The 144179-nt window shown below is 45.1% G+C and overlaps 1 protein-coding gene across 3 annotated transcripts; it reads right to left on the bottom strand.

Moving 5' to 3' along the window:
- Window positions 1–50471: 50471 nt before the first annotated feature.
- On the bottom strand, window positions 50472–134030 carry aifm4 (apoptosis inducing factor mitochondria associated 4). Of its 3 annotated transcripts, XM_085965054.1 has the most exons (20): window positions 133524–134021; window positions 129137–129281; window positions 126461–126570; window positions 125387–125496; window positions 123343–123387; window positions 123152–123233; window positions 122339–122451; window positions 103260–103346; window positions 95453–95544; window positions 92222–92352; window positions 86252–86425; window positions 80182–80295; window positions 79768–79841; window positions 79613–79676; window positions 79417–79493; window positions 68079–68196; window positions 66165–66263; window positions 57197–57272; window positions 56980–57084; window positions 50472–51941 (listed from the first exon to the last, which is right to left on the bottom strand). In XM_085965054.1, exons 1-20 carry the CDS (start codon window positions 133546–133548, stop codon window positions 51908–51910), a joined length of 1875 nt encoding a protein of 624 aa, XP_085821180.1. In that variant the 5' UTR covers window positions 133549–134021; the 3' UTR covers window positions 50472–51907. The 3 variants fall into 3 exon arrangements, with proteins under 3 accessions (XP_085821180.1, XP_085821181.1, XP_085821182.1); XM_085965055.1 differs by lacking the exon at window positions 86252–86425 and having other exon boundaries at window positions 133524–134015; XM_085965056.1 differs by lacking the exons at window positions 50472–51941; window positions 56980–57084; window positions 57197–57272; window positions 68079–68196 and having other exon boundaries at window positions 66166–66263; window positions 133524–134030.
- Between the last annotated feature and the right edge of the window lie 10149 nt (window positions 134031–144179).

Here is a 144179-nt window from a genome sequence, read left to right as displayed (position 1 = left end):
GCAGTGCAATTCCTCTAATGGTACATTCCTGATGCCAATCAGGCAATCTAGGTGAGAATAAAGGAGAGGTGAGGCCCTTTCCCTTTCAGGGAGGGTGATTTTAAGATTGGTTTTGGCAGATATCAGGAAGCTGATTAAGCTATAATGAACAGTACATGGCATTTGGGGAAAAGGGGAACATTTCTTAATACAAAACTTGAATAACTGTCTAGAACTTGCTGCCTAAATCCCCACACTTTATTCTGCAAGGCATAAATGATCTGACCAGCATAGAATAAATACAGTTAACAAACTCCAGATCATTTTACAACCACACCATTGAGGAAATTAAACTTGCTTTTTTCTTTTTCCTGGAAAAATGTGCATGTGAAATAAATGAATGCAATAATATAATGCTTTCACATTGGACAAACAATGATGGACTGTATTGTTTCTGAAGTAGAGCATTAGTATATTGCTATGTTTGTTCTTCATTCCCTCAGCTTCACTGAGCTGTGTGCATTCCCATTACATATTCAGCATAACAATCATCAATTCTGGACTAGTAATGCATGATCAGACAATGCAAATATCCTTTTTACTATTACCAGTTCACGTCCAATAATTAAACTGCATGCTAAACCAAATTCCACATCTGTAAGTATTACAGTGAAACATGTTTTTTCCGTGTGGGTGTTTCTTTTCATTTATTTTCTCCATTCTACACACACTGGCTTAAGTGGCTAGGTGACCTGCTCATGGGCTTCTTTCAGAACCAATCTTAACCAGCTGCTAGGAGATGCATTTGAGTTTTCCATCCCTCCCTAATGAGGAAGAATCTGACTTCCACAAATCACTTCACCACCAAAAAATTCTGAGCTTGGTGACTCAGCAAGTGAGGTTATGTGGCTATAAACTGACCTGAAATCATCCTGTGGAGCGCTGCATTGATGTATAAATGTGTCACCTAGCCCCAAGCTCCTATTAAGATGTGATTTTGTGATAAATTTATTCATGGCTATTCTTGAGAAATTTGTTGAGAATTCTGTTTAAGATTTGCAGTAGAAATTGCACTATTTAACCAAGATCTGCATTTCACCTGATGTATAACTAAGGACTGTTAATACGTGCTGTATGGTTTTTGTCATGATCATTTATTTGAGTTGTAGCTTTTTTTTTAAACTTTTGTTCAGATTAATAATCTGCTGTACACTCTGTTCTCATGACATCAGACGTCCTTGCATAGTTCCTGTAGTTTAAACAACTCCAATTCCAATAAACTGATAGCAATTTTGACAACTAAAGATTTTCAATGTCATCACATCCTGAAGAAACATTTTCTGTGCATTTGGGAGATTTTTAACCCTTTGGAGTTGATTTTTACTGAAGTTAATTTACTGGTCGCTTTTTGCAAATATCTCCCACGGTTCTGTGTATTCCCATAACTTAACCACCATCTCATGCAGATCATAACCTGTATAGAACTTTTGTGTGCTTCCAGCCTAAGGTAGCCCACAACCACAGAAGGCCAGGATAGCCTGTGGACCAGCCATGTTGAAGTAGCTGTCTCAATATAGGGAGATGGCTCTAAAGCTTTTTTGGTCATGAATCTGTGGAGGGTATTGTCAAGGATGGATTTAGAGCATGGTGCCACTAGCCCTCAAGTAATATCCATTTATTATTATCTTTCCTACACTGACACTTACATTCCTACACTGACACTTACATTCTCAACCGTGGATAACGAGGGAAATTAGGGACAGCATAAAATCAAAAAAAAGGGCATATCAACTGGCAATAAAAAGCACCAGACTGGAAGATTGGGGGCAGTACAGGATACAGCAAAAGAGGACAAAGGGATTAATCAGGAAGGGGAAAATAGAATACGAAAGTAAACTTGCAGCAAACATAAAGACAGACTGCAAAAGCTTTTATCGGTATATCAGGAGGAAAAGACTGGTAAAATCCCAAGTCGGTCCCTTGCAGTCCGATTCGGGAGAATATATAATGGAGAATAAGGAAATGGCAGACCAATTAAACTCATACTTTGGTTCTGTATTCACAAAGGAGGACACAAATAACCTCCCAGGAATATCGGCAAACATAGGGACTAATGAGAGGGAGGAGCTGACAGAAATTAGTATCTCTAGGGATATGGTGTTGGGTAAGTTGAGGGGACTGAAGGCCGACAAATCCCCGGGGCCTGATAAACTACATCCTAGGGTACTTAAGGAGGTGGCCCTGGAGATAGCAGATGCTCTAAGGATCATCTTCCGGAACTCCATTGACTCGGGAACAGTACCCGTGGATTGGCGGGTAGCTAATGTTACCCCAATATTTAAAAAGGGGGGTAGAGAGAAAGCAGGGAATTATAGACCAGTAAGCCTTACATCGGTTGTGGGCAAAATGCTAGAGTCCATTATTAAGGATAAAATAGCGGAGCACTTGACAAATGGGGAAAGGATCGGACAGAGTCAACATGGATTTACAAAGGGTAAATCGTGTTTGACTAATCTGCTGGAATTTTTTGAGGAAGTAACTGGTAAAATAGATGGGGGAGAGCCAGTGGATGTGGTGTACCTTGACTTCCAGAAAGCCTTCGATAAGGTTCCACACAAAAGATTATCATGCAAAATTAAGGCTCATGGGATTGGGGGCAAAGTATTAACGTGGATAGAGAACTGGCTGGCGGATAGAAAACAGAGAGTTGGAATAAACGGCTCGTTTTCGGAGTGGCAGGCAGTGACCAGCGGGGTGCCGCAAGGATCTGTCCTGGGACCCCAGCTGTTCACAATATATATAAATGATCTGGATCAGGGAATTGGATGCAATATTTCCAAATTTGCTGACGACACTAAACTAGGAGGAGGGGTGGGCTCTGATGAGGATGTCAGGAGGCTACAGTGCGATTTGGACAGGTTGGGGGAATGGGCAGATACGTGGCAGATGCACTATAATGTGGATAAATGCGAGGTTATCCACTTTGGGGGTAAAAACAGGAGGGTAGATTATTATCTAAATGGCAATAGATTGGGAGATGGGGAAGTGCAGAGGGACCTGGGTGTTCTTGTGCACCAGTCACTGAAGGAGAGCATGCAGGTGCAACAGGCGATCAAGAAGGCAAATGGTATGTTGGCCTTCATATCAAGGGGGTTCGAGTATAGGAATAGGGATACCTTACTACAGCTGTACAAGGTGCTGGTGAGACCGCATCTGGAGTATTGTGTACAGTTTTGGTCGCCCCATCTGCGGAAGGATGTTCTTGCCATGGAAAGAGTGCAACGGCGATTCACCAGGCTGATACCTGGAATGGCGGGAATGACCTACGAAGAGAGATTAAATAGTTTGGGCTTGTACTCACTGGAGTTTAGAAGATTGAGAGGGGATCTCATCGAAACATATAAAATTATGGCAGGCCTGGACAGGCTGAATTCAGAGAGAATGTTTCCAATGGCCGGGGAGCACAGAACCAGGGGCCACAGTCTAAAAATAGCGGGCAAATCATTTAAAACAGAGATGAGGAAGAATTTCTTCACTCAAAGAGTGGTGAGCCTGTGGAATTCCCTGCCACAGAGGGCTGTGAAGGCTAATTCAATAAATATTTTCAAGAGAGAATTGGATATATTTCTGAAGGCTAAGGGGATTAAGGGTTACGGAGAAAAGGCGGGGACGGGGTACTGAACTGGTAAGATCAGCTATGATCTCAGACGAAGATCAGCCATGATCTCATTGAATGGCGGAGCAGGCTCGAAGGGCCGAATGGCCTACTCCTGTTCCTATCTCTATAATGGCATGGGAAAACTTCCCACAGAATATCATTTTTGGCAGTTAACAAAACATGCAGGTTCCAATAGACATTCAGCACTCAAAAGGTTAATCTACGCCATTTCATTGCAGTGATGTGCTTGACACACAGAATTACTTATGTTCTTGCCTCTTTTGGAAGGCATTGCCTCAGGAGTGCATTGCAACTCTTCCTTTTCTCTTCCTATAGGTTTATTCCAAGATGAATAATTCTGTGCCATTTGCACCAAGGACCCAGTTACAACACAGCTATTTGCATCAAGCACTCCATCTGCCCCGAGCACCAGCACAGACCCTAACATGCCAGAGAATGCAGACAGTGCGTTAGACTAAGATTCACCTGGGTGATTCAAAACTCACAAGTGAGGAAGACTTAAGTGTAAACTGCAGGAGAGGAACAGTAAACAGCAGGCCAGGCTGAGAGCCTGAGAATCCTATAGCTGCTGTCTGGGCAAGGGTTTGGTATCATAGTGGGTCTGTCTTCAGGCTGGAGTTAATGCAGGAGCAGAGGGCCACTGATATCCATCGATGTTTTTGAAGACCGAGCCAAGCATCCTGTGGGTTTTGTTTAACTATATGTTTGATTGATGGCACGACTGAGATTTAAGCATGAATTCACACTGCAATGATGGCATTAGTGCAGCAAGGTTTTGCTTCACACAGGTGCTGCAGTCATAAGATTAAATGCAGCTTGAATCCGGAGTCAGGATCCAATCTGATGCCAAAGTGGAGTCAGATTCCCGCTCCACTTCACTTTTGGAGTAGTTTGAGCCTCGTACCCAATTTACACAAGTTTACTGTTGCATCAACACACAATTTTATGATGTCAATGCACTGTAGGAGATACGTATTTAAATCTCCTTTTTACCGATTCAATTTTGAAAAGTATAACTCAAACTGTCCTGTTCTAATTGGACAGTCTGTCTGAAGCCATCGGACAGTGAGCGATAGATAGACGGGTCAAAGACATTCTGGACAGACAGCAGTGAACTGCCACGTAAGGTTACTATTCAGGGACGTCCAAATGATTAATGAAAATGATGTTAAATGCTTACGGTAAAAAAAAAAAAAATTTTTTAAAAACCAGAAGTACAGTTTAGCACCAACTCAAACAACCACAACCCTGCTTTAATGGTTAAGCCAAAACAGCTCAGGCCCATTTAAGCTCTAGTATCCATTTTTATAGCAAAGTGTGCATTGCAGTGACACTTCGCCAAGAGTCATGACATTCAGCGTGGGACCTTGCTTTAATGATGATTCCATTTAATTTAAGGTTCCACATATGTCTAGTGATACCTTCTTCAGTCCACCAGTATCACACTATACAAAATCTGGCTTTGCCTCATAAAATTATGGCTCATATTTAATCTATATAATTAAAAGTCTGAAATGTAGCACATGTCCACAGGGTCACACCTCTGTAGGGCAAAAAAAATCATAACTGACGCAGATAACCGACGTTTTAGATGAACCATTCGGATGAGCTCAAATAGTTGATGAACTAAATGTGCCCCAGGATTATAATTGGAAATAACCCTTTTTCAAAGACCTTATTGCAGGATGTTCCCTCAGACAAATCTATGAACCAAACTGCATACAGTAACACTTGCTTGTGGTAGACAGCAAAGCCAGGAGTGTTTTAAAATGATGATTTATGTAAACGAGGCCACCCAGGAGAGCTGCCAAAAAGCCACATTTTCACAGTTTGCCTACATTGCTGCAATGACCTGTAAGTGCCAGTGATCTTGTGACCTTTTAATGGATACAAATCTTTCACCTGGCTGTTAGCTGAAAGGTCAGATTTTCATTAAATTTCTTCCAAAGACTTTTTTTTCTTTCTCTGAACTTTTCCAAAGATAATGGACCTTCTCCTGCACCCCCCTACCCCCACCCCATCAAGTTCTGGAAAGCAGTCTTTGTTTTATTTGCATCAAAAAATAATTGCCTTTTAAAGTTCCCGTTTTATACTTTAAGTATAAAATATCCTCCATGGTGCTATAAAATAATCTTGTCTTCTTAATCTCCATTTAAAGATCTGTATCTATTTCCATCATGATGTGTCTGAGTGATTTAGAGAGCTGGCAACAAAATTAAGTACTCAAAGGGTTAAGTGTTAATCTAGTGAGTAAGCAACTTCATATTGAAAAGAAAATGATCAATGTTTCTTTGGGCATGAAAACATTGCTTTCTTCTCCTCCTCTCCTGAAGGTTTTGACACTCTATTGGAGCACAGTTCCATGGGGTGAGTTGCTGTTAAGTACCTCACTCAAGTTTCCGTTATTCATGTGATCCATAACTGAGTGTTGGCAGGCTATTCAACTCTGGCGGCATCACACCTGAGCCAGATCCTGTCCTCATCTGATGTTCTCAAATACGGATGTTTATTAGGGAGTCACAGTAGAGTGATGAGGACCAGAAGCCCTAGTCCTAGCATTACTAAGGATAATTGTAGGATCCCTCTCGCCACCCTGACTGAGACCAGCTTATGCAGCAAACACTAATTGAACCTGGGACTTTCCTGATCTGTGTGGTTCAACTACTAACTAGATAGTTAGTAACTAACTGGATAACTTCAATAGTATCTTTCAAAGGGGAATTGGCTATATGCTTGAAAAGGAAACATTTGCAGGGCTATGAGGAAAGAGCGGGGAAGTGGAACTAATTGGGGAGCTCTTTCAAAGAGCCGACACTGACACGGTGGGCCGAATGGCCTCCTTCTGTACTGTATGATTCTATAAATTCAGGAACCTTGGTGTTGGTTGGCGGGGTGAGGAGGTAATGAAAAGTTATTCAAATAAAATATAAAGGGAAAAACCACAAATGCTGGAAATCTGAAACAAAAACATAAAATGCTGGCAATGCACAGCAGGTCAGTTAGCATTTCTAAAGGGAGGACAGGTTATGATGTGTAGCCTTGATAACTCTGTTGGGTGATTAGTTTTAGCCTGTTTTCCCTTATGGTTTTAAAGCTAGATTTATTGTCTAACTGTTTACCACATAAGCTATGCTGCTTTTTAGGCAACTGGAACATGTTGGGTTTTTCTTCGAAATGAGCAATTGTTTACAATGCTGAAGTGAAAATTGATAAGAGTCTTTGGTAGATGTTTGTTTGACAGTATCCTGAGCTTCATATTTTCCTGGAATAAAGACCAACAATGTAACCTATATATCCTTAAATGGGAACGTGTTACTCTTTCAGAGAGTTTTAGATGTAGGTTCACTTCCTGGAACAACCTCTTCCAAGAATTCATAATTCAGTCACCATAATGTCTGGCAAAGCTGCTTCTGCAGCAGACGTTGTGTCGGCTTCAGCACAACTGTTCTGATGTGGTTTTTGTGGAGCTATCTCGATGCTAATGAATTTTTTTTAAAACAACTGTTTTAGCATAGTTATGGTCAGTGAGACAAGTCTTTAGTTGAGTCATTGCACATTGACATACAAGCACCTGGTAAAACAAAGGTCAGTCATTTCATCAGGGTGATGAAATCGCAGATTATCAGCACTCCCATTTTAAAATCTGACAATTATGGAATGGCAATGTCACGGTGCATGGCCGGATAGGACTTTGCACCCACAGGAACCCATAAAGATTCCCATCGCCTCCACTGGAAGGGTCAGTCACCAAGGCTTTGCCTGCGCATCTCTAAGTAGGGGACAAACAAAGCACCATTGGCAGAGGCCTGGAAGAAGGACTACAGCCTGAGCTTTTGGCTGCAGAGTGAAGTGGGTCTAATGAAAGGAGTAACAAGAAAAGAAACGAATGTAAGATTCTGGTTTACGTTTCTGTTCTGCCCCTCTGCTGGATATTTTTGTTCATTATCTATCTCATTGGTTGGGGTGGGTTACTGAGACTTATAGTGTGAAAGAGCTGAATTAACATCTAGAAAATTAGTGATTAATCCAGGCAGCGTCAGCAAGTGCATCATTTTGTGCGCTCTAATTTCTCTGCCTCACACTGTCTGCGGCAGTAGTAACGCCTTCAACCCAGTTTTTTCTGAAACAAACAATATATTTAAATAAAATAAAGGTGGTGTCGGACATTCTTTTAAGACAATTGTGGTTTTGTGCAATTTCTGAAAGTTCTAAAATAATGGTAGCTAAACCAGAAGTGCCCCTACTGAGCTAAACTTTGTCTTGCACCAAAATGACCTGATGTGCAGTATTTTTTTTTTACTTTTTAGCCATGAAGAACAGAACAATTACAATTCACAGCAAGTGAAGAATGCCAGGCATTCTTCAGTGATTCTTTCCAGATTCCTTTAAGAGGAAGTTAATGTGGAAGGGCTAGACTTAGTATATCCAACCCGTCTCGATCTGCCTTTTTGCTTTTGAGTGAGTGTCGCTTCCAGTGTTCAAACTATTTCTGGAATACAAAGTAAAAGATAAAACAGAGACTTTGGAGAGAAATGTTTCCTAACTTTAAAATTCATCTCTTCCCAAGGAATATGCGGCTGGACACAAAACCACACCATAACAAGATGGCCGTCTTCATACAGCATGATCATCAGCAGGAATGTAGAGATCATTACAAATTTCCTTCCCACATGGCCCTAAATACTAATGTTGTCTCCCCCTCTCCACTACTACTAGTCACTATCTTGACTCTGCCTCTTGCCCTCAGCCCTGCCGTATGTTTCCCATCTTTATGTAGTGCTAGCCAACTGTATATAACTATTTTTAGATTCGTCTGTGTTTGTGAGTGCTGTATGATCTTGCATGTACCATGACTTATCATGATATTTAAAAATGATCTACAGACTTCTCATAAGACTACTGGGACAGTTATATAAATGATGTTTTGATGAAGGATTACTGAGCAATGTGATTTTTTGATTTTGAATTTCCTTCTTGAGGATCTTGCTGTCTCCCCCTCGGCATCACCATTGGGAATTATGGGATATTATTTTGCTCTGTTCCCTAATTTAAAAAGAAAGACTTGCATTTATATCATGCCTTTTGTGATCTCGGGGTGACCCAAAGCACTTAACAGCCAATGAAGAGCTTTTTGAAGTGTGGTCACGATTGTAATGTAGCAAAAACAAAGACCTAAATATAACGTGGCATTTTCTAGTTTATGTCCAAATCAAATTTTTTGGTAAAGTTAGCAAATAGAGGAATAGTATTGATGGTTTCAAGTGCGGAGCAGACGTTTTATTTTAATTGCTTCTGTACTTGAATTGCCACCAAGAGCATGCTGCATTGGAGTAATCAGTTTTTCACTGCCCTGTGTGGTATTCTAACTCCTTGCCAGAGATAATTGGGTGGTCCAATTTGGCTGACAAAATGTGAATATTGTCTATGATGATTTGTAATACTGGCTGGAAAATGTGTCAATGAAAGAGTTAATAGTGAAACCTCTAAGAAAATCCCCCTTTGATCCAGAGTATAACTTGTAAATGATTACCCACCTCTGAACGATAAATTAGACATCACACATTATTAAACAACCGACAGAGATTAATCCAAACCTGCAATTATTGGTTATTTTAGGGAGGGAGGAGGTCCATTCTGTCAAGTAAATTAAATCTTTACCAGAAGTTATCTTTTGACTCCTGAAAATGGCTTGAGAGTTGATTTGAAATTAAGATTCCAACTGTTAGATCCGTGTATCTTAATGTTGTGTCCTTCAATAATTAGACAAGAGACTGCAGGGAACGATCAACAGGTGTTTACTGAATGAGGGTTACTCTAGAACTAACTGTACACATCACTACTCAGGGTTTATATACAGGTGTGGTCACTGCCGGTACTACAGGATACAGAGCTGTAAAAAGTAGTTCTCCCCTTAATAAAGGTACATACATTACAATTCCTCCCCTTTTAGATTAACAGTACCATAACACTCTTAACAATTAAATATCAAACTAATTACAATTAACACTTTTAACATGCAACATTAACTGAAAATAGTCTATTTATAAATTCAGTCTTTGGGGAGGCTTCCTGATTCTTTCTGGATAACGCCTTTCCCGAGTGTCTCGCTCTTGGTGCGGAGGCGATTCTAACACCCTGTCGTCAGTTGATTAATCAGCTTCCAATGCTATTGTTTCTGAGGTAGATGCGACCTGTATGTCGGGCTTCTCACCAGGTACGTATGGCCGAGACATGGGGTTGACTCGTTCCTGTGACTCTAGGATCTGGTCAGCATGGCGTCTCACAATGTTCTCCCCAACATCCACTGTGTACATTAGTGGCCCCTGCCGTGTGCATATCGTTCCTGGTTGCCATTTCTCTGTTTGGTAGTCGCGGGCCAAGACTGGTTGCCTTACATTGAAGCTCCTTGTCGGCTTCTCATTGATGTGCTGGAATTGATAATTCTCAACATCTCTTCGTACATTTGGTCTGAGCAAATCCAGACGAGATCTCAACCTTCGGTTAAAGAACATCATGGCTGGGGCCTGGTTGGTGACTGCATGTGTCGCATTTCTGTAGGCTAACAGGAAATTGTCCACCTTCTGCTGCAGTGGAATGTCATCATTGCACATGGCCTTTACTGCTTTTTTAAAGGTTTGTACGAACCTCTCAGCCAATCCATTTGTGGCTGGATGATACAGGGCGGATGTGTAATACCTCACCCCATTCCTTTTCATATATCTTCGAAACTCTTCGGACACAAACTGTGGTCCGTTATCAGAGCAAATCTGCTCTGGCAAGCCGTTCCTGGCAAAAATGGTCCGTAGGACTGCAATAGTTTTCTCTGTGGTGGAGGACATTTTGATCACCTCAGGCCATTTCGAGTGCGCATCCACGGCTATTAAAAACATTGAGTCCATGAATGGACCAGCAAAATCAATATGCACCCATTGCCATGGAGATGAGGGCCACTCCCATGGGTGTAGAGGGGCATGTGGTGGTGCATTTTGGACCTTCTGGCATCCTGAGCAGCTCTTTGTCAGGTCCTCGATTTGCTGATCGATCCCCAGCCACCACACAAGCCCTAGCAAGGCTTTTCATTTTCACCCCTCCCAGATGACCTTCGTGAGCACTCTCTCCCTTAACTTGGGTGGAATTACCACTCGGGACCCACACATCAAGGTCCCCTGGCATACTGACAGCTGTTCTCTTCTGGATGAGAATGCTGGCAACAGTGAGTCGCCATGTGCTGGCCATCCCTTCACCGTCAAATCATATACCCGAGACAGTGTCGGGTCATTTTGGGTCACCTCTATACCAGCGTTAGTTACTGGCAAGCATTCAATTACAGTCGAATGAAATATTTCGACAGGATCCACTGCTGGTGCTTCCTCCGCAGTAGGCAGTGGCAGGCGTGATAGCCCATCAGCGTTTCCATGCTGTTTCGTGCCCTTATACTCGATTTCATATTGGTGCGCCCCTAGAAAAAGGGATCATCTTTGTAGCCGTTGTGCAGTCATCAGCGGAACGCCCTTCTTTGGATTAAAGATGGAGGCAAGTGGTCGGTGGTCAGTCAGCAAGGTGAACTTCTGCCCGAGCAGATAGTGATTGAACTTTTTCACTCCCCACACTAGGCTGAGGGCCTCCCTGTCAATCTGGGCGTAGTTACGCTCGGCTGAGGTTAGTGACCGAGACGCAAAGGCTACTGGCCTCTCCGAGCCGTCCGGGAATTTGTGCGACAGCACCGCTCCAATGCCATAGGGTGATGCATCACACGCCAACCAAATTGGTAGTGCTGGGTTGAAATGAGCCAACACCTCTCTTGATGTGATCAATGCTTTGCTCTTCTGGAAAGCTCGTTTACATTCGTCACTCCACTTCCATGGTACCCCTGTTTGCAGTAGGGTGTTCAGTGGGTGTAGTACGGTAGACAAATTCGGCAAGAACTTATGGTAGTAGTTCACCAGCCTGAGGAACAACCTCTGTTGTGACACATTTTCCGGTGCTGGAGCCTTGACTACTGCCTCAATCTTTTCAGGGGACTTATGTAACCCCTCTTCATCAATAACGTGGCCACGGAAAAACTCGCATTTGTGGCGATTAGCTCGGAGCCCATATTCCTTCAATCTAGTGAGCACCTGCTCCAGGTTGGTGAGGTGATCACTGTCATTTTCGCCCGTGACCAGGATGTCATCCAAATAACACTGGGTCCCTGGAATCCCTTGCAGGACTTGTTCCATTGCCCTTTGCCAAATAGCCGGAGCTGATGCTACCCCGAACACCAGCCGGTTGTATTGGTAGAGACCTTTATGAGTGTTGATCGTGAGGTACTGTTTCGAGGCTGCTTCTACCTCCATTTGCAGATACGCCTGGGCCAGATCAATCTTAGTGAAGCGTTTCCCTCCAGATTGCGAGGCAAAAATATCTTCAATCCGCGGAAGCAGATATTGTACAGTGTGAAGGATTGGGTTCACTGTCACCTTAAAGTCCCCACAGATGCGAACCACCTTTGGTTCCCCAGGCGTATTACTCAACGACCGCCTCATTACAGGAACGATGGGTGTAGCCCACTCGCTCCAGTCCACTTTGGACAGTACTCCTGAACGTTCCAAACCTTCCAGCTCTGCTTCGACGGTTGGGCGGATCGCATAAGGTACCGGTCTGGCCTTAAAAACTTTGGGCTTGCATTTTCCTCTATTTTGATCGTCGCTGTTATGCCTTTTAGTGTTCCGAGTCCCTGCTGGAACACTTCTTGTGCATCAGTTAGCATTTTTGACAGTCGTCCAGGTGTGACGTTGTCATCCTTTTTGGCATCTACAGTCAGTGCTTGTATGGAATGCCAATCTAGCTGTATCTTCCGGATCCATTCACGTCCTAGTAGTGGTGGTCCTCCATCTGGCAATACATATAGGTCCATTTTTGGTGTTTCCTTGCCGTTGTATATAACGTTCACCCTTATTTTTCCTTTGGGGTAGACTTTTTGCCCCGTGTACGTCTTGAAGACAATCTCTGTATCTCTCAAGGGTATATGTGAGAATAGCCGCTTGCAGTCGCTTCGGTTTATGACTGTTCGGGCTGATCCTGTGTCCAATTCCATTTTCACTTGGACTCCTGCTATCTTGAGCGTGACCCAGATAGTTTGATGATCCTCCGTTTTGATCACATTATGTAGTTTCAGACAACCCAGCTCCTTGCTTCTGGAGTCTGTATCACTCTTTTCATCTGAACTACTCTCCGTCACCTTATGTACCTTCTTGTACTTCTGTGGAGATTTCTTGCTGCTGGTTTTCTTTCCCGACCTGCAGACTCTTGCTATGTGTCCTACTTTTCCACACTGTCTGCACACTTTGTCCTTGAACCAGCAATCCTTATGGTCGTGTGTTGTTCTGCCGCAGCGATAGCACTTCACTGTTCCGTATGACATTTCATTTGTGCCATATTCTTGCGGTCTCCGTTGTATCTCTGCCGCGCCCCGTGCTGCTGCTTCATGTGATACTGCAGTGCTGAAAGCCTTGTCCAGCGTAAGATCCTTTTCTGATAGAAGCCGTTTCTGGGTTCCTTCACTTTGAAGCCCACACACAACTTGTCCCTTAAAGTATCTGCTAGTCCCGTTCCAAACTGGCAGTGTTTCGATAGCTTGCGCTGTTCCGTTAAATACTCAGCATTACTTTCATCTTTATGCTGGTTCCTTTTGTGAAACTTAAATCTTTCTGCTATCAGCAGCGGTGTGGGGTTTAAGTGGTCCTGTAGGATTGACACTGTTTTCAAAATCCTTTTCTACTGGCTTCTCTGGGGTTACTAGGTTGCATAGTAAGCCATATGTTTTTGCACCCATTGAATTCAACAATACCAGCGCTTTCTTGTCATCTGGCACTTCACCTTGCAGTATACATCTATGCGTTCGACATATGTCATCCAATCTTCGACTTCATTGTCGAACGCTGTGATACTGCCACTCTTCGGCATTTTTGAGTGTGGTTAGACTGGCTTAAAATGGCGTCTCCCGCACTTTCCTTTCTTCCCCGCTGCGGCTTAAAATGGCGTCTCCCGTGCTTCCCTTTCTTCCCCGCTGCGGCTTAAAATGGCATCTCCCGCGCTTTCCTTTCTTCCCCGTTGACGCTGCTTGGCCTTTGAACACCGGCTGTGCTCTGCTCTCTCTCGCCTCTCTCCCCCGTTGACGCCGCTCGGTCCTGAACACCGGCTGCGCCCTGTGCGCTCTACCCTCTTACTTTCCCCCCCCCCCCCCCCCCCCCCGGTCGACGCTGCTCGGCCTTTCTCTGTGCCTTCGGTCGGCTCTAGCTGCCGCTGTCTGGGAAGGGTCTGCGCAGTACCTGTTGCCAGCCCGTTTCGCTGGACCACCGCGACTGGAAAGCCAAGCCTGGCTCTCGACAGCCTCCCCTGCGATGCTCAAATCTCCGCTGGATGACTCGGGGGTTTCCTGTGGTCGACGCCCGTGCTTCTGGACTCGGCCTTCTTCCATTGTTCTCCAGGAGCGAATCCCTGGGAGGTGATGCAGAGTTGCAGGTAGGTTTGAATCTGCTCGTCGCCAATGTTAGATCCGTGTATCTTGATGTTGTGTCCTTCAATAATTAGACAAGAGACTGCAGGGAACGATCAACAGGTGTTTACTGAATGAGGGTTACTCTAGAGCTAACTCTACAGATCACTACTCAGGCTTTATATACAGGTGTGGTCACTGCCGGTACTACAGTATACAGGAGTTGTAAAAAGTAGTTCTCCCCTTAAAGGTACATACATTACACCAACTTTTACCAGATTCTGGTTCTTTTTATTAAAAAAAAAAAAAAAAATTCAACATCCACTGTTGCAAATCTGATAAATGATGTAAGTTTGCAAGCTGTGCTAGTCAGGGGGAAAATATGCATTTAGTGTAGAAAAGAGATCTGTTGGGTTAGCACTGCAGTAGTCTTACAAAAAATCCTGTATCTGTGAATTCTGTTGTCACTGAAGGTTTGTCACTAGTTCATGCAATATTTGTATCCATATGAGGCTGGTATATGTTCTTTGTACCTGTTACTAAATGAAGCTTATTGTAATCCATGTAAATAAAGGGCCAAATTCTGCTCTAGGCTAAGTTTAAGCTTTTCTGCCTAGCTGCTGACTCAAAGCTAGCCAGTGAACTGACTGCTCCCAATTTTCCATGGTCAGCTCATTGCCTGATTAATGGCGGATGCAGAGAATCTGGCCCAAACGTCACATTTACAGGGTGTGATGTACTTAAAGGTAAGTGGCTGCTTGTAGGAATAAATATTTTTACAGCTTTTATAAAGCTTCAGTATTAATTGTAAATACATGTCACCTGTCGCCAAAGCTGTCAGGGGAGGGTGCCAAACTAAAATGAGGTGAAAGGTGTTAGATCTGTGATTGAGAGTATGATGTTTTTCAATAACCACACTGAGGCTGTAACTTAACAATAAACAGGTATTTACTGGAGGAGGGTAGTCTCTAGACTGGGGGTACAGAGGCATGCGCAAAGCTTATATACAGGTGTGGGCACTGCCGGTACTACAGTATACAGGAGCTGTAAAAGTAGTTCTGTCTTAAAGGCACATACACTACAATTCCTCCCCTTTTTAGATTAGTAGTACCCCTAATATTCAAATAACAATTAACACTTTAACATGTACATTAAACAACAATAGTCCATTTATAGATTCAGTCTTTGGGGCGGCTTCCTGACCCTTTTGGGATAGCGCCTTTCCTGAGGTTCTTGTTCTTGGTGCAGAGGCGATTCTGACCCCTTTTCATTGGGTAGTTCATCGGGTTCCACTGCTACTGGTTCTGAGGTAGATGCTACCGGTATGTCGGGTTCATCCCCAGGTACTCGAGACATGGGGTTGACGCGTTCCTGTGACGCTAAGATCTGATCGACGTGGCGTCTCACAATGTTCTCCCCAACATCCACTGTGTACATTAATGGCCCCTGCCTTGTGCATATCGTTCCGGGTTGCCATTTCTCTGTTCGATAGTCACGGGCCAAGACTGGTTGTCCTACATTGAAGCTCCTTGTCGGCTTCTCATTGATGTGCTGGAATTGTTTGTCCTCAACATTTCTTCGCACATTTGGTCTGAGCAAGTCCAGACGAGATCTCAACCTTCGGTTAAAGAACATCATGGCTGGGGTCTGGTTGGTAACTGCATGTGTCGCGTTTCGGTAGGCTAATAAGAAATTGTCCATCTTATGCTGTAGCGGAATTTCATCGTCGCACATGGCCTTTATCACCGCCTTAAAGGTTTGTACGAACCTCTCTGCCAATCCATTTGTGGCTGGATGATACGGGGCAGATGTGTAATGCCTTACCCCATTCCTTCTCATAAATTTTTGAAACTCTTCGGACACAAACTGTGGTCCATTATCAGAACAAATCTGCTCTGGCAAACCGTTTCTGGCAAATATGGTCCGTAGGACTGCAATCGTTTTCTCTGTAGTGGTTGAAGACATTTTTATCACCTCAATAGTGAGCATCCACTGCTATTAAGAACATTGAGTCCATGAATGGACCAGCGAAATCAATATGCACCCGTTGCCATGGAGAGGAGGGCCACTCCCATGGGTGTAGAGGGGCATGTGGTGGTGCATTTTGGACCTTCTGGCATCCTAAGCAGCTCTTAGTTAGGTACTCAGCATTGCTTTCGTCTTTGTGTTGGTTCCTTTTATGGAACTTAAATCATTCTGCTATCAGCAGCGGTGTGGGGTTTAAGTGGTCCTGTAGGATTTCTACTATGCTTTCGAAATTCTTGTTCACTGGCTTCTCTGGGGTTATTAGATTTCGCAGTAACCCATAAGTTTTTGCACCCATGGAATTTAACAAAACCAGTGCTTTACTAGCATCTGGCACTTCATTCGCCCTGCAGTACACCTCAATACGTTCCACATATGTCGCCCAATCTTCGACTTCATTGTCGAACGTAGAGATACTGCCACTCTTTGGCATCCCTGGGTGTGATTTAACTGTCAAAAATGGCGTCTCCCGCGCTTCCCCTTCTCCGCTGACACAAAATGGCGTCTCCCGCGCTTTCCTTCCTTCCTTCCCGCGTTCGCCCTTCTTCGCCGCTGCGGCTTCTAAAAATGGCGTCTCCCGCGCTCCTCTTCTCTGCGGCTCAATGGCGTCTCCCGCGCTCTCCCTTCTTCTCCCCGCGGACCCTATTCAGCCCGTGAGCCCTGGCTGTGCTCTGCGCGTTCTTTTTATTTTTTTTTCGACGCCGCTCGGTCTTGAACCCGGCTGTTGCTTTACCCTCTCTCCGGTTTGTTTGTTTTTTTTCTCGACGCCGCTCGGTTTTCAACCCCCAGCTGTGCCCTGTGCGCTTCACCCTCTGTCTTGCCCCGTCGACGCTGCTCGGCTTTCTCTCCGCCGTCGGTCGGCTCCAGCCGCCGCTGCCCGGGAAGGGTCTGCGCTGGACTTGTCAGTCTCTTGCTGATCGTCGTGGCTGGGGAACCAAGCCCGGCTCTCCACAGCCTCCCCTGCGATGTTCACTCTCTGCCTGACGACTGGGCGGTTGCTCGTGGTCGACGCCCGTGTTCCTGGCCTCGACTTTTTTTAGTTGCAGGTAGATTCGAATCGCCACTCTTCGCCACTGTTAGATCCGTGATTCTGAGGGTATGCTGTTATTCAATAACCACATGGATGCTGTAACTTAATAAACAGGTATTTACTGGAGGAGGGTCGTCTCAAGACTGGGGGTACAGAGGCATGCGCAAAGCTTATATACAGGTGTGGTCACTGCCGGTACTACAGTATACAGGAGCTGTAAAAGTAGTTCTGTCTTAAAGTCACATACACTACAAAAGGAAATTCACAAAGCAGAGTCTGTGGGCAAGTTGCAGAATGGTACAGCATTTGACCCCAAGCTGTCAAAAATGGACATGTAGCTGTGTGAGGTGGGTTTGAGGGGAGTTGCACTGCTTTGTCTTCAGGGTATCCTCCCAGATGACAGCAGTGTACTATTAAACCACCTATCTATAACCTATTAAATGTTGACATGGCCTCTGCTTCAGTCACTAACTCCATTAGTGTATTCCACAGCCTCATGACTATCATCACACAACGTACAGAATAGAATTCCAGGTAGAGTGCTGGAGGAAAAAAACACCCTGGAATCAATAAAAGAAACAATGGGGGTAGTTTATGTTCTTTCTGAATGGATGAATTAAGATGAACAGAATGGCCTTCCTCATTTGTAATTACCTTGTCATCTTCCTTCAGTAGTATGAGAAACTTGGGATAATCACCTATTTTGCCACATCTGGATTGATGTTCTAAGCATCATCTAACTCTGTCATTGCTGCAACATCACTCCTGATATTAACTGGGTAGTGCCTAGGACATTAGACAGTGCTTAGGACATTAATCCAGATATGGAGAAATGGGTAACCATAGCAATACTTTCACCACTAACTACGCTCACCTTGTTTAGCTGACAGCTGGGGTAATGTTCTGAGGTGGGACTGCTGCTGTGCACTACTTGGAGCCACAGACACTTGCTGGATACTCAGTGGCGACCAATGATAGAATGTCATCCATGTAGTGAAAGATGCTGCCCCCTACACAAACTATTACTCCTGAGTGTCCCAGTTAATGGTTATTAAGCAATATTGACAGGGGCTGGAAGTACATCTTTAGTCTGTCCTCTCATAGAAAATAGGAGCAGGAGTAGGCCATTCGGCTCCTCGAGCCTGTTCTGCCATTTAATGAGATCATGGCTGATCATCCAAATTCAGTACCCTGTCCCTGCCTTCTCCCCATAGCCCTTGATCCCTTTAGCCTTAAGAAATATATCTAACTCCTTCTTGAATATATTTAATGAATTGGCCTCAACTGCCTTCTGTGGTAGAGAATTCCACAGGTTCACCACTCTCTGGGTGAAGAAATTCCTCCTCCTCTCTGTCCTAAATGGCTTACCCCTTATCCTTTTACTGTGACCCCTGGTTCTGGACTCCCCCGCCATCGGGAACATCCTTCCTGCATCTAGTCTGTCTAGTCCTGTTAAAATTTTATACGTTTCAATGAGATCCCCTCTCATTCTTCTAAACTCCAGCGAGTATAAGCCCAATCGACCCAATCTCTCCTCATACGTCATTCCTGCCATCCCAGGTATCAGTCTGGTGAATCTTTGCTGCACTCCCTCCATGGCAAGAACATCCTTCCTCAGATAAGGTGACAAAGACTGCACACAATATTCAAGGTGTGGTCTCGCCAAGGCCCTGTACAACTGCAGCAAGACATCCTTGTTCCTGTACTCGAATCCTCTCGCTATGAAGGCCAACATACCATTTGCCTTTTTAACCGCCTGCTGCACCTGCATGCGATTGGTGCACAAGGACACCCAGGTCTCATTGGCAATAGATTGGGAGAAGGGGAAGTGCATTCAGATAATCTGCCTTCCTGTTTTTGACACCAAAGTGGATAACCACGCATTTATCCACATTAGGCAGATGCATGGCAGATGCAGTATAATCACCCAACCTGTCCAAATCATACTGGAGTTTCTCTGCATCCTACTCGCAGCACACACATCCACCCAGCTTTGTGTCATCTGCAAACTTGGAGATATTACATCTAGTTCCCTCGTCTAGATCATTTCTATATATTGTGAATAGCTGGGGTCCTAGCACCGATCCCTGCATTACCCCACTAGTCACTGCCTGCCACTCGGAAAAAGACCCATTTATTCCAACTCTTTTCTTCCTGTCTGTCAACCAGTTCTCTATCCAAGACAGTACCTTACCCCCAATCCCGTGTGCTTTAACTTTGCACGCTAATCTCTTATGCGGGACCTTATCGAATGCCTTCTGAAAGTCCAAATACACCACATCCACTGGTTCTCCCTTATCTATTCTACCAGTTACGTCCTCAAAAAATTCCAGTAGCTTAGTCAAGCATGATTTACCTTTTGTAAATCCATGTTGACTTTGTCCGATCCTGTCACTGTCTTCCAAGTGCTCTGCTATTACATCTTTTATAATGGACTCTAGCATTTTCCCCACTACCGATGTCAGACTTACCGGTCTATAATTCCCCGTTATCTCTCTACCACCTTTTTTAAATAGTGGGGTTACATTGGCTATCCTCCAATCCATGGGAACTGTTAAGTCTGTGTGTTCTAGTTATTGTTAATAAGAATCACTGCACACAGACCACAAGAATAAATTCAACAGGTCTTTACTAGTCGAAGGTCAGGCTGAACTGCCCAATAAATCATTACACAGCACTTATATACCGGTGTGGTCACCACCGGTATTACAGTATACAGCAGCCAAGATAAAGTAGTGCATCTCTTAAAATAGTTCTCTTAAAGGTGGAACGGTTACATACACCACAGGAACTGTTCCAGAGTCTATAGAATTTTGGAAGATGACCAGCAATGCATCTACTATTTCTAGGGCCACTTCCTTAAGTACCCTAGGATGTAGATTATCAGGCCCTGGGGATTTATCGGCCTTCAATCCTGTCAATTTCCCTAACACCATTTTCCTACAAATACTGATTTCATTCAATTCCTTCCTTTCATTAGACCCTATGTTCCCCGACATCTTTGGGAGGTTATTTGTGTCCTCCTTTGTGAAAAGAGTATGTATTTAATTGGTCAGCCACCTCGAGAGAGGTGCAGATTGTATGGGAGAAAGAGTAACTATATTTGTGGGAGGGAAAGACAATTGAGAGGTTGACTGTTTCAATTTGTGTGTATCTGGAAAAAAAAGTTGTCAATTACTTATTTTTACCCAATTTGACAAACGTTTTCTGCCTTACTCTTTGCACTGAATTTCATAAACTGGGGTAAAGTATTTGAACTGGTTGTTTCATCTGCCTGTGTAATTATGTACTGATGAATAATCTCTCAACTCCTACTAGCTCATAGTAATACTGAAGAAAAATGGAATAATTTCAAAATCATGCTTCTGCAAATGGAAGCCACGTACATCCCTAGAATTAATAGAAGGGCAAATTGTATAACAAAACCAAATTTGTTAACTGGCCATGTCCAAAGACAAATTAGACTGAAGCAGAAGTATTTTTTACAAGGTTAAAGGAAATTAACTCTCAGGAGAACATACATGGGTATCAAACACCGCTGAAGATACAAAAACTCTGAAGCTGCTATCAGAGCAGCGAAAAGGACACTGAAGAGCAGGATTGTGGATAGATGAGGATGTTACTGGATTGCGAGAGTTGATGCTAGAATTGAATGTCAAATAGTCATGGGTAGAGTTAGTGATCTCAAAATGGATTGGGCTGCTGGTCCTGAGGGTGCTCAAAGAAATGGGGGTTGTGCTGTGCAGCCACTTGCTCACATATTTATCAGTTCATTCAAGTCTGGAATTGTTCCCATGGATTGGGGAGAGGCCCATGTGGTGCCTATGTTTAAAAAGAGCAATAAGTCAGAACTGGAAAATTATAGCCACATTAGTTTGACTTTGGATCTAGGCAAGTTGCTGGAAGGTGATCATTAGAGGTGCACTGTACAATCATCTTGACAGAGAAGGGAATATTAGGGAATCTCAAAAGCAAAATACTGCAGATACTGGAAATCTGAAATAAAAACAAAGTGCTAGTAATATTAAGCAGGTCAGGCAGCATCTATGGAGAGAGAGAAACAGTTAACGTTTCGGGTCGATGACTTAAGTATATCCAGCACTTGTTTTTATTCGGGAATCTCCACACTGCTTCTAGAGAAGGTGGTCCTGTCTCACCAACTTGGCTGAATTTTATGAGAAAGTTACTAAGTTGGTGGATGTTGGAAATCTATCAGCATCACATATCTTGATTATCAAAAAGCTTTGACAAGGTGCCGTATCAATGGTGCATTCCATACCATGAGAAATCTGGCGAGTAGCTTTAACTTGGACTTTTTAACCTAAAAAAAAATTGAACATGCCATGAAGTTTGATTAAAGCAAGCTTTCAATGAAGTATTCCTTTAAGGCCTGAAAGCATATGTACCTCATCAAAAACACATATACCTACCCTCAGTATTGGAGCATTGCCCTCTCTTGGAGCTACATTGCAATACACTAATGTTCTTAGCTCAGTTTTCTAAATTGACACAGTTCTAATTGTACCCACCGTGGGGATTATGTATTAAACACTGCTCCAAAATAAAGGTTGTGTTTAAACTAAAAAAATAACCTTCAGACTTTAATATCTAGTTTGATCTAATGGGCCTTCTTTCTTGCTCAGTGTCAGCTGTGACCTCAGTGGTTAGCACACTTGCCTCTGAGTCAGAAGGTTGTGGGTTCATAGTCCCACTCCAGGGACTTGAGCACATAAAGCTAGGCTGACACTCCAGTGCAGTGCTGTGGGAGGTGCTGTCTTTCAGATAAGACGTTAAACCGAGGCCCCGTCTGCTCTCACAGGTGGATGTAAAAGATCCCATGGCACTATTTCAAAGAAGATCAGGGGAGTTATCCCTGGTGTCCTGGCTAATATTTATCACTCAACCAACATAACAAAAACAGATTATCTGGTCATTATCACATTGCTGTTTGTGGGAGCTTGCTGTGCCCAAATTGGCTGCCACGTTTCCCACATTACAATAGTGACTACACTTCAAAAGTACTTCATTGGCTGTTTAAGACATCCAGTGATCATGAAAGGTGCTATATAAATGCAAGTCTTTCTTTCAAATAAATCATCAGCTATTTAAAAAAAAAATGATGCTGCTAGCCACAGTTCACTGAAGTTAAGGAATGTACTGTTGAGCTAACATTCATTTCTAAAATATCTAGTCTCAAGGCTGTGTGAAATCGCTTGACAACTCTGAAAGATTGCTCCTCTTTTATTTAGCAGAGTTATATATGAGCATATGGAAAAAAAATGGCTGCTCCATTGCGTCTGCCCTATACGGACATGGTGTCATTTCTGCACACTATCACCCCTATCCACCAACCATGCAATTCCTCTCCAACCCTTGAAGGTGATCAAACAAGTTCCAACAGACCACAGTGACTCTGATACATCCACCAGTGATGCAGAGTCTGAGGAAATTAGAAAATTCAAACCTTGAATTATTTCTCATTTGTATGTAAGTGCTATTGGAAGAGTTAAGGGTATTGTTTAAATATCTTTATCTTTAGATACCATGGCCCCAGAATGCCACAGTTGGGGGAGGGCAGAAGACTGCATTTACATCTGTCGGGGGAAGGAATTCTCTGGGTCTGTGCCCCAAAGGTTTTACATCAAGTTCCAGCAGGTTACAGAATGAGCTGAAGAAGCCCGTCCTCTGTGGCAGACATATGCAAATCATGAATTTAGAAAGAACGAGCTTGCATTTATATAGCACTTTTCAAGACTTCGGGATGTTTCAAAGAGCTTCACAGCCAAAAAAGAGCTTTTGAAGTGTAGTTACTATTGTAGTGTAAAGATATGTGGCAGTAAATTTGCACACAGGAAGGTCCCACCAATAGCAATAAGACAAGTAACCAGATAATCTGTTTTAATGAAATTGGTTGAGGGATAAATGTTGGCCTGGACATCAGGAGAACTTCCCTGCTCCTCAAATAATCCAAATAATGGATCTTTTACATCCACCTAAAATGCACAGGTGGGGGTCTGGGTTTAACGTCTCAGCTGAAAATCATCATCATCTTTGATAGCATAGCCCTCCCTCAGTAGTACACTGAAGTGTCAGCCTAGATTATGTGCTCATCTCTGGAGTGGAACTTCAACCCATGGCCTTCTAACCCCACGCTGAGAGTGCTACCGCTGAGAGTGCTACCACTGAGCCGAGGCTGACCCATTAGGATAAGATGATGTCATCCGTCCGACATTCCATGACTCCTGCTTTACCATGTATCCTTCTAATTATACATCACTATATTGCACTTGCAATTATTAGGACCTGCTAATCAAAGTGGAAATGGTTGGTTAAAGGGAAGCTGCTAAAGGTGAGATTGCTATTCTAGACTTTTGATCATTTCTTATGAGTGCAAGTATCTGCAAAATTCTCTCAAATTTATTCAGGAAGCTTTCATCTACATTCTCTATTACCCTTGGAGAGGCTTGAACTGACACTGCTTATAGGGCAAGGAACAAGTTGTTTGACACCCCAAATGTTATTGCTTGAAATATAGAGCATTTGCCTCTTCATTTCAGTAAGCTGTACTGCTAGGCAACTGACAACTCACTTACCTTTGCTGACCTTGTGATGTCATTGAACTGCTTCTGACATTGTAAGGGGTCCTTGGCGTTATGGAGGTTCCACTCATTGCCAGAGTCATGACTTGTGGTGTTGTATATGGTGGCTTCTTCCCAGCTATTACAATGATGGCATCCTACTTTTGTCTGAATTCTGACAGCAAACTTCAACCTAAGCCTCAGAAAAATGTAATACTTACCTTTTTAATGCTTCGCCAGCTGTTATTACGTGACCTGTTACAAGATCTTCCTCACCCCTTTGAATGGAATAAGCCATTTTAATCATGATGCTGTGCCTTTGCTCTGCTCCCTGTCTGAATTTCCCCACCCCTCCTGGGGTATCTTGGTCCATTGCTGGCAGTACTCAGGGTCTTGTCCCACCCAGCATTCTGCTCAAATGCTATAATTATGTAATGAAGCGCATAAACTGTCTAATCTTTTAATTAGCCAGTTCAGGTGATACAATTTTACTTGCATTACCTTGTTAATATCATGTTATTTAGTTGACACAATGGGTTGTGGAAAATGTTAACAAACACATAATTGGTGCATTTTGTTGTTGAGACATGTTTTGTTCACAGCACATGGTATACAAGTTTCTGTTTGAGTCATAACACGATGGTGTTTTTTTCCCATTGCTTCATTTGCTAACCAATCTAGTTTATGTACTTCAGAAAAGCTTTCCCTGCAGAACTATGGGTTTGTGCAATGGGATGGAGGAATAAGTGAAAACAGAGGTTGTTGGAGCATAAATACAGTCAAGACCCATTAGTGATGGGGTTCCGAAAGATTGAGGGGAGTAGCATTTCTCTTAAGTACGGACTTTTGCCAGTTTTTCCCTTAACAACTCATTAACAGAATTATTTCTTAAAAATCACGTTTCAAAGCCATGCGTTCCCATGATGCTGTGAGCAGCCATTAATGATGGTGAAAAACAAGGAGAGGAATTTCAAATTCCTAGGAGTCTGATCTTAAACCTCAACTGAGACAAGAATTACAACCAACTTCTGCTTACAGGCTACTCCTTTTAATTTAACATTGTTTTTGCATGAAAAATTGAATTTACCAGTAACTCAAATTTAACAACTTAATTAGAAAAACATTTACTTTTATTGTGCTTGAAAAAAATTAGAATGATCAGATAATTGAAATTAAGTGGCTTTGAATTAAGTGTAGACTATTATAAAAAGCATTTAGAAAGCTATGCTGACTGATATGGACTTGCACACTTGTTAATATTATTTATGCAGAAGTGAAGATGTAATTTGAGATGTAATGTTCACAGTGGTCATTTAATTTAACATCATTTTAGTGGTTCATTTAGAATAGCTCGATTGTCTAACACAGAATTGGAAAAAAAATATTGATTTAAGAGCAGACTATAGATACAGGTCTCTATGAAACTGATTATCTGATACCATTTTGTTCATAATTTTCTGTTTTCAACCAGTTTCCCACTGGAGTCTTCTCTAATTGTGTGTGGATGAATAGATTTTCCTGAATGTTGGTGCGGCTAACCCTGTTTAGACTGGTATCTATCTATCTATGAAGAGGAATTATCTCCTGTTTTGGGTCAGTCAGAGCAGAGCAGTGAGTGTTTGTGGACTTCACTTACTAGCAGTCAAACTTTCAGAATGAAAATGAACATGACATCTGGGTATAAATGGTCATCAAGATGTAAGTGATTTGAGTTCCAAGCAATAGCCATGGAATGGGTCTTTACTGGCACAATACTGTGCGGGCTGCTACTGCAGTGAGTTTTTGTTGTGTTGGCTACTGCAGAAGGAAAGTTTTGGCAGGTCAAGAGTTGGTTTTAACCTGCAGTTGATACCAAACTGGGGGGTTATCGCTAACACTGAGGAAGAATGCAACATAATACAAGACGACATTAGTAAATTTGCAGACTGGGCAGTTAAGTGTCAAATGAACTTTACTATAGATAAATTTGAGGTGATGCACTTTGGTAGGAAAAATAGAAACTTCACATTCAGTTTAGAAAATAAGAAACTGAATGGGGTAGAAGAGCAAAGGGATACATAGATACATAGAAGATAGGAGCAGGAGTAGGCCATTCGGCCCTTCGTGCCTGCTCCGCCATTTAATGAGATCATGGCTGATCCTTTAATTCAGTATCCCGTCCCCGCCTTCTCTCCGTAACCCTTAACCCCTTTTGCCCGTAGAAATATATCTAATTCCCTCTTAAATATATTTAATGAGCTGGCGTACACTGCCCTCTGTGGCAATGAGTTCCACAGGTTCACCACTCTCTGAGTGAAGAAATTCCCCCTCATCTCTGTCCTAAATGGTTTAGCCCTTATCCTTAAATTATGTCCTCTAGTTCTGTTTTCACCCGCCAAGGGAAACATTCCTTCTGCATCCAGTCTGTCTAGACCTGTCAGAATTTTATACACTTCTATGAGGTCCCCTCTCAATCTTCTAAACTCCAGTGTGTACATCCCTAAACTACATAGTCTCTCCTCATAGGTCATTCCCGCCATTCCTGGTATCAGCCTGGTGAATCGCCGCTGCACCCCCTCCATGGCAAGAACATCCTTCCTCAGATGAGGCGACCAAAACTGTACACAGTACTCGAGGTGTGGTCTCACCAGTGCCCTGTACAGCTGCAGCAAGGTATCCCTGTTCCTGTATTCTAACCCTTTTGCTATGAAGGCCAGCATACCGTTTGCCTTCTTGACCGCCTGTTGCACCTGCATGCTCGCCTTCAGTGACTGGTGTACAAGAACACCCAGGTCTCTCTGTACTTCCCCCTCTCCCAATCTATTACCATTTAAATAATAATTTGCCCTCCCGTTCCTGCACCCAAGGTGGATAACTTCGCACTTGTCCACATTATAGTGCATCTGCCATTTATCCGCCCAATCGCCCAGTCTGTCCAAATCGCTCTGGAGCTTCCTGGTCTCTTCCTCTGAGCCCACCCCACCTCCTAGTTTAGTGTCGTCTGCAAATTTGGAAATGCTGCATCCGACTCCCTGATCCAGGTCATTAATGTAAATTGTGAACAGCTGGGGGCCCAGGACAGATCCCTGTGGTACCCCACTTGTTACTGCCTGCCATTCAGAAAATGAGCCGTTTATTCCAACTCTCTGTTTTCTATCTGACAGCCAGTTCCCTATCCACGCCAAAACTTTCCCCTTTATCCCATGAGCCTCAATTTTCCATGCTAATCTTTTATGTGGGACCTTATCGAAGGCCTTTTGGAAGTCCAGGTACACCACATCTACTGGCTCTCCCCCATCTATTCTACCAGTTACTCCCTCAAAAAATTCCAATAGATTAGTCAAGCACGATTTACCCTTTGTAAATCCATGTTGACTCTGTCCTATCCTGTCCCCATTTGCTAAGTGCTCCGCTATTTCATCCTTAATGATGGACTCCAGCATTTTGCCCACAACTGATGTAAGGCTTACAGGTCTGTAATTACCTGCTTTTTCCCTACCCCCCTTTTTGAATAGTGGGGTAACGTTAGCTACCCTCCAATCCATCGGCACTGTTCCCGAGTCTAATGAATTCTGAAAAATCATCCTTAGTGCATCCGCTATCTCTAGGGCCACCTCCTTCAGTACCCTAGGATGCATGTTATCAGGCCCTGGGGATTTGTCCACCTTCAATCCCTTTAGCTTCCTTAACACCATATCCTTAGAGATATTGATTTGCGTCAGTTCCTCCTTTGCCAATGTCCCTATTTTTCCCGATATCCCAGGGAGGTTTTTTGTGTCTTCCTTCGTAAAGACTGACCCAAAGTATGCATTTAGTTGATCTGCCATTTCCTTATTTCCCATTATATATTCCCCCGTATCTGACTGCAATGGACCAACTTTGGTTTTCACCAGTCTTTTCCTTTTGATATATTTATAAAAGCTTTTGGAGTTAGTTTTTATATTTTCCACCAGCTTGTTTTCGTAAGCTATTTTGCCCCTCTTGATCATGCCCTTTGCCCTCCTTTGCTCTATCTTAAACTGTTCCCAATCTTCCGCTCTGGCGCTTTTTTTGGCTATTTTATACGCCCTATCTTTGGATTTTATGCTGTCTCTAATTTCCCCTGTTATCCACGGTTGAGTCACCTTTTTAGATTTCCTTTTATGCCAGATTGGTATAAACAATTTTTGCAATTTTGTCATTCTATCTTTAAATGTTTGCCATTGTTTATCTACCTCCAGTCCTCTCAGGAACGTTGTCCAATCAGACCTACTCAGTTCCCGTCTCATGGCATCATAATTCCCCTTGTTTAAATTCAGGACCTTAGTCTCTGAGTCAATTTCTTCGCTCTCCATTTCGAGTGAGAAATCGATCATGTTATGATCGCTCTGACCCAAGGGTCCCCGTACAACAAGATTACTGATTAGTCCCTTCTCATTGCACAGTACCCAGTCCAATATAGCCTGTTCCCGAGTTGGTTCCTCGACATATTGATCCAGATAACCATCCCTTAAACACTCAAGGAATTCCTCCTCCTCATTATTTTTACTGATTAGGCTAGTCCAATCTATATGTAAGTTAAAGTCACCTATGATGACAGCTGTGCTCTTATTGCACGCTTCTCTAATTTCCCTCGTGATGCCCTCCCTAACCTCTATTTTACTATTTGGAGGCCTATATACCACTCCTATTAATGTTTTTCGCCCCTCGCTATTTCTTAGCTCCACCCATATAGATTCTGTATTAACTGAGTTAATATCCTTCCTTTCAATTGCATTTATCCCCTCTTTTACTAGCAATGCTACCCCTCCTCCCTTTCTTTTTTGTCGATCCTTCCTAAATACTGAATACCCCTGTATGTTAAGCTCCCAGCCCTGCTCACCCTGCAACCATGTTTCCGTAATCCCAATTAGATCATAATTATTAACCTCTATTTCCACAGCTAATTCATCTACCTTCCTGATGCTTCTCGCATTAAGGTATAAAACCCTCAGGCTTTTTTTATGCTCACATTTTTTATGAATTAGTTTGGCCCTTTGTTTTTTGTTCCTCACCCTTTTACCATTTATTTCTGTCTGCCTTTCACTTTCCTCTATTTCACTACATAGGTTTCTAGCCCCCTGCCATACTAGTTTAAATGCTCCCGAACTGCTTTATCAAAAATTATCCCGAGAACATCAGTTCCATCTCTGCACAGGTGTAGACCGTCCCTTTTGTATAGGTCACACCTACCACAAAACTGGTTCCAATGCCTCAAAAATTTAAAACCCTCCCTCTTACACCACTGCTCAAGCCACGTATTTAGCCTAACTATCCTGTTCTCTGTACTCTTACTAGCACGTGGCACTGGTAGTAATCCAGAGATTACTACCTTCGAGGTCCTACTTTTTAGCTTGGCTCCTAACTCCCTAAATTCTACTTGTAGGACCTCTTCCCTTTTTTTAGCTACGTCGTTGGTACCAACATGTATCACGACAACTGGCTGTTCCCCCTCCCCCTCCAGAATGTTCTGCACCCGCGCCGAGACATCCTTGACCCTTGCACCAGGGAGGCAACATACCATCCTGGAGTCTCGGTCGCGACCACAGAAACCCCTATCTATTCCCCTTACAATCGAATCCCCTATTACTATAGCCCTGCCACTCTTTTTCCCTCCCTTCTTTGCAACAGAGCCAGTCATGGTGCCATGAGCCTGGCTGCTGGTGCCTTCCCCCGATGCGTCACCCCCCCGACAACAGTACCTAAGACGGTGAACCTGTTGCTAAGGGAGACAACCCCAGGGGATTTCTGCACTACCTTCCTGCCCTTGCTCTGCCTTTTGGTCACCCATGTACTGTCTACGCTGGCCTTAACCTGCGGTGTGACCAACTCACTAAATGTGCTATCCACACCCCTCTCAGAATCGTGGATGCTCCAAAGTGAGTCCATCTGCAGCTCAAGGGCCGTCATGCGGTCCCACATGAGCTGCAGCTGGACACACTTCCCGCACACATAGTCGTCAGGGACACAGGAAGCGTCCCTGATTTCCCACATGTTACAGGAGGAGCATGACACAGGTCCGAGCTCTACTGCCATGACTTAACCCTTATATTACTTTTTAATTTTCTAGTTTTAGTTTATTTATCGACTTTTGTTTTCCCGAAGCTTACTTAGACCAATGTATACTGTACTCCTCTTATTCCTTTTTAAACTAACCAAATCCCACTAGTTTTGGTTTTACTTTCTAGGAAGGTTTGAGGAAAGTACTTACCAGTTAGTCTTACCTCCCTGGTCTTTCGCTGACTTCCCGGTCTTGTGTCCCCTTGGTCCTACGCCGACTTCCCGCTCCTCCCGGTTCCTGCCCTGCTGAAAAGAAACTGAGACCAAAAAATTTGTGACCTCTGTTTTTAGACAGCTGCTAAAAGACTACTAGGGATCTAGGGATACAGGTGAACAAATCTTCAAAAGCAGCATCGCAGCTCAGCAAAGCAATTAAATATACTAACAAAGCACTGGGATTTATTTCTAGGGGTATAGAATTCAAAAGTAGTGAAGTTATGGTAAATTTGTATCTGACCCTGGTCCGGCCTCCCTTAGGGTACTGTGCACAGTTCTGGTCTCCATACTATAAAAAGGACATGGAAGCACTGTAGAAAGTAAGGATGGTACCAGAAAGAGATTACAGCAATCGGGAAAGATTGAACAGGTTGGGGCTTTTTTCTTTAGAAAAGAGAAGACTTAGATGTGTCCTGATGGAGTTCTTTAAAATGATGAATGGGTTGTACAGGGTAGATGTGGAGTGAATGGAGGGTGGATTTTAACCCCCCAAAAAAATCTTAAACCCAATCTAATGGAGGCGGAATGGGGAGTGGGTGCCCAATCCGCTCCCAGGAGCTGGGTTGTTCATTTAAATGAGGCTGTATGTGTTGAGTCTGTGCTTTCAAATGTAGTTATGCTGAATAACTGGACACAGACAACAGAATACTTAAACAGGTCTTTAGTAACTGAGGGTCAGGGCTGAACTGAAATACACTTTGCTCCACAGGGTTTATATACTGGTGTGGTCACCACCGGTACTACAATATACAGGAGCCATCAGAAAGTAGTCCATCACCTTAAGGTAGTCTCTTAAGGTGGTACAGGTTACATACACTACAATTCCTCCCCTTTTAGCTTAACAGTGTACACCCCAATTTAAACATAACATGGATAACATATATACAACTTTCATACAAAACTGTTCAAAGATTCAGTCTCTGAGGAGGCCTCCTGATCCGGGCTGGATAACGCCTTTCAGGGGTCTCTGGTTCTCGTTGCTGGGGTGACTCATCCATTTGATCTCTTATGGATTGAACATCATCATGTACGTTCGAGTCTGAGGTAGATGCTACAGGCTCAATAACTTCTTCAACTGGTGTCTCTGCCGTAGACATGGGGTCGACCCTTGTTCTCGATTCCACAAGTTGGTCAGCATGACGTCGTATTACGTTCTCACCAACGTCTACCGTGTACATCAAGGGTCCTTGTCGGGCACGAATTGTTCCGGATTGCCATTTATCATTCCTATAGTCCCTGGCCAACACTGGTTGTCCTATTTCAAAACTCCGAGTGGCCTTGTTATTTACGTGCTGGAATTGTTTGTTTTCGACTTCCCTACGCACATTGGGTTTTAACAAATCCAACCGGGACCGCAACCTCCTGTTATAGAACATTATGGCAGGGCTTTGGTTTGTCACTGCATGCGTGGTGTTTCGATATGCCATCAGGAAATTGTCCACCTTGTGTTGTAGCGGAATATGGTCTTCGCTCATGGCCTTTATCGCCTTTTTGAACGTTTGTACAAATCTCTCGGCCAACCCATTGGTAGCCGGATGATATGGAGCAGATGTATAGTGTTTCACCCCATTCTTTTTCATGAATTTCTGGAATTCTTCTGACACGAACTGTGGTCCGTTGTCTGAACATATTTGTTCCGGCAACCCATTCCTTGCAAATATGGTTCTTAGAACTGCGATCGTCTTTTCAGAGGTAGTGGTCGACATCTTAATCACTTCTGGCCATTTAGAATGTGCGTCTACCGCTATCGAAAACATGGAATCCATGAATGGACCTGCAAAGTCGATATGCACACGTTGCCATGGGGTTGAAGGCCATTCCCACGGATGCAGCGGTGCAATTGGAGGTGCGTTTTGAACTTTTTGGCACCCTGAGCAGCTTTTAGTCAGATCCTCTATTTGTTTGTCGATACCTGGCCACCACACATAAGCCCTAGCAAGGCCTTTCATCTTGACTCCCCCCAGATGACCTTCATGCAGTTCCTTCAGCACTCTCTCCCTTAATTTAGGAGGAATAATCACCCTTGTTCCACACATCAATGTTCCTTGACAGACGGACAGCTGTTCTCGCCTGGCTGAGAATGCAGGTAACAGTGGTTCGCCATGTGCTGGCCATCCCTTCACTGTCAAATCGTAGACCCGAGACAGTGTCGGGTCGTTTCGGGTCTCTCAATACTCGCATTGGTGACTGGTAAGCATTCGATGATGGTCGAGTGAAATATCTCGACAGGGTCAACTGCCGGTGCCTCTTCCGCTGTAGGTAGTGGCAGGCGCGACAGCCCATCAGCATTACCATGTTGCTTTGTACCTTTGAATTCGATATCGTATTGATGTGCCCCTAGGAAAAGGGACCATCTCTGAAGCCTCTGTGCCGTCATAACCGGAACACCCTTCTTAGGGTTAAAAATGGAAACCAACGGCTGGTGATCTGTCAGCAGCGTAAACTTTTGGCCTTGCAGGTAATGGTTAAATTTCTTAACTCCCCACACGAGGCTGAGAGCCTCCCTATCTATCTGAGCATAGTTGCGCTCTGCGGAGGTCAATGATCTGGATGCGAATGCGACTGGCCATTCATAGCCATTTGGCAACTTATGTGAGAGCACTGCTCCGATACCATATGGAGAAGCATCACAAGCTAAGCGAATAGGCAGCGTTGGGTTAAAGTGAGCCAACACTTCCTTAGAGGTGATCAGTGCCTTGCTTTTTTGAAAAGCCCGCTTACAGTCCTCGCTCCACTTCCATGGTATTCCCATTTGCAAAAGAGTGTTCAGCGGGTGTAACACCGTGGATAAATTTGGAAGAAACTTGTGGTAATAGTTAATCAACCCAAGGAACGACCTCAACTGGGATACATTTTCCGGAGCGGGAGCTTTCACAACAGCTTCAATCTTGTCAGGTGACTTATGAAGCCCCTCCTGGTCAATGACGTGACCGCAGTACGAGATTCGCTTCTGATAGAACTCTCAATTCTGGCGATTAACTCTGAGTCCATATTCTTTCAATCTGGTGAGCACCTGCTCCAAATTCGCGAGGTGTTCCTTATCATCATCTCCTGTAATCAGAATGTCATCCAGGTAACATTGTGTGCCTGGAATTCCCTGTAATACCTGCTCCATGGCCCTTTGCCAAATCGCTGGAGCCGATGCCACTCCAAAAACCAGTCTATTATACCGATATAAGCCCTTATGTGTGTTGATCGTGAGATACTGGCGTGACGCTTCATCAACTTCCATCTGTAGGTACGCCTGCGCCAGGTCTATCTTGAAGTGTTTCCCGCCAGACAGCGAAGCGAAGATATCCTCAATCCGCGGAAGCAGATATTGCACCGTGTGAAGAACCGGATTAACAGTGATCTTGAAATCGCCACAGATGCGAACCTTCCCAGGTTCCCCGGGCTTGTTGCTCAACGAACGCTTCATGACGGGAACAATGGGTGTGGGCCATTTGCTCCAGTCCACCTTTGACAGTACTCCTGAACGTTCTAGCCCTTCCAGCTCTGCTTCCACAGCAGGTCGTATCGCATAAGGTACCGGTCTGGCTTTGAAAAATTTTGGGTTTGCATGTTCTTCAACCTTGATGTTTGCCGTAATTCCTTTCAGTGTTCCCAGTTCCTGTTGGAACACCTCCTTAGCATCGTCCAATATTTTGGACAGTCGTTTAGGTTTGACGTCGTCCTCTTTACAGGAATCTACAGTTAGTGCTTGTAAGGAATGCCAGTCCACATTTATTCTCCGGATCCATTCCCGTCCCAGTAGTGGCGGACCTCCCTCAGGTAACACATACAAGTCCATTCCCTGACTTTCTTTACCATTGTAGACCACCTTTACCTTTATCTTTCCGATGGGGTATACTCTTTGCCCCGTGTATGTTTTCAATACAATCTCCGTATCCCTCAGGGAAATGTGAGAGAATAACCTTTTGTAATCTTGCTTATTCATGACCGTCAATGCCGATCCAGTGTCCAATTCCATCTTCACTTGGACTCCTGCTATCCGAAGCATAACCCAGATAGTTTGGTGGTCTGCTGTGTTACCCACATTATGTATTTTTAGACAACCCAGTTCCTTACTGCTGGAGTCTGAATCCATCTTCTGTTCATCCGAACTGTTCTCTGTCACCTTGTGTACTTTTTTGTACTTCTCCTGCGGCGACTTTTTGTTGCTGGTCTTCTTTCCTGACCGGCATACTCTCGCTATGTGACCAAGTTTGCCACATTGCCTGCATTCTTTATCTTTGAACCAGCACTGATTCTGGTCATGCGTTGTCTTTCCGCAACGATAGCACTTTACTGCGCCCAATGCCATTTCATTGGTGCTGAATTCCGATGGCCTTTGCTGCATTTCTGCAGTGCCTCGTGCGATGCTGCAATGCTGAAAGCTTTGTCCAGCGTAAGATCCTTTTCCTCTAGCAGTCGCTTCTGGGTTCCTTCCTTTAGTAGCGCCCACACAAACTTATCTCTCAGGGCGTCTGCTAGTCCTGTACCGAACTGACAGTACTTTGATAACTTGCGCAGTTCGATTAAGAATTCAGCGTTGCTTTCCTCTTTAAGCTGAATTCTTTTGTAAAATTTAAATCGTTCCGCTATCAGCAGCGGCGTGGGGTTTAAATGCTCTTGCAGGATAGTAACAATATCCGCGAAACTCTTTCCTACTGGTTTATCTGGTGTTACAAGGTGCCTTAACCCGTACGTCTTCGCACCCATCGAGTTTAATAGGGTTAGTGCTTTCTTATCCACCGGTACCTCATTCGCTGTACAGTAAACTTCAACGCGTTCCACATAAGTGGCCCAATCTTGTACATCGCTATCAAAAGCAGTGATGTTACCCGTTTTTGGCATCCTTGTTGAGTTTCCTTTTATTTTATTTTATTTTATTTTTCAAAATGGCGGCTTTTCCCGCGCTTGTCGTCTTCCCCCGCCGACTAAAATGGCGATTACCGCGCTGTTGCCGTTCTCGCCTCCCAGCGGTCCTTTATTTCCCCCGACGCTGCTGCTCTTGTTCCCCGCCGCTCCCGCGGTCCTTGTGGACATCAACGCTTTTCTGGCTGCTGCACGTCTCTGCCCTGATTGCAGTCCGGCCCCTGACACCGGTTGCGGTCGTGTTCTCCGCCCTTTTCTTCGTTTTCCCTCCCCTTTTCCCACTGACAACTCGGCCGACTTCCCCTCCGTGCCGCTCGATCAGGCTTACCCGCCGCTGTCGTAGAAGGGATGATCACTGCCTGTTGCTGATGGTGGACTTCGTGGCTCGCAAACCAACCCGGGTTCCCGATGGCCTCCCGTGCGATGCAGTGCTCAGCAGGATGTTGAGGGCGAATGCCCCTTTTCGACGCCCGTTCTGAGGACGAAGCTTCCTTGGATGCAAAACTGCCGCTAGGTACGATCAGACTCGTTGCCACTGTTGAGTCTGTGCTTTCAAATTTAGTTATGCTGAATAACTGGACACAGACAACAGAATACTTAAACAGGTCTTTAGTAACTGAGGGTCAGGGCTGAACTGAAATACACTTTGCTCCACAGGGTTTATATACCGGTGTGGTCACCACCGGTACTACAATATACAGGAGCCATCAGAAAGTAGTCCATCACCTTAAGGTAGTCTCTTACGGTGGTACAGGTTACATACACTACAGTATGCTTAAGATTTTCTGTGTTTTGGGCCTAACTCTGGCCAGCTGGGTTTCTCTCCCTCCGATCATGCCACCGCCCCCCCCCCCCATCTGTGCCCCCAATCTCTCCCCGCCACCCTGTGATCAACCCTCCAAACCACGCTGTACCCACCCTTTCCTTCCCGCGCCCCGCCCCTCCCGCCCATGATCTCTACACCGAGCACTACAAAAACTTACCTGCTCCTGTGCTGTGACCTCTGCTGCAGCGTTCCCCCCACGGCAGGGAGCCAAGCCTGTCGAGCAGTCTGACTTCCAGGCAGGGAATAGCAAAATACTGCAGATGCTGGAAATCCAAAATAACAGAAAATGCTGGAAAAACTCAACAGGCCAGGCAACATCCATGGAGAGAAATTAAAAGTCGATGTTTTGGGTTGAAACCCTTTTTCAAAACTGGAACGGAAATAAAATAGATCGAAGGCAGGGCTGCAATAGAACAACAGAGAAGTAAAGAGACATTAAGAGGTATTCAAAACCAGACGAGATGGTGATAGGACAGAGGAGACAAAGACAGCTCAGATTAGGTGTGAAGTGTACTGGCAGGATGAGAAACAGCTGCCATGTTGGAAAGAGAAAAAAAAGGAAAGGAGGGGGGGGGAAAAGGGAAGACCCAAAACCATAAGAAGTAGGAGCAGGAGTAGGCCATACGGCCCCTCGGGCCTGCCCCGCCATTCAATAGGATCATGGCTGATCTGAATCTAGACTCGCGTCCACTTCCCTGCCCTCTCCCCGTAACCCCTAATTCCCTTATCTGCTAGGAAAATGTCTATCTCCATTTTAAATTTATTTAATGTTGCAGCTTCCACAGCTCTCTGAGGTAGCAAATTCCATAGATTTACTACCCTCTGAGTGAAGAAGTTTCTCCTCATCTCAGTTTTGAAAGGGCAGCCCCTTATTCTAAGATTATGCCCCCTAGTTCTAGTCTCACTCATCAGTGGAAACATCCTCACCGCATCCACCCGATCAAACCCCCTCACAATCTTTTATGTTTCGATAAGATCGCCTCTCATTCTTCTGAACTCCAATGAGTAGAGTCCCAACCTACTCAACCTTTCCTCATACGTCAACCCCCTCATCTCTGGAATCAACCGAGTGAACCTTCTCTGAACCGCCTCGAGAGCAAGTATATCTTTTCTTAAATATGGAAACCAAAACTGCACGCAGTATTCCAGGTGTGGCCTCACCAATACCCTGTATAACTGCAGCAAGACTTCCCTGTTTTTATACTCCATCCCCCTTGCAATAAAAGCCAAGATTCCATTGGCCTTCCTGATCACCTGCATACTAACTTTGTGTTTCATGCACCAGGACCCCCAGATCCCTTTGTACTGTAGCACTTTGCAGTTTCTCTCCATTTAGATAATAACTTGCTCTTTGATTTTTTTTCTGCCAAAGTGCATAACCTCACACTTTCCAACATTATATTGCATCTGCCAAATCTCTACCCACTCACTTAGCCTGTCTATGTCCTTTTGCAGGTTTTTTATGTCCTCCTCACTCACTGCTTTCCCTCCCATCTTTGTATCGTCGGCAAACTTGGATATGTTGCACTCGGTCCCTTCCTCCAAATCGTTAATATAGATTGTAAAGAGTTGGGGTCCCAGCACTGACCCCTGCGGAACACCACTAGTTACTGATTGCCAGCCCGAGAACGAACCATTTATCCCAACTCTCTTTGTTTTCTGTTAGATAGCCAATCTTCCACCCAATCCTGTGATTTTTTTTATCTTGATCAGTAATCTTTTGTGTGGAACCTTGTCAAATGCCTTTTGGAAGTCCAAATACACTACATCCACTGGTTCCCCTTTATCCACCCTGTATGTTACATCCTCAAAGAATTCGAGCAAATTTGTCAAACATGACTTCCCCTTTGTAAAACCATGCTGACTCTGTCCTATTAAATTATGTTTATCCAAATGCTCTGTTACTGTTTCCTTAATAATGGACTCCAACATTTTTCCAACCACAGATGTTAGGCTAACTGGTCTATAGTTTCCAGCTTTTTGTCTACTTCCCTTCTTAAATAAGGGTGTTATATTAGCAGTTTTCCAATCTGCCGGGACCTTTCTTGAGTCCAGGGAGTTCTGGAAAATGATCACCAATGCATCCACAATCCCTACCGCCACTTCTCTCAAGACCCTAGGATGTAGGCCATCAGGTCCGGGGGATTTATCCGCCTTAAGTCCCATTTATTTTACTGAGTACCATCTCCTTAGTGATTTTAATTGTGTTTAGCTCCTTCCACCCCCCCCCCCCCCATTGCCCCCTGTTTGTCCAGTGTTGGGATATTTTTAGTGTCCTCTACTGTAAAGACTGATACAAAATATTTGTTCAGCGTCTTTGCCATCTCCATGTTCCCCACCACTAGTTTCCCGGTCCCATCCTCTAAGGGACCAACATTCACTTTAGCCACCCTTTTTTTCTTTTTATATAGCTGTAGAAACTCTTGCAATCTGTTTTTATATTTTTTGCTAGTTTACTTTCATAATCTATCCTCCCTTTCTTAATTAATCTTTTAGTTATTGTTTGCTGGCTTTTAAATGCTTCCTAATCTTCTATCCTCCCACTAGATTTGGTTATTTTATATGCCCTTGTTTTCAGTCGAATACTATCTTTTATTACTTTACTAAGCCACGGATGGCTGTCTTTTCTTTTACTCCCCTTTTTCCTCAGTGGAATATATTTATCTTGAAAGATGTGAAATATCTCCTTGAATGTAGACCACTGCTCTTGTACCGTCTTACACTTTAATCTGTTTTCCCAGTCCACTTTAGTCAATTCTACTCTCATACCTTCATAGTCTCCTTTATTTAAGCTTAGTACGCTGGTTTGAGATCCAACTCTCTCACCCTCAAACTGAATTTGGAATTCAACCATATTATGGTCACTCATTCCAAGGGGATCCTTTACCAGGACATTTTTTATTAATCCTGTCTCATTACACAGGACCAGATCTAAGATTGCCTGCCCCCTGGTTGGTTCAGTTACATACTGCTCAAGGAACCCATCCCTAATACACTCTATGAACTCTTCCTCAATGCTGCCCTGCCCAATTTGATTTGTCCAGTCAATATGAAAGTTAAAATCCCCCATGATTATAGCTGTTCCCTTATTACAAGCCCCAACTATTTCCTGATTTATACTCCGACCAACAGAGTTGCAACTGTTAGGCCTATAGACTACGCCCACTAGTGACTTTTTCCCCTTATTATTCCTTATCTCCACCCAAACTGTTTCACTATCCTGATCCTTTGACCCAATATCATTTCTGACTATTGCAATGATTCCATCCTTGATTAACATAGCAACCCCACCTCCCTTTCCTTCCTGTCTGTCCTTCCTAATTGTCAAATACCCTTGTATGTTTAGTTCCCAGTCATGATTTATCTTGAAGCCATGTTTCCATAATGGCCACCAGATCATACCCATGTGTAGTTATTTGCACTGTCAATTCGTCAATTTTGTTACAAATGCTGCATGCATTCAGATAAAGAACTTTCAAATATGTTTTCTGACAATTTATTCCTGCTTTTACCCCTTTTACTACTTCACCTTTATCATTATACATTCTGTCCCTTCCTGACATGCTCTGGTTTTTAATTCCCCCACTGCTACCTTGCTCTATTGCCTTCTCTGCTGTCATTTTTATTTTTCGCTCTCTTAAAATCTCCCCCCCACTAATTAGTTTAAAGCCCTCTCTACAGCCCTAGTTATTCGATTCACCAGGATTCTAGTCCCAGCACTGCCCAAGTGAAATCCGTCCCAACGGAACAGCTCCCTCCTGTCCCAGTCCTGATGTCAGTGTCCCAGGAAGCAAAACCCATTTCTCCCACACCAGTCTTTGAGCCACGCATTTAACTCTCTGATTTTATTAGATTTAAAACAAAGGGGTGGAAAAGAAATATATAAGTAAAAATGTAATAGGGGCCGAGGTTATGATCTGAAATTGTTGAACTCGATATTGAGTCCGGAAGGCTGTAAAGTGCCTAATCGGAAGATGAGGAGCTGTTCCTCGAGTTTACGTTGAGTTTCTATGGAACAATGCAACAGGCCAAGGACGCGGAGGTCGGAGTGGGAATGGAGCGGTGAATTAAAATGACAGGCGGCCTTACGGACTGAACGGAGGTGTTCTGCAAAATGGTCACCCAATCTGCGTTTGGTCTCCCCAATGTAGAGGAGACCGCATCGTGAGCAGCGAATACAGTATACTAGATTGCAAGAAGTACAAGTAACTCGCTGTTTCACCTGGAAGGGGTGTTTGGGGCCCTGGACAGTGGGAAGGGGGGAGGTATAGGGGCAGGTGTTACATCTCCTGCGCTTGCACGGGAAGGTGCCAGGCGAAGGGGAAGGGCTGTTGGGGGTGATAGAGGAGTAGACTAGGGTGTCTCGGAGGGAGCGGTCCCTACGGAATGCTGAAAGGGGAGGGGAAGATGCATTTGGTGGTGGGATCACTTTGGAGGTAGTGGAAATGGCGGAGGATGATCTGCTGAATGTGGAGGCTGGTGGGGTGAAAGGTGAGGACAAGGGGAACCCTATCGTTGTTCCGGGAGGGAGGGGCAGGGGAGAGGGCAGAAGTGCGAAAGATAGAACAGACACGGTCGAGGGCCGTGTCAACCACGGTAGAGGGGAATCCTCGGTTGTGGAAAAAGGAAGATATGTCAGAAGCATTGGTGTGGAAGGTGGCATCGTCGGAGCAGATACGGCGGAGACGGAGAAACTGGGAGAATGGAAATAGAGTCCTTACAGGAGGTGGGGTGGGAGGAAGTGTAGTCCAGGTAGCTGTGGGAGTCAGTGGGCTTGTAGTGAATATTGGTCGATAACCTATCCCCAGAGATGGAGACGGAGAAGTCGAGGAAGGGAAGGGAAGAGTCAGAGATGGACCATGTGAAGGTGAGGGAAGGGTGGAAATTAGAGGCAAAGTGAATGAAATTGTCTAGTTCGGCGCGAGAGCAGGAAACGGCACCGATACAGTCATCAATGTATCGGAAAAAGAGGTGAGGGAGGGGACCTGAGTAGGACTGGAACAAAGAGTGTTCCACATATCCCACGAAAAGGCAGGCATAGCTAGGACCCATGTGAGTACCCATAGCTACACCTTTGATTTGGAGGAAATGTGTGGAGTTAAAGGAGAAGTTGTTCAATGTGAGAACAAGTTCAGCCAGGCGGAGGAGGGTGGTGGTTGATGGGGACTGGTCGGGCCTCTGTTCAAGGAAGAAGCGGAGCGCCCTCAGGCCATCCGGGTGGGGGATGGAGGTGTCGAGGGATTGTACGTCCATGGTGAAAAGGAGGCGGTTGGGGCCAGGAAAGTGGAAACTGTTAAAGTGGCGGAGGGCGTCCGAAGAGTCGCGGATGTAGGTGGGAAGAGACTGGACATGGGGAGAAAAGAGTCGAGATAGGAAGAGATAAGTTCCGTGGGGCAAGAACAGGCTGAAACAATGGGTCTACCAGGGCAGTCCTGTTTGTGGATCTTGGGAAGGAGGTAGAAGCGGGCTGTGCGGGGTTGGGGAACTATGAGGTTGGTGGCCGCAGGGGGAAGATCTCCAGAGGAGATGAAGTCAGTGACAGTCTTGGAAACGGTGGTTTGATCAAATCAACCAAATCAACTTTTATTGTCATTGTTAGTGCACAAGTGCAGTACAACGAAATGTAGGCTTGCGGCTCCCGAGAGTGTACAATTTGGATTAGGACACTTAAACATTTCAACATACATTTGTACATATATATTAGCATAATATGACCATAATAAAGTGCATCGGCAGATGTGCAGGCTTTCGTGTTTATTTGTGGAGTTCAGTAGGATGACAGCCCTGGGAAAGAAGCTGTTCCTAAATCTGGTCGTACAGGTGCGAATGCATCTGTAGCGTCTTCCAGATGGTAGGAGGGCGAACAGACTGTGGCTGGGGTGGGTAGGGTCTTTGATGATGGACTGTGCCCTCCGTAGGCAGCGTTTCTGATATATATGTTCTATGGTCGGTAGCCGGGTGCCAGTAATGCGTTGGGCAGTTTTGACTACCCGCTGCAGGGCTTTCTGGTCATGGGAGCTACAGCTGCCGTACCATACCGTGATACAGTTTGTCAGGATGCTCTCTATAGTGCAGCGGTAGAAGTTAGAGAGGATCGGGGGTGACAGATTACATCCCTTCAGCCTCCTCAAGAAATATAGGCGCTGCTGGGCCTTCTTCATCAGAGAGGAGGTGTTGAGGGATCAGGAGAGGTCTTCCGTGATGTGGACTCCGAGGAACTTAAAGCTGGCCACCCTTTCCACCTCCGCCCCATTGATGTGGATGGGGGTGTGACTTCCGCCTTTGGACTTCCTGAAGTCCACGATTATTTCCTTTGTTTTCTTGGTGTTAAGGGCCAGGTTGTTGTCGGCGTACCACTTCACGAGATGCTGGACCTCCTCCCTGTAGGCTGACTCATCGTTGTTGGTGATCTGGCCTACTACCGTGGTGTCATCTGCAAACTTGATGATGGTGTTGGAACCATGAACAGCCACACAGTCGTGGGTGAAGAGGGAGTAGAGGAGGGGGCTCAGCACACATCCTTGTGGGGCCCCCGTGTTCAGGGTCGGTGGGGGGGGGGGGGGAGGTGTGGTTACCTAATTTGACAGACTGGGGTCTGTTTGTTAGGAAGTCCAGGGTCCAGTTGCAGAGGGAAGTGTTCAGGCCAAGAGTTTGGAGTTTGGTGGCCAGCTTGTTGGGGACGATAGTGTTGAATGCTGAGCTGTAGTCTATAAACAACATTCTGATGTAGGTCTCCTTACCATCTAGGCGATTCAGTGCCGAGTGTAGAGCAGTTGTGATTGCATCCTCCGTTGATCTGTTTGCCCGATAGGCAAACTGGTGTTGGTCAAGGGAGGCAGGAACACTGGCTTTGATGTGGGCTAAGACCAGTCTCTCTCAACACTTCATTATGATGGGTGTGAGTGCGACAGGTCGATAGTCGTTCAGACACATCACAGCCGCTTGTTTAGGCACAGGAATGATGGTGGCGGTCTTGAAGCATGTAGGGACTACTGCTTGGGCCAATGACAGGTTGAAGATGGCGGTGAAGACATCAGCCAGCTGATCAGCACATTCCTTGAGTACCCGTCCAGGGATGCTATCCGGTCCAGTAGCCTTTCGTGCGTTCACTCTGCGTAGAGCGCCCCTTACGTCGGAGGTCGACAGAGTGAGCACCTGGTCTTCCGGTGCGTTCGGGAGTGGGGTCATGGTCCAGGTGGAGGTAGGAGGAGGTGTCGGAGAGTTGGCATTCAGCTTCCGCTAGGTAGAGGTCAGTTCGCCTAACAACAACAACAGCACCACCCTTGTCAGGGATTTAATGACAATGTCAGGGTTGGATCTAAGGGAATGGAGTGCTGCACGTTCAGAGGGAGGTAGGTTGGAGTGAGTGAGGGGAGCAGAGAAATGGAGACGGCCGTTAGCGATGAAAAGATCTAGAGAGGGTAAGAGGCCAGGGGGAGGGGTCCAAGTAGAACGGGAATTCTGCAAGCGGGAGAAAGGGTCAGTTGTGCGGGGGGAAGACTCCTGGCCAAAGAAGTGGGCACGGAGACGAAGGCGGCGGAAAAAGAGCTCAACATCGTGCCGAGCTCGAAGTTCATTGAGGTGGGGGCGTAAGGGGATGAAGCTCAGGCCTTTGCTGAGGACTGATCGTTCGGGGTCAGAGAGTGGAAGGTCAGAGGGGATAGTGAAAACGCGGCAGGGGCTGTGGTTGGGAGAAGGGGGGTCAGAGGAAAGTGAAGGCGAAGGTGGTTGCGGAGGGGCGTTGGTGTCCAAGAGTTGATTGTAAAAACCCATTTGGTTCACTAATGTCCATAGGGAGGAAATCTGCCATCTATCTAGTTTGTCCTATGTGACTCCAGACCCACAATGTGGTTGACTCTTAACTGCCCTCTGAAATGGCCTAGCAAGCCACTCAATTGTAACAAACCGCTCCGAAACACAATACTATGAATGAAACCGGACGGACCACCCGGTATCAACCTCGGCACTGGCTACAGACAAGGCAACGGCACACCCAGCCCAGTCAACCCTGCAAAGTCCTCCTCACCAACATCTGGGGACTTGTGCCAACATTGGAGAACAGTCCCACAGACTAGTCAAGCAACAGCCTGACACAGTCACACTCACAGAATCATACCTTTCAGCCAATGTCCCAAACTCCTCCATCACCATCCCTGGGTATGTCCTGTCCCATCGGCAGGGCAGCCGCACCAAGGATGGTGGTACAGTCGGGAAGGAGTGTCTGTGGGAGTCCTCAACATGGACTCCGGACCCCATGGGCAAGGAAACCTCCTGCTGATTACCACCTACCGCCCTCCCTCAGCTGATGAATCAGTACTCCTCCATGTTGAACACCACTTGGAAGAAGCACTGAGAGTAGCAAGGGCACAGAATGTACTCTGGGTGGGGGACTTCAATGTCCATCACAAAGAGTGGCTCGGTAGCACCACTACTGACTGAGCTGGCCGAGTCCTGTAGGACATAGCTGCCAGTCTGGGCCTGCGACAGGTGGTGAGAGAACCAACACGAGGGAAAAACCCACTTGACCGTGTCCTCACCAATCTACCTGCCACAGATGCATCTGTCCATGACGGTATTGGTAGCAGTGCCCACCGCACAGTGATTGTGGAGATGAAGTCCCGTCTTCACACTGAGGACACCCTCCAGCGTGCTGTGTGGCACTACCACCGTGCTACATGGGATAGATTCAGAACAGATTTAGCAGCTCAAAACTGGGCATCCATGAGGCACTGTGGGCCATCAGCAGAATTGTATTCCACCATAATCTGTAACTTCATGACCCAGCATATCCCTCACTCTACCATTACCATCAAGCCAGGGGACCATCCCTGGTTCAATAAGGAGTGTAGAAGAGCATACCAGGAGCAGCACCAGGCATACCTAAAATGAGGTGCCAACCTGGGGAAGCTGCAACACAGGACTACATGCATGCTAAAAAGCAGAAGCAGCATGTTATAGACAGGGCTAAGTGATCCCACAATCAACGGATCAGATCAAAGCTCTGCAGTCCTGTCACATACAGTTGTGAATGGTGGAGGACCATTAAACAACTAACGGGAGGAGGAAGCTCCATGAATATCCCCATCCTCAAAGATGGTGGAGCCCAGCACGTGAGTGCAAAAGGCAAGGCCGAAGAGTTTGCAACCAACTTCAGCCAGAAGTGCCGAGTGCATGATCCATATCGGCCTGCTCCTGAGTTCCCCGCCATCACAGAATCTAGTCTTCAGCCAATGCAATTCACTCCACGTGATATCAAGAAACAGCTGAGCGCATTGGATACAGCAAAGGCTATGGGCCCTGACAACATCCCAGCTATCGTGCTGAAGACTTGAGCTCCAGCACTAGCCAACACTAACCAAGCTGTTGCAATACAGCTACAACACTGGCATCAATCCGACAATGTGGAAAACTGCCCTGGTATGTCCGGTCCACAAAAAGTAGGACAAATCCAATCCAGCCAATTACCGCCCCATCAACTCTCAGCTCCCCAATCAGCAGAAAGTGTTGCTATCAAGTGGCATTTACTCACCAATAGCCTACTCACTGATGCCCAGTTTGGGTTCCGCCATAACCACTCAACTCCCGACCTTATTACAGCCTTGGTCCAAACATGGACAAAGGAGCCAAATTCCAGAGGTGAGGTGAGAGTGACTGCCCTTGACATCAAGACAGCATTTGACCGAGTGTGGCATCAATGAGCCCTCGTAAAACTGAAGTCAATGGGAATTGGAGGGGAAACTCTCCACTGGCTGGAGTCATACCTAGCACAAAAGGAAGATGATTGTGGTGGTTGAAGGTCAATCATCACAGCCAAAGGACATTGCTGTAGGAGTTTCTCAGGACAGTGTCCTAGGCCCAACCATCTTCAGTTGCTTCAATAATGAACTTCCCTCCAACAAAAGGCCAGAAATGGGGATGTTCGCTGATGACTGCACAGTGTTCGGTGCCATTCACAACTCCTCAGATGATGAAGCAGCCCATGCCCGCCTGCAACAAGACCTGGACGACGTTCGGGCTTGGGCTGATAAGTGGCAGGTAACATTCGCGGCACACAAGTGCCTGGTAATGACTATCTGCAACAAGCGAGAGTCTAACCACCGCCCCTTGACATTCAATGGCATTACCATCGCCGAATCCCCCACTATCAACATCCTGGGGGTCACCATTGACCAGAAGCTTAACTGGACCAGCCACATAAATACTGTGGCAACAAGAGCAGGTCAGAGACGAGGTATTCTGCGGTATCTCACCTCCTGACTCCCCAAAGCCTTTCCACCATCTACAAGGCACAAGTAAGGAGTGTGGTGGAATACTCGCCACTTGCCTGGATGAGTGCAGCTCCAACAACACTTAAGAAGCTCGACACCATCCAAGACAAAGCAGCTCGCTTGATCGGCACCCCATCCACCACCTTAAACATTCACTCACTCCATCACCGGCGTACCGTGGCTGCAGTGAGTACCATCTACAAGATGCACTGCAGCAACTCGCCAAGGCTTCTCCGGCAGTACCTCCCAAACCAGAGACCTCTTCCACCTAGAAGGACAAGGGCAGCAGGCGCATGGGAACACCACCACCTCCAAGTTCCCCTCCAAGTCACACACCATCCTGACTTGGAAGTATATCGCCGTTCCTTCATCGTCACTGGGTCAAAATCCTGGCACTCTCCCCCTAACAGCACTGTGGGAGCATCTTCACCACACGGACTGCAGCGGTTCAAGGCGGCAGCTCACCACCACTTTCTCAAGGGCAACTAGGGATGGGCAATAAATGCTGGCCTTGCTAGCGACGCCCACATTCCATGAACGAATAAAATAAATCCTAACCACTCGCTGCATAAAAAAGATTTTCCTCATGTCGTCTTTGGTTCTTCTGCCAATCACCTTAAATCTGTCTCTTCTGGTTGTCAACCCTTCCGCCCATGGGAACAGTTTTGCTCTAATTTGTCTGGACCCCTCATGATTCTGAACACCTTGAAGTAGTTGAGGTAAATAGCCTAGATACTTTCAAAAGGAAACTAAACGAGTACAAGAGGGGAAAGGGAATAGATATTTATGCTGAAATGCTGAGATGAGGTAGATGGAATGGGAGGAGAGTGGCCTGAAGCATAAACACCAGCACAGATTAGTTGGGCTGAATGGCTTTTTTGTGTGCTGTATATTCGATGTTCAAATAAATAGCAACATATGAAGCTAGTCTTCCTCCTAAGTAATAGGTCTGTTCAAGGCCACTATCTGTGGAAACAAGAACAATTTAATACCAGAACAGTGAAAAGTTAAAATGAATGTTAATCACTGGTAAACAATAACTTCTCTCTCTCAGAGACTGTAGGCCTTAAAGTCCTGATACAAGTCTAGACAATGCCTTAGGTGTGTGTCATTTGCATCTAATCATTAATACTATGACTAGTAATGTCTCCTTTATAGTAATTGGAAAGGAATAGACTGGAATGTTTGAAATATACACAGCATAGGTAATACATATTTTTTTTAAATAGCTGTCACTCAGCCATTAAGTTTGAAAATCATTTCATATTGACAAAAAATTAATTAAAGCATGACATTTTTTTGAAAGGGCCCTTTAAACCTCAATAGAACCCCAAAACAAACAAGATGAGAATAAGGGTCTCAGTGAAAGGTAATCCAACTATGTACTATCAGAAAAGGATGTTGTGCACAGGCTCCATGGAGAATTTGTTAGTGTGCAAATGTTTTGTTTTCCCCGACAGTGTGAGTAGTTTTGTCATTGTTGATATTCAAAAGTCGAATGACCGCTTCAGCACAGTCAGCAGTTACTCCACTGATTAGTTACATTTGACACCATGATTGGACAGCACTTCAGGTATTGCGATACATCAGATGCCACTTGTAAATGGCAGTAAGCAATAACCTTGAATGGTTGAGTATCTGCACAACTTTCCAAATGAGCAAGTGATACTCCATTTTGATAATTTTGCCTTGTACGGTTTTATTACATACATTTTGCCTTTACCCCTTAATTTGACCATAAGCGGAGTAAAAGTAACTTATTTACCAAAGTAAAAGGATTAGCACATCTACCACACGTAATATACTTTCCCATGACTGCAGGTATGTAATAATTATACAGGCCCCACACAATTATTGTGTACATGGGAGAACGAGGAGGGAGATAAAATATGTGTGATAGCATCTTCTGATTATATCATGTCACATCTGAATACATCATCATTGGTTGAATAGACCAAGGATCAACGAATGTGTTTGAACTTCAGGATTGGGAAAACCAAGTCATCGGTTCTTTTGAGATGCTGCCAACCCACTTCTGCTCTACATGGGGCTTCTAAATTTATTCAGTTACCAACATGCAGCAGCTTGCCTTGTTCATTACTGCTCACCGCAGGGAATTTGACACCTTCCTGTTGTCACACCCAGTATGATTTCGCTTTGTCTTACTGTGGCCAGCACCCAAATCTGTGAGATGTCCATCTTTGTGCAGTTGCCTCTGGTTGCACCACTTGTTACGCTTACCTGATGTACAAAAAATATGCCTGCATTGGCAGCAAGATGGTTTTTAATCTTGAGAAATATATTTTCTTAGAAGTAAATAAATACAAAAAATAAAGATTTTCAGTCATACCAACAATTTCCTGTCCAGAGAAACCATACTGCGAGGGCAGGTGCCAATTTTTTTAAATCTCATTTTATATTTTGGTGTCTGGATGGACCTCTCGTGCGAACAGGTCCTTCCAGAATACTGACTTTAAAAGCATCCTAGGACAGTGATGGTGTCCACCCCAGCTGTCCATAGAATCTGTTCCTTTAGGATTTCAATCAATGGTACTAAGGGATGTTTTTGACACTTGTTTCATTTAGAATAAGTAAACATGTTATGGAAGTAACTTGAACAATCTACTTTTAAATTTGCATGTATTATATAGAAAATGAATTAAACTTGAAAAAGCAGTGAAACCTATTGAAGAATAAGGGAGTTATCTTACATTGGGCCATGACAGCTTCATAGTTCACAGCATCCCCTTGCCCTAAAACTGCTGCATTTTGGGTAGAATAGACCAAAAACTAGGTCACCAATATATCCAATCAGGAGTTCAGGAAAAACTTCTTTACACAGAGGGTGGTGAGAATGTGGAATTCGCTGCCACGTTGGAGTGGTTAAGGTGAATAGCATGGATGCATTTAAGGGGAAGCTAGATAAATAAATGAGGGAGAAAGGAATAGGGTATGCTGATGGCGAGATGAAGTAGGGTGGGAGGGGGCTCGTGTGGAGCATAAACACCGACACAGACACGTTGGGCTGAATGGCTGTAAATTCTATGGAAATGCAAATATTCAAATGAAGGCCTGCAAACCATCCTGATCACAAGCTAGACCAGACTAAGAAAGCCATTCATCACCCACCAGGAACATCCCATGGTCCTCCCATCACAGTATCAAACAGTTTCTTAAATCAGTTTTCGACATGCCATTTTCCTAAAGGTCCTGTACATCCACCATCGCTAATTTGGCTTGTTTTTCTCTAAATGACTTGGGTGGAAAAACATCCCACTGGGCTAAAAGCTTTACCAAGCAGGTTAGGTGCTGCCTCCTGGTGGCTACAAATATACTTGCCAAAGTAAAATGTTACTGGCAAAAATCCTCTTCGGTGAGTGGCAATGTTAAAATATGATTTACTTGGCAGCTATTGAATGACTTTTTAAAAACCTTCCTGTAACTAGATCATTTTTAGTCCTGACCCATTCAGGTTTTCTATTTTTAAATTGAGCCATATTTTCTTTCCCCTATGAAGGCTGTCCCAACCCTTCAGCTGTTACCAGTCCCTCCTGGCTGCCAGGAACCATCCAGCAACAACACTCTCGTTATTTTCCTTCCCCCCCACACCACCACCACGAGACACTGCAGCTTTCAAGTTTTGAGTAAACAGGTCCGTGTCCCATGTCACACTGACCCACCTAGAACTTGGACCAGGCCGAGTGCTCTCTTGGGGGGGGGTGGGGGGGGGAATGCCAGGGATCTCCTCATGTCTCTCACACTGGAGAATTAACAGTGTTTCCCCAGTTCTCAGATCTTGTTCATTTAGCAACTTACTTTGCCTGAACTTATCGATTTTGGGCAGGGATAACTAAATTAACATCCAATTTTATTTATTTTTTGCACCTGCAATGTACAAAGATACAGGTCAATATGACCAAATCTACAAGTCCACCCAGAAGTTCAAGTTTTGCTGCACTAGGAATCCAAACTACAGCCCAAGCACCCTTTCCAGCCATCAGGCCCTTGCAATCTGGCCCACAAAGACCAGGCAACTCAATTCCAATTCTGCTTATTTCTTTTCTTGGTTGTGCTGTTTGAATTTCATAGGCCTGGAGAGGGTTGGAAATATATGCACATTGTGAACATGGATTTAAAGTTCACACGTGGCCTTTAAGTCTCACATATGTGCATCTATGGAGGACCATGAAGACTAAAAGCTTGGATATTCTAGAGCTGCACTGTTTTGTTTGTTAATGTGTACATTATTTTTTTTTAAAACAGAATGGTAGTTCCAATCCTAATGGCAATGTGGAAACTTTGATCAGATTAGAATGTGAACAATGAAACACTACAAAATATACTCAACTTACTGCAGAAAAACATTGATTCAAAAAGGAGAAAAGATTGTCCCAATCAACTTAAATGACCAGAATAAATACAAAGTACTAACACCAGGGGGCACTAATTGTTTCAGAATGAGGTTGACAAAAAGAAGCATTTTGCATTTATGATCAGGTTTATTGAGGCACAGAAAGAGAAACAGAAAATGGTTTAATAGTGAACATGAAGATTGGATTTAAAAATTATAATCCAATCAGCAGAAGTTTACTTCTTTCACCTGAAGTTAAAAAAACCTCATTTCAATAAAAAGTAACATTTCCAGTGTGAGCTGTTTAGATGGACTAGAGCTGGAATGTTCCTGTAGCAGTAGGAGCAAGCCAGCCAAAAACAAACACCAGCATCACATAAGCAGTGTGACAATAGTGGAGAGAGAAGACAGAAAAGTTAACCCAAGAGGTCAATCACCTTTGCACACACATTTGGTCTGTTTTGGGGTTGATCCCCCATTTCCATTGAGTGTCCAAAGGACAGATGTTGTAGCAGGTGTGGCGAGCAGTCTCCAACCTCATGGGACTTGTATCGCGGCAGGAGGAATAAATACAGAATCAGGATTTAAATGCTACTGTTCAATAAATATATTCAAAAAGAGTTTTAGTTTTGAGGAAAAATAGAATTACTCCATCAAAATGCACTTAGAGTTCTGGCCTATTTATTGAAATTTGTACTTTCTTGGCACGAATAAGAATCCTTTCGGAGAGAGAATAAAAACAGAAAATGCAGAACCTTTGATGAGTACGAGCCCAAAGCACTCACCCATCTTTCTCTTGCAGCCATTGACAAAATGCATTTTCTGATTTCCAGCATTCAGATTTTTTTGTCACTTTTTGGAACAAAGAAAATGCCTGAAATTCCTCACCTTGATGGGATTTAAGAGATACGTCTACGTGACAAAAGTCGAATATAGGGGAAAATGTGCTCTTCCTCACTTGTAGGTTTGTGCTTAGTTTCGGAGGTAAATTTAAAAATGCTGAAAATGTGTGGTGAGAGAGAGGGAGCGACAGAGGAATCGATCAGTTTATGTTTCGACAAAGCACCCGCAAGAGTTGAGCACATCACTTTGCAACAGACATAACTGGCATGTTAAAGTGCATCTATTCCGACATCAAAACCGATCCACGCTTTCCCCACTCCATTCATTGGAATATCAGGTTATAATGTGCTCATCACCAGTCGTGTATGGTCAACCAGAGGATTAGTTGTGCATTCAAATTCCCACCAGCTAGTCTACAGCCAATTATAGAGATAACAGTAGAAATCAGCCGAACAAGAAGTTACCTTTGAAAATACTATTCATTGCATTTGTTATGGTAAGTCTATAATTTTCAGTTTATTCAGGATAAAAATTAAACTTTGAGCAATACTAGATTCATATCAGATCATAGAAATCATTTTTTGCATTCCCTAGATGAATATAAAAAGATGTTTCATAATAAAAGCTTAATGAAATATAACAGGAACATCAGTCATGTGTTGGGAGACTCCTTTAGGTCCTGGATTCTGAAGGAAGTTCACGTGAAGCATGGATAAGCATATCAGATCTTTTTTATCCATGGCATATCCTCAGCCCTGTCAAAAAGTAAGAGAAGCACTTCAGTCAAATACACCTTGCACTGCATTGCTATAAGACAACAAACAAGATTCAGGATGGCACAGCCTGTTGATGTCTTGCATACAGATTTGCACTTGCAAGTTAACACAAAGTGACTCGCCAATCTCAGTTGTAACACGGGGAAGATGGCAAATGGAAGTTCGCTGCTTTCACAAAGGGACAAAGAAGCCCCAGCAAGATCATCGCCCCAGGCCAGAGACAAGCATCTCCACAGCAGCTGGAGCAAGAGGGCAGAGTGGTAGCGAGGGAGCTTTACAAGTAGGGAGGGGAGATTTTCCTCTACTTGTGCTTAGACATCGGAGCTTGTAAGAATTCGCAATAATTTACAGTTCTGAAGATTAATTATTTTTGATTAAAGAATCCCTGGGCGATGTGCCTTTAAATTTCCAGGGATAAAAATGGCCGTCAGACCGCATGGCCGAAGACAAAAGGACTTGGAAGCAGCTTGTGTGTGTGTCTGTGAAAAAGGGGTGATCAAAGATGGCTGCCCGACCTCATGTCAGGACACAGACAATCGACATGAAAAAAAGGAGGATCAAAGATGGCTGACTAAACTGCCAATCAAAGGCAGTTCGGGGAGTTCCCCCCCTGCAGAGACAATCGATGTTTGTTTACAGACACTGCTACAAGAATGTTTGCACAAGGGATTAACCACTTGACTGCGGTTTAGCCTGACCACAGAACAATGGCCTTCTGTTTACACTCCTCCCAAGCTGTTTACATAGTAATACAGCTCCATTCAAAACCCATCAGGATGAATGGAAATGGTTCAATAGCCCATCACACACAATGAAGACACAACCAAACTGCAGCTTTACATTCAAAGCTCAGCACAGAAGAGACATTTGAACAAACAAAAGGAACAGTTTAAAATGAATGGGTTTGGATGAATCACCCATTACTGGACAATGGGGCAGTTGGATCCCTTTTGTTTTAGCCCAGAAACCTCCGGAGCTGGGCAGGCCCCAAATGGGGGTATAAAAGATAGCTTCCCAGAAGCTCTCTCTCTCTGGCCTTGCCTCCGTGTGCCTCTACAGCGTGGGAGTCTGCCTGTAGAAGTGAAACACCAGCAGTTTACTTTTAAAACACTGGGGTGTTTTTCACGTCAGGGCAGTGAAGATCTAAGTTTGCAGGGCACAGAGCTGGCATTGCAGTGGTGAGCATATATTTTTCTGGCCTTCCACAAGGCAACTTAGAATAGGCATAGGGGTGGGAGTAAAGTGGGAATTTCATTAGAATTGTGATTTTAGTCGATTTCCCCTCGTTGTGTCCATTTTTCCTCCCCTATTTAAGTAAGAGAGTGTTGTACCTAGCAGAGAAGTGCTATAGTGAACACTGGATTCGGTATTTAAACCTGTATTAAAAGGGGTGTTGCACCAAGCAAAGGAGTGCTGTGGTAAACGCAGTTAGCTGTTTTTTAAAGTAACTACATTAAAGTGCTGTGTTTTTAAGTAAAAGCCACTAAGCTAAGGTGCTGTAGTGAGTAAAGGGTATTTTAAGTAAAAGGTACTGGATTAAAAATAAAAGCAGTGTTGCACTGAGCAGGGAGCCCTCTAGTGGACAGAGTGTACTGCGTGTATTAATCAAAGGAGAGTTGCACTGAGTAGGGAGCCCTCTAGTGGACACTAAGTGTACTGCGTTTAAGCAAGTGTTGTATCAGGCATAAGAGCCATATCGATTTATTTTAAGTTGTTTGTTTCTTTTGTTTTCAATAAATACTGCTGTTTTGCACCCAAACCACAAGTCACGTTGTTTTCTGTCTACATCACCACCGAATAAGTCTGGCGGTCAGAACTCAGGAATAGGGGAGTGCTTCAAAACCACAAGGGGGTCCCTGGAGCAGCCCAGAGGCTTCTGACTGGCCAGAGACAAATAACCCCAACCCCGCTATTAATTCCTTACAAGCTTCACATGGGCAGAGTGAAGAAAGTTAAATTGAGCTGGGAGGCCTGCATGACTGTAATGAAGCACCACTGATTTTTCTGCCCGCTCGTTTAAACGAGCGGAGAATTGGGCAGGCTCTGCTATCAGAGTCCAATCCTCTGCCTGATGTTCCTCTCCTCTGTGCTTTGCCCAATCATCCCTCTATATCCAAGAGCAATGCTTGTCCCAGGGTGTCTGTTCAACCTAGCAGCCATCATAATGCACTAAACTGGGATTGGCTGCTTGGATGTTTTCTTAGAATTTGATATTTGATCAATGTTTTATGAAAATAAATTCACCAATCCCGTGGAGCGGTATTGACAGAAGCTCAGTCAATCAGTGCCACAGTGCAGTAGCCCAATGTCCGACTTATGCTTCCTTCAAGCACAGCTTAACTTAAGGCAGAATGTATAACAGAATGACAATAAATAGTTCATGTCACACAAGATGGGACTAGTTAACAAAATAAAATTAAATACACCAAAGTTGGGTTAACATTTATCAAAATAATGTTGCAATTGTCTATCCTTCAGATCAATTTTTTATTGATGCTTTTTGTGGTACAGCAAATAATCCTAAAATTGCACCAAGTAGATAAGGTGGTTAAGAAAGCATACGGAATCTTGTATTCTATGCCTCAGCTAATAAAAGGCAAGAGCAGGGCGGTTCTGCTTGAACTGTATAATACACTAGTTAGGCCACAGCTAGAGTACTGCGTACAGTTCTGGTCACCACATTACAGGAAAGATGTGATTGCACTAGAGAGGGTGCAGAGATTTTAAAATTCTGCTGTAAACAACCCTGGAATAATTTTCACCTCACCAAGCATCACCTTCTCAGCCAAAAAGTACAATCGCCGTTAAAAGTTGACTGGAAATCCTGAAATACAGCTAGTGTATGGTAGACAGTGTGGGAAGAAGTTGGAGTCGGGGAAGGGTTGGAGTTGACTGTACTGTCATGAGGAGATTTACAAGGATGTTGCCCAGCTGGAGAATTTTAGCTACAAGGAAAGATTGGATAGGCTGGGGTTGTTTTCTTTGGAACAGAGGAGGCTGAGGGGAGCCCTTAGAGGTATATAAAATTATGAGGGGCCTAGATAGAGTGGGCAGGAAGGATCTATTTCCCTTAGCAGAGGGGACAACAATCAGGGGGCATAGATTTAAAGTAATTGGTTGGAGGTTTAGAGGGGATTTGAGGGGCAATTTCTTCACCCAGAGGGTGGTGGGGGTCTGGAAATCACTGCCTGAAAGGGTGGTAGAGGCAGAAACCCTCACCATGTTTAAAAAGTGCTTGGATGTGTGCTTAAAGTGCCGTAACCTACAGGGCTACGGACCAAGAGCTGGAAAGTGGGATTAGGCTGGAGAGCTCTGTCGGCCAGCACGGACAAGATGGGCCGAAATGACCTCCTTCCGTGCTGTAAATTTCTATGATTTTATAGGCGGAACACCCCAATCCCGCACTGCCATGGGGAGCCGTGCTTGAAGGAAGCGTAACTTGGAAATAGTGCTACAACACTGTAGCACTGATTGCCTGAGCTCCCGGCGAGTGCCACCCCCTGCTGGGATTGGTGAATTTACTTTCATAAAACATCGATTGATCATCGATTGATCAAATGTCAAATTCTAAGAAAACATCCAAACCGTCAATCCCAGTTTAGTGCATTATCCCATTTTCCACAAACGTAGCATTCTGCTGCTAGTATAGAGAGTGAAATATTCTCATTTTTCAAAATCTTATCCAAAGCTTAGAGGTTAGAGGAACATTTTCAAAATATAGCTTTGAAGCCAAAAATTTAGATTTACTCTAATTTTGGTAGGTTATTGAAATCATACAACATGGAAGTCGCACAAAATTAAGCACTTTCGTGGATTAAATACAATGGGATGTAGATAGAAAGTGGTTTGAGATTTCCGACTTCCTTTCACATAAATACTGACTATTCACTGAGTGAACTACACTGGCTCGTGATACTAGTCAACTCCGTCCCTTCCCCCAACTCCAACTTCTTCCCACACTGTTTACCATACACTTTCTCAGAGCTGTATTTGAGGATTTCCAATCAACTTTTAACAGCAATTGTACATTGTGGCTGAGGTGGTGATGCTTGGTGAGGTGAAAATTATTCCAGGGTTGTTTACAGCAGAATTTAAAAGCACAATGTGGGTGGGGGATGGGCGATAGTGGAGGTGAGAGACAGAGTTAAAAAAAAAAAATTTTTAAACACATTTTAAACATGGAACAAAAACCGTGCAAGTGTCTTTCTTTGTGTATCAGTTTTTAGTGTGAAGTTCAAAGTGCACAATTCTTGCTTTCCACCAATATTTTTATTTATTTATTCGTTCATGGGATTGTGGGCCTCACTGGCAAGGCCAGCATTTATTGCCCTGGAGAAGGTGGTGGTGAGCCGCCTTCTTGAACCGCTGCAGTCCATGTGGTGAAGGTACTCCCACAGTGCTGACTTTGTTGTAGCGGTTTGGTACATTGGTACATTTCAGGGGGCAGTTAAGAGTCAACCACATTCCTTGTGGGTCTGGAATCACATCGGCCAGACCAGGCAAGGGCAGCAGATTTCCTTCCCTAAAGGACATTAGTGAACCAGTTAGGTTTTTCTGACAATCCAGTAGTTTCATGGTCATCATGACTTTTGAGCAAGATTGTAGCTGTTTAATTCCAGATTTATTTTATTAACTGAATTTAAATTCCCCAGCTGCCATGGTTGGATTTGAACTCACGTCTCTGGATCATTAGTCCAGGCCTCTGGATTACTAGTCCAGTAACATTACCACTATGCTACCATACCTCTGACATGGTGAATGTTATAACATTTTGAGCACCCAAATCTAGCACTAATGCTCCAATAATGATAAACATAATTGTAAATATTTAACTTCTGCAAAAGGTTTAAATGTTAGTTTGAGAGAATTGTGGCCTAGTTTGTTAGGTCTTTATAATCAAGGACAACTGTTATGGCCTTTGTTTTGTCAAATTCAGGAGGACCAAATAGATCTGTGAATAACATAGCAAGTATCAAAGTCTCACATTAAACCAAGATCCATATTAAGAGTGACGTACTCAGCTTCCTCCTTTGATATGGTCTTTCCTGAGGCCAGAACTTCAGTTGCCTGAGCAACCACAGGGTCATAGTTCAGACTGGCAACTGCAACAACATTACCCTCTCTAAAAATAGAAACAGAATATTAGTTACAAAACATACTTTCCAATTTCAGCTTCTTAAAGATTTAGAACCTGCAGTTTTTTTTCCTTTACTATGTTCACAGTAACAACTTACTTGATATAAAATGCAGCAAACCTCAGTTCATTAGCGTTGCCTTGAATTACGACTTCTTCATAACCCGCTCCATGTCCTGCCAGAAAATAAAATACTAACTTTTAAAAAAAATTTTTAAAAAGTGTGATTGTCTTGCTGGAGTCCAAGTTATTGGCGTGCAGAGGGTAACGCTATACTGACTGGAAATGGTCTCCACAAAGTGGACTTAGGTGGATGGAGACCGTCAGAATGAAGAGGGATCCCTAACCATTTTGTATCATATCATGAACAGAACCAATTAAAAACTTTCTTAAATACAACACGCTAACCAAACTAGCAATGCGAGTACAGTTACTTTTTTTTTAAGTCATTAACTAGCACTGGAGGGCGCCACAGACTTCATCGGGTCGTGTGGTAGTTTTAACTTCAGTGTGTGTGCACATGGAGGGAGAGGGACAGGGGTGGGGAAAAGATGAAGAGGGAATTAGCAAAGAAAACAAGTAATGGGGCCTATACTCCATTCATTTTTGAACGCTCAACTGCAGGAGTTCTCAAATCGTTGGGTGTGCAGCAGGGTTATTTAAAAAACTGGTATTTGGACACTGAGGTGCAAGGTGAGCAGAATTTTGTACTGAAAACAAGCAAAGACTAAAACCCACGTATGACCGCAGACGCCAAACTAATCAATCAATCTACACCACTGTGGTAAATGTTATCGAAGGCACACACACAATAAAGTACAGAAGGAAGGTTGAAAGGGCTGCACCAAGTTGGCAAGAAAAATCTGGGAACCTCACTAAATTACAATTTTCTGGAGGGAGGGAGAAAAGGATGGCAAGAAATTAGCGACCCTCTCCTCTGCTGATGCAATCTAAATGGAAAGGGTTTCGATAGCACGCTTCATGTCCCAAAGCACTCGTCAGCTGATGAATTACTTTTGAAATGCATTCACTGTTACGGCAGCAAATGCTTCGGCCAAGTTGCACATTATTCATTGCAATGTTTACAGGCTGGGCCTCACTCAGGTCATAAAATATTGGTAATGTGCAAAACCAAATGGTGCAGTCTCAACATAGGGTGGTGTGGATCTTCTGCACCAATATTATAGCATTCCTTGCCGGCCAAAATTCTGCATATGGCTACTCAGTTAAAACAATGCAACGTAAAATTACTTCACAACTGGCCGTTTTTATGCGGGTGTGAGCTCCGACAATAGCATTTGAGCAGGATGCTCGTTGTGCGGTGGCAGTGGTGTGGCAGCAGGGGGTTGCTGCTGGAAGCTCGAACTCTGACCAATTTTCTCTCCTCCCGGACCCAGGGACGTCGAGGCCACCTGTATGCCCGACTGCTGCTTCAGCGGAGGTCATTACAGGCCGGGGCTCAAACTTGGAACCTTCTTCCTGTTAAGGCTGAGCCACTTGCTGAGGCATTGGGGGGAATCTTTTAAAGTGAACTTTGCCGAATTGCATACTGCTTCATACAACCATCGACTCTTTCATGCACGTGGTTACATTATTATACATGTCATGAAATGAAGCAACGTGCCACAGGGTTAACAATTACCCCTTTATCACAATATATCACACTAGTAGCTGCACAGCCTGCCCGCCATGCACTTCTGTCCACTGGCATCCGGTCAGATCGTATAATTCAGACTCAAATTGGTAATAACATTTATTTACGAGATTTATATTTATACAGAAGAAAAAAGATCACAGCAGATAATGCTTCCTAACACAATGCTTACAAAGCAATACTTGCACAATACATTAAACTGTCTCAAATACAAGAAACTGTCCAAAATCTTGAAAGTCTTTTTCATAATCGTTCAATTGAAACGTATTAGTATAATGAGGGTGTTTCCTTGCTCCAAAGTCCTGTCTCACCTCTGTGGTGGTTGAAGCAAAGAATCTAGAGAATAGAAAAAGCTAGCAGCAGTTATACTGCTCCAGGCTGGCTTTTAACATCTCAGTATCAGTCCTTTCACACTAGCTATGTTAACATGCTTTTAATCAATTTTACCTTTCAGGCAGGTAGTGCACGAACTGACAACTTCAGAAATTTGGATGGGTTTTGCTATCTTCTAATATTTGACTTGCATAACAAATAGTTTGGTCCTTTCGCGGCAATTATTGTCCTGCAAACTTTACATGCATCCAAACATTTCAAAGACAGGAGACAATTTCTGATGCAATTGGCTTGTAGGAAACAAGGAGACCAGGAGGGTTAGGTAGCCATAGAGCCATACGGCACAGAAGGCGGCCATTTGGCCCATCGAGTCCATGCTGGCCCTCTGTAGGGCAATCCAGTCAGTCCCATTCCCCCGTTGCCCTGCACGTTTATTTCCCTCAAGTGCCTATCCAGTCTCCCCTTGAAAACATTGTGTGTCTCCGTTTCTACCACTTCCGTCGGCAGCGAGTTCCAGGTCCTCACCACTCGCTGCGTAAAAAAAGTTTTCCCTCACGTCCCCCCCACCCCCGTATCTCTTGCCCAAAACCTTAAATCTGTGTCCCCTAGTCCTTGTACCATCAGCTAGTGGGAACAGCCTTTCCCCGTCTAGCCTATCCAAACCCGTCATAATCTTGTACACCTCTATCAAATCACCCCTCAACCTCCTTTGCTCTAATGAAAACAAATCCAGCTTCTCCAACCTGTCCTTGTAGCGAAGATCCCCCATCCCCGGAACCATTCTGGTAAATCTCCTCTGCACCCTCTCAAGGGCCTTCACATCCTTCCTAAAGTGTGGGGACCAGAACTGGACACAATACTCCAGTTGTGGCCAAACCAGCGCTTTATAAAGGTTCAGCATAACTTCTCTACAAATGTATATTTCTGTATATAATATTTATGTATGTGTTTTAACACAGGTCCACCTTAAAATAATTGACCCAAAAGAGTTCTATTTTAAATTTGCAATATATTGACCTATATAAAATTTCATATGAAAAAGATACAAACTAGAGATTTTAAGGTTTGAAAAAGGGCTCTGCTTCCATCATGTGTCAACTCTTTCAATTTCAAATATTTATAATCCCTTACCCTTGGCATCATTCTGATGGACTTTCACTGTACAACAACAACTTGCATTTATATAGTGCCTTTAACATAGTCAAACGTCCCAAGGCGCTTCACAGGAGCGCTATCAAGCAAAATTTGACACCGAGCCACATAAGAAGATACTAATGCGGATGACCAAAAGCTTGGTCAAAGAGGTAGGTTTTAAGGAGCGTCTTAAGGGAGGAAGGAGGGAATTCCAGAGCTGACGGTATGCCCGTCAATGGTGGAGCGATTAAAAATCAGGGATGCGCAAGAGGCCAGAATTGGAGGAGCGCAGATATCTGGGAGGGTTGTAGGAAATTACAGAGATAGGGAGGGGCGAGGCCATGGAGCGATTTGAAAACAAGGGTGAGAATTTTAAAAATCAAGGCATTGCTTAACTGGGAGCCAATGTAGGTCAGTGAGCACAGGGGTGATGGGTGAACGGGACTTGGTGCGAGCTAGGACACGGACAGCAGAGTTTTGGATGATCTCAAGTTTACGGAGGGTAGAACGTGGGAGTGCGTTGGAATAGTCAAGTCTAGAGGTAACAAAGGCATGGGTGGGGGGTTTCAGCAGCGGTACCTTTCCATGGCTCCAATAAACTTCCTATAATACTGTAGAGTGCCCAAAACTGCATGCAATATTCCAACAATGGCCGAATCAATGTTGTGTACAAATTCAACATCGCCTCTGATTTTATATTCAATGCTCCTTCACATTTCTGGATGTCTGAGCATTTTCTTACAGAAAGGGTTTGGAAAAAGAATTACTTTTAATGCTTTTTTTTAAAAAAAAAGCAATAAAATCATAGAAATTTACAGCACAGGAGGCCATTAGGCCCATCTTGTCCATGCCAGCTGAGAAAGAGCTCTCCAGAATAACAAAACACTGGAAAAAGTCAACAGGTCAGGCAGCATCCGTGGAGAGAGAAACAGAGTTAACGTTTCAGGTCGATGACCTTTCGTCAGAACTGGAAAAAAAGCAGGAAATGGAAAGCAAGTTTAGGGGCTGGGAAAAGGGGGAGTGGATGGAAGAACAAAAGGGAAGGTCAGTGATAGGATAGAAAGCAGCAGAGATTGAGAGATATTCAAGGCAAGAGGTGGTGGTAATGGGACAGGTTAAGGAACAAAGGATGGCTCTAGATGAGGTGTGAATTGTGCTGGCAGAATGAAGGACAGCTGCCACGTGGGAGGGAATAAAAAAAGGCCAAACAAAATAAATAAAATATATATAGAATGAATGATAGGGGCCGAGTTTATGATCTGAAATTGTTGAACTCGATGTTGAGTCCAAAGGGCTGCAGAGTGCCTAATCGAACTATCCAACCCTTGATCCGTGGCCTTGTAGGCTACGGCACTTCAAGTGCAGATCAAAGTACTTTTTAAATGCTCTGAGGGTTTCTGTCTCTACCACCCTTTCAGGCAGTGCGTTCCAGACCCCCCCACCAACCTCTGGGTGAAAAAAGTTCTCCTCAACTCCACTCTAATCCTTCTACCAATGTTGATTCTCATTAGTTTTTTTTTTAAAAGAGAGAGGTACCTGTTTGAAAGGTGGTTAATATGTTAAATGGAAGTTGTTTCCCCATACACTAAACAATCAGCAGTTCATTAGCTTGACTGTATATTCAGAAAGACAATTCTCACTATTGTGTTGCAAAACATTTAGATCTCGATCTATGAGGGGTGATTAGAATAGGGACAGGCTTTTTGACTTCAGAATTAGTGGCTTTTTAAAAAAAAGACATCAAAAAGCAGACAGGCAGCAAAGTGGTGCGAGAAGATTGAAACAACAGCAGACTGCAGGGAGAGGTGGTACTGCTCTGGACAGTAGGACAGGATGCAGAGAAATTATTCTGTTTAAGTCAAGTACAACAAGCCACTAACCTGGGGAAGCACGTGTACCCTTCATGTTGCATCATTACACAAATATAATTTGTATCGCTTGAACTGAGGGATTCTAATCATAACTATTGCTCTGTATGTTTTCACTTTATTATGGAATAAAGAACATAAGAACATAAGAAATAGGAGCAGGAATAGGCCACTTGGCCCCTCGAGCCTGCACCGCCATTCAATAAGATCATGGCTGATCTCGGGCTCAAAGCCACTTCTCCGCCCGCTCCCCGTAACCCTTTGCTCCCTTGTCTTGCAAAAATCTGTATCTCCACCTTAAATGTATTTAATGACCCAGCCTCCACGGCTCTCTGGGGCAGAGAATTCCACAGATTTATGACCCTCAGAAGAAATTCCTCCTCATCTCAGTTCTAAAAGGGCAACCCTTTATTCTAAAAAACTGTGCCCCCGAGTTCTAGATTTCCCCATGAGGGGAAACATCCTCTCTGCATCTACCTTGTTGAGCCCTCTCAGTATCTTATATGTTTCAATAAGATCACCTCTCATTCTTCTAAATTCCAGAGTATCGTCTCAGCCTGCTCAACCTTCCCTCATAAATCAACCCCCTCATCTCTGGAATTAACCTAGTGAAGCGTCTCTGAACTGCCTCCAATGCAAGTATATCTTTCATTAAATGAGACCAAAACTGTACGCAGTACTCAAGGCGTGGTCGCACCAATACCCTGTACAGTTGTAGCAGGACATCCCTGTTTTTATACTCCAACCATCCTTGAAATAAAGGCCAACATTCCATTTGCCTTTGATTACTTGCTGTACCTGCATGCTAAATTTTTGTGTTTCATGCACAAGGACCCCTAGGTCCCTCTGAACTGTAGCATTTTGTAATCTCTCTCCATTTAAATAATAATTTGCTTTTTTATTTTTCCTGCCAAAGTGTATAACCTCACACTTTCCCACATTATACTCCATCTGCCAAATGTTTGCCCACTCACAGCCTGTCTATATCCTTTTGCAGATTATTTGAGTCCTCTGCACAACTTGCTTTCCCACCTATCTTTGTATCATCTGCAAAGTTGGCTACATTTCACTCGGTCCCTTCATCAAGTTATTAATGTAGATTGTAAATAGTTGAGGCCCCAGCACCGATCCCTGTGGCACCCCACTAGTTACCGTTTGCCAACCGGAAAATGACCCATTTATCCCGACTCTCTGTTTTCTGTTAGTTAGCCAACACTCTATCCATGCTAATATATTACCCCCAATACTGTGAGCTCTTATCTTATGCAGTAACCTTTTATGTGGCACATTATCCAATGCCTTCTGGAAATCCAAATACACCGGCTCACCCTTGTCCACCCTGCTCGTTACATCCTCAAAGAACTCCAGCAAATTTGTTAAACATGATTTCCCTTTCATAAAACCATGCTGACTCTGCTCGACTGCAGTATGCTTTTCCAAATACCCTGCTACTGCTTCCTTAAATGAAGGACTCCAGCATTTTCCCAATGATAGATGTTAGGCTAACTGCTCTATAGTTTCCTGCTTTCTGTCTCCCTCCTTTCTTAAATAGGGGTGTTAAATTTGCAGTTTTCCAATCCACTGGGACCTCTCCAGAGTCCAGGGAAATTTAGTGGATTGCAACCAATGCATCCACTATCTCTCCAGCCACTTCTTTGAAGACCCTGGGATGCAGGCCATCTGGTCGTCTTTTAGTCCCATTATTTTACCAAGTGCTATTTCCCTAGTGATAGTCTTTAGTTCCTCCCTTCCTGTGGCCCCTTGATTATCCATTTTTGGGATGTTGTTAGTGTCTTCTTCCGTGAAGACAGATACAAAATATTTGTTCAGAGTCTCTGCCATTTCCCTGTTCTCCATTATTAATTCCCCAGTCTCATCCTCCAAGGGACCAATGTTTACTTTAGCTACCCTTTTCCTTTTTATATACCTGTAGATGCTCTTACTATCTGTTTTAATGTTTCTTGCCAGTTTTCTCTCATAATTCATCTTCTCTCCCTATTATTCTTTTAGTTATCCTTTGCAGGTTTTTAAAAATTTCCCAATCCTCTGGTCTCCCACCAATCTTGGCAACATTGTAGGCCTTAGTTTTCAATTTGATACCATCCTTTACTTCCTTAGTTAGCCACGGATGGTGCTCCCTTCTCTTAAAGTTGCTTAATGATTCAACACCAGCCTCATCCAAGGTTAATTCAGTCCGCCTTCAGAAAAAGACTGAAGAAATACATGTGCAGAATATATTTAGGTCCAGTCCAGATCATAAGGTAGTTTCATTATTACACCCCTGGGTCCCACTATCATACAAGGGGAAGTAGGGTAAGCCAATTCCTATAAAAGATGCTCCGACTGTTTACAGGAGTGACTGATACTAATGAACCAGAGCTACGGCACACCTAAATTAGTAATTGTTGTGTATGTACCTTTAAGAGAATAACTGGTCTCAGACTGCAGTACCGGCAGTGACCACCCCTGTATAAAAGGCACTAGTGAGCCTCTGTAGTTTCAGTTTCCCGATTGACTTCAATCAGTAAAGACTTGTTTTGTTCAACTCCTGCTGTCCGTGTCTCAATCATTCACGGACATTATAGTAACTGCCCCAATGTATCTCATAAAAAGGCCCTTTTATCTATCCTCCTACCTTTAGCGATCTATGTACAGGAAACTCTCGATTTACCGGCACCTAAATAACCAGAAATCTCTTAACTGGCAAAATTCAGGAATAGGTTCAGGTAAGTTTTACTTCATATTAGTGGCAGTTCCTGGATCTGTGGCTATGTAGCTGGGGCTCCTACACTTGTTGCTAAGCAACAGGGAAGCCTGGATTTGTTGCTGTGTACGGAGCTCTCGTACCTTTTAACTATACTTCTATGTAATCCGGACTTTGGTATACGGGACCGGTGTGGTGCCGGTTTATCAAAGAGTTTCCTGTATCTGCACCTCTAGTTCCCTCTGTTCTCTTGTCCAGTCTGGTAAAAGTCTCATCATTTAAGGTATATGCTCTTTCACTGTTTTTCACAAAGGTACTATTTTATTTTCCTCTGCACTGAACTGCATCTGCCACCTGTTGCCCACTCCACTAACTTGTCTATGTTTTCATGTAATCTCCTGCATTTTCTCCTCGCAGAAAGCATTATAGTTAGGTTTGATTTGGTGCAGGAGCGAGATGGAAGCTGAAATCAGCAGTCCTTCAAAAACCTGTACTTCAATTAAACTAGAGCCAGCAACCTAACAATCTAACTCTTTTAATCAGAACTCATTCTGATTATTAGATCACTTGAAACATCAAGTTCCTGCACTGGCTGAAACATCAAGTTCCTGCACTGGCTGAATGAGGATATATTTACAGATTTTGCAAAGTGCATAGCAATTTCTGCTTTATACTGATGCTAAACTTGCATTGTCAGTCCAGAGTCAGGGTCTGACCTGACTCCAGAGCAAGACTCCCTGGAAGGGTAGCCTCACACTATTTGGTATGACATCGGATGGGGTATAAATCCAATGCAGGATCAAATCTGGTTTACAAAATGCTTGGGAGGTCTGTTAGACCCCCTGGGCACCTTTTAAACCTAATGATCTAAACTAAAATGTTTGGAGAGTGGGACTATCACCTACCTCTATAAATATTAACATTTTATTAAACTGTCGAGAGAGAGAGATCTGCATTTATGAGTATCAACCATATGTAGGATTCTCTCTCAGACAGGTTGACTAGATTTCCACCAAGGCAGGAGCCAAGCAATGTAAGCAGGGAACGATCTGGCTAAAAGCCAAACTGCAGCAACTGGTTTTAAAACCAACGGCTGTATTATAAATGCACCCCAAGCCAGATTTATGTATTGGCTGACTACCATTATTAGTGGGACAATTTGGTTTGTCTCATGTACGAAGATTAGATCAGTGATGTTTCAGGCAAGTGAGAATGGAAAAGAGAATTCCTGCAATGGAAGCCAAACATGCTCTCGGTGCGTTGCGCTATTGTAAATCACCATTACTTGCTTACTGAAGTGGTCTTCTGTCCAGCAGGACAGAGCTTACTTTGGTTGGTTCCCCAAGAGTGATATATCCCTTCAAAATACCGTTACCTGCATATCTAAGGCTCTTTCCAAAAAAAGAGGTCCAGAAGAACGGCACAGAATTAATGCCAGACTTTTTCTTTAGCATGTTCAGTGCAGCAACACGACCTGAAAAAATAAAACAGGCCTCAAAACCGTTTACATATTGTTAACATGGCACAATGCAATTTAAAGGACAATGTCCCACAATTGTATCTATATAAAACACAGATAGAAACTAGACACCTACGAACTTATAAATAATTTTAATAAGTTTACAAATTCATTTAATTCAAATCCATATAATTCTCTTTCTAACCACAACCCATGTCAAAAATCTTAATGCACTTTCGGTTACAGTTTTGGTACATTGGTGTCAATTTCCCCGTTCACATTTATCATGGAAAGCCCTGTAAACTTGTCACACTGTAATTACATCCTCCCACCAGTCATGGCACTGTAGCACCTCGGTTTTGCATCTCCCAGCTCCTCAGCCTGCCCTGCTGATAAACCCCTATGTTCTAACCAATTTTACTTCTCTGCTTCCCAAATTGCTGCAAGTTTTTCTATTTAACTACATAAATAATATCAAAATATTACATATAAAAAATGACAGAATGTGTGACTTTAAATATATGAGTACTAAATTACATCCCATTTGGTCCCAATATACCCCACGCTCTAATCTTGCTTCACCTGAAGACTACACTTAGTCTGGACTCCTTGTGTGCAATGCCACAGGAAATCCAAGGATAATATAAAAGTTTATGTTGAGCCATTCAAGATTGTCCTAGTTGACATCAGAAATGTTCAGTCGTGTCAGAGTGCAGCATGGTGGGTTTTTAATGAAACAACCTCCTGTTCCTTTAGGATGCAATGTTGGCACAAGATATCAGTCTTTTTATAAAAGCAATTCTGACTGAAATAAATTGGAAAAAATAACTCCATTATCGTTGTATTAGGTGACTACTAGGATGGTTGACTGTGAACTAGAGGGACCCTGATCTTTTCTAGCAATTCCTATGTTCTATGTTTCTAAATTGTACAGGTAATTTTGACCTTGCGACTAGTCTCAGTAACATTTTCCATGGCTTTTAATCCAGCATCAATTGTGGAGGCCATCCCTCGCCCCTCGGAAAAGTACCAGTGAAAGCAGAGATGGTTTTAAGCTTGGAAACAAAAATGTACATCCTTTATGTTACAGGGTGCAAAGAAATACTGTGCTCCTTGGCCGTCCCTTCAATAGGGCGAAAAAAATGTATACATATTCACATTTGCTCCAGTCCAAAGCTAGCCTTGTAGAGACCCACTACAATGGATCTGCCTGATGCAGGAGGACAATGTTGGTTGATTTATCTGGCAGCTTGATCTCTGTCCAACTACCATTAATGTAACCAGAGATCAGCATCCTACCGCTCCGATTTTGATAATTTTTTACGTTCAGCATAAGGGATGCAAATGCTGGCGAATGGAGCATGTTTCCACTTTTGATAACTATCAGTATCAGCAGCTCAAGGCTATCTGCACTCCTCTAACAATGTGCCTAAATGGCATTGAGAAAAGCACACCCTACTGCACCCAATGGGACCTCTCCTTCTCTACACCAGCTACCTTTCTGAACTCTCCAAATAACAATGCCAATTAGTGCTGAATTGGAGAGTTTCTGGGTGGAGCGTGGGTGATTCTGTCCAATAGGAACTGGGTTGAGACTGGACAATCTTATTTTTGTTTGCACTCAGCCTACAGAGTGAGCTAGCCCATAAAAATCAGCTGTACTTAAGCCTAAATCTTAGTCAATAAGGCCTACAATATTTTTAAACACCAAAAGTATGTCAAATGGCCTCCCTCCGGGCTAGAAAATAGCGAAAGAAATAAACAAGGAAAGTCTTCAAATAACATTGCAATTTGCAAAACCGTATTTCTCAAATGGTCATCTCAAGTTACCTTGCATATGAGCCATTTGCCAGTGACCAATATGAACACTCTGGTTATTTTGCATTAATAGTGGAAATGAAGTAATGTCCCCAGCCGCAAATACTTTAGCAACACTGGTCTGCATGAACTGAAACAAAGCCAAAACCAAAAATGAGAATAATCACATTCCTGTTACAATCCAAGTCACAACATTATTTTAAACCTGCCACAATGTTCCATACAGTCCAATTTCTGCACCAGTCAAATTTAACTGGCCTTTCTCTTAATATGAACAGCCTTTAGATTCTTCAGTCCCAAATATAATGAACCATCAATGGAACCATTTTTCACTTATTTTACTAAAATTGTACCACAGGAAACTCTCGATTTACCGGCACCTAAATAACCGGAAATCTCTGTTAACCGGCAAAATTCAGGAGTAGGTTCAGGTAAGTTTTACTTCATATTAGTGGCCGTTCCTAGGTCTGTGGCTGTGTAACTGGGGTTCCTGCACCTGTTGCTAAGCAACAGGGATGCTTGGTCTGCGGCTGGAGTTCCTGCACATGTTGCTAAGCAACAGGGAAGCCTGATTTGTTGCTCTGTACGGAGCTCTCGTACCTTTTAAACTATACCTCTCTGTAATCCGGACTTTGATGGGACCGGCATGGTGCCGGTTTGTCGGTGCCGGATAATAAAAAGAGTTTCCTGTATTGGTAACACACTGTGGCAGGAAGGCTGGTATAGTGAATGCTCCCAGACTCAGATTCATCACTACAAATGGGAAGTGATACAATTAATATCAAAGCCTTTCATTTCAATAAACCCAAGGAGACCTTTCTCTTTGGTGTTTTATCTAGAATTTACAGCATTAAAAATCCTTAATTAAGGTGAAGGTGGCATCAAAAACATAAACACTCAGGAATGGACAGTTAGTAGGTGCAGTCAGTCATTCAAGCCACTAGAATTCAATGGGCAAGAACAAACAAACTTGTAGTTATTGTTGAATCGGCATTTCCAGCAGCGATGATGCTTTGCAGCACATATTAGATCCAAATGTTCAGCAACAAATGTCGGTCTACAGAACAGATCCACAATGGTAACCTAGATAGGTTACATTTGAGTGACTAGTCAGATGCTAAGCTATTGGAATAAATGTGTCCACATTTGCAAACTAATTGACAAAGAACTTCAATGTTGGTGCAACCTAATGTGTTCTTGATGAATTATAAAACTACCAAGCCTCAAGTGCAATAAAAAAAAGTGTCCTCCATATTATTAGAATTGCATTTCAGGGTCAATTTAGAGATTCTGCACTCCTAGTGGGGAGTCACACTTGGAGAGAACTGGAGTTTGTGTTGTAGCCTTATCTTTAACTAGCACACCCATTGGTTGTGGATCCTTGCTGAGAGTACTGGATTTATACTTACTTATCATGGCAAACATTAGAAACTGGAAACATTAGTCTTCAGGAGATAACTTTGGAGATTTAAAAAAAGATGCCAGATAAAGTGGTTATCAGATTGTAAATCACCTTAACCACACCAGCTCCTGGCACAGTAACAATCTTGCATGTGCATCTTGGCTATCACTCCAGACCCATGGCCTGTATTCTTCTCCTGCTTAGGGCCTTTTGCCATTTCTCCTCCTCTTTCTCTCACCCAACTGTGCCTCTTTTCACCTCCCACTTTTCTAGTGTTAGGTCTTCCCAATCAGTCCTCCTCAGCCTAACTTGTCTCCTGCCATCATCCCAGGCTTGAATCCCTTCACAGCAAATCTGCTACTTCCCTCTGTGCCTCCTTTTGCATTTTTCATCAGGTCCATCATGGCATGTATCTCAATGGACCTTTCAAAGTGGCAACCCAAATTGTCCCATCCTTCATCCGTGGCAAAGATCTTGCCTGAAGCATTCCTCAGGGATCAGTTCTTCAAATTTCCTACCCATTCTGTTTGCCCTCTTCACTGTTGCCTACCCAGCTACTACCACTCCTCTCTGCATTTCCCTTCATCGCAATCATTATTTTGCAAGTAAGACCCTTATGTTTCATAATCTCATGGTGAATGATTCCATCAAAAGCATAGCACTAACTGAAACATGGCTCATACTCATCTTCCCCCTTATTGAGACCTCCCCTCTTGGCTATTCTTTCCACTATCTGCTCCACCATCACTAAGTCACCCTTAGGCCTCTTCCCTTATTCTTCTGGCTCCTTCGGCCACCCGATCCTCTTATTACTCTCATTCAAAACCCTCATTGTTTACCATGTTTACCATCCTCCCAAGTGCAATGCCAACTTCCTTCTCAAGATGTCCTCTTCTTGCTGCCACAGCGTGACTTCTCAACCTTGATTATTTTACTTTGCATTTTAATTCCCCTAGCCCCCTCTAATTTTACTGTTCTCTCGTCTTCCCTCAACCTAACCCTTCATATTCACTCCCCACTTATAACGTTAGCCATCTCCTTGACTATTGTTGTGTATGTAATATGTGTGCTACTTTGAACCTATGGACAGGACTGCACTACTTGTTGGGCGTAGTGATACGCAGTACCACTCCTGGCCATAGGGGTATAAATAGTACTGTGGGTACTGATTCCCCTCAGTTCCCGCCTGTGGGCATGAAGTAAAGACCTATGTGCAGTCCCTACCTCCAACCAGTAAAGGCCTGTTTGAGTTATACGTTTAAGTCTTTGTGTTAATTGTTCAATACAATACACATACTTAACACTGGCGACGAGTCAGGCTCTTACCCTGCGGCAGTTATTCCAGGCGGCTTCGTCCAAAGACAGGACGTTGAAGAGAGGTTTCAATCCTCAACACCCCACTCAAAACTGAAGGGCAGCAGAAATCCTGACAGCTTCCAGCGACTGGAACAGACAGGCATTAGGACCCTGAAGCCTCCATCAGCTTGTGAACCGGAGTAAAGACAGGACTGGGGAAGAGAGAGAGGTAGGGCGATAGCGATCGGCAGATAAGGGCCGGGCCGCTTTGAAGTGAGGGGCGCAGCCGGGCCAGCGATCGGGACCAAAGATAAGAGCCGCACTCGGACTGAAAGGCGCGGCGGCTGCAGAAGCTCAAGGTGCGAGAGTCGCGGTGCACAGCGCGGGCTATCGATCGCGGCGAAGATAAGGGCCGCACTCGAGGGCTGAAGGGAGACGGCGTCGGGGGACGGGTGAAGACCGCCAAGCGCGGGAAAACCGCCATTTTGTGGGCGGAGGACGACGGCAAGAGCGGGAAGCCGCCATCTTTGATAACAAGTAAAGAAAATAAAATCTGAGAAATTGCAAATCTACAATGCCTAAACACGGGAATATTAGCACCTTTGATAGTGACCTCGAAGATTGGGCCATATATGTTGAAAGAGTAAAAAATTATTGTAAGGCCAATAAAATTCGTGACCAAGATAAAGCTCTAACATTATTAAATTTAATGGGTGCGAAGACGTACGGGCAATTGAAACACCTGTTATCACCAGATGAACCGGCGGATAAGACGTTCGATGAGATTGTTACTGTCCTGAAAGATCATCTAAACCCCACGCCGCTGATGCTAGCGGAACGATTTAAATTTTACGACAGAAGGCAGCTACAGCATGAAAGCAATGCTGATTATTTGCTGGAATTGCGTAAATTAGCGAAATATTGCCAGTTTCGAACGGGCCTGACAGATGCACTACGAGACAAATTTGTGTGTGGTTTATTTAAACAGGATACACAAAAGCGACTGCTCGAGGAGAATGAGCTGACGCTTGAGAAGGCGGTCACTATGGCAGCAGCACACGAAGCCGCAGCGAGAGGCACGGCAGTAATGCAGCTACGGTCACCGGAGCTCAGTGCACACAAATTGGGTGTGAGTTCTGGCAAATGTTATCGTTGTGGAAAGACAACGCATGATCAGAACCAGTGTTGGTTTAAAAACCAAGAATGTAGAACTTGTGGTAGGCTTGGACATATAGCTAGAGTATGCAGGTCAGGGAAGAAGACCAGCAACAAGAAGTCACCGCAAGGGAAATACGCAAAGGTACACAAGGTGGCCGAACAGGAGTCCGATTCAGACGCTAGCAGTAATGAACTGGCTAGCTTAAGCTGTAATGAACTGGCTAGCTTAAGAGTACTCAACGCTGGTAAGGGTGCAGACCTCCAGACAATTTGGGTCACTCTTCAGATAGAAGGAGTCCAAGTAAAACTGGAATTGGACACTGGATCGGCATTGACGGTCATAAATAAGAAAGATTACGGAAAGTTATTCCAACATATTCCCCTACAGGATACGGGGATTATATTGAAAACATACACGGGGCAAAGAGTGTACCCCATCGGGAAAATAGAGGTTGCAGTGGCCCACAAGGGCGAAGACAGTCAAATAATGGACTTATATGTGATATCTGAAGGAGGTCCTCCACTACTAGGACGGGAGTGGATTAGGAAAATGAATATGGACTGGCATTTCCTACAAACAATAACGAGTGAGAACTCGGTGAAGATAGTCGGCCCAGACTCTGGAACGGATGATGGTAAGCCCAACTCAGGTGCAAAAGACAAAGTTTCAGCACAGAATTCCACTGAGCAACAACAACATAGTTTAACTGTGGATTCTGAGTCTGGCAAGTCTACTGATGTGCCCATTTCTGAGGGACACCGGGCTCGAACTCAACTCCATTTCAAACTACAACAGCAATTAGAACAAATGCTTCGCCGTTTTGAGCAAGAGTTGAATGCAACGAAAGAGTTCTTTGATATAGAGTTGGAGAATCTGGAAAGACAACAGAAGCAGCTGATGGAGAAAATGGAGCAGGAGCACACAAAACGTCTGATGTCAGAGGAGTTAACGGTCAGCCAACTCCTGCATATGCTGAAGGACAGGACTCTGAAATGGGAAAAACTTGAACATGAACTTCAATATTCAAACGAAAGGGGTTCGGAGCTCTCAAAGGTTATTGGAAGAGCTGAGGTGGCAACACAGACTGAGATGACTGCAACAGAGCAGCCCTTGGATGCCAAAAGTACGCTGACTCACGTCAACGTAGAACAACAGACCGCTGAAACAGCTGCTCCGGTAGAGGGATTGCATAGTCCGATCAATCAATCTCCAAAGGAAGTTGAAGTATTAAAATCACAAATGAGGTCACTAGTAAACGACTTGCTGAAAGCCCAGAAAAAGCTGGATGCAGAGGTACACATGAAGAAGTCTCTTCAGGAAAGATGTCTGGATTTGGAACAAGAGCTGGCTAACGTCCAGCTAGGTATGGAGGAAATAGACGACCCTCTCACTGGTCTAGCTCAGGACGACACCGAATATTACGATGTCCTGTCCTGCCCAGCTTGTAACTTCGACTCCCAAAGTGCAGAAATCATGGAGGAGCACCAAAAGTCTACGGAACATCGGGAGAAGCTGGCTCTACGACGGAAACAGGAGGAAGAGAAGGAGGAACTGCGCATGCAGCTGGCAGCTGTGGCAGCTGACAATGGAGCCCAGAGAGTCTCCAAGAAGCAGAAAAGGAAAAGTAAAAACAGAAGATGACCCATCTGAACCATTATCACCTCTACCAGATCACACACGTGGTCCCTCCGAACGGAGCCAATTCAGTTCGGAAGTTCAAACTGTTAAATCCATGGAAGGACTATTGAATGAGTCACTCTAGCAACGTGAACCGACTACACCACAGAGATTGAATCTGTGAACTGTTTTCCGCAGAGACTGAATCTGTGATCTGTTTTTGACATGAAGTTATCTATGTATCTATGTTATTCTGTTATGTAAACCTGAAGTTATATATGTATATATGTTATTACGTTATGTTAAATGGGGAGATGACTGTAAAGCTAGGAAGGGAGGAATGTTGTGTATGTAATATGTGTGCTACTTTGAACCTATGGACAGGACTGCACTACTTGTTGGGCGTAGTGATACGCAGTACCACTCCTGGCCATAGGGGTATAAATAGTACTGTGGGTACTGATTCCCCTCAGTTCCCGCCTGTGGGCATGAAGTAAAGACCTATGTGCAGTCCCTACCTCCAACCAGTAAAGGCCTGTTTGAGTTATACGTTTAAGTCTTTGTGTTAATTGTTCAATACAATACACATACTTAACAACTATCATTTCTCAAGCCTCGCTGTACCACAGGATCACTGACAAAGCTATCTCTGACCATTGGTCTCTCTTTCCACTCTCACCCCCTACCCTCCTTTACCCTCACCATTTGCACCTGCAAAAACTTCTTCCCCAGCTCTCGCAAATCAGTCCCTAATTCCAGACTTCCTCACTTTTGTCCCTCCTCCCAACTTAATACCTTTGCCACTCATGACTTGCTTAGTTGCTCCCTCAACTCGGCCTTCAATGCCTGTATTCCCATCAAACCAATCACCGTTTCCCACACTCGTCACTCCCCCAGCAGTCCCCATCTCAACTCGCTCAGGCCCAAGGGGTGCAAACTTTAACATTTATCACACACAACTGGTCTTATCAATTGCCAGATCTGGGTTGATCATGTCAAGCATTATCTCCTCCCGCTCAGTCAATCCTGCCTACTATTCCAGGATTATCCCAAGTTTCTTTTCTCCGACTAGCCGCCTCCTTAAAATTTTCCCCTCCGTTCCATCTACCTTCACGTCAAAACATTCCATGAGGAGCTCATGGATTTCTTCACATCCAAGAGGAACCATCTGCATCCTCACCGCCCCACCCCCCTCACCGCCCCAGGCCCCTCCAAGCCCAAGCCCCCTCACCACCCCACCCCCCTCCAAGCCCCAGCCCCCCACACCCCTCACCGCCCCAGCCCCCTCACCACCCCACCCCCTCACCACCCCCCTCGAAGCCCCAGCCCCCTCACCACCCCAGCCCCCTCCAAGCCCCAGCCCCCTCACCACCCCACCCCCCTCCAAGCCCCAGCCCCCTCACCACCCCAGCCCCCTCCAAGCCCCAGCCCCCTCACCACCCCAGCCCCCTCACCACCCCAGCCCCCTCACCACCCCAGCCCCCTCCAAGCCCCAGCCCCCTCACCACCCCACCCCCCTCCAAGCCCCAGCCCCCTCACCACCCCACCCCCCTCCAAGCCCCAGCCCCCTCCAAGCCCCAGCCCCGAACCTCTCCCATGACTCCTCCCCACTCTAACTGTGTCCATGACTCCTGGAATTTCTTTCTTCTGTTGATTACAAAATCATGTAATCCATGCTCTTGATCCCCTTCCCCTCAACTCCAGCTCACTCAATTCCTTTCGTAGCTTTCATTATAAATCGTTCCCTTTCTTCACCCATCATCCTTCTCCCCTTCAGAAACGTTTGCAATGATACCCTTTCATAAAAGGCGCTGTTGACTGATCTGTCTTAATCTAATGATCTCCACATCTCCAACCTCTCTTCTCTCCAAGGTCTGTGAAAGTGTTGTCACTTCCCAACCCCATGGCCAAATGTCCCCCAACACCCTGCTTGAACCCCACCAGTCCACCTTTCTTCCCCCATACATCTCTCCTCCTGCTCCTGGAACATTCTGCAGCATTTGACATTGTTAATCATGCCATCTTCCTGAAACATCTCTCCACCACCATCCAAAACCATGGGACAACCCATGCATTGCTTCATTCCTACCATAGCCAGTGGAACTCAAGTAATGGTTTCCCTCCACCCCCACATTGTCACCTCTGCAGTCCCCCAAGGATCTATCCTTAGCACCCCCCCCTTCTTGATCTATATGCAGCCCCTTAGTGATGACATCTGCAGGTGTAGCATTAGCTTGTACATGTCCGCCATGCTACCACTGCCCTCGACCATCTCCATGGTGTCAGACTGCTTACCCAAAATAAAGTCCTAGATGCATCACAAACTCCTTCAGCGCAACATCACAAAAATTGAAGCCATTATCTGGCCCCCCATGACAAACTCTGCCCTCTTGCCACTGATTCCATCCCCTTCCCTGGCCATTCTCTCGCACTAAAGCAAACCAAGGCGGCCAATGGAATGTTGGCTTTTATTGCTAGGGGGATGGAATATAAAAACAGGGAGGTATTGTTGCAGTTGTACAAGGTATTGGTGAGACCGCACCTGGAATACTGCATACAGTTTTGGTGTCCATACTTAAGAAAAGACATACTTGCTCTCGAGTCAGTACAAAGAAGGTTCACTCGGTTAATCCCGGGGATGAGGGGATGGACATATGAGGAGAGGTTGAGTAGATTGGGACTCTACTCATTGGAGTTCAGAAGAATGAGAGGCGATCTTATTGAAACATATAAGATTGTGAAGGGGCTTGATCAGGTGGATGTGGTGAGGATGTTCCCAATGATGGGTGAAACTAGAACTAGGGGGCATAATCTTAGAATAAGGGGCTGCTCTTTCAAAACTGAGACGAGGAGAAACTTCTTCACTCAGAGGGTAGTAGGTCTGTTGAATTTGCTGCCCCAGAAAGCTGTGGAAGCTACATCATTAAATAAATTTAAAACAGAAATAGACAGTTTCTTAGAAGTAAAGGGAATTAGGGGTTACGGGGAGCAGGCAGGAAATTGGACATGAGTCTATGTTCAGAACGGTCATGGCCCTGTGGGTAACGGAGCGGGCCCAGGGGCCGTGTAGCCTGGTTCTACTCCTACTTCGTGTTCTAATTCTGTGTTAGATTTCAGGAGATGGTTTTATTCCTGTTCCTGGCTGGGGTGGAGATCACCTTTTACAGAAGGTAAGTACTGTAGAAAATATAGGGACAGTGATCTCCTGGACGAGTTTCAATCGCCTAGATGGGTCGGAGAGGAATTTCCCAGATTTTTCTTCTCCCAAATTGGCCATTGGGTTTTTTTAATCTGGTTTTTCGCCTCTCCCAGGAGATCACATGGGTTCGGGTGGATGGAGAGTGATAGAAGATTTGAGGTTAGGATCAGATTAGCCATGATCTTATTGAATGGCGGAGCAGGTTCGAGGGGCCGATTGGCCGACTCCTGCTCCTATTTCTTATGTTATGTTCACTCATAATACTCAATGCCTAGCTAAGCTTTAAGCCATAGACTCTCTCCATTATGGTTGGGGGCGGGGGGGGGGGGGGGGGGTGGTAGCCAATACTGAGGAGGACTGCAACAAATTACAAGATGACATTAATAAATTTGCAGAATTAACATATAATTGGCAAATGAAATTCAACACAGATAAATGGGAGGTATTACATTTTGGTAAGAAAAATAGGGAGGTCACATATTACTTGGAAAATAAGAATCTAAAATGGGGTAGAGGAACAAAAGGGATGTAGGAGTATAAATACACAAAGCACAAAGTATTGACACAGGTTAACAAAGCCATAAAAGCAAACCAAGCAGTAGGGTTTACTTCCAGAGGGATGTACAGTAATTGAAAAGTAGTGTAATTATGCTAAACCTATATCGAATCCTGGTTAGGCCACACCTGGAGTACTGTGTGCAATTCTGGTCACCATATTATAAAAAGCATGTGGAGGCACTGGAGAGGGTGTAGAGAAGATTTACAAGGATGATACCAGAAATGCAAGGGTACAGCCATCAGGAAAGGATGAACAGGCTGGGTCTCTTGAAAAGAAAAGGTGACCTAATAGAGGTCTTTAAAATCATGAAAGGTTTTATAGAGTAGATACAGAGAGAATGTTTCCACTTGTGGGGGAAGAGCAAAACTAGAGGCCATCAATACAAGATAGTCACCAAAAAATCAAACAGGGAATTCAGAAGAAACGTCTTTGCCCAGAGTGGAATTCGCTACCACAGGGAGTGGTTGAAGTAAATAATATCGATGCATTGAAGGGGCAATTAGATAAGCATATGAGGGAGAAGGGAATCAAGGATTGTGTTAAGGTTAGATGAGGAAAGACAGGAGGTGGCTCAAGTGGAGCATAAACACTGGCATAAACTGGTTGAGCCGAATGGCCTGTTTCTGTGCTGTATATCCCACGTAATCCTATGTAATCACCAAGATTGCTTACTTCCATCACTAACACTGCAACTTTCATCCCTACGTTAGCCACTGAAACCATTACACATGCCAATCACTTCTAGACTCAACTATTCCAACACCTCTACACTGACCACCTATCCTCCCTTCATAAACTCCAACTTGCCCAAAATTCTGCCACTTGTGTCCGGTCTTGCACTAAATCTCATTCACCCATAACCCCCATCCTCGCTAACCTTTACTGGCTCAGCATCCCCCGACATAGCCTTACAAGAAATAAATCAAAGATCTCCCACCTTACAGGAAACACAGGCAATTTATAAAATTCCTGAATCTCTTTCCTGTGGGGATCCTCTATTTTGGTTTCTCCATGCGTCAGATGACTTACACGACAGAAGAAGCCCCGCAAAGTATCCTGGACACTTGGGGCTGGCTTGTATCCATGTGGGGAGGGAGAATCTCAACAATAAAAACCAAGGCCATTCAGACAAGTTGAGTGAGTGAGCAAATACATGGCAGATGCAGATTAACGTGGATAAATGTGAAGTTATCCACTTCGGTAGAAAAAACAGAAAGGCAGAGTATTATTTAAATGGTGATAGATTGGGAAATGTTGATGTACAAAGGGACCTGGGTGTCCTTGTACACCAGTCACTGAAAGCAAACATGCAGGTGCAGCAAGCAGTTAGGAAGGCAAATGGTATGTTGGCCTTCATTGCAAGAGCATTTGAGTACAGGAGCAAGGATGTCTTACTACAGTTGTACAGGGCCTTGGTGAGACCACACCTGGAGTACTGTGTGCAGTTTGTGTCTCCTTACCGAAGAAAGGATATACTTGCCATAGAGGGAGTGTAGCGAAGGTTCACCAGACTGATCGCTGGGATGGCAGGATTGTCATATGAGGAGAGATTGGGTCGACTAGGCCTGTATTCACTGGAGTTTAGAAGAATAAGAGGGGATCTCATTGAAACGTATAAAATTCTGACAGGGCTAGACAGACTGGATGCAGGGAGGATGTTTCCCCTGGCTGGGGGGTTTAGAACGAGGGGGTCACAGTCTCAGGATAGAACATTTAGGACTGAGATGAGGAGAAATGTCTTCACTCAGAGGGTGGTGAACCTGTGGAATTCTCTACCACAGAAGGCTGTGGAGGCCAAGTCACTGAATATATTTAAGAAGGCGATAGATAGATTTCTAGACACAAAAGGCACCAAGGGGTATGGGGAGAGAGCAGGAATATGGTATTGAGATAGAGGATCAGCCATGATCATATTGAATGGCGGAGCAGGCTCGAAGGGCCGACTCCTGCTCCTATTTTTCTATGTTTCTAATGAGGAAATCTTTACTTCATTATTTGATATATAAAATGGGGGAGGGGTGCACGAGAGAGAGGCAGACAATCATTCCTTATGGAACGTGTTACCCTTTGAAAAGAGCGATACTAAGGTACAAGAACTCAAGAGGAGACAATCTGTACCTTATCGACGACAACTGTACCCTTCGAATCAGTGTTTATACCACTTCCAGTAAGAAAGCTGGTCGCAGGCGTCACTCCTTTCCACAAGACAGTAAGTAATTCATACAAAAGAAGAACAAGATTATGTGAGAACACCAGTTATCAGAAAAATTAAACGATTCTAATCAAGCATCCAGTTAAGAATAAAAGTTTATACCAACTCCCACTACACAGACATCTGCTGGGAGAACTTTTCCACTTTTGAGTACAACTTCTTTCAACTGTAAATATATGAAAGTAATTTATTTTTAAATAAAAATTGATAAGAAAACAGTTATTAATTTAAATGATTAAACATTCAATGAGTTTTACCAATCCATTCTGTCCCCTTAGCTCAGTCACTCCATCCAGCATGTAAAAATTCACACCACCTTCTTCAAACATCTGTAATGTTACAGATAAGGATTTAAAGTTAGAATACCAAGTTAAAGTTCCACTTTTTATTTTATTCTATTAAGTCCACCAGGACAGAGGAGGTAGTGTAGGATTATATTAAAAATTAAAAGGATAACTAGAGCAGGAGATTTTCTTTAAAAACATTTTTTTTTAAATTTTTGTTCAAGTGGTTTGACAATAATTAGAAGATAAAGCATAGGGGGAAAAATGTAGAAATTCCAAAACAGCAGTTTCCTTTCAGAACATGGTCTAATCCACCTGTTGTTTCCAACCATGTTATCTGTAACTTCTGAATTGTTTGCATTTGAATTTCAACTCGTCAACTTAACTTCATTATAGCCTTGCCGATTTCCATCCCCAGCACATGATGATATGGGACCTCACTGGTTCCAATCACTGACACAGATGTGGCTTTTTCAATCAGATAGGCAGCTACCTCCATTCCTGAAACATGAGACAAAAATTATTTAGGAGAAATATTTGCACGACTTCATTCTATGGAGCTGTGAGTCAGCCATGGCTCAGTGGTAGCACTCTTGCCTCCGAGTCAGAAGGTTGTGAGCTCAAGTTCCACACCAGAGACTTGCACAAGAACATAAGAAATAGGAGCAGGAGTAGGCCAATCGGCCCCTCGAGCCTGCTCCACCATTCAATAAGATCATGGCTGATCTGATCCTAACCTCAAATCTTCTATCACTCTCCATCCCACCCGAACCCATGTGATCTCCCAGGAGAGGCGAAAAACCAGATAAAAAACCCAATGGCCAATTTGGGAGAAAAAAATCTGGGAAATTCCTCTCCGACCCATCTAGGCGATCGAAACTTGTCCAGGAGATCACTCTGTCCCTATATTTTCTACAGTACTTACCTTCTGTAAAGGCGATCTCCACCCCAGCCAGGAACAGGAATAAAACCATCTCCTGAAATCTAACAGAATTAGAACACAGTAGGAGCAGAACAAGGCTACACGGCCCCTGGGCCCACTCCACTACCCACAGGGCCATGACCATTCCGAACCTAGACTCATGTCCAATTTCCTGCCCGCTCCCCATAACCCTTAATTCCCTTTACTTCTAGGAAACTATCTATTTCTGTTTTAAATTTATTTAATGATGTAGCTTCCACAGCTTTCTGGGGCAGCAAATTCCACAAACCTACCACCCTCTGAGTGAAGAAGTTTCTCATCTCAGTTTTGAAAGAGCAGCCCCTTATTCTAAGATTATGCCCCCTAGTTCTAGTTTCACCCATCATTGGGAACATCCTCACCGCATCCACCTGATCAAGCCCCTTCACAATCTTATATGTTTCAATAAGATCGCCTCTCATTCTTCTGAACTCCAATGAGTAGAGTCCCAATCTACTCAACCTCTCCTGATATGACCACCCCCTCATCCCCGGGATTAACCGAGTGAACCTTCTTTGTACTGACTCGAGAGCAAATATGTCTTTTCTTAAGTATGGACACCAAAACTGTATGCAGTATTCCAGGTGCGGTCTCACCAATACCTTGTACAACTGCAGCAATACCTGCCTGTTTTTATATTCTATCCCCCTAGCAATAAAAGCCAACATTCCATTGGCCTTCTTGATCACTTGCTGCACCTGCATACTAACCTTTTGAGTTTCGTGCACCAGGACCCCCAGATCCCTTTGTACTACAGTACTTTCCAGTTTCTTGCCATTAAGATAATAACTTGCTCTACGATTTTTCCTGCCAAAGTGCATAACCTCACACTTTCCAGTATTGTATTGCATCTGCCAAATCTCTGCCCACTTACTTAGCCTGTCTATGTCCCCTTGCAGGTTTTTTATGTCCTCCTCACTCACTACTTTCCATCCCATCTTTGTATCATCTGCAAACTTTGATATGTTACACTCGGTCCCCTCCTCCAAATCGTTAATATAGATTGTAAAGAGTTGGGGACCCAGCACTGACCCCTGCGGCACACCACTAGTTACCAGTCTGAGAACGAACCATTTATCCCAACTCTCTGCTTTCTGTTAGAGAGCCAATCCTCCACCCACGCCAGAATATTACCCCCAATCCTGTGATTTTTTTATCTTGAGCAATAATCTTGTGTGGCACCTTGTCAAATGCCTTTTGGAAGTCTAAATACACTACGTCCACTGGTTCCCCTTTATCCACCCTGTATGTTACTTCCTCAAAGAACTCAAGCAAATTTGTCAAACAGGACTTCCCCTTCATGAAACCATGCTGAGTTTGTCCTATTAAATTATGTTGATCCAAATGTCCCGTTATTGTCTCCTTAATAATGGACTCCAATATTTTACCTACCACAGATGTTAGGCTAACAGGTCTATAGTTTCCAGCCTTCTTCCTACTACCCTTTTTAAATAAGGGTGTTACATTAGCAGTTTTCCAATCTGCCAGGACCTTTGCTGAGTCCAGGGAGTTTTGGAAAATTACCAATGCATCCACAATCCCTACCGCTACTTCCCTCAAGACCCTAGGATGCAAGCCATCAGATCCAGGGGATTTATCCGCCTTGAGTCCCATTATTTTACCAAGTACCACTTCCTTAGTGATTTTAATCGTATTTAGCTCCTCCCCCCCTAGAGCCCCCTGTTGGGATATTCTTAGTGTCCTCTACCGTAAAGACTGATACAAAATAATTGTTCAGCGTTTTTGCCATCTCCATGTTTCCCACCATTAATTTCCCAGTCTCATCCTCTAAGGGACCAACATTTACTTTAGCCACCCTTTTTCTTTTTATATAACTATAGAAACTTTTGCTATCCGTTTTTATATTTTTTGCTAATTTACTTTCATAAGCCATCTTCCCTTTCTTAATCAATCTTAGTTATTTTTTGCTGTCTTTTAAAGACTTCCCAATCTTCTATCCTCCCACTAGATTTGGCTACCTTATATGCCCTTGTTTTTAGTCGGATACTATCCTTAATTACTTTACTTAGCCACGGATGGCTATCTTTTCTTTGACACCCTTCTTTCCTTCAGTGGAATATATTTTTTTTTTGGAAGTTGTAAAATAACTCCTTAAATGTACACCACTGATCATGTACGGTCTTACCCTTTAATCTATTTTCCCAGTCCATTCTAATCAATTCTGCTCTCATACCTTCATAGTCTCCTTTATTCAAGCTCAGCACGCTTGTTTGAGATCCAACCTTCTCACCCTCTAATTGAATATGGAACTCAACCATGTTATGGTCACTCATTCCAAGGGGATCCTTTACTAGGACATTTTTAATTAATCCTGTCTCATTACACAGGACCAAATCTAAGGTTGCTTGCCCCCTGGTCGGTTCAGTTACATACTGCTCAAGAAACCCATCCCTAATACACTCAATGAACTCATCCTCAAGGCTGCTCTGCCCAATTTGATTTGTCCAGTTAATATGATAATTAAAATCCCCCATAATTATAGCTGTTCCCTTATTACAAGCCTCAACTATTTCCTGATTAATACTCCGTCCAACAGAGTTGCAACTGTTCGGAGGCCTATAGACTATGCACACTAGTGTTTTTTTCCCCCTTATTATTCCTTATCTCCACCCAAACTGTTTCACTATCCTGCTCCTTTGACCCAATATCATTTCTCTGTATTATAGTGATTCCTTCCTTTATTAACATAGCCACCCCACCTCCCCTCCCTTCCTGCCTGTCCTTCCTGATTGAAATTAAACATACCAGGTTATTTAACAGTCATGGTCACCCTGCAGCCATGTTTCTGTAATGGCCACAAGATCATACCCATATGTCGTTATTTGTGCCGTTAACTCATTCATTTTGTGCAGTACTGAGGGAGTGTTGCAGTGTTGGAGGGGGACAGATAGCATCCTTTGTAAGCAGGCTTGAGAGTCCCACATGGCATGTTACCTACCTGGTGCCAGGTTGAGGGACATCTCGAACCAGCTTGAAAGGATATTGGAAAGGGAGGATCCAGTCGTTGTGTTCCATGTTGGGACCAACAACATAGGAAAGAGTAGGCAAGAGGTCCTGTTTCGAGAGTACCAGGAGCTAGGAGGGAAATGAAAGAACAGGACATCAGGGGTTACTACCCTCCTATCCTCCCTTAATCTCTTCCCTCCATGTAAACTCCCCAACCCATATTCACAGGCAACCCCTTGATCTTGCAGTCTCTCATGGCCTCGCTATTGCCATTGTGTCAAACACAGGTAAGGCCATCTCTGAACACTTCCTTGTATTGCTCGCCACTCACATCCCCCTTCAACCCTACTTCCTTCTGTGTCCGCCCCTGGAAAAAATTCTCTCCCACCTCACTTACAACTGCACTTACGAAATCCCAACTGTCCAACCTTTGGCCCTCCATTCATCATGACATTTCTGCAGCTACCGATCTGTCCGCACGCTCGCCAGCACCTTTGATGCCCTAGTCCCTATTAAAACCATTATTCTCCCTCACCCTGGCCGTTATCCCCAGTACGGCCCTCACCTTCGCTCCCTTAAGTCCAAGTGATGAGAATTGAACGGATATGACAGACAACTGGTTGAGCCATTCACCACCAGATCTGTCTGGACCACAAAGCATTATCGAGTCCTGCTCTCGTCTGCCAAATCTGCTCACTGTTCCAGGATCATTCTGGAATGCAAAGATAACCCCCGGTTTCTTTTCTCTACTGCAAACCGTCTTCTTAAACCCCTCTCCCCTGTCTCTTCCACCCTCACCAACAAGTGCGAGGAGCTCATGGACTTCTTTGTCTCCAAGATTGAGACCATCCGATCAGCTGCCTCTGCCACTTCCCTTCCTTCCCCTAGCCCACCGGGCCAAATTTCCTCTAAGGTTTCCCCCAAACCCATCTCCAATCTCCCTTTCCTCTCCAAAGTTCTTGAACTTGTTGTCGACTCCCAAATCCATGCCCATCTTTCCCAGAACTCCATGTTTGAATCCCTACAATCAGGTTTCCGCCCCTGCCACAATACCGAAATGGCTCTTATCAAAGTCACAAATGACATCCTATGTGACTGCAACAAAGGTAAACTATCCCTCCTCATCCTTCTTGACCTGTCTGCAGCCTTTGACACGGTTGACCACTCCATCCTCCTCCAACGTCGTCCAGCTGGGTGGTACTGCACTCGCCTGGTTCCATTCTTATCTAGCTAATCGTAGCCAGAGAATCACCTGCAACGGCTTCTTTTCCCTTTCCCACATCATTACCGCTGGTGTCCCCCAAGGATCTATCCTTGACCCCCTCCGACTGCTCATCTACATGCTGCCCCTCGGCGTCATCATCAGAAAACAGTGTCATTTTCCACATGTACACGAACGACACCCAGCTCTACCTCACCACCACCACTTCTCGCGACCCCTTCATTGTCTCTAAATTGTCAGACTGCTTGTCCGACATCCAGTACTGGATGATGAGCAGAAATTTCCTCCAATTAAATACTGGGAAGTCCAAAGCCATCGTCTCTGGTCCCCACCACCAACTCCGTTCCCTAGCCATCGACTCCATTCCTCTCCCTAGCATCGGTGAGGCTGAACCAGATTGTTCGCACCCTGAAATGAGTTTCCGACCACATATCCGCACCATAACCAAGACTGCCTATTTCCACCACCGTAACATCGCCCGTCTCCGCCCTGGCCTCAGCTCATCTGCTGCTGAAACCCTCATCCATGCCTTTGTTACCTCTTGACTTGACTATTCCAACGCACTCCTGGCTAGCCTCCCATGCTTTACCCTACGTAAATGTGAGGTCATCCAAAATTCGACTGCCCGTGTCCTAACTCGTGCCAAGTCCCATTCACTCATCACCTACATTGGCTCCCGGTTAAGCAGCGCCTCTATTTAAAAATTTTCGTCCTCGTTTTCAAATCCCTCCATGGCCTCGCCCCTCCCTATCTCGGTCATCCCCTCGATTGAATCTGCCTCCACCACCCTTTCGGGCAGTGCAGTCCAGATCCTAACCACTCGCTGCGTAAAAATGTTTTTCCTCATGTCGCCTTTGGTTCTTCTGCCAATCACCTTAAATCTGTGTCCTCTGGTTCTCGACCCCTCTGCCAATGGTAACAGTTTCTCTCTATCTACTCTGTCCAGACCCCTCATGATTTTGAGCACATCTATCAAATCTTCTCTCAACCTTCTCTGCTCCAAGGAGAACAACCCCAGCTTCTCCATGTAACTGAAGTCCCTCATCCCTGGAACCATTCTCTAAAGGCCTTTCACATCCTTCCTAAAGTGCGGTGCCCAGAATTCGACAATACTCCAGTTGAGGCTGAACCAGTGTTTTATAAAGGTTCATCATAACTTCCTTGCTTTTGTACTTTATGCCTCTATTTATGAAGCCCAGGATCCCATATGCTTTTTTAATCGCTTTCTCAACCTGCCCTGCCACCTTCAACGATTTGTACACATATACCCCCAGGTCTCTGTTCATACACTCTCTTTAGAATTGTACCTTTTAGATTATATTGCCTCTCCTCGTTCTTCCTACCAAAATGTATCACTTCGCACTTTTCTGCGTTAAATTTCATCTGCCATGTGTCCGCCCATTCCACCAGCCTGTCTATGTCCTCTTGAAGTCTATCACTCTCCTCCTCACTGTTCACTATATTTCCAAGTTTTGTGGCATCTGCAAATTTTGAAATTGTGCCTGGTTACCCAAGTCATTAATATATATCAAGAAAAGCAGTGGCCCTACAACAAAAGAAGTCAAAACAGATAGTAGGAGCTACAAAAAGAGTATGAAAAGAAACTTGCAAGGGATATCAAAATCAACACAATTTCTTTTTACAATCATATTAGGAAAATGAAGGTGGTCAGGAGCAATGTGGGTCCCTTAAAAACTGATAGTGATATTGTAAATAAAAATATGGAAATGGCAGACATGTTGAGTAATTACTTTGCATCAGTATTTACAGTAGAGGAAGAGGATAGCATGCCAGACATTCCAAGGAAAATAATATTGAACCAGGGACAGGGACTCACCAAAAAGAGTGACAAATCCCTAGGACCAGATTGGTTTCCATCCCAGGGTTTTAAAGGAAGTAGGCGAGAACATTGGAAAATTATAGTTGGGGCATCTGCAAAGTTCTCTCGATTCAGAACCGTTCCTTTAGATTGAAAAATTGCACATGTCACTTCGCTATTTAATAAAGGAGAGAGAGGGAAACCAGTGAATTACAGACCAGTTAGTCCAACATCTGTTGGGAAATTACTAGATTCTATAGTTAAGGATAGAGTGGCAGAACACCTTGAAAAGTTTCAGCTGATCAGCGAGAGCCAGCGTGGATTTGTAAAGGGTTGGCCATGCCTGACGAACCGGATTGAATTTTTTGAAGAGGTGACTAAAAGTAGTGGACAGGGGAATGTCTATGGATGTTATTTATATGGATTTCCAGAAGGCATTCGATAAGATCCCTCAGAGACCGTTAGCTAAAGCTGAAGCAAATCATTGACCTGGCAGGGGAGAAGGTACTCTAATTGGCAGAATGTAATTAGTGGTGCCCCATGGGATCTGTATTGCGGTCTCAACTATTCATCGTATTTATTAACAACTTAGATGATGGGGTAGAAAGCCATATATCCAAGTTTTCCGATGACAAAGATAGGCGGCATTGTAAGCAGTGCAGATGGAAGCATTTTTTTTTTTAATTTTATTTCGTTCATGGGATGCGGTTGTCGCTGGCAAGGCCAGCATTTATTGCCCATCCCTAGTTGCCCTTCAGAAGGTGGTGGTGACCCACCTTCTTGAACTGCTGCAGTCCATGTGGTGAAGGTAATCCCACAGTGCTGTTAGGGAGGGAGTTCCAGGATTTTGACCCAGCGACGATGAAGGAATGGCGATATACTTCCAAGTCAGGATGGTGTGTGACTTGGAGGTGGTGGTATTCCCTTGTCCTTCTAGGTGGTAGAGGTTGCAGGTTTGGGAGGTGCTGCCAAAGATGCCTTAGCATCTTGCAGATGGTACACACTGCAGCCACGGTACGCTGGTGGTGGAGGGAGTGAATGTTTAAGGTGGTGGATGGGATGCCAATCAAGTGGGCTGCTTTGTCCTGGATAGTGTCAAGTTTCTTGTGTTGTTGGAGCTGCACTGATCCAGGCAAGTGGAGAGTATTCCATCACACTCCTGACTTGTGCCTTGTAGATGGTGGAAAGGCTTTGGGGAGTCAGGTGGTGAAACTCTCTGACCTGCTCTTGCTGCCACAGTATTTATGTGGCTACTCCAATTAAGTTTCTGGTCAATGGTAACCCCCCAGGATATGGATGGTGGGGGGATTCGGCGATGGTAATGTCATTGAATGTCAAGGGGTGGTGGTTAGATGCTCGCTTGTTGGAGATTGTCATTGCCTGGCACTTGTGTGGCACAAATGTTACCTGCCACACATCAGCCTAAGCCTAAATGTCATCCGAGTCTTGCTGCATTTGGGCATGGACTGCTTCATTATCTGAGTCGTCGCGAATGGCGCTGAACACTGCAGTCATCAGCAAACATCCCCACTTCTGGCCTTGTGTTGAAGGGAAGCAGCTGAAGATGGTTGGGCCTAGGACACTGCCCCGAGGAACTCCTGCAGCAATATCCTGGGGCTGTGATGATTGACCTCCAACCACCCCAACCATCTTCCTTAGCGCTAGGTAGGACTCTAGCCAGTGGAGAGTTTCTCTTCCCCCCCTTCCCCTCCCCCCCCCAATTCCCATTGACTTTACTAGATGCCACACTTAGTTAAATGCTGCCTTGATGTCAAGGGCAGTCACTCTGACCTCACCTCTGGAATTCAGCTCCTTTGTCCATGTTTGGACCAAGGCTGTAATGAGGTCTGGAGCCAAGTGGTCCTGGCAGAACCCAAACTGGGCATCAGTGAGCAGGTTATTGGTGAGTAAGCACCGTTGACGACACCTTCCATCACTTTGCTAATGATTGACAGTAGACTGATGGGCGGTAATTGGCCGGAATGGATTTGTCCTGCTTTTTGTGAACAGGACATACCTGGGCAGTTTTCCACATTGTCGGATAGATGCCAGTGTTGTAGCTGTACTGGATCAGCTTGGCTAGAGGCACGGCTAGTTCTGGAGCACAAGTCTTCAGCATGACAGCCGGGATGTTGTCGGGGACCATAGCTGTTGCTGTATCCAGTGTGTTCAGCCATTTCTTGATATCACGTGGAGTGAATCAAATTGGTTGAAGACTGGCTTCTATGATAGCAGGGACCTCTGGAGGAGGCCAATATGGATCATCCACTCGGCACTTCTGGCTGAAGCTGGCTGCAAACGCTTCAGCTTTGTCTTTTGCACTCGCGTGCTGGGCTCCACCATCATGGAGGATGGGGGTATTCATGGAGCCTCCTCCAGTTAGTTGTTTAAGGGTCCACCACCATTCACGATTGAATGTGGCAGTCCTGCACAGCTTTGATCTGATCCGTTGATTGAGATCGCTTAGCTCTGTCTATAGCATGCTGCTTCTGCTTTTTAAGCATGCATGTTGTCCTGTGTTGCAGCTTCCCCAGGTTGGTACCGCATTTTTAGGTACGCCTGGTGCTGCTCCTGGCATGCTCTTCTACACTCCTCATTGAACCAGGGTTGGCTTGATGGTAATGGTAGAGTAAGGGATATGCCAGGCCATGAGGTTACAGATTGTGGTGGAATACAATTCTGCTGCTGCTGATGGCCCACAGCGATTATGGATGCCCAGTTTTGAGCTGCTAGATCTGTTCTGAATCTCTCTCATTTAGCTCCACAATGACTGTACGATGGTCACTGCTACCAATGCTGTCATGGACATATGCATCTGCGACAGGTAGATTGGCGAGGACGAGGTCAAGTAGGTTATTCCCTTGTGTTGGTTCTCTCACCACCTGTCGCAGGCCCAGACTGGCAGTTATGTCCTTCAGGACTCGGCCAGCTCGGTCAGTAGTGGTGCTACCGAGCCACTCTTGGTGATGGACATTGAAGTCCCCCACCCAGAGTACATTCTGTGCCCATGCTACTCTCAGTGCTTCTTCCAAGTGGTGTTCAACATGGAGGAGTAGTGATTCATCAGCTGAGGGAGGGCGGTAGGTGGTAATCAGCAGGAGGTTTCCTTGCCCATGCTTGGCCTGAAGCCATGAGGCTTCATGGGGTCCGGAGTCAATGTTGAGGACTGTGGGAGCACCTTCACCACACTGACTGCAGTGGTTCAAGGCGGCGGCTCACCACCACCTTCTCAAGGGCAGTTAGAGATGGGCAATAAATGCTGGCCTTGCCAGCGACACCCACATCCCAGGAACTAATTTTTTAAAAACAGGCTCGAGGGGCTAAATGACCTACTCCTGTTCCTATGTGCCGACTTTCATATGAGATGTTAAACCGAGCACCTGTTTGTCCGCTCAGGTAGACATAAAAGGTTTGTCTTTTCTTTTTTAAAGATGGCAAGGAAGACCCATTTTTGCAAATAGCTGCCTGGGGCCAACAAACACTTAACTTTTATTCAATGGTCATTTAATTGTTCCCAATGGGCTCCTCCACAGCACTATAATGCTGACTCATCATTAAATAGTTTAAATCCCCGCAGCATTTCACAAATGCTTAAACAAGACATCAATTCTCACTAGAAGTTTTTGTTGTTGTTGCTGCAATGCTGCCAATTTTACCCCAAAACGCTACTGCTCGCACCTGCAATGTGACATAGAATGCAACAAACAACCCAGTCACTCAACTCAAAGCAATTACATTGTTCAGAATATTAAGAAATCCTTGAATTATGGGCTTCAGATTACACTAGGCTATCTGAATCTTTCAATTGTTTGACTTGCCTTGGATTCAGAAACTCACTGCAAATTAATTAAACTGGCAGATGATACCAAACTGGAAGAAGCAATGGAATTGAAGGAGGCAGCTCAGAAATTACTGAATAAGTTGGACAAAGTATGTAAGCAGGCAGAATGGCAGATGAAATTTAATACAAATGTGCAAAGTATAGGATTAATTTTTTTTTTTTTTTTTTTTTAAATGGGTGACACATACTCCAGAAATAGAGTTGCAACAGCCAAGGATGAAGTTGAGAGAGAGCCAGGGGTTTGAACAGACTCAATGCTCAACATGCCCAGCAATTAACAAAGCGAATAGAAAGTTGAACTGCATAGCAAAAAAAGTAGAATCCAGTCAGAGAAAGTCATGATCAAACGGTACACTACTCTGGTAAGTCCACACCTCACGCACTGTGTCCAGTTCTGATCACTGAGACACAAGGGAGACATTCAAGCATTGCGAGGAGCACAGAGAAGAGGCACAAGTTTGATTCCCAGTGCTAGCAGTCTGAGTTATGAGGAAAGACGAGAAACTTGGGCTTATTAGTCTGAAATGGAAGTATCGGAGAGATATACTAGATAGGAAACGGCATGGAAAAGGCAAATCTGAAAATTAATTGAGAACAAGAGGCCACATGTTCAAACTAGCAAGAGGCCGATTTAGAATGGGTATCAGGAAGTTCTTCACAGACAGTGATCAACACTTGCAATGGACTCTCAGATTGAGTAGTATGGATGAAAACATTTAAGAAACAATTGCAAGCTGCAATGTGGGACTTTAGAATCATTCTGGATGGATGAGCGGTGATGTGTCGAATGGCCTTCCTTATCTGGTGAATGGACACAACAAAGACCAACCATTGATAAGAGTAACACCGCATGTTCAAAAAAAAAACCTTGAAAGTTGGCCTTCCTGATCACCCGATTCTTTAGCACACACTGTATCTCTGCAGTTAAGGCATCCTTCTTCTGTTCATAGATGTCAGGTTATACTGGTTCGACAGTTAAGGGACATGGAAATATAAAATATAAGCTTTTTAATGGGGAATACTCTTTTGACCCTTAAAAAAAAGGAACTAAGGAATGACTGCAGTGATGTCTGTGAGATCACTGCATAATTCAGCTCCAACAACACACAAAGAAAAGATGTATTTTACATCAAATTGCTTTTGCGTTTGGGTGTAAATAATTGCCTGGTTGGAGCACGTTGAGGAAAATCAGAAGTAAAAACAGAAAATGCTGGAAATACACAGCAGGACAAGCAGCATCTGTGGAGAGAGAAACAAGGTTAACGTTTCAGGTCGGTGACCTTTCATCAGAAACGTTTCAGGTCGGTGACCTTTCATTTGAGGAAAATCAAGCTAGCTCGGTCACAGGCGAATGATCCTCCCAGCCTGATTTTTCCACCCAGGTTAATTATTAAGTGCAAAAAAGGAAAATTTGCTTAAGTGTAAGAAAAATACAAGCATTTGAATGCTGTGACACAATCACGGGGCTCAAAAAGACAGACACTCCATTATTTATGACATCAACAGAACCCCTGGATTATAGTACTACTTTGTACACAAATACATTTCTAGCCCGCCATCAAATAATGGAAGCCCTTAATGTTGGTGAGCTTCTCCAAAAGAAATTTTAAAAATTACCAATGAATGAGGAGCCCACGATGACAACTTTCTTTCCTATTGATAGTTCATGAATCTTGTTTGCATCTTCAGGGGTATGCAAGAGACATATGTTTTCTAGATCAGCTCCAGGACAACTAAGCACTCTAGGCCTGTATTAAACAGATAACGCAACATAAATAAAATGACACAAGAACTCAAAAGGAACATAAGCATGCTCAATGCTTTGATCTGTGGCTGTGATGTTAACCAGGACATTGAAAAGCTAGAAATTTTGAAGGATTATTTTAGTACAAATCACACTAAATTCCAAAAGAACTGAGGAGGTATAAAAAAAGATCGGAGGTACTTTGGTGTTAATAAGCACATTGGCAGCAAGACAGCACCAGGTTTAAAACCAATTGAAATGCACTTGACCCCATTCATGTGTGATTTAAACGTACTTACTATGGAAGTCTTCTGCACTTGCATTTGACCTGCACATACGCAGTTACACAAATATCTGCTCTTTGCTGATACAGCTCGACGCACGTCATGATGCCAGTTCATAAGCTTGTTCCCTGCATACAGGAACTGCTGATGGAGGCCAGTGCACTGCCTACCAACTGAAAACGGTTTCTAATTTGTGCATCGCAACCACTGCACTGAAGCCACGTTGAAGGTGCTGGAAATAGTACAAAGTCACCAGTGCATGAGGCATTTCTAAAACTAGTGCATACATGCTCTCTGTTAGTAAAGCGGTCAACTCAGTGATGCTTTCATAACTTGCATTGCTAACAAGTGTCCCAGAAGTTTGTGGCTCCTCAAATGTCAATGTACTTTTGGGAGATCTCCATTTCTAGAGAGAAATGTTCGGCAGTCTGTCTCAGCTTTGAACCAATTGGTTGATTAAAAATGTGGTAGCCAGTACATCTAGATGGTGAACACAAAATGCTGTGCTCCAACCCAAGCTGCAATCAGAGACTACTAAAGTATAGCGATTGCTCTATTTGCCAAGATTGCTGGTTTATCAAAGGCTGTGGCAACAACAGGCAGAAAATAAACAGCAATTTGTTGACGCTAGTTTACACAACTAAGAAAATCAGCTGATTTTAAGATAAATTGGCAGATTAAGATAGAAGCCTGTTTAATCAAGGGAACAGGATTAAATATATAACCCTTAAAGTAACATAAAACAAGTCCATTAAAGTTGTAGAATCTTCCTTTAAAAATTAAGAGCACAGACAAGGTGATTCAACATGTAATCCACAAAGACACCCAGATTTAAAGATATACTCTGCTGACATAAGAACATAAGACGTAGGAGCAGGAATCGGTCATTCGGCCCCTCGAGCCTGCTCTGCCATTCAATAAGCTGATCTGATCTTGGCCTCAACTCCATTCCCTGCCCGCTCCCCGTAACCCTGGACTCCCTTACCATTCAAAAATCTGTCTATCTCCACCTTAAATATATTCAATGACCCAGCCGCCACAGCTCTCTGGGAAAGAGAATTCCAAAGATTCACAACCCTCTGGCGAGAAGAAATTTCTCCTCATTTACGTTTTAAATGGGTGCCCCTTATTCTGAAATTATGCCCCCGAGTTCTAGATTCCCCCATGAGGGGAAACATCCTCTCTGCATCTACCCTATCAAGCCCCTTCAGAATCTTACATGTTTCAATAAGATCCCCTTTCATTCTTCTAAATTCCAATGAGTTTCTAGAGAGGAATACGTTCGGTAGTCTGCCTCGGCTTTGAGGCAATTGGTTGATTACTCAAAGGCCCGGATATTTATGGGGAGGCACCTGTGGAGCGTGTTTGGGGCGGGGGGAAAAACCCAGGAACACGGAGGTTCTGATTGACAGACTGCAGCAAGAGACAGTCCTCAGCAACTGGAAATGATCGGGGGTTGGTGGCGGTGGAGGGGGGGGGGGCAGGGGGAAAAGAGAAGGGAGGAGTCAGACCAGCAATCGGGAGGGAGGAGGGACCCTTGGAGAGATTGCGGGTTTGGGGGGTGGCCAATTGCGGCAGAATATTTGCTTGAGGGGCCGGGGGAAGCACTCCTGCTCCTCCTGGCCCAAAGCAGTGATACAAGAAACATTTAGCTGGTGGATCCAGCTGCTCCTGCCTCCCTTTAGGATTCCTGAGCAGAGAGATCAGGAAAGGAGCCTCATTTAAATAGAATTATGAACCTGCCTTTCTAGAGCAGGTTACTCATATGCCCTGAAATCCATTGCATTTAAAACGGAAACAGGCACATGCGCGGCGGGTTGGGGCTGGGTTCGACGAAGTTGACAATTTAACCTCCCCATCGACCCTCTCCCGTCAGCCATGGGGGCGGGGGGGGGGGGGGGGGGAGCTGAAATTGCCCCCAAAGTTTCCCTCCAAGTGGTGACTTGCTATTCCTGGTTGTGATGTTGGGCACAACATTCAGTGAGGTGTTAGTCAAAAGACTGGGTAAGGAAGTTCTGCCACCAAAGTTATTGACAATAGCCGAATGGCGATATACCGATACTCAGTTCGAAGCGCAAAAAAAAAAAAAAAAAAATTGGAAATAGGGAGGGAAATCTGGACAAATACAGTAACTAACATAGCGGAATGGTCAAAATCCAGACAGTTGTGCATGACAAAAGGACAAATGTGAAGATAACATGAGTAACTGCAACATTCAGAACCATGAAGAGGAAGATAAGAGAGACTACTTTGGGTTTCACTGGAGTAATTCTTTTGCAAAAAGGAACAAGTATATAAGAAACGCATTTGAAATAGCTTCCCTCGCTCCTGCAGCGTGGAGGCAAGGGGAGAAATTGGATTTTTTTTTTTTTTTTTTTTTTTTTTTTTAAAAAGCAGCAGCAACATCTATCCTAAATTTTATTACTCAAAAATAGTTAACTCCAGCTTCAGAAATGCCTTAGTCTCCCTTAAAGCTGTCCTTAAATCTGCACAGAGCCATTCTTCCTCAACCATTTCTAATCCAGACAGACATGCTAGTAAACGGATTTAAGAACCCATAAAATAAATTTACCAAGGATGAGAAAAAAGGATTTTAATAAGAATGGCAACTTATGTTAGGCACAGCATGGGGTGGCAGGATATGCACACAATCCATTCTCAATCTCATTTGAGATGCCAGCAAGAAACCATGGATTTAGTCAGATAAAATCAAAGAGGTCCAAGCAGATTGAGGGAGCCCAGCCCACACATGCAGGATTACAAGCAGCAGTTACTAGCTACAAATCAGAAGGGATCGATCTGAAGGGGTCAATCACTTACACGCTGCCTGTTGCGATCAGCAAGTAATCATATCGCTGAGTAGTTCCATCCTTGAACCCGACTCTCCTTTTTGCTGTGGTCACAGATATGGCCTAGACATAATAACCGGAGAAACTTAAATCTGAAAGTGGCATATTTAAAAGAAACCATTCTAGACCTTGAATACAGTGAAAATACTCAACAAGAGGAAACTCTGTGGTAAGCGGAAAATTCCCTTTCTTCACCTCATTAATTGAAGAGATGTTCACTGATCCTTGCTGGCACTGACATGTCCTGCAAGCGCCCAAGAATTAACATAATTAAACCATCATCAATAGATGACACATGACTGAACACAGATTCAACAAACAGTCTGGGGTATGATCACCTTCAATTTTAGTTAATGTAAAAAAATTCAGCAGTTCAAGGCGCAGTACAGACGTCCTGTAGTCTAAACTGTTGTGCTTCTACTAAAAATACTCTAGAAAGCTAGCTCCTTGGAATGGAGGTTAGAATTTTATGCAAAATATAGCCAGATTTTAGATTAACAATTTGAACAGCACGCTTCATAATGGGTCAATGTTCAGTAAGAAAGCCAAAGTGAAGCAAGAATCTAAAAACCATGCAACTTGGACTATTTGCTTGATACACGAAGACCCACATTTTATCCATTTAGGCACGCTTGGATTGAGTTTAAAGAATGAATCTGCTCGCAGGTAAATATTCTCTATGAGGTTCAACATGGACATCAGGCACTTGAAAATGGTGTGCAGTGACTTACTATGACATTGGTTGACACACACAAAGAATTGCTCTGGTCACAATGCATAGCAATATTAAGTCGCTCACAACGATCCCCATCGTGAATTTCCAACCTGTGCCAGGCCATCCGAGAGATAACACGTTGAGGCAAGATTATAAGTTCAATACCACGAGGGACGTAAATTTGAAACAGAGAATTATATCACACCATTCCTTTATAGCTTCCAGAGCTGGAGTTAGAGTGACGCTGGCAGCTGTCGAGTGTCAGCACGGTATGGCTGGCAGCCGTCGAGGGTCAGCGCGGTATGGCTGGCAGCCGGCGAGGGTCAGCGCGGTATGGCTGGCAGCCGGCGAGGGTCAGCGCGGTATGGCCGGCAGCTCTATTGTCTGAGGGAGAAGTTTGTTGGTTCAAGCTCTAATGAAATCTGTTTGTCTTGATCCTGTATTCGCTTTGCACTCATGTATATTACCCTCCCCCACTGTGTATAGTTTCACTTCCTCTTTCCCAACTAACCTGGGAGGTTCCAGGTCTTGGCTCTTGGCTCTGCCCCTGACTTCTCTTACATAAAGATCCCAGGATCTGTATGACTCATTCCTGTGAACCAGTCGGCGTGTTGAGAGGTTAGCTCTGATCTTAGTGATTAAAAGCCAACTTGTTTAAGTCTATAACTTCTAGTTTTGTGGTTATTGAAGGCCCATCAAGCTCCAATTCAGGACCCAAGAATTCTGGGCAAAATGTGGGCGGACACTGCAGGAAGTGTTCCATTGTTGGAGGTGCTGTTCTTCGGAGGAGACATTAAACTGAGGCTCTGTCGGTTCTCGGTGATTCAGATGGACATTAAAGATCCATACACTATTCAAAGAAAGGCAGCTGTGGTGTGCTGGCCAACATTCCTCCCTCAGCCAACAGCACCAAAAGATAACTTAACTGGTTATTTGTCATATTCCTATTTGTGGGAGCCTGCTGTGGCTAAAATGGCTGCCGTATTTGCCTATGCAAGAATAGTCACTGCATTTTAAAATAATTAATTATGAATGATGTACTTTGAAATATTTCAGAGAGACGTGACAAGTTGTTACATAAATGCATCTTTGTTTTCTTCAGCAGTCTGATAGTACACAGTGGGGGTATATGTCGGCAGTGAGGAAGCTCAACTACTGCCAGCGCATAGTGGAAAAAATCAGAGCACCACCTGTGATGTTCTGATGGTGGATAAACCAATTTGCTGCCAGCATGTACTGGGAGAATTTAGGCTTGAAGGAGAAAATGGTGATTAATGTGTTTCAAGTGGAGAGTTCAGACAAACCTCAAGCATTAAGCTATCTTTTCTCTTTTCCAAAGCTGCTGGATCTCCCAGGATGATTTCCTCCAGTCACTATGTGCAGCAACAGTATCTACAAATGCAGAAAGATTTCCTCTGATCATTATTTTGTGAAGTTGTAAACGTGTTGAACATTTACAAATTCGCAGAAATATCAACCAGAGGAAATCTGTTTATGCTGTCATTACGTAGATGACAGGAGGCAATCATCCCCATTGGTGTGTACACCCATTATTTTCCCTCTATCAATTCAATTTGCTTCGCTTTATTGGCATGACAAGTTACATCTTATGTTGCCAAAGCATCGGAAAACAATCATGTTTGTTCACAAAAATACAGATCTATCCATACAGTGTATAAACAGATATATCCCTGAGTGTATAAATATATACTTTCATATAATTTATATATACTCTTTTCTTATATTTGCTGGTTGTCCCTCTGTTTATGGCAAGCTGTGACATAGTGTGCTGCTAGTGTTATGCAATTTCTCTCTTCCCCTAGTAGGTATGGGAGTTTTTGGTCGTCATTCAAATTTCTGAATTCCGGGCATATTTTTGTGAATTTTGGGTAGAAATTCTCCCTTATGTCCTGATATTTTCTACAAGCTGTGAGGAAGTGCATCTCTGTCTCCACCACTCCCTGACTGCAGTGAGAGCATATCCTGTCCTCTCTTGGTAGCTGGGTCTGTCTGTGTCTACCTTTTTCGATCGCCAGGTTATGTTCACTAAGTCTGTACATTGTCAAAGTTTCTCTCAGTTTGCTATCCTTTACCTGCCCACCCTCCTCCGTCGTGGAATAGTTTGTGACGACTGAGGGAAGGGCAATAACAAAAGCAAATACTGTACCTTGGGAAACTGGTCATTTGACAGCATTAATAAACTTGAATCATGTCGGAGCTTCTTTTAGCTCAAAGTTAGATTGGAGCAGTTTCAGAAGGCTGTTTTCCTGAACATGAAAAGCACTGATGCAATATTACATTGCAGCTGAATTCTCTGCATCACAGAGTTTTGCAAGCCAGTTTTCAGAGTAGTACCAGGTGATGTATAAAAAAAGTCTCACACATCACAGAACTTTAAAGTAAGCTTTAAGCAACTTATAATTATACTATATACAAGAGCGGACTTCACTATGCCTCTAGGAGAAGCCCTTTTACTATACTGAGCAGTTCAGTATTTATACTAGTCCAAACACAGGAAGTGACATATGCACAGGAAGTGATGTATGTACAGAGTTCACAGGAAGTGATGTGCACATAACTTCATCCGGAAGTTTATTTATTATTATTACATTCTTCCCTCCTGCGAGATTAGAAGGCTGTGGTCTTCCTTTTATTCCGCAGCCGCCGAACGAGGAAGAGTCGCACCCGTTTGGGTTCCCGTCGTAGAGGGTCTCTGGTCCGCTTACATGCTGTTGGCCATTGGTCAGAGTCTGTGTGGCCTGGATTACCCTGTGAAGGGTCGGGGAGATCATGGCTTCGTGTACGAGCCCCAATAGGTGCAGAGTCGGTCTGTCTCTGTTCAGAGGGAGGTGCAGAGCTGGTCTGTGGCGGATCAGTACTTTGGTGCGCGGTACTAGGAGGGTCGCAACTTTGAGTACGGGGTTCTACCAGCACCAAGCTAGTTGGTGTCAGATCAGGATCCTGGAGAGGGGTACCCGGTAGGTTTCAAGAGGCTCCTGGTAAAATACCATCACTCGATGTCCCACTAGGTCCTGGTGGGCAGGGAGCCAGATCCCATAATGATACGGTAGATTCTCGGCCGTCGGGATATCGTATGTAGGCATAGGTGGGGTTGGCATCGGTTAGTTCGACCTCGTCTACGAGGGGGTCATTTTTAGACGTCCGAATGTATCTTCGGAGTAGTACAGGTCCAGGAGTAGTTAGCCTGGACAGGGGGAGGGGGGGGATGTCCCATAAGATGAGCGACGCTGGAATCTAAAGAACCGCTCAGGAGGTGTAGTATTTGTGGCTGTAGAAAGAAGGGACCGTATAGGAGTGCAATGCATCCGGAAGCACTGCTTCCCATTGCTGGTTTGGTAGGCCCCGAGATCTTAAAGCAAGATGTACGGAATTCCAGATGATACCGTTATACCTCTCTACCTGCCCATTTCCGATGGGATGATATGGCGTCATTTTGCTTGTAGCAATTCCCCATTCTGAGAGGTAGTCCTTGAGTTCCCTTGACATAAAAGGATGGACCCCGATCCGAGTGAATGTAAGCCGCCATGCCACAGAGAAAATACCTGCTCAAGGCAGCAGATTACTGTGGACGCCAGCATATTGGAGCAGGGGAAGACAAACGGAAAACGTGAATATTCATCAATCATGGCGAGCAAATATGTGTTCCGAGTTGAAGGCGGCACTGGGCCCTTAAAATCGATGCTAAGTCGTTGCATCGGTTGGGTTGCGTGTATGAGCATACCATCTGAGGGGCGGAAGAACTGAGGTTTTAATTCTGCACAAAGTCGGCATTCTGAGCACATTTTCTTTACATCTCCAGTAGAAAAAGGAAGATTCCGTGATCGTACGAAATGTAGCATGCGCGTAATGCCAGGATGACACAATCCATTATGGACATCTATGAGAGTAGAGAACGACATAGTGGAGCAGAATGCTCGTGAGGGGGTATCCGGGGCCACATTCTCCTTGCCAGGTCGATAGTGAATGGTGTAACCAAAAGAGGCCAGTTCCATCCTCCAAAGCTGTCTTTTATTATTCTTAATTTTGGTTCGTTTTCGATTATCGAGCATGAAGGCAACTGATCGCTGGTCCGTGATTAATGTAAAGTGCTGGCAAGCTAGGAAATGGTTCCACTTCCGTACCGCCTCCATGATGGCTGTGGCTTCCTTCTCAACCGGAGGATAATGTAGCTCAGCACCTGGTAAGGTCCTGGACATAAATGCTACAGAACGACCTTCCTGATTTAGAGTAGCCGAGATCGCCACCTCCGAGGCATCACATTCGACTATGAAAGGGAGATTCTCAATCGATGGAGTGAAGAGCCGCTTTCTCCAACTGTTTTTTTTGAGAAGGTTAAAGGCTGCAACAGCCGTCGTTTCCAATGGAAATGATCTAGCATGCAGCAAGGGTTGGATTTTGTCTGAAAAAAATGAGGAATCCATTTAGCGTAGTATGCAAACAGACCGAGAGCCCGACGTAAAGAAGCCGGATTCTTAGGTGACGGGAGCTCTTGGAGCGGGCGAAGTCTTTCTGGGTCTGGCTTAATGATACCATTGCCTACGCAATAGCCAAGGATGTTGATGGTCGGTTGCGACTCAACAGATTTAGATTCATTCAAAGTTAAGTTACGGTGATGGAGGGCATCCCGAAATTTTGGGAGGTTGGCGTCGTGTTCCTGTTGATCGTGACCTGCAATAGTAATGTTATCAAGATAGGGAAAAGTGTCCCTTAAGTTTTCCTGCTTAACCAGGCCATCCATTGCCCGTTGGAAGACAGCCACTCCATTAGTAACCCCGAATGGGAGGCGACGAAATTGGTACAGCCGTCCATTAGCCTCAAAGGCCGTGTACTGCTTATCTGAGACCTTCAAGGGTACCTGATGATAGGCACTTTTCAAATCGTAAGTTGAGAACACTTTGTATTCGGCCAGTTTATTAACCATATCATCAATGCGTGGCAATGGGTAGGCGTCCAAGTCAGTATATTGATTGATGGTTTGCAAATAATCAATGCATAGTCATTGTTTGTGAGGTTTTAGAGGGTTCTTGACGATGACGACTTGAGCCTGCCAGGGCGACGAACATGGTTCGATGATATCCTCTGCTAAAAGTCGAGAGATTTCAGCCTCAATAAAAGATTGGTCTTCCTGACTAAAGCGCCGCGATTTTGTTATTATTGGTTTGCATCGAGGAGGAATACTGGCAAATAATGAGGGTTCATCAAGTGAAGCTGCTGATAATGCACAAAACGGTAATTGAGACAGTATATTAGAAATAGTAAGTCCAGGTTTGGATCCGCCGAACTCAATGGTGAGTTTCTTATGCTGTTTTTGAAAATCCAGCCCTAAGATGAGATCACTACATAAGTCCTTGAGCACCGAAAGTCGGGTGGAGGGATACATGCGACCATTAAGTGTCATATCAATAATACAAAAGCCGGAGATTCTGGTATTAAGTGATGACTGAGCCATCGCAATTGCCTGGTCCGATGGGAAGATATGTAGTTTCAATTTCGCAACAATCTGTTCTCTAATGAAACTCTCAGTACTTCCTGAGTCAATTAAGGCATCTAAGGTATGCCCATTAATTGAAACTTTTGTAGCTGCATGAAACAGGTTCTGTGGGCAAGCAGCTGTAATTGGTGTGGTTGCACAGAGTGGCTGAAACTCTCGGTGTGCTTCTTCGGGAGAGAGCTCGAGAGGAAGCTTGATAGGGCCTATCAAGATGCTCCGGCTAGGACCTAATTGGGGCAGTTTGGTAGGCCTTAGCTGGATAGGCCCTCGTGGAGGCTCTCGATTGGCAAACTTTTGCAAAGTGTCCCTTTTTATCGCAATGACTGCAGATCACATTGCGAGCAGGGCAGAATTTCCTAGGGTGAAAAGAATCTCCACAAAAGAAGCATTCCTTCCTAGATTGCCAAGAGGCTGCTAAAGTGGGGTCATCCTCCTCTTCATCAGAATTATCATCAGGATTAGATTCCTCCATGATAGGGTTCACCGGAGGCCACTTGAATAGTCTGGTTGCAGTTACAGCAGCAGATCGAGATCTGGGCAGCTGATAGAGGTCTGCATTTTTCTTTGCCAAATCCAGAGAACAAGCCTTTTGTAGCTCAAGTGTTTTACTTTCTAGTAGATGCTGGCGTATAAATGGAGAGGCAATCCCGCAGATGAAAGCATCACGAATCATTTCTTCGCGGTACAGCTCAGCCGAGGCTGCCTGAAAGTTACAATCTGTGCTGAGCCTGCGAAGTTCTTGAAGGAATTAGTTAATCGATTCCCCTGGCCCTTGTCGGGCTGTGGCCAGTAGATGTCTAGCATAGACCTCATTTGCGGTCTTGGCATATAGTTTAAGTGCCCGGATCACCTCATCGTAATTATTCCATTCATCAACATATTCAAACACTGTTGGGGTCACATAGTTGATAAGTATCCTCAGTTTAGTAGAAGCATTCGCTTTACATTCATCAAGAAAATTCTCAAAAGTACGATACCAATGCTTCCATACCCTGCCAGCTGTTGGTGCGTTTGGGTCCAAGTCCAGACGAGTAGGTTTAAGGATGTTTTCCATGATGGGTGGTTCCCTGGATCCTTAACTCTGAGTTTGTCCAAAAGGTCTAGTATTTGAGTGTAAATACTAAGTTGCTTAAATTGATTTTTTTTTTTTATATACGAGTCTCACACATCAAGGAACTTTAAAGTAAGCTTTAAGCAACTTATAATTATACTATATACAAGAGCGGACTTCACTATGCCTCTAGGAGAAGCCCTTTTACTATACTGAGCAGTTCAGTATTTATACTAGTCCAAACACAGGAAGTGATATATGCACAGGAAGTGATGTGCACATAACTTCATCCAGAAGTTTATTTATTATTATTACACCAGGTACGGTCGTCATCACAGTGAGTGCTCGGCAAAGCCAGTGTACCCTCCTGTGTATACAGACAGAGGCCTCTTGCAAGACACTGTAAAATGGTGACACTCGCTTTTTAAAATTTATTCATTTGTTTAATGGCATCAAAGAGTAGCCATAAAAAGCTACGACAAAGTGAAGTCAGATCTCACCTCCTTGTTGGTCAGCACTTCAATACCATATGTTGAGTAGAACTCTGGCTTCCGCAACAAGATATTTTCAATACTGCTGTCTAAGGCCTAAGGAAACACACAATAATATGGTTAGAGAATACAGCACATTGTGCACTGTATTTGCCTTTGTTACAGGGGAGGGAAAAAAAAGAGCGAGTCATTTAGCTGGAGGAATGTGTGTATGGTGATGTCATTGATCAGCTCTCAGCTCCTACTAATGCTACTTTTTCCCCTCCAGGGGTTGGGAGGATCAAAAAAGATCATTTTTTTTCCCCCCCAGTAAAGCTGACCAGCATATAGGCATGATAGTTACAAGAAGTCTGCAGTAGGCCCCTAGTGTGGAGGCAAGAGTAATATCACAATCATTGCAGTTATGGAAACATACAGTATGATAAAAATATAAAGTATGGTTAGAGCAATTTCCCAAGTTATTCCTTTATGTATATATTTTAGGGTAAGTATTGTGCAAACAGGATTGTTAGGAAACTTAAAATTGCTCAGCAACAGTGGTTACAATTGTCTGCCTGCTTTCAATCTGATATACAAAGGCCTTCTTTACATAGGACAAAGACGTATTTGCACAGAGCCTACCAGGCTCCATGCAACGTGAAGTAATAGTGATCCAGATGAATAATTCAACTATTGTATTAGGATCACAGAGGCTTCTTCTTGTAGTGGTTTCAAATAGAATTATGCAATTGTTTTCTCATCTCTGACAGGGTTTGCAAAAACTTAGTTGTCATCCTGATCACTTTTTTTTTAAATTACCGATACAAAAATCTGTACAAATCATGGCATTTGACAAAACATCATTTAGGCAACTTCAATAAATCACAGTTCTCCAAGCTGTAAGAATCATGCTTATGTCATTTCTTTCTGGGATAGTGGAAACCAAACACCATGGCGCTCGAACACGGTTAAGAGTCGCACCCCACTAAGCACACACAGCAATGCCAAGTTGGATGAAAGTGATATCCTGAGATTAGTTACTGGCAATCGTATCCCACTGCTATGGTGGGAGCAGTCAGCAAGCAGATTGTAATGGGCACCAATTTGCTCGCTACTACCAGCTTTATATTTCTACTTATATATTTTTTTTTTTTAATTAGTTTTTATGGGATGTGGACATCGCTGGCAAGACCAGCATTTATTGCCCATCCCCAATTGCCCTCGAGAAGGTGGTGGTGAGCTGCCTTCTTGAACTGCTGCAGTCCGTGTGGTGAAGGTAATCCCACAGTGCTGTTTGGTAGGGAGTTCCAGGATTTTGACTCAGCGACGATGAAGGATCAGCGATATACTTCTAAGTCAGGATGGTGCGTGACTTGGAGGGGAACTTGCAGGTGATGGTGTTCCCATGCGCCTGCTGCCCTTCTAGGTGGAAGAGGTCACTGGTTTGGGAGGTGCTGCCGAAGAAGCCTTGGCGAGTTGCTGCAATGCATCTTGTAGATGGTACACACTGCAGACACGGTACGCCAGTGGTGGAGGGAGTGAATGTTTAAGGTGCTAGGGGGGTGCCAATCAAGCGGGCTGCTTTGTCCTGGATGGTGTCGAGCTTCTTGAATGTTGGCTGGATGAGTGCAGCTCCAACAAGTGGAGAGTATTCCATCACACTCCTTACCTGTGCCTTGTAGATGGTGGAAAGGCTTTGGGGAGTCAGGAGGTGAGACACTCGCTGCAGAATACCTAGCCTCTGACCTGCTCTTGTTGCCACAGTATTTACGTGGCTGGTCCAGTTAAGTTTCTGGTTGATGCGCTATCAATTACTCATAAAAGACTGAGAGTTAAGAGAGTAACTAAAGGCTTTTATTAACAAAAGAATGAAGGTCTGCCTCGAGTGGTCGACCGGTCCAGAAATACAAAGGGCTGGGGAGCAGTCACCTTTATACTAGGACTTGTGGGAGGAGTCAGCCGAGGCATGTACACAGTGGAATACAAACAGTGGTTTACCACATTCACCCCTTGTTTAAAATTGAGTCTGGCGGGGTGAAGTGTATTAAAAGTTAGTGTATTGGAGTCTCTCCGGAGGTCTTGTCTGCCGCTGTGATCGGCGTGGCGACGGCAGGGGTAGCGGAGCTTCCGGCGTAGAGTCCTGCGTGGGCTGTGGCACAGGCGTGTCGTCCTCGTAGATGTCGAGCGGGTCGCAGGGCCCAGGCCTGCCGTCTGCTGGGGCTGGATATCGGATCGTGGGGGGGGGGGGTGGTGGTAGTGAGTAGTGGGTTACTGCGGCCCCCGAGGGTGCAAGGTCTCTTATGGAGACTGTGTCCTCCCGCCCGTCCGGGTATGCAATGTAAGCATACTGGGGGTTGGCGTGGAGGAGGTCGACCCTCTCGACCAGGGGGTCCGTTTTATGGGTCCTCACGTGCCTTCTCAGTAGGACCGGCCCTGGGGACGTCAGCCATGGCGGTAGCGATGTCCCCGATGTGGACTTCCTTGGGAAGACAAACATTTTCTCATGAGGGGTGGCGTTAGTGGCAGTGCAGAGCAGTGACCGAATAGAGTGGAGCGCATCGGGGAGCACATCCTGCCAGCGGGAGGTTGGAAGGCCCCTAGACTTTAAGGCTAGCAGGACGGCCTTCCAAACTGTCGCATTTTCTCTTTCCACCTGTCCGTTCCCCCGGGGGTTGTAACTGGTGGTCCTGCTTGTGGCAATACCCCTAGTTAGCAGGTACTGACGGAGTTCGTCGCTCATAAACGAGGAGCCCCGGTCGCTATGGATATAGCTGGGGAAACCGAACAGGGTGAAGAGGTCGTTCAGACATTTAATGACCGTGGCACTGGTCATGTCCGGGCAGGGGATGGGGAATGGGAAACGGGAGTACTCATCAATAATATTGAGGAAGTACACATTGCGGTCGGAGGAGGGGGAGAGGCCCTTTAAAATCAACGCTCAGGCGCTCGAAGGGGCGAGTGGCTTTTATCAGGTGGGCCCTGTCTGGTCTATAAAAGTGCGGTTTGCACTCAGCGCAGACTTGGCAGTTCCTGGTCATGGTCCTGACCTCCTCAATAGAGTAAGGCAGGTTGCGGGCCTTGATGAAGTGGAAGAACCTGGTGACCCCCGGGTGGCAGAGGTCATTGTGGAGGGCCCGCAGTCTATCGATCTGCGCGCTGGCGCAGGTGCCACGCGATAGCGCATCCGGGGGTTCATTGAGCTTCCCGGGCCGGTACAAGATCTCGTAATTGTAGGTGGAAAGTTCGATTCTCCACCTCAAGATCTTGTCATTTTTGATTTTGCCCCTCTGCTTGTTGTTAAACATGAAAGCAACTGAACGCTGGTCAGTGAGCAGGGTAAATCGTTTTCCGGCCAGGTAGTGCCTCCAATGACGCACAGCCTCCACAATCGCCTGGGCCTCCTTCTCAACAGCGGAGTGTCTGGTCTCCGGGCCTTGGAGGGTTCGTGAAAAGAAGGCCACGGGTCTCCCCGCCTGATTGAGGGTAGCGGCCAGGGCAAAGTCGGACGCGTCGCTTTCCACCTGGAAGGGGATGGATTCGTCCACTGCGTGCATGGTGGCTTTGGCAATGTCTTCGTCTTCCTTGATACGGTGGAAGGCTAAGCGGGCCTCTGCCGTCAAGGGAAAAGAGGTGGACTTGATCAGCGGATGGGCCTTGTCCGCATAGTAGGGGACCCACTGGGCATAATAGGAGAAAAACCCTAGGCACCTCTTCAGGGCCTTGAGGCAGTGGGGGCTCCATAAGGGGACGCATCCGGTCGGGGCCGATGACTCCGTGTTCCACAACACAGCCAAGGATGGCAAGGCAGTTTGTGCGGAATATGCACTTCTTGTTATATGTCAGGTTCAGGAGTTGGGCGGTGCGGAGGAATTTTGAGAGGTTTGCGTCATGGTCCTGCAAGTCACGGCCGCAAATGGTCACATTGTCCAAATATGGGAAAGTGGCCTGCAACGCATTTTGATCTACCATCCGGTCCATCTCCCTTTGGAAGACGGAGACCCCGTTGGTGACACCAAAGGGAACCCTAAGGAAGTGGTAGAGGCAGCCGTTTGCCTCAAAGGCAGTATACTGGCAGTCCTCAGGGCGGATAGGGAGCTGGTGGTACGCTGATTTCAGGTCAATGGTCGAGAAGATGCGGTACTGCGCGATCTGGTTGACCATATCAGCTATGCGGGGGAGTGGGTAGGCGTCCAGCAGGGTGTAGCGATTTATTGTCTGGCTGTAGTCGATGACCAGGCGCTGCTTCTCGCCGGTCTTAACGACCACAACCTGGGCTCGCCAGGGGCTGGTGCTGCCCTCAATAATCCCTTCCTTCAGGAGCCGCTCCACTTCGGTTTTAATGAAAACCCTGTCCCCGGCACTGTATCGCCTGCTCTTTGTGGCGATGGGCTTACAGTCGGGGGTGAGGTTAGCAAACAGTGGGGGGGGGGGGGTGACTCTGAGTGTGGAGAGGTTGCACCTGGTGCGCGGCGGGCAATTTGGGAGCTGCTGGCTGCGGACTGTGAGTGGGGGTAGGGGTCCACCGTACGCCATCGTAACACTTTTAAAGTGGCACTGAAAATCTAACCCCAGCAGGACGGCAGCGCAGAGGTCGGGCAGGACCAGAAGTTTAAAATGATCGTACACGGTCCCGTCTACTACGAGTGTCACTACGCAGTAGCCGCCGATGTCCGCCGACTGGGACTCGGAGGCCATAGAAATCCGCTGGTGCGCAGGCAGGACTGGGAGAGAGCAACGCCGCACCGTGTCGGGGTGGATGAAGCTCTCCGTGCTCCCAGAGTCAAAAAGGCAGATTGTATCGTGGCCATTTACCTTAATGTCCATTGTGGAACTGGCCAGCTGGTGCGGTCTCGCTTGGTCCAGTGTAACGGATGCCAGCGTAGGGGTCGGTGTGTCGCTGCGGGTATCAGATGAGGCGGTGTTGGGGGCCTGCTGCGTTCCGGCTGTCGTCCAAGATGGCGGCGTCCATGATCCCCATGTGGCTGGAGGCGTCCAAAATGGCTGCTGTACCGGTGGTTCGCACATGGCCGGGGAGGCCCAAGATGGCGGCCCGCATGGCCCACACGTGGCGCTGCTGGGGTTCAGGGTGGCTTTGGCCCTGCAAGCGTTAGCGTAGTGTCCCTTCTTCCCGCAGCCCGAGCAGATCGCGTTTTTCGCCGGGCAGCGCGCTCTGGGGTGTTTTGCCTGGCCACAGAAGTAGCATTTCTGGCCTTGGGGCACTGCTGTCTGGCCTTGGGACACTGCTGCGGTAGTTGGGCCGTTGCTGGGGTGTGGCTGGGGTGGCACGGCGCTATGAGGCGGTCCTACCGTGTCCCAGGCTGTCATTCCCCGCGGCGTCCACGGTGCAGAGGAGTAGGCATCCATGCCCCGGTAGGCTGCATCCAATGATAGTGCGAGTTCAGAGGCCTTGTTGAGGTCGAGGTCACTCTGCTCCAACAGTCGCTGTCGGGTGTAATTGGATCTGTGGCCCGCTACAAAAGCGTCCCGGATAAGTTCCTCTGTGTACACGGCGGCCTTTACATCCTTACAACCACAGGCCCGGCCAAGCACAGACAGTGCCTGAAGGTATTCCACGGTCGATTCCCCGGGTTGTTGTTTACGACTCCCCAGAAGGTGCCTGGCGTACACTTCGTTCACTGGGCGCGTGTACTGGTCCTTGAGGAGCTTGATAGCGTCCGCGTATGAGGTCGCGTCTTGGATGACCGAGTACACTCGGTGGTTCACTTTGGAGGTCAGGACATCCAGTTTGTCCTCGTCCGATTTGATTGCTGCGGAGGCGGTCAGGAATTTTTCGAAACGCTTAAGCCAGTGAGTAAACTTGGTGGATGAGTCCGCCTCCCGATGATCTAAGTCCAGGCATGCTGGTGTGAGGATCTTCTCCATTATAAAAATTTTGTTAATAAAATTGATGCGCTATCAATTACTCATAAAAGACTGAGAGTTAAGAGAGTAACTAAAGGCTTTTATTAACAAAAGAATGAAGGTCTGCCTCGAGTGGTCGACCGGTCCAGAAATACAAAGGGCTGGGGAGCAGTCACCTTTATACTAGGACTTGTGGGAGGAGTCAGCCGAGGCATGTCCAGGCATGTACACAGTGGAATACAAACAGTGGTTTACCACACTGGTCAATGGTGACCCCCCAGGATATTGATGGTGGGGGACTCTACTTATATACTCAATAGCTGTGAATTCCATTTGAGCAATTTCACTGGGCAACATTGAGCACGTGACTATTCCATGCAGGTCACATTCCAGTAATCTCCTTGGCTGCCTTTAATCAAGTAACAGACAAGATTATTCCATGCTTAATTGATAGGCTCTGAACCAATGCTAACAACAGCAGGCCAGTAAATTCAGGAATTTGGTGGGTTATACAGTTAAGAGAACATAAGAACATAAGAAATAGGAGCAGGAGTAGGCCAATCGGCCCCTTGAGCCTGCTCCGCCATTCAATAAGATCATGGCTGATCTGATCCTAACCGCCAATCTGCTATCACAGAACCATCTCCTGAATCTAACAGAATTAGACACACGAAATAGGAGCAGGATCAGGCTACACGGCCCCTTTCCAGGTTTCCCTGCCTTTGTTCCCCCTCTCCCAGTCCCTGCACTCGCTTAAAAACCTGTTCCATCTCCAGCTTTTCCAGTTCTGACGAAGGGTCATCGACCTGAAACGTTAACTCTGTTTCTCTCCCCACAGATGCTGCCTGACCTGCTGAGTATTTCCAGCATTGTCTGTTTTTATTACCCACTTTCCAGCTCTTGGTCCATAGCTCTGTAGATTGCAGCACTTCAAGTGCATATCCAAGTACTTTTTAAATGTGATGAGGGTTTCCACTTCTACCACCCTTTCAGGCAGTGAGTTCCAGACCCCCACCACCCTCTGGGTGAAAAAAATTCTCCTCAACTCCCCTCTAATCCTTCTACCAATTACTTTAAATCTATGGCCCCTAGTTATTGACCTCTCTGCGAAGGGAACAAGGTCCTTCCTGTCTACTTTATCTAGGCCCCTCATAATTGTATACACCTCAATAAAGTCTCCCCTCAGCCTTCTCTGTTCCAAAGAAAACAACCCCAGTCAACCAACCTTTCTTCACAGCTAAAATTCTCCAGTCCTGGCAACATCCTCGTAAATCTCCTCTGCACCCTCTCTAGTGTAATCACATCCTTCCTGTAATGTGGTGACCAGAACTGGACGCTGTAATCTAGCAGTGGCCTAACTAGTGTTTTATACAGTTCAAGCATAACCTCCCTATTGTAATGTAGGAAACGTGACAGCCAAAATTGTGCACAGCAATGTCCCGCAAACAACAATGTGATAATGACCAGTTAAGAACATAAGAAATAGGAGCAGGAGTAGGCCAATCGGCCCCTCGAGCCTGCTCCGCCATTCAATAAGATCATGGCTGATCTGATCCTAACCGCCAATCTACTATCACAGAACCATCTCCTGAATCCAACAGAATTAGACACATGAAATAGGAGCAGGACCAGGCTACACGGCCCCTGGGCCCGCTCCGCTACCCACAGGGCCATGACCGATCCGAACCTGGACTCATGTCCAAATTCCTGCCCGCTCCCCGTAACCCTTAATTCCCTTTACTTCTAGGAAACTGTCTATTTCTGTTTTAAATTTATGTAATGATGTAGCTTCTGCAGCTTTTTGGGGCAGCATATTCCATGGACCTGCCACCCTCTGAGTGAAGTAGTTCCTCCTCATCTCAGTTTTGAAAGAGCAGCCCCTTATTCTAAGACTATGCCCCCTAGTTCTAGTTTCACCCATCATCGGGAACATCTTCCCCGCATCCACCCGATCCAACCCCTTCACAATCTTATATGTTTCAATAAGATCGCCTCTCATTCTTCTGAACTCCAATGAGTAGAGTCCCAATCTACTCAACCTCTCCTCATATGTCCATCCCCTCATCCCCGGGATTAACAGAGTGAACCTTCTTTGTACTGACTCGCGAGCAAGTATGTCCTTTCTTAAGTATGGACACCAAAACTGTACGCAGTATTCCAGGTGCAGTCTCACCAATACCTTGTACAACTGAAGCAATACCTCCCTATTTTTATATTCTATCCCCCTAGCAATGAAAGCCAACATTCCATTGGCCGCCTTAATCACTTGCTCATTAGTCCCTGGGAACCAAGTGGTCTATAGTTATTATTGGTAAGAGTGGTCACTATGGGTAACCCAGTTATCCACAGTGACCACTGATAATTGGTGTTAGGTCCATGGGAGCGATACATCATAAAGCAGTGCCAATTGATTCCACAATCCCTTCAAAAAAGGTGTGATAATAGGATGGGGAGGGTTCAACATTTATTTTCCATTTATTGTAGAATAAACTGAAAAATCCAGTACAAGTAGGTGAGCAATAGAATTGCAAGAAATTGTACAAATCTCAATAGATATCACCGAAAATAAATTGTACTTTGTGGTGTATGTGCCTTTAAGAGCAATTATGGTGCATGTGCCTTTAAGAGCCCCAGGTGTGCGTAATGCCGGTAATTGCCACTTGGGCTATATAAGCCTGTGTATTGTGTATATCCTTTAGAAACCCCCCCCCCCCCCCCACCCAGACTTGCTTAGTAAATACCTATGAACCAACTCCTGTCTTCAGTGTCTTTATCTACACACGGACACTACAGTGGCGACGAAGTGGAAACGGACTTACCTGCAATTCGGCAGCACCTCAAGGACATCGATTCCTCCAGCTTCCAGAAGACTCAAGGAAGTAAGAGAAACTGTGGTTTCACCAGCTGGCCAAGCTGGTGACAGGTACTGCGCTAATCCTTCCTGGGCGTCAAGCTGGAGCTCCAGCAGCGGGCTCTACAGCGGAGACAGACAGCGAAATCGGAGGCAAGCAATAACGGACTGGGAGGGTGCACTCGAGAGACGGCCGACGCGGCAAGCAGGTCAGCGTTTAGACCTCCGTCGGGAACGAGTCTCCAACAGTGAATAAACGGAAACCACAGTAAAACAGCGTGGTTATCGGTAGCAGCGGCGGGAAAGCACAGGAAGCGCCATATTGTTGCTAGAGAGAGAGAAAAAAAAAGCGCAGGAAGCGCCATATCTTTTCTGAAATGCCTAAATCTGGTAATAGAGGCTTTTGATGGCGAAATAGAAGATTGGACCACATACGTGGAAAGAGTAGAGGTTTATTGCACTGCAAATGGAATAACAGATGAAAAAAAGCAGCAAAAGGAGCTGCAGAGATACAACAAGAGACACAAGACTTCGGCACCCATAAAATGACACGAGTTCGGAAGATGTTATCGCTGCGGCAGATCCACCCATAACCAGAGGGACTGCTGGTTCAAGGGCAAAGCATGCAGGCAATGTGGTAAGATTGGACACATTGCACGGGTATGCCAATCTGGACAAAATAAATCCACTGACAGAAAACAAAAAAATCAATAAAGTACAGGAAGGTACAAATGATGACGGACAATAGCTCCGAAGACCAGAATAGCGATAGCGACTCTGGAAACAAGAGACTAAGCTGTCTCAAATTACATAATGTACTTGCCAAAGAGGATTACCAAACCATTTGGGTTACCCTCACAATAGCAGGGTCCCCAATTAAAATGGAGCTAGATACAGGATCAGCTCTAACCGTAATAAATCGACGAGATTACGAGAGGCTATTTTCGCATATACCTCTAAAAGACACATCCATTATCTTAAAAACATATACGGGGCAGAAAGTCTACCCCAAAGGAAAAATAAGGGTGCCTGTGGTATACAACGGCAAAGAAATACAAAAGTTGTATTTATACATTCTACAAGATGGTGGTCCACCGTTGTTGGGACGTGAATGGATAAGGAAGATACGTTTAGACTGGCACTCCATTCAGGCACTGACGGTGACCAGTAAGGAAAAAAAAACAATGATGACATCATACCTGAACGATTAAAAAGACATCTTGGCCAACGCCAAAGAAGTGTTTCAAGAGAAACTAGGGACCTTGAAAGGCATCACCGCCTCAATAAAAGTGGAAGATACAGCAATTCCAAAAAATTTTAAGGCAAGACCGGTGCCATACGCAATACGTCCAGTCGAGGCAGAGCTGAAGAATTTGGAAAAGGCAGGCGTATTATCCAAAATAGATTGGAGCGAATGGGCAACACCCATCGTTCCAGTCATAAAAAAATTGAAAAATAACTGAGGAACAGAAAAAAATTCACATCTGTGGGGACTTTAAGGTGACTGTAAACCCGGTCCTTCACACGGTACAGTATCCTCTTCCGAGGATAGAAGATATTTTCGCCTCACTATCCGGAGGGAAATGTTTCACAAAAATTGACTTGGCACAGGCATATCTACAGACGGAGGTTGAGGAGGCCTCTAAAAAGTATCTCACAATAAACACACACAAAGGCCTGTACCAGTACAATCGACTGGTTTTTGGAATAGCATCAGCTCCAGCTATCTGGCAAAGAGCTATGGAGCAAGTCCTGCAAGGGATTCCGGGGACTCAATGCTACCTAGACGACATCCTTATAACAGGAGAAAACGACAACGAGCACCTTGCCAATTTGGAGCAGGTGCTCACTAGGCTGAAAGAACGGGGTCTACGAGCAAATCGCCCCAAGTGCGAATTTTTCCAAAATCAGATATCATATTGTGGCCACATAATTAATAAGGGTTGCATAAGTCACCTGAAAAAAATTGAAGCAGTTATAAAAGCCCCAGCACCTGAAAATGTTTCACAATTAAGGTCATTCCTGGGATTAATAAATTACTATCATAAATTTTTACCGAACTTATCAACTATTCTACACCCTCTTAATGATATTCTACAGACAGGAGTGATTTGGAAATGGAACGAAGACTGTAAACGTGCCTTCCATAAATGTAAAGACTTAATCACATCCGAGAAAATTTTGGCTCATTACAACCCATCACTACCAATCAGACTGGCGTGCGATGCATCCCCTTACGGCATAGGAGCGGTATTGTCCCATAGATTCCCTGATGGCTCGGAACGGCCGATAGCTTTTGCGTCACGCTCATTGAACTCAGCTGAGCGTAACTATTCCCAGATAGACAGGGAAGCCCTCAGCCTGGTATGGGGAGTGAAGAAATTCAACCATTACCTACACGGACAAAAATTTACCTTGCTGACTGACCATCAACCCCTCATCTCCATATTCAACCTTAAAAAAGGTGTCCCCATTATGACGGCAAAGACTACAGAGGTGGTCCCTTTTTCTAGGGGCACACCAATACAACATTGAATACAAAAAGGGTCAAAACAGCATGGGAATGCTGACGGTTTATCACGCCTACCGTTGCCAACGATAGAAGAGGCACCTACAGTAGACCCAGTAGAGATATTCCACTCTACCATAGTGGAATGTCTACCGGTGACAAATTCTGCCATTGAAAGGGAGACAAGAAATGACCCTACTCTCTCACGGGTCTACGATTTAACAGTGAAGGGATGGCCAGCACATGGCGAACCACTGTTGCCAGCATTCTCGCAAAGAGGAGAACAGCTGTCAGTGTGCCGAGGAACCTTGATGTGTGGATCCAGAGTGGTGATTCCACCCAAACTCCAGGATAAAGTGCTAAAGGAGCTTCACGAGGGGCATCTGGGTGGAGTGGAAATGAAGAACCTAGCTAGGGCGTTTGTATGGTGGCCAGGTATCGATGGAGACATCGAAGAAATGACCAAGAGCTGCCTAGGATGCCAGAAGGTCCAAAATGCTCCGCCACAGGCCCCTCTACATCCATGGGAGTGGCCCTCATCTCCCTGGCAAAGGGTGCACATCGACTTTGCTGGTCCATTTATGGACTCAATGTTCTTAATCGCAGTTGATGCACACTCCAAGTGGCCGGAGGTAATAAAGATGTCCTCCACCACCACGGAAAAAACCATCACAGTATTAAGGACCATATTTGCCAGGAATGGGCTGCCGGAGCAGATATGTTCTGATAATGGACCGCAATTTGTGTCCGAAGAATTCAGAAAGTTCTTAAAGAACAATGGGGTAAAGCACTACACGTCCGCCCCATACCATCCCGCCACCAATGGATTGGCTGAAAGGTTTGTCCAGACCTTCAAGAAGGCCATCAAGGCCATGGGTAATGAAGACATAAAACTTCAGCACAAGGTGGATAACTTCTTATTTGCATATAGGAATGCAACGCATATGGTTACTAACCAAACTCCCGCCACGACGTTCTACAATAGAAACCTAAGATGCCGGCTGGATTTGGTCAAGCCCAACATCCGAAGGGACGTGGAGAACCGGCAGTTTCAGGGCATGAATGAAAGGCCAACTAGGGCCTTCCAGATAGGCCAACCGGTTTTGGCCCGGGACTACCGTACCGAGAAATGGCAGCCTGGAACTATCTGCACACGATTAGGACCACTGATGTATACCGTGGACATCGGAGACAGCATAATAAGGCGCCATGCTGACCAAATCATCAAGTCATCCGAAAAGGGACAACCTACACCACCACTCTATACATCTAACGATGAAGTAGAGATACCCATATCTACCTCCGATCCGGTGATACTGGAGCCCGATGAACCCGACACTGGCCTTCAAGCCGAATCAGCCTTATGAACCAACTCCTGTCTTCAGTGTCTTTATCTACACACGGACACTACAACAACAGCACAGGAACAAGAGTTGGCAATTCAGCCCCTCGAGCCTACCATTCAATTAGATTAGAAATGGACTAGTTTATTTAAAATAAGTTTAATTAATGACAGAAGATTGAACTAATGCTGGCCGTGCTTCATTACTGCGACACCAGAGGTTACAAAACCAGATTACCACTTCTGGATCCCACCAGCAGTAATAATGTACCCTAGAAGCCTAAAACTATTACTCAAGATGCCCTTTTCCTTCATTTAGATGAATATACCAGGGGAAGTTAGGAAAACCAAACTCACTATCACTAGTAACTACAATCATAACATTTTTCACCATGAACTAACGCTTTAAACCAGACTCAACTTGTCTCACATAATTTCACTCCCTGTAAACCAAACACACTAAAAACTGTTTTCACAAAAGAGAAGTGCTTTGAACTTAACAGTTTTAAATAACAAACAGTCCGTTTCCAATACAAAAAGGTGAGGACAGATTATAGAGGTAAATAGACTGGGGATGGACTCTAACTGGGTAATGAAGTTGACTTGTTCAGTGTCTGCCAGTAGGACTGTTGAAGGCCAATTTTGTTTTCTCTTTGTTCACCAATTCTCTTCCCTCCATTCCTGAAGACATTGGCCTAGAAATTCAGTATAGCCACGTTTGGGGCGCTACAGCATGGTGTTCACTAACTTTTGCGCCCGGCGCAACTTAGCGCCACCTTCGCCGATATTCAGTTGCATCGCCCCAAGACGTTGTTGCTGCGCTAAAGCAGGTGATGCATGACTATCATTAGGCGCTAAGCCGGCGATCCGGGGCGCAAACACCGAAGGCGGGCGCAGCGAGTTGCTCATTGAGGGCAGACAGACAGTCAGGCGCCGGTCAGCACTAAAGGGGGATGGTGGAATTGCTTGGCTGCCACGCCCTGCACACTGCAGCCCTAAGGCAAGGCCTGAACACTGCTTCTGGAACAGCTCCACGCCCAGGAGAATGGAGGAGGCCAGGGAGAGAGCGCAGCGCTTCAGCGAGGGTGACCAGAGGCTGCTGGTTGGCGCAGTGGACCGCAGGCGCCATATCCTCTTCCCGGAGGGTGGCAGGAGGCCGCTGCCTGCCGAATATCGGAAAGCATGGAGGGATGTGGCAAACAGGGTCACGTCCAACAGCGTGGTTGGCAGGACACCAACCCAGTGCCGGAAAAAATTCAACGACCTCACTCGGGTTGTCAGGGCGAGTACCCTTTCCAGTATCCTCCTCATCCCTGCATGTGCACCTCACTTTATGGCCAAACAGGTCTGAAAGCCCTAATGGCCAGCCCTCATCCAGCAGCTATGGGACTGTCATGAAAAGCACTTGCGCAATCAGGACTTTAGACACTGTCAGGGCTATTCGACCATGGGAGGCAGTGCGGGCAAGATCAGGGCTTGACACTGTACTTAGAGACTGTCCTTTCTCTTGCAGGCCAAGCTGGTGCATAACAGAAGACAGCAGTGACAGACCGGGGGAGGCCATCCTGACCCGAAACAGCTGAGCGACCTCGAGCAGCGGATCATGGCAGGCCGGCTGAGTGGCCCCGTCGCCACTGGAGATGCTGACCTTGTTCTGGGCACCAATGGTAAGGTTTTTTGACCTCTCCCTTTCCACTTGTGCCTCACACCAGCATCCTTTGCCACTATCGAACCAATGTAGTGCACAGCAGCACTCATGCCTCCCTCGCTGCCACCCTGTCCTCACTCTAAAGCAACTCGTGCCTCACTGCTTTCAGATGGTGACTCGCCAGGTGAGGAGGTGGCCCCTCAAGCTAGCACTGTGTCCGAGTCAGACATAGGAGGAGGAGGAAGAGGAAGCCAGCCCATCAGGGAAACCCTCAGCCGAGGCAGCCCATGGCCATGATGGTGACACGTCTTCCCTGGAGGGGAGCAGGGAGGCGGGGAAGGGTCGGAGGATAGTGAAGCTCCGGGGACCAGCGGGCTGCAGCAACGCGGGAGGGGTGGGGAAGCTCGGCGGCCTTCTCCCCGGAGGGTGAGTGCGGCCTCCAGTCCTGCTACGGTGAGCGCAGAGGAGGTGCGGCTCCTAGCGGAAATGGGCGCCCAGGCTGAGCGCAGGCACACTGAGCTCATGGCTGCAGTGGCAAGGATGCCTGACTCCATAGTCACTGGCAAGGAGTGTGCAGGAATTCAGTGCAGCACAGGCCAGGAGTCTGCAGGACATCGCGGCAGCACAGGCTAGGCGTCAGCAGGACTTCGCTGCTTCACAGGCAGCTTCCAGCCAAGTGCTCAGTCGTGCCGTGCATTCACTGGCTGCTGTCATGCAGACACAGACCAGGGCCACACGGGCACTAACTGCTGCCACACTCGCTGGATCGGCCAGGCATCGCCAGGGCACTCGCTGTGCCGCAGCAGCCCAGTCTGTGCCTCAGCAGATTGCTGCGCATGCTGCAGTGCTGGCCCGTGCCAATGTATCAGCCAACCAGGGAGTGCCTGTGATCTGTCAGGTTGGCAGCATTCCTGCAGCCAACACTGTCACTCCTCCATTGCAGTTGCCACCAGCTGTTGGACAGACTGCTGCCGCCCAAGCAGAGTTGGAGCAGTCAGCAGCCGGCCCCTCCAGGCCCAGAGCTGGTCCAGGCCAACCCCCAAGGGCATCTGCCGTCTCACCAACTGACCCTCAGCAGCCTTCCCCCAGCCTTGCTGCAGCCACTGGGGTCCCATTGAGGAGGAGCTGCAGGGCGGGTAGGGGCCAGTGACGGAAGCGAAACGGATCACCCTCGCAGGGGAAAAAGTAGAAGGTGTGGCCAAATGTTTTGTTTTACTTATAAAAGCCGAGACTGGTATATTTGTTTTACTTGTAAAGGCCGAGACTGGTGTATGTGTGTTTTTGTTGGGGGGGGGGGGGGGGGGGGGGTTTCTCTCCATTAGTTTGTCATGTGGGAAGGGCACAGAGGTATTGTAGTAAAAAATTCTCTTAAATCGCTCTGTCCATGCTTTCTTTTGGAAGTCCTGGTTGCCCTGCTCGGCTGAGGGCTTGTGGAGCAGCTACATTAATCTTCTGCCATTGGCACAAGCCATTCCCTGAGAGGAGGCCTAGAACCGACTTGCAATAAGCCACCGACGGGCAGCCCTTGCACTTTCTGCCTCCCTCCTGTGCTGGTCCTCCTCCTCTGGTGGTCCTCCAATGTCTGCTGGCAGTGGCTGAGTCCTGCGGATAGCCAGGTTGTGCAGCATACGACAACAAAATGGGAGACTCGCTCAGGCGAGTACTGTAGGGCTCCCCCGGAACGATCCAGACAGCGGAACCGTTGCTTCAGCATGCCGATTGTTTGCTCAATGATGTTCCTGGTTGCTTGATGGCTCTCATTGTATCCCTCTTCAGCAGGGGTGCTGGGCACACGGAGTGGGGTCATCAGCCATGTGCACAAAGGATAGCCTTTGTCCCCGAGAAGCCATCCTCGTGGGGGAGGCTGGGCCTCGAACATGTCTGCCACAGAAGTCTGACGCAGGATGAAGGCATCGTGGCTGCTGCCTGGAAAGCAGGCATGGACAGCTAGGATGAGCTGCCTGTGGTCACACACCAACTGCACGTTGAGCGAATGGTAGCCCTTCCGGTAATCCTCGGCATTCTCTAGAGGTGCCCGCAAAGCCACATGCGTGCAGTCAATGGCGCCCTGCACCATGGGGAAGCCCGCTAATGCTGCAAAGCCCATTGCACGCTGTTGCTGCTTGTCAACGGTCATGGGGAAGGAGATGAACTGACGTCTCCTTCTGAAAAGAGCATTGGTCACCTGGCGGATGCAGCAAACTGGGAGATGTTGGAAATGTCCCCAGTAGCGGATTGGAAGGAGCCGGTGGCATAGAAGTTGAGAGCCACCGTCACCTTCACTGCCACCGACAGACGTCCTGCTCCTCAGCTGTGGCTGCAGATCTCCGCGAAGCAGGTAGCAGATCTCAGTGACCACCGCCCTTCTGAATCGCAGCCTCCGAACACACTGCTCCTCAGACATGTTCAGATATGAGAACTGCTGGCGGTATACCCTGGGTGGGTAAGGCCTCCTTTGCCAACGCCTGTTGCCCCTTCTCCATCTGGCCATGACTGGCATTCTCTCACGGCGTCTGAGCCCTTTGAATGCAATGGAGAAGCCCAACGTTTCCACCCATTGCAGCCCCCATTATATGTTTCCAATCAATGCTATGACTCTGAAGTTAAAGACAAGTGCAAAGCTGTGGCCTGAAGCCACAAGTACCTGTGCAAGTGTTGAGCCAAACCAGAAAGCTCTCTACCTTTGTCTCTCTCCAAAGATCTGTCTCTCAAAGAAGGAGTGGTGCAAAATGGCTGCCATATATACTGCAGGAGGAGTCCCCTTTAATTAGCGCCCCCCGCGCCCCGCAGCGACTGGGAACCATTCCCCTCTACCAGTCGCTAGGGGTGCCAGGCGCACAATAGGCCGGCGCCACTGAATTTCCGGTTTGGGGCGCACAAAGGGCGTTGCACCATGAAATGACGTCAGGATCTGCTCGCGCAGCTGAGCGCGCACAAAGGTTTTGCGCCGCCGCTAAATCTTAACTGAAGTTCGCGAGAGGCGCAGATCGCGCTGTGCCTGGGCGCTAGCCGCTTAGCACCCCACTTCTCCCAAGGTGCTAGCGGCTGGCGCAAACAACTGAATTTCTAGGTCATTGACTGCTTACTGGGTTTCAGGGCCACACATCCCAGGCTCCCTCAATACCAACTATGCATTATTCCTGAAATCGCCTTGGCAGGAATTGTTCCCAGGCTATTTGACTGCAGCACGGATTCTGTCTTCACTCAATGTCCAGATATATGCACAATCCACCAACAAGCCAGCATAGGCTGCTGAATAGTGATCAGCAGCAGAATCCTGGCCAATCTTTCCCATCCTAATCCGGGGCTGCTGAGGACAATTGTGGACCTAGCTGAAATCAGCTAACTCAGCACAAACCGGGATCAATCTGAAGCCTTCGGTATAGTTCAGTTACTCACTGGATGAATTCACCAAGCCACTGGGGGAACTTAAAATGGAGCACCTCAAGTGTGGAGAAATAGTGCATTTCCCTCCTTTTGAGCCCAGTCTTGGCTTTGAACACTCCCAAGTATAGCACTGGTCAAATGAAGAGCTAATTGTTCTCTACGCTGCCTCAGTAATGTGCCTGGGCCCTTAGCCTTGGGAGAATATTTCGTCTTATACCACCACAACTTGCATTATTACAATCCTATCAGCAGTCGTGGTCTCTGAAGCATTGACTTAAGCTTTCCACTGAACCACCAGAATTGTGATGCATTAGTGTCAGGCATTCACATACCCAGCTGCAAAACGAGCCAGAAACAAGTGCCAATGTTAAATGACATCAAACTTTATAGCATGTACAGGCACAACATTCATTAAATTTTAAAAAAACGCAGGATCTTCAACAATACATACAGATTAAACTAAAAGGAGTTTTAAGACTAATGCGGCAGAGGTTTATATTTGAAAATGTAAATATGCCAATACATGTATCCTTACTAACATATGCAAAATCAATTTTCCTCCGACAAGGAAAAACAGCTTTTTCTTTATCATATGCTGGTGAAACGGAATCTCATCTTCCAAACTTAAAACGATGCTGGGAATGAGGGTTGGGTAGGACTGCATCACATAACCTGAAATATATTACTCCACGCATAAGGAGTAAGGGTGAATTTCCGCATCGGTTCTCCTGCTTGTCCACCATACTTCAGCGGAAGAGCAGCCGAATCCCGGGAAAATGGTATAATCCGGGGTTTCCACAGCTCTTCCAAAAACAGCAAATTATAAAACTTCACATAAGCAAACTGTACATGTGGAGTTTATGGTGATTGTGATTTATGGAAAATAAAGCACTTGTGATGTGGCTATGTTACTCACTTGTACCTGTTTGCAGGCTATCATCAAGAGTTATTTTCTTTAATATAATGGTTTCTAACATGTATCCGCAATAGTCTCCACTATCAATCCCTAATAGTCTCATAGAACAAGAGTCCCAAATTAGCCCTAGATAGTTGTGCATGGTGGATTTACACCGGTGCCAATCTGGGTTGAGACGGATTTCATTTAATACTCAGTTCCCAGACAGAAGAATCCTTCATCCCATTAATCTGGATTGGGATCTTGGGTGGGGGCAGGGAGGTGAATGGCATTATAACAAATCCTCTCTCAAAGGGTCATATTCCAGATGTTAAGAAAAGTTATATTTTGTATTATTTTTAGCTGCTGTTCACAAACAAAATAATTTTACCTTTTCAGTTAGTCATCCTTCAAACACAATAGAAAATTATTTGATTATGTTCCAGAGATATAAATCTTGCATTTCCAAGAAGAGTTAATTATTTAATTTATATTACAAAGCTAAGTGGTTTAATAATACAAAGATAACCACAAAAACTGGAGACTGCTGCGCCCACACAATGTTCCCAATTATTGTACATATTTGTCCCATGAAACAGTTATTTGCTTACTAACCTTGCTGAGTTTTGGGCGATCATAAGGCAGGTTTATGTCTTTGGTTGCTATTATTATGCGTCCTTTGTAACATTCCTGGCGAAGGGTTTCTGCACAGATTACTGCAGCTGGACCTTGTGGCAGTAACGAAAATACATCAGTGTGGATTCAAAATTCTTCCACACATCTTTAGGAGAACCACATTCTCACTACTGCAACACGTTACAGGGCCAGAGACAGTTTTTAAAATCACCATTAAACTGGATCATATCATCACCCACTCACCATATTCAGACCTCACAAATTAGTACAGAATTTGGCAACATTTTTACACTATTCAGTCCAATTATACTGCCATTTTCTGATCGATGCAAGTGATTTCAGGTGCACATTAACACAAGTGGCAGCATAAACTAAAGCCAAGCTGTGCAAGAACTCTTCCAGCAGGTCATCCACACTGGTCAGAGTTTACTGGTTGCATTAGGATTCCAGCCTGGTGCAGAGGTGCATTTTAGAAGGTTGTTGAGTTCATTGGCACTTGTATAAACTTACTTTTCAATACTGCTGTTAGGCGAAAACACATGCTCCAGTCTGTTCTTTCCTAACATTATCAATTAAAAAGGAGCTCTGTGCACATACACGAGCATGCATGCACAGATTTCATTTGTTGCTGACCTCGTGTGATTCAGAGCTGGCAGTATAACTTGGGTCTGCTGACTGTGCATCACAGTCCATAGCACAGCAGTCACTGCAGCCTTGATGTCATGGGAGACAGAAATTATTTCATTTCATAAATAACAGAACCTGACTTTTAAATTGGCACATTACACCTACCTCCACCTATAAGAAGAATGACATGTTTATCCGCTGGTGACTGGCTGACCATGGCTTTGGTTCTTTTTCTTGATTCAAAGGCCTATTTAAAACACACAATAATGAATCCTATTTATAGGCAGACAAACAAGTTCGTAAAAAAAAACTACTTTTTTCAAAGTTTGCCTTGAGCCATGCAAAAGGAAACCTACTTTGGCACTTGCAGATAGAATAACCATGCCATTCTGAACATCGACCTGTGGAAATAGAAACAAAGACAATGTTAGGATTATTCTAAATAAACAGTTTTCTTTAATGCATGCATCGTACCAGCAGCATGTATAGGACGATTCCTTTATCTATCTATTTTATATATTAGCTGGATTTATTTAGTGGATGCTAGGATTCCATAGCAGAGATATGCAATAATGAAGTGCAATGAAAAGAAACAGTCAGTCTTCTAAAAAAATGACTGATGATCATATGAACTACACAAGGCATTCCAGAAAATGTTTGAAGGGTAAATTTGAACCTCACACCATTGATAGTGTTTATGGACACTCTTTCATTCATGTAAAAGATAGTCACAAATGGGCACACAAGATTTATGGTCTTTCACGTTCCTCAAAAGACACCTCGTTCAGAGTTCCAGGGTGGATTCCGGGTAGGATTAGAGCTCAGCTTACTTTCTGGCAAAGCAGAGAAACTGAGATAGACCTAAAAGCAGTATGGGCAAGAGAGCTGAGAGACACAGGCCAGCGAATGTTACAGCAAGTCCACAGATCCTTTATAGCAGCCACCAACAACAGCACTAATAACCATCCATTAGGAATGATTTGTCTGTTCAACCTATCGCTCAATGGATAAATGCACTGCCGGGTGTGGTCCCCCTTTTGTGCCAAGATAGCTGATCAAATAAGACAGTAATGGGGGTGTTGCAATTGGGGTGAGCATCTTGGGCCACAGGGGAAGAAAATAATTAACAATCAGCCAAGGTTCATGCACCTAATTGCTTTGCAGTGATTCTGCTAAAAAGTGCTCGTGTGTGGATGTTGTGCCAGGCCCGGGTCGAGCCACACACTGAAGTAACCTGCCAACACGTACTGTGTAGGTTTACACTTGAGAAACGGCCACTTGGGTGAAAAACCAAGAGGGCCGTCATCACACATGGAACTGTACCTCCGAAAAAAGACAACATCTTAATGAGAGGATGACAAGACTGAAGAATCTTTATGATTTATGCATTTTATGATCTGATCTCAAAAATTGCTCATCACAGTATAACCCAGGAATGCTTCCATTCATGGCAACAGTCCTGTAATTAAGTAACTAGTTCTGTAGAAGGGTTTCGACCAAAAACGTTGACTATTTCTCTCTCCACGGATGTTGCCTGGCCTGCGGAGTTTTTCCAGCATTTTCTGTTAGTCCTGTAACTAAAGGCTGATTGAACCATTTAAGGAATATTCCACAGTAAAGCCCCACAGCTGTCCTCTCAAGTACTTGCGAACAAAAGGCTTTGCCCTGGGATAATACTTTAAGTAATGCATTCTACTTGTGGCCTGCCTCAGTGTAAAATTTATAATAGAAGTTATTAATTTATTACATCTCATTGCGATTGTGACTGGTCTGATAGAAATAGATCTTTTACCGAGTTTCAATTTGTCTGAAACTAACTCAGACCTAGCATAATCATTTGGGTTATATTCAAATATGATTGATTATAAGCAATTTTGTAAAAGTATTAATTTGGCATTACAAAATTCTGCTTTATTTGGAAATTTCCAGTGAACTCAAAATTTCCCTCATTAGTATTTCTCTACTGGAGATCCAAAGTCAGCTTTCTTGTTCACTCAAAACAGTGGAAGTATTAGCGTGAATCCAAAGCTTATCCTGAATGGGTAGTAGGACACTTCCCTGCATTGCAAAAGATTTTCATTGCTTTTAATTGGATTAAATGTGCTGTGACAGCGATTGTCTAGAGAATCTCAACTATTTCCACTCCTGTGTAGAGTTGTAACCATCCCTCACTGAAGATCTTCACCATTTATCACCTCCTCAACCCCCATACCGCTCAGAATGATTCTTCATTTGAAATCATCAACAGTGTAGGCATGGATATTAATCATAAAGGAATTACTTTAAAATTCAAATTAACCTCTGGCTGTTGGCTGCTAAATTTAACGAAGCAAATATTTTCACTGAAAATGAGTAGTTCCAGTACAAATGATAGAATCAATAGAGCAGTTTAAATTGTACCTTAAAGCATTGCAGTCCATCCAGGGTAGGAAACTCTTCAATATCACCTGTTTTTATATTAAAACAAGCACCATGCCAGGGACACCGAACCCTCCCATTTGAGAGAACTCCTACAGATACAGGAAGATAGGAGATTGGTTAGAACCAAAAACATTGAAACTACTGTCGGCAGCAAAATATTTGGCATGCATTTCAGAAATTAAAAGTATAAAAAGTGTACCAGCTTGACTCAATTAGTAACATACTTGCCTCTAGGACAGAAGGTTATGGGTTTGAGCTTCAATTGCAGGGGCTTGAGCTCAAAATCAAAGCAGACACCAGTGCAGTACTGAGGGAGTGCTGTTTTGTCAGGTGTGCAGTCCCGCAGATGAAGCATTAAACCGACATTCTGTCGGCCTGTTCAAATCGTGCCACAGGAACATTAATGTTCAGAGAGGGAGTAGCCTGGCCACTATTCCTCTCTCAACCAGTACCACTAAAAACAGTTAAACTGGTCGTTCATTTCATTGCTTTTTGAGGGATCTTGCGGTGTGCAAAATAGTTGCTGTAGTTGCCTGCACTTCATGGGTGTGTGAAATGTTTTGAGATGTGATAAGGGGCTGCAGAAATGCAACTTTTGTTTTCTTTAAATAGCAGGTGGAGGCTTGATGATTTCCCCACAGGGAAGGTAAAACCATCAGGCGAATCACTCTACAAACTGCTCCTGTGGACCTCCCTGCATTGATCGAGCACCCATTTTGGGCAGGCTGTGTGAGGTGTGGCAACAATCACGAAGATCAGCAACTCACCATATGGGGAAATTAAGAGTACAAAATTTCATTCTGGCAATTGGTGGTATCATGTGTTAGATCATGGCAATTGGTGGTATCATGTGTTAGATCATGGCAATTGGTGGTATCATGTGTTAGATCATGGCAATTGGTGGTATCATGTGTTAGATCATGGCAATTGGTGGTATCATGTGTTACCATCAGGTATTTTAAAATTACTGGTCTTGAAAACAGTCCATTATACTACAAAGAAGGTGGTTTGTTAATGAACAATTTAACGTTTATGGAATACAACACTTTTTACCTTTTACCAATGGAGCTCCATAATGACTGCACAAGTGTCCGATGGCACTAAATTCTCCATTACTTCTGATAAGTAGCACCTTGTGGTTTTCGATTTCAACTTCACGCATCCTGTGTGGGACAGCAGAAGCTTAAAACTGATTAATCACAGGAAATAGGATTAAATATTACTGGAAAGAATATTAAATATCAGTACAACCAGTTCAAGTTTACACTTCCCTTCTAACCTCGCATATCAAGAAATTAGGTTTTAGTTTTTCTGGCTGATTGCAATGCGTGTAATTTAGTTTTAAATGGAGCCTTTTCATAAGAAAACCAAGACATTGTGCAGTTTTTTTACTACCTTGGTACAAATGTCTGTGTTGCTGGGGAAATTAAATGATCATGTGCAATTATCTAAAATTTTCAGTGAGTAAAATGGAGAGTACAAGACCACTGCTCTCCGATATTCCAATTCCGCAGCTTGTAGTCTGACAATTCACTCCATAAAAGTACATATTTCATTCGAGCATAAAATTTCAATACCACCAAGCTAGTCACTCTCACCAAAGAGCATTACAAATCTTCAAAGTTATTCATTAATTAAAGCTCAGTACATTATATTTAGCAAATCCACTGGCAACTTTCATGTAAATGTAGGATGACACTTTATAGTCCCACTATTAAGAAAAATCTTCAAACATTTCTTACTTAAGATTTAACTGCTCAATGAATGATTAAATAAGATGTGGTCCCAAGATTTGCAGTAATTACTTTTATCTAGTTTGCAGAAATTCCCAATACCCTTTCTTGACACACTAGTTGTTATGTGTCACATCATGATTTAGCATCACATAGTAATACATAGTGTAGGCAAGGGTTCCTTGTTGTGGTTGTTAAGCAATAAAATGGTTGATTGAAGTGCAAGACTGTAGTATGGCTGCTCGCAGCAACCTTGAGTTTCTGATAAAATATTTTGATTATCGTAACAATTTTACCAATTTGTTGACCAGTCAACATAAACAAAGCAAAAAGCAACACATAAACAAATAAATCATAAATCACTCGATCAAAAAAGTTAAACCAAAGTGGCTTCCTGAACCACCCACTCTCTGAATTAAAGTACATCTCTCACACAAGAGATACTGTATGTTCATATAGGCAGCATATAAAACTAGCTATATTAATGTAGTCTCATTATGGTCTGACGTCTCGAAGATTCAAGAACAGTCACCTAGTTGCCCACAGTATACACATTCCCCCTCCCCCAGTGCGCACAATTTTTTTTTTTTTTTAATATATATTTGTCCCTGGGATGTGGCCGTCGCTGGCAAGGCCAGCTTTTATTGCCCATCTGTTTGAATTTGAATTCCTAGTAAATTGTTTGTGGCATTGCACACTTTCAGTTGATAAACACAATTTTTTTTATGCACAAGATGGAGATGGAGTTGGGAGAGAAATTTCAGAAACTTGTTCCATTGCACCACCTAATGGCCAAGGCCTGCAACTACCTTGTACAGTCAACTGTTTACATCCAGGATTTCTATTCCAAATATTTACATAAGCGGTTTCAATATTAAATGGGGACATAAAACCATAACCAAAATCAGGACAACAGGACGTGTGTGTGTATGCACAAGATTTGTAATACTATATCTCGGTCATGATGGTCCAGCCATCGTGGTGTGGAGCAGGCTTGATGGACCAGCTGGTCTTTTCCAACCCGTCAATTTTACATGTTTGTATTCTAACTCACTGGAGTTGTTGGTGAGCTGGGAGTCCACCATGGAGTGAGCAGAGGCATGGAGCAGGGCCGGAGGTTTCAGGGCCGGAGGTTACAGGCCGGAGGTTTCGTTAGACATCAGGCCAATCGATTTGAAACATAGCACGGGGCAATGAGATCAGTCACATGGACCAATCAGATGTCAGAAATAGAGCTCAAGTGATCTTCAACAAATGAACACAGACAATTGTTTGTAAAAGAAAATAAATAATAAAATAAAGAAATAAATATAATAAAATAAAAGAAAGAAAATAAATATGCTGCATTTTATTCTCATCCTGGTGGCCAGTTTATAGATATGACAAGGGAGCAATGGATGGTAGCAGCACCCAAAATATAATGATTTTTTTTTTTTTTTTTTTAAATTTGCTTATGGGATTTGGGGGGGGGGGGGGGGGGGTCGCTGGCAAGGCCAGCATTTATTGCCCATCCCTAGTTGCCCTCGAGAAGGTGGTGGTGAGCCACCTTCTTGAACCGCTGCAGTCCGTGTGGTGAAGGTGCTCCCACAGTGCTGTTAGGGAGGGAGTTCCAGGATTTTGACCCAGCGACGATGAAGGATCGGCGATATACTTCTAAGTTAGGATGGTGCGAGACTTCTGGGATCTATTGCTCCTTTACATTGAAAACATTTAAAAGAAAGATTTATCTGCTCAATAAATGATTAGATTAGGGGTGGTGCAGAGATCTGCAAAGTGGATTCACTTCTTGGGATAAGTATAAACTGCTGTGCCTGGTGAGATACATTTTCCGTTTCCCATCTCCCTTTAACAATCAAAATGTTTCCTTCTTAGCTTTGGGGCAGCAAACGCTCCATTCCCACAATATTAATCAAATACAGTAAACCAGCCTGCAACTGATAGGTTTTTTCTATTTAAAGACCTTAATATTCTGACATTATAAAATACCAGCACTTACTCTCCATCTTGCATCTCAGTAGCCGAACAAATCTCTTTTACAAACACATCCTCAGGCTCCCCTTTCATTTTACTCGTATGCTTATGTTGGGCACCATGTGATTCATTCGTTTGCGCCTCAGAGCCAAAAAGAGTGGGAAGATCAACTGTATTGGGGAGAAAAAGAGTGGGCAAAAATGATTTAAGTTCACCTCCCTTTGTAAAGCAACAGGAGAGCAGCTATACCATTTATTGGAAAATAGCAAATTTTAAAATATTCATTGCTGTAAAACAAAAGGAGGAGAAATGCACAAAGGTCCCACATGATGCCAGTTTAGTAAGATTTCCATTCAAGGTCACTCTCACCCAGATCAGGTCAGGAGTTTTTCTAACTGGAAATAGCGCCACATTTTACAGTTCTTGAGGATGATACGTGGCTGAGTAGAGTGTAAGATTTTGAATAGCTGGCTGACAAGTATGTTGGGGAGGAAATTATTCTCAAATTATTTTTGAAAACTGCAGCTTTTCAGGAATGAAAGCTTAGTTTATATATAGTTCTGTGTACAGATCAGTACTAAAGATCTCTGAGAAAGCTAAACTTACTGAAAATAGCCACTTATTAAAATGTGCTCACTAAGAGCATTACAAGAAATGAGAATCTAACGTCAAAGCATTCAAAGGTCTGAAAACTATTTCTTGTCCAAATAGAAAAAGAGAGCTAATCACAAACACAACCCAGGGAGGAGGAATTTAAACTTTGCTATTAACCCTGAGCTATTGTTATACTACAGACATAGTACTAAAGATCCAGAGATAAGTTTTACACAGACTTATCTCCAAATGCAAGCCTGCAATTCGATGTATACTGACTCTGCCTTAGTTACTGCCCACTTAAAGCAAATGTTGTTATAAACTAAACCAGCACACATAGGCTCTTAAAAGGACATTTGCTAATAGGATTAATCAAATAAAGGAAATGTTTTATGTTTTATTTGGTACAGGTGGTTCTGTTAAGAGACTCGGGTTGCAATAGAAATCATTTTTCAATGCAATTAATGCCATCCTCCAATATTAGGAGTTTATTTGACTTGCCACCGCTATTCATTTCAAATCACGATCTCGTTTTAAATTCAAGTGGAGGTTTCAGCCACAACAGAGAAACATTGTTCAAAAATACTACTAAATTAATTAGTGAGGAGTGAGCAAGTCCAAATAACTGAAATGTCAGGAGCCCTTCTCACAAGCACAGGTTGTTGTATAAACCATGTTAAGATGTGAGGCTGAACTGAGGCCAATTAAAGTTTACATTATGTATGGATTTATTCAGGGTCGGCAAGGGATTCCACAGAATCCTAAACCCTCCCCCACTGTACAGGTTCCTCAACCCTCCCCCAATGAGCAGAGATTTAGCAATTCCCTTCACCCACAGTGTGATTATCCACATCAGTACCGGGGGGGGGGGGAAGATTCTCCCCCACCTGAGCCTCTCCTCCTCCTCACCATGAACAGAGCTTGTGGCTCCCTCCCCAAAGGCGAGTGCAAAACCAGTTGCTTCGGTAAAGAATACCCCCTCACAGGGCAGGGATTCCCCTGCTGGTGAACAAAGAATCCATCTCCCTTAACCACCACACCTCACTAGGTAAAGATCACACCCTCCCCCAGAGCAGAGAATCCGACAAGCCCAAACCCCAACCCGTGGAGCAGAGCTCCACAGCTCCACTTTGAGCAAAGATTGCTCCTCGTTGAGTGGAGCCCCCTCCCCCTTACTATGCAGAGATCTATGCCCCCCCCCCCTTATAATCCGCTGAGCAGAGATTGCAGCCATCCTGAACCCCTTCCCGAACTGAGCAGAGAATTCGGCATCATATTTTTGGCAACAACTAGAGCCGAGAAATCAGATTCCCAATGACCAACTGAAGAACTGTCGATAATAAAGCAGTGGAAGTGCATTCAGAGCATTTACCGACTGGCCTTCTCTGTGAACCAAGGAAAGAAACTGGAAAACTTTAAGCACTGTACATCGCACCGCCCCCCCCCCCAAAAAAAAACCCCAGTAAAGTTTGCAATTGAGCCCCACGAGCAACAAAAGCATAGCACGACCCCACCCCCTATAGTGATCTGAACTGGCATCTCTTCCAGCCCTCCACCCAGAGCCGAAAACCTTCCTCTATAATGTCCCCACTTCCACAGAAAGAGAAACGCTTTCCCCCACCTCTCTCCATCACCGAGTTGGAATTGCCCTTACCCAGCACCACGATCCCCATCCACGATTAAACATAGAAACATAGAAGATAGGAGCAGGCCATTCGGCCCTTCGAGCCTGCTCCGCCATTCAATGAGATCATGGCTGATCATCCAAATTCAGTACCCTGTCCCTGCCTTTTCCCCATATCCCTTGATCCTTTTAGCCTCAAGAAATATATCTAACTCTTTTTTGAATATATTTAATGAACTGGCCTCCACTGCCCTCTGTGGCAGAGAATTCCACAGGTTCACCACTCTCTGGGTGAAGAAATTCCTCCTCGTTTCAGTCCTAAATGGCTTACCCCTTATCCTTAGACTATGACCCCTGGTTCTGGACTCCCCGACCATCAGAAACATCCTTCCTGCATCTAGTCTGTCCAGACCTGACAGAATTTTATAGGTTTCGATGAGATGCCCTCTCAATCTTCTAGACTCCAGTGAGTATAAGCCCAATCGACACAATCTCTCCTCGTACGTCATTCCTGCCATCCCAGGTATCAGCCTGGTGAATCTTCGCTGCACTCCTTCCATGGCAAGAACATCCTTCTTCAGGTAAGGTGACCAAAACTGCACACAATACTCAAGGTGCGGTCTCACCAAGGCCTTGTACAACTGCAGCAAGACATCCTTGTTCTTGTACTCGAACCTTCTTGCTACAAAGGCCAACATACCATTTGCCTTCTTAACCGCCTGCTGCACCTGCATGCTTACCTTCAGCGACTGGTGCACAATGACACCCAGGTCTCTTTGCACTTCCCCTTCTCCCAATCTATTGCCATTCAAATAATAATCTGCCTTCCTGTTTTTGCCACCAAAGTGGATAACCTCACATTTATCCACATTATAGTGCATTTGCCATGTTTCTGCCCAATCACCCAACCTGTCCAAATCGTGCTGGAGTTTCACGACATCCTCCTCACAGCATACCCTCCCACCCAGCTTTGTGTCATCTGCAAATTTGGAGATATTACATCCAATTCCCTCGTCCAGATCATTAATATATATTGTGAGCAGCTGGGGTCCTAGGACCGATCCTTGCGGTACCCCACTAGTTACTGCCTGCCACTCAGAAAACGACCCGTTTATTCCAACTCTTTGCTTTCTGTCCGCCAACCCCCTCTCCTCCAACCCTCCCCCATCCACCTCACACTCTCCTCAACCCCTGAAAGGGCCCTGGACTAGTGCCATGAACCTCTATTCAATTCTGTTGCTCCCTCTCCTCCACTTCTTTCTCCTGCCCTGCCCCCTCCTCCCTTTCCCCTGCCCTCTCCTCCCTTTCCCCTGCCCTGCCCCCTCCTCCCTTTCCCCTGCCCCCTCCTCCCTTTCCCCTGCCCCCTCCTCCCTTTCCCCATGCACCAACTCCCATTCTCCTCTCCCGGTCCAGGCTTTCTAGCCTGCTTGACTTGAATCTTGACCGCCCATGTGCAACACCGCGGGAGACCGACTAGCAAGAAAAAGCGTTAATCAGTTTTATTACTTACTAACGCATGGTAAACAGGTTATATAACGAGGAGAAACGTTAGAACTCAATCTACACCCTAATCGTGACACGGACAATAACACGGCTTTATTTATTGTGAATTATCAGCTGAGCTCGCTGGCTTCACCTGCAAACCCTAAACACACACGCATTGAGTAAGAGACGGGCTAGCGGCACCGAATCACTTTGTTGGGAGATTCGGTTGAAGGGGTTAAAAACACACTTGATTTAATTTATTTGACTTGACATTATTCGCAACAAAATACCAATGTTGCTGAATTTTAATCCCAGATTACTGACAAATTGCAAATATCCTATAAAGTGCATTTAAAATAGCTTTTTTTTTTACTATGTTGAATGGGGTGGTTGTAAATTTACACAACAGAAACATCAATAATTAGCATTTAAAACACATTAAAGAACTCACATTTTTACTGGAAAAAATGAAACATTTCCGGTGACTTTACTGTGTATCATTTCACTTCAGTATATATTTGATAACCTTGTCCTGTTCATTTCGAAAACAGGACAACACTAAGAAACATACACTTGAGCTAAAGTTTCATAAATAGTAGATTCACAATTATGTAAACGTTTTGGAACCACGACTTTGTTCCCCATCCAATGTGGGACAGTTTTTTTTTCCCTGACACCTCCAATTAAACGAGTGTGCCTTTCTCGTTACCTGATTTGGATTTGGCTCCTCCCATCGCATAGAATGAATTGGCTTGTTTGGAAAGAGGCGCAGGTACAGTGGCGAGCAGCGAGCCCCCGCTCGGTGCAGGGTCAGGAGGCAGCGGCGGTGAGCGCCGAGCCCGGAGTGCCAGAGCAGGACAGCGGCAGTACTGGCGGCAGCAAGGACGCGAATGGTCAAGCGGCTCCAAGCTGCCAATTGTTCGCCGAGCCTACGCCAGTAGTAGATCCCTGGGTAAACAATCAGCGCCTATGTAACATGCTGGTCTCCTAGGAACCGCCCCGCCCCGCCTGATGTCACAGAGCTGTCACTGCCCAGACCGTCAGACACAATGAAAACCCCGCAGTTCCTTTTTTAAAAAAACCATAGAATTGCAGCAGCAGCAGTCACTTCACCACTTTAAATGTAAGTGCATTCCACAATTCTAACTAAACCAGAAGGATATTTGGCTCTCGTTATACTGCAGTTTATGGAAGTAGAGTCCCATGAAACTCAATGGGCTGGATTTTCATTCAGGAGTCGGATGGGAGGCGGGACTACAACTTTCAGGGTTGTAGTCCCGCCTCCATCGAGATGCGGCCAATCCACGCGATTTTAACTTGATTGACCTTGTTGAGCCCGCCCAGCAGGCCAATTAAGGGCCACCCGGCAACAGGTGACGTCACAGATTGATATTTCATCTGTCAAGACCTTTTGACAGATGAAATATCAGCGTTTGACAGCTGTTTGAAGCTGTCAAACACGGACAGGTTAGAAATCTCTCCTGCACAGAAAGCTGCAGGCTGTCACTTTTGACAGTTTGCAGCCATTCTGCTTTCTGTGGTGAGATGAGGGACTCCCTGAACCTAAAGGAAGGAAGGCTGAAAAGGTAAGAAAAGGTATGTAAAATTTATTTAATCCCTTTAGACACACCAAACACACTTACCTTTGCACTCATGCACACATCACTCACCTGAACACCGACATCTCGACCCCTCCAAGCGGGTACCTTTGCGCCCCCAACCTGCCTCCGTGCCATCTTCCCAGGAGGCAGGTACCCGACCCGCGCCGGTTCCCATCGCCTTGAGGCTGGAAGGGGATTAGTGCCAATTAATTGCCTGTTAACAGGTAGTTAACAGGCAGTTTTTTTGCTAATTCCTATTTTGAGCCCTAAAGTGTGGGCTTCTCGACGGCTCCGAACCTCGCCAGGGTCAGCGAGGCGATCTGCGGGGGTCGGAGGGGCTGAAATGTCCGGTGTGCAGGTGAGTGATGAGTGCAAGTGCGGAAAGGTAAGTGTGTGAGGTTACTCTAAAGTGTTTTAGTAAGATTTGCTCTTCCTCCAGGCTTCATCCCTTTAGGCTGCAGAGCTGCTTCATCTCACTGGCAGAGAAAGCAGAATGGCCGCTGCGTTCTCAAATACAGCCACCTTCTGCTTTCTGCTCAGGGAAGCTTTCTAAGTGAGTCTTGAGTAAAGGACTCAACTTAGAAGACAGATTGTCAGCTTCACAGAGCTGTCAAACAATGACAATTCATCTGTCAAAAAATCTTGACAGATGACACATCATACGCTGATGTTCTCTGTCACCGGCTTTCCCTTAATTGGCCGGCTGGGCGGGCTTAACAAGGTCAATCGAGGGAAAGTAGCGTGGGTTGGCCGGACGTTGATGGAGACGGGACTAAAACCCATCAAGCAGCAGTCCCGCCTCCATCGCGTCCCCATTGATAAAATCACTCCCTAAACTCGGAATTTGGTGAGTGAGGGAATTCGGTGCATTGAAGGAAGTGGTGTTGTTCAGGTATTTTTATCAAAACAAGGAGTGGCCCGAGAGAGGCAGCGTGAGACAGCGATACCCGAGAGCTGAGGACTAGACACATTAATTAAAATTAATAGTTTAAAATTAATACTTTAAACAAGATACTAATTAGCTTCTGAAAGAGGAAACAGACATTTTTTAGATCATGAATGGGCAGCTGATACCTGTTGCTTGCAATTCCTGCGCCATGTGGGAACTTCAGGACACTTCATGTGTCTTGGGGGACCATGTGTGTAGGAAGTGTTTCCAGCTCTAACTCTTTCCTTTACTCCCCCACAGGACCATCTGGAGCCCCCATCGCCACTGCCAAGGAGGAAGAGGCTTTGCAGCCAGGCTCCTCAGAGGAAGCTCCAGCCTCTGAGGGCGCAGCGTCAGCAGAAGTAAGCACACCCAGCACCAGCGCAGACACTCACACCTCGGTGGGACCTTCGGGACATAGAGTAGTGCTGTCACCTGGTGTATTACAGCTCACAAGTGAGCATCAGCAGAGTGTGGAGACAGGGACAGCAGTGGAGAGTCCTTGTCGGAGGGCGCAGGCCTCTGCCAGCTCAGCTCCGCTGCATGTCGGCCCTTTGCCTCTGGGTCCATCCGCAAGAGAGGAGGTGATGGATCTCCATGCACAGATGCAGGAGTCTCTGGCAGGTTTTGTCTCCAGGGTCGCTGCGAGTGTGGAGTGAATGGAGGAGTCCATGGCAAGCATGAGCAGAGCCTTATTGGAGTCATTGGCGCATGAAAGCATCACCACGGAAAGGTTGGCTACCTCCGTGGTAAGGCTGGCTACTGCCGAGGAGAGGAGGGCTGCAGCCGAGGAGACGAGGGCTGTGGCCAAGGAGAGGAGGGCGGCAGCTGAGGAGAGGAGGGCTGCAGCCATGGAGGAGCTTAGTCGCCAGGGTATCGAAAACATGGTGAGTGCTCTGAATAGAATGGCATCTCTTGAGGAGCGATGGGCATCTATTGAGCACCGAAACCAGACCTTCATGGAAGTCCCTCTGAGCAGGACTTCCAGTGCTGAGATGGGTCCCCATGGCCCCCCTGATGTGCAGCAAGGTGCTCTCCAGCCACTTGCAGGCGCTGAGGGGGAGCTGACCCATAAGAGGGAGGTTGTTGGCACACCTCAAGGAAGTGGGGGCTCTTCTCCACACGCTCACACTTCCATGCCACTTCAGAGCCCTCAGTCAGAGCCCCGCCGGAGTCCACACCCCAGTGAGATAGGAGTCTCAAGCCCTGCACAGCCGCAGGAGCAGCAGACTGCTGGCGAGCCCTCACAGGCTCGCCACCCCAGAGGACGCCTGCCAAAGGTGTCGAGACAGGCGCAGCAGGAAAGTGAGCAAGGGGCCTCCACATCTGCTGAAGCCACAGGGGTACCACTACGTAGGAGCACACGTAAGAGAAAAATAAAGCACCACTAATCACAAGGGTAGTCACTTGGGTGAAAAGTCTTGTAAATAGTTTTAGTGCCATCAGTTTCCTGCACATAAAAAATCTGGTGGCAACTGCTGCAGTTATGGCATATGTCATTTGGCGAATGGGGATATCACATAGAGGCCTTAGGATAACTTGCAGATGTCAGCAAGCTGGTCAAATAGGTAGGAATGTGCAGGCATGGGCCACTGTCCATGATCAGTTAAGAAGCAGTGAGGCTGCAGTGTTTGATGTACCAGGCTACACAAATCTGCCCAGGATGAGTGCGTTCCTTGCATTCCGCCCAGCAATGTTCTCGTGCACTGGTGCCGCTGGTTGGCGGGCCTCTGCAGGATGCTCATTTCCCCCCTCCTCCTCCTCCTCCTCCTCCTCAGCATCATCCTCATCCGAGGCGGCTCTGTGAGGAGCCTCTTGGTCCTGCGGAATCGGCAAGCCACGACGCTGTGCCATGTTGTGAAGCACACAGCATACCACGACGATTTTGGAGACCCTGGCTGATGAGTACTGTAGGGCTCCACCTGATCTATCGAGGCATCTGAAGCGCATCTTCAGCAATCCGATGGTTTGCTCGATAATGCATCTGGTGGTAATATGGCTGGAGTTGTAGCGCTCCTCAGCTTCGTTGGCTGGTCTCCTCAATGGCGTCATTAGCCAAGAGCGCAGGGGATATCCCTTGTCTCCAAGTAGCCATCCTTGAAGTTCGTTTGGCGGACTGAATAGCGGAGGCACAGTAGACTGGCGCAGTATGAAGAAGTCATGGCAGCTGCCAGGGTACTTGGCACAAACATGCAAAATCACCTTCTTGTGGTCACACACCAGCTGAACGTTAAGGGAGTGGAAGCCCTTGCGGTTGACAAAAACTCCTGGATTGCGGTGGGATGCCCTAAGGGCCACATGTGTGCAGTCAATGACGCCCTGCACCTTTGGAAAGTCTGCCAGCTGAGCTAATCCAAGCGCTCGCGCCCTCACACTTGCGCGATCCCTGGTGAAATGGATGTGATTGTGCGCGAGGGCAAAGAGGGCATTGGTTACCTGCGTGATGCAAGTGTGTGCGGCCGCCTGGGAGATGCCGCTGATGTCTGCTGATGATCCCTGGAAGGAGCCTGAGGCATAAAAGTTGAGTGCGGTGGTGACTTTGATGGCCACTGGTAAGGAGTGTGGACCTGGTGCTCTGGGCTCCAGGTCTTGCTGCAGCATTGCGCAGATGTCAGTCACAACCTCTCGCGAAAGTTGGAGCCGCCTCTGGCACTGCTGCTCAGTCATGTTGAGGTAGCTCACCCTGTGTCTGTAGACCCTGTTTGGGGGGTATCTCCTGCGCTGATGGCCTTCCATGCACTGGCCCCTTCTGGCCTGTGCTGCCTCAGGTGGCTGAGCCGCAGCCTGTCGCTCCTGCTGGTGCTGCTGTTGTTGCTGGTGCTGCTGTTGCTGGAGTTGCTCTAGCCTCCTCTGCTGTTGGAGATCCTCTAATGCCAGGAAGGGAAGGAACAAAAGGCCTCCCATGCTTCTGGCAGATGCCTCCGTTGAGGAGGCGCTGAGTTAGGGTGGTGAGAGGGGCTTCCCAGGAGCTCACACTGGAGAAGTGTGTGAGGCTCCAACCTTCCACAGCTGTGCCTAAGCCTTCAACAAGTTGCCCCAAGCCTTCAGCAACAAGGTCCTGCAGCCTACAAATGCTGTCTGATTAAATCTCTTCAGTCCTGATTGACCTGCAGCTGAAAGCAAGCAAGCCAACTTTGTTCATGCCAGGTTTCATCAGCGGTGTTCCCACCAGGCATGTTTTACGTGGGGAAAAGCTGAAATTTGCAAGGGACCCTGAAAATAGGATTAAACATGCCAATTATCAATCATTAGGCTCCCGCCGACCATTCCCGCCTGCTGCGTGCAGGACTGATTCGGGTCGCGCTGAAACACGGGGGCGAAAGTTGGGCGGGGCGGGGGGGGTCGCGATCCCCTATTTCTGCGATTTTCAGCCCCCGCCCGCCTGAAAACCCGCCCGACAGCTGGGGGAAAATCGGGGCCAAGGTGTTCAGAAAAGATAGGGAAGGAAAAAAGGGAGGTGGGGTGGCAGTACTGATTAGGGAAGACATTGTAGTGTTGGAAAGAGAGGATGTCCTTGAGGGGGCAAGGACAGAATCCATTTGGTTAGAGTTGAAAAGCAAAAAGGGTATGATCACGCTATTGCAGGTATTCTATAGGCCTCCAAATAGTGAGAGAGATAGAGGAGCAAATCTGCAGGGAAATCACAGAGATGTGCAAGAACTATAGAGTGGTGATATTGGGGGACTTTAACTACCCAAATATCGATTGGGATAATGCTAGGGTAAAGGGGAAGGAGGGGGAGGAATTTCTGAAATGTGTTCAGGAGAACTTCCTTGACCAGTATGTTCTCAGCCCAATTAGGAAGGAGGCATTGCTGGATCTGGTGCGGGGGAATGAGGTGGACCAAGTGTCTGTGGGAGAACACTTGGGTAACAGTGATCATCGTATCATAAGGTTTAGATTAGTAATGGAGAAGAGCAAGGAACAATCTGAAGTAGAACTTCTAAATTGTAAGAGGGTTAACTTCAATGGGATGAGAGGGGATCTAGCCAGAGTAAAATGGAACCAAATATTGACAGGAAAAACTGTAATGGAACAATGGGTGATCTTTAAGGAGGAGATATTTCAGGTACAGGCTAGGTACATTCCATCAAGAGGGAAAGGTAGGGGAACCAATGCCAGGGCTCCTTGGATGACGAGGGAGATAGAGAATATGATGAAACAAAAAAAGAGGGTGTATGATGCATGTCAGGTCAAGTGAGAACCAGGCCAAATACAATAAGTTGAGAGGGGAAGTGAAGAGGAAAATAAGATTGGCAAAGAGAGAATATGAGAATAGAATGACAGTTACCATAAAAGGGAACCCAAAAATCTTCTACCGGCATGTAAATAGTAAGCGGGTAGTAAAAAGCAGGGTGGGGCCTATTAGGGACAAAGAGGGTGATTTATGCTTAGAGGCGCAGGGCAAGGCTAGAATACTTAATGAGTACTTTGTATCAGTGTTTACTAAGGAAGAGGATGCTGACAAAATATCAGTGGAAACGGAGATGGTAGAGGTAATGGATGGAGTGAAGATTGATAGGCAGGATGTACTGAAAAGGCTGGATATGCTTAGAGTGGATAAGTCGCCTGGTCTTTTTGGCTTGCATCCCAGGTTGCTAAGGGAAGTGGGGGAGGAGATAGCAGAAGGGCTTGCCATAATCTTCCAATTGTCCCTAGATGTGGGGGAGGTGCCAGAGGATTGGAAAGTGGCAAATGCGACACCCTCGTTCAAAAAAGGGTACAAGGACAATCTTAGTAACTACAGGCCGGTCAGTTTAACATCAGCGGTGGATAAGGTTTTAGAAACAATAATCAGGGAAAAAATTAACAGGTACTTGGAGAGGTTTAAGTTAATTAAGGAGAGCCAACACGGATTTGTAAAAGGCAGATCGTGTTTGACTAATCGAATTGAATTTTTTGATGAAGTAACAGAGAAGGTTGATGAAGGGAATGCAATGGATGTTGTCTACATGGATTTTAAGAAAGCGTTTGACAGAGTACCACATAAAAGACTGGTTAACAAAATTGAGGCTCATGGAATAGGAGAGTCAGTGTCAGCTTGGATGAGAAATTGGCTTAAGGACAGAAAACAGCGAGTTGTGGTAAATGGTTGTTTTTCAGACTGGAGGATGGTAGACAGTGGTGTTCCCCAAGGGTCAGTGCTGGGGCCACTGCTTTTTTTGATATATGTAAATGACTTGGATATTGGAATACAGAGTAGAATTTCAAAATTTGCTGATGATACCAAACTTGGGGGTGTGGCAAACAGTGAGGATGATACCAATCGACTGCAACAGGACAGATAGGCTAGCAGAATGGGCAGACAAGTGGCAGATGGAATTTAATACAGAGAAGTGTGAGGTGATGCATTTTGGCAGAAGGGATAGGAAGAGACAATATAGACAATGGCACAGTTCAAAAGAGTGTGCAGGGACAAAGGGACCTGGGGGTTCATGTGCATAGATCTTTGAAGGTGGCAGGGCATATTGAGAGAGTAGTTAGCAAAGCATATGGGATCTTGGGCTTCATAAATAGAGATATGGAGTACAAAAGCAGGGGAGTTATGCTGAACCTTTATAAAGCTCTGGTTAGGCCACAACTAGAGTATTGCGCCCAGTTCTGGTCACCACACTTTAGGAAGGATATGAAGGTCCTTGAGAGGGTGCAGAGGAGATTTACCAGAATGGTTCCAGGGATGAGGGATTTTAGCTATAATGTTAGGTTGGCAAAGCTGGGGTTGTTCTCCTTGGAGCAAAGGAGGTTGAGGGGAGATTTGATAGAGGTGTAGAAGATTATGACGGGTTTGGATAAATTAGACCAAGAAAGGCTGTTTCCATTAGCTGATGGTACAAGGACTAGGGGACACAGATTTAAAGTTTTGGGAAAGAGATACATAGAGTCATAGAGTTATACAGCACAGAAAGAGGCCCTTCAGCCCATCGTGTCTGCACCGGCCATCGAGCCCTGTCTATTCTAATCCAATTTTCCAGCACTTGGTCCGTAGCCTTGTATGCTATGGCGTTTCAAGTGCTCATTTAAATGCTTCTTGAATGTGGCGAGGGTTCCTGCCTCTACCACTCTTTCAGGCAGTGAGTTCCAGATTCCAACCACCCTCTAGGTGAAAAAGTTTTTCCTCAAATCCCCTCTAAACCTCCTGCCCCTTACCTTGAATCTATGCCCCTGGTTATTGACCCCTCTACTAAGGGGAAAAGTTCCTTTCTATCTACCCTATCTGTGCCCCTCATAATTTTGTACACCTCAATCAGGTCCCCCCTCAGCCTTCTCTGCTCCAAGGAAAACAACCCCAGCCTGTCCAGTCTCTCTTCATAGCTGAAGCGTTCCAGCCCAGGTAACATCCTGGTGAATCTCCTCTGCACCCTCTCCAATGCAATCACATCCTTCCTATAGTGTGGCAACCAGAGCTGCACACAGTATTCCAGCTGTGGCCTAACTAATGTTTTGTACAGCTCCATCATAACCTCCCTGCTCTTGTATTCTATGCCTCGGCTAATGAATGCAAGTATCCCATATGCCTTTTTAACCACCTTATCTACCTGTCCTGCTGCCTTCAAGGGTCTATGTACATGCACACCAAGGTCCCTCTGATTCTCTGTCCTTTCTAGGGTCCTACCATTCATTTTGTATTCCCATGCCTTGTTAGTCCTCCCAAAATGCATCACCTCACACTTTTCAGGGTTAAATTCCATTTGCCACTATTCTGCCTATCTAACCAATCCATCTATGTCGTCCTGTAGCCTGAGACTTCCCTCCTCGCTATTTACCACTCCACCAATTTTCGTGTCATCTGTGAACTTACTGATCATACCTCCTACGTTCATATCTAAATCATTAATGTACACTACAAACAGCAAAGGACCCAGAACCAATCACTGCAGTACACCACTGGACACAGGCTTCCAATCACAAAAACAACCTTCGACCATCACCCTCTACCTCCAAAATTGGATCCAATGTGCCAAATCCCATGGGCTCTTACCTTCTTGACCAGTCTCCCATGCGGGACTTTGTCAAAAGCCTTACTGAAGTCCATGTAGACTACATCAACTGCACTACCCTCATCCACATACCCAGTCACCCCCTCGAAAAATTCAATCAAATTGGTTAGACATGATCTCCCCCTGACAAAGCTATACTGACTATCCTTGATTAATCCTTGCCTCTCCAAGTGGAGACTAATTTTGTCCCTCAGAATTTTTTCCAATAATTTCCCTACCACTGATGTTAGGCTCACTGGCCTGTAATTCCCTGGTTTATCCCTACTACCCTTCTTGAATAATGGTACTACATTAGCTGTCCTCCAGTCCTCTGGTACCTCCCCTGTGGCCAGAGAGGTTCTGAAAATTTGTGTCAGAGCCCCTGCAATCTCCTCCCTTGCCTCACACAGTAGCCTGGGATACATCTTGTCTGGGCCTGGGGATTTATCTACTTTTAAGCCCACTAAAACCGCTAGTACATCCTCCCTCTCAATACTAATTTGTTCAAGTATATCACAATCCCACTGCCTGATTTCTATGCCTACATCGTCCTTCTCCATAGTGAACACAGATGCAAAATATTCATTTAAAGCCTCACCTACATTTTTCGGCTCTACACACAGATTGCCACTTTGGTCCCTAATGGGCCCTACTCTTTCCCTGGTTATCCTCTTGCCCTTAATATACTTATAAAACACCTTGGGATTTTCCTTTATTTTGCCCGCCAGTGTTTTTTCATGCCCCCTCTTCGCTCTCCTAATTTCTTGTTTAAGTACCCCCCTGCACTTTCTATACTCCTCTAGGGCTTCCACTGTTTTTAGTCCTTTGTATCTGCCAAAAGCCTCCCTTTTTTTCCTAATCCATTCTTGTATATCCCTTGACATCCAGGGTTCCCTGGGCTTGTTGGTCCCACCCTTGACCTTTATGGGAACATGTTGGCATTGTACTCTCTCTATTTTCTTTCTGAAAGACTCCCACTACTCTGATGTGGATTTTCCTACAAGTAGCTGATCCCAGTCCACTTTGGCCAGATCCTGCCTTATCATATTAAAATCGGCCTTCCCCCAATTTAGAACCTTTATTTCCGGTCCATCTTTGTCCTTTCCCATGACTACTTTAAATCTCACCAAATTATGGTCACTGTCACCAAAATGCTCTCCTACTGACACTTCTACCACTTGCCCAGCTACATTCCCTAGAATTAGGTCCAGTACCGCCCCCTCTCTTGTAGGACTTTCTACATGCTGGCTCAAAAAGGTCTCCTGGATGCTCTTTAAGAATTCCGCACCCTCTAAGCCTTTCACACTCTCACACTTAGGGATAGCATAAGATCCAAGGAGGGGACATATAAATTGGCCAGAAAAAGCAGTAAACCTGAGGATTGGGAGCAGTTTAGGATCCAACAAAGGAGGACAAAGGGATTAATTAAGAAGGGGAAAATAGAATATGAGAGTAAGCTTGCGGGGAACATAAAAACTGACTATAAACACTTTTATAGATATGTGAAGAGAAAAAGATTGTTGAAGTCAAGCGTAGGTCCCTTGCAGTCAGAATCAGGGGAATTTATAATGGGGAACAAAGAAATGGCAGACCAATTAAATACACATTTTGGTTCTGTCTTCACAAAGGAGGACACAAATAACCTCCCAGAGATGTCGGGGAACATAGGGTCTGATGAAAGCGAGGAACTGAAAGAAATCAGTATTTGTAGGGAAATGGTGTTAGGGAAATTGATGGGATTGAAGGCCAATAAATCCCCAGGGCCTGATAATCTACATCCTAGGGTACTTGAGGAAGTGGCCCTAGAAATAGTAGATGCATTGCTGATCATCTTCCAACATTCGATGGAATCTGGAACA

This window comes from Somniosus microcephalus, chromosome 22 (genome assembly GCF_052327205.1).
Source record: "Somniosus microcephalus isolate GS21.2 chromosome 22, FLI_Smic_1.0, whole genome shotgun sequence".
Classification (NCBI taxonomy): Eukaryota; Metazoa; Chordata; class Chondrichthyes; order Squaliformes; family Somniosidae; genus Somniosus; species Somniosus microcephalus.
The sequence above is the reverse complement of the archived record's forward strand: the minus strand, read 5'-3'. Positions and strand labels throughout refer to the sequence as shown.

Excerpts from the sequence above, each read along its gene's own strand:
- aifm4 (XM_085965054.1), bottom strand. The coding sequence starts at position 133,548 with ATGGGAGGAGCCAAATCCAAATCAG. Across the intron at positions 57,085-57,196 it reads TTTGCTGCATTTTATATCAA|AGAGGGTAATGTTGTTGCAG; the intron begins GTAAGTTGTTAC and ends TTCTATTTTTAG. Across the intron at positions 51,942-56,979 it reads ATATCAAAGGAGGAAGCTGA|GGCTGAGGATATGCCATGGA; the intron begins GTACGTCACTCT and ends ACTTTTTGACAG.